The following is a 132762-nucleotide window of genomic DNA, read 5'->3' as shown; positions in this document are numbered from 1 at the left end:
CAGTTGGGCATTTGCTTTGCATGCAGCTGACTTGGGATGAACCCAAGTCCCTAAAATATGGTCCCCATATAATCCCCCACACCTGCCAGGAGCAATTTATTTTTTATTTTTTTATTTTTGGCTTTTTTTTTTTTTTTTTGGTTTTTGGGCCACACCCGGTGTTGCTCAGAGGTTACTCCTGGCTGTCTGTTCAGAAATAGCTTCTGGCAGGCATGGGGTACCATATGGGACACCAGGATTCGAACCAATCACCTTTGGTCCTGGATCGGCTGCTTGCAAGGCAAACGCCGCTGAGCTATCTCTCCGGGCCCTGTTTTTGTTTTTGTTTTTGGATCACACCTGTATCGCTCAGGGGTCACTCCTGGCTCTATGCTCAGAAACTTCTCCTGGCAGGTTCAGGGGACCATATGGGATGCTGGGATTCGAACCACTGTCCTTCTGCATGCAAGGCAAATGCCTTACCTCCATGCTATCTCTCTGGCCTCGCAATTTCTTTTTTTCTTTATTATTTTTCTTTTTGGTTTTTGGGCCACACTCGGTGACGCTTGGGTTATCTGGCTTTGCGCTTAGAAATCACTCCTGGTGGGCCCAGAGAGATAGCACAGCGGTGCTTGCCTTGCAAGCAGCCGATCCAGGACCTAAGGTGGTTGGTTCGAATCCCGGTGTCCCATATGGTCCCCCGTGCCTGCCAGGAGCTATTTCTGAGCAGACAGCCAGGAGTAACCCCTGAGCACCGCCGGGTGTGGCCCAAAAACCAAAAAAAAAAAAAAAAAAAAGAAATCACTCCTGGTGTGAGGGACCATATGGGATGCCGGGGATCGAACCGAGGTTTCTTCTGGGTTAGCCCTACCACTGTGCCCAGGAGCAATTTCTGAGTGTAGGGCCAGGACTAACCCCTGAGTACTTCTGGGTATGATCAAGAAAAAAAAAAGTGGGGGGCCCAGAGAGATAGCACAGTGGCGTTTGCCTTGCAAGCAGCCGATCCAGGACCAAAGGTGGTTGGTTCGAATCCCGGTGTCCTATATGGTCCCCCGTGCCTGACAGGAGCTATTTCTGAGCAGACAGCCAGGAGTAATCCCTGAGCACCGCTGGGTGTGACCCAAAACCAGCAAAAGAATAATGCCCAAGATTTAAAAAAATTATCAGAGTGATAAAATAGCAGGTAAGGCACCTTGCAGTGTCTGACCCAGATTTGATCTCTGGCACCCTGGAGTGACCCCTGAGCCCATATAAGGATGATCCCTAAATGCAAAGCACAGCACTGCTGGATGTGGCCAACAAACAAACAATCTATCTTTGCCACTAAACTCTGTGAAGTGCTGTCAGTGGGGGCTGGAGAGAGAACACAGCGGGTGGGGTCCTTGCCTCACACATTGCCAATCCAGCTTCAAACCCCAGTATCCCAGATGGTCCTCCGAGTCGTTCCAGAATTTGTTGTTGTTGTTTTGTTTTGGTTTGGTTTTTGGGCCATACCTGGCAGGTCTCAGTGGTTACTCCTGGCTCTGCACTCAGAAATTGCTCCTGCCCGACTTGGGGAACCATATAAATACCAGGAATCAAACTCGGGTCTGTCCCAGGTAGGCATGTGCAAGGCAAATGCCCTGCTGCTGTGCTATCTCTTTGGCCCCATGCCAGAATAATTGAGTGCAGAGTCAGGAGTAATCCCTGAGCTTCTTTGGGCATGGTTCAAAAGTAAAAAATATGAAAAAGGAGAAGGAGGAGGGGGAGGGAGGGAGGGAAGGAAGGAAGGAAGGAAGGAAGGAAGGAAGGAAGGAAGGAAGGAAGGAAGGAAGGAAGGAAGGAAGGAAGGAAGGAAAAGGAAAGGAAAGGAAAGGAAAGGAAAGGAGAGAAAGAAAAGGAGAGAGAAAGAGAAAAAGAGAACGAACTCAGGTTGGATTCTCTGATGACTCAAAAGAAGCAGAGTTGAAGGGAAAGAATGAAGAGAGGAAATTACTCTAAGGCCTAATGGTTGAGGTACCATTAGAGATGAAGAGTCACTTTTAGGCCTTCTATGAGAAGAAACAGCAAATAGCAAGGGCCTGAGTCGGGCTGCTGTTGCAGGATGGACTGGAGAGTTGAGTGGACGGGAGAGGTCACTATGCGACAGTATCTTGTAGAACCGTGCTGAAGACTCCAGGTTTTTGTCTGGGTGTGATGGAAATCCCCTGGGAAATTTGGAGCAGGGGAATAGCAGAATCTTTCTGGAGAACCACTCTCACTGCTCTGTGGGAAATGGATCGTGTAGAAGGGTAGATGGCAAAATGAAAGGAAGACAGGGGGTCAGGGGACGACTACCACAAAGCTAAACTAATACTCATTTTCCAGCAGGAGTTTAGGGATGTGCTTTATGGTGGTGTGTGGACCTTGCACATTTGGCCTTGTCTGCAACCAAATGCAGAACATAGCAAACTAATAAAAAAAAATAATGTATAGGTCATTGCTCAAATGATAGAATCCATGCTTATCATGCATAAAGCACTATTTTTTATTTTATTTTATTTTATTTTGGTTTTTGGTTTTTGGGTCACAACCAGCAGCGCTCAGGGGTTACTCCTGGCTCTACGCTCAGAGATAGCTCCTGGCAGGCTGAGGGACCATATGGAATGCCGGGATTCGATCCACCGTCCTGCATGCAAGGCAAATGCCTTACCTCCATGCTATCTCTCCAGCCCCTAAAGTACTATAGCCTTTTTTTTTTTTTTTAAATATGGAACGCTTCACGAATTTGCGTGTCATCCTTGCTCAGGGGCCATGCTAATCTTCTCTGTACCGTTCCACTTTTAGTATATGTGCTGCCGAAGCAAGCACCACTATAGCCTTTTTAAAGAAATATTAAGTGATAGAGATAACTAAGAGATAAAAACTAAGAGATAGTTTAGAGGTTTAGTCATAGATTTGCCTTTCATTCAGCTTACCCCTGTTCAGTCCCTGGCACCACATAGTCTTTGTTTTGTTTGGTTTTGGTTTTTGAGCTACACCAGCCCAGCAGATATTCGTAGCCCTGCCCTCAGGAATCGCTCCTAGTAGTGCTCAGGGGACCATCTAGGATGTTTGGGAAATTGAACCTCAGCTACTTGGCTCAGCTACTTGAAAGGCAACTGCCCTACCTGCTGTGCTATTTCTCCAATCCCACCACATTGTCTTTCAAGTTTCATTGAGTACAAACAGTCCTGGAGGCACTCAACATGATCAAGTGTGGTCTGGAGTCTCCCCAAACCCCACTGGAATGACTCTGCACTTAGGAATTACTCGTGGACTGGAGAGATAGCACAGCGGTAGGATGGTTACCTTGCATGCTTGGGTTCGATTCGTGGCATCCCATATGGTCCCCTAAGCCTGCCAGGAGTAATTTTAATGCAGAGCCAGGAGGAACCCCTGAACGCTGCCTGGTACGGCCCAAAAACTGGAAGAAAAAAATAAGGGAATTTCTGCTGATGGTACTTGGTCGACTATATGGGATGCTGACTCCTGGTTTGTGTGTGTGTGTGTGTGTCTAGGGGTGGCCTGCATATGTCGTGCTAGGGATTGAACTTGGGCAGCTATGTGCAGGACAATCACCCACCTCAGGGCCAGAGAGATAGCACAGCGGTAGGGTGTTTGCCTTGCATGCAGAAGGAAAGTGGTTTGAATCTAGGCATCTCATATGGTCTCCCAAGCCTGCCTGGGGCAATTCTGAATGTAGAGCCAGGAGTAGCCTCTGAGTGCTGCCAGGTGTGACCCAAAAACAAACAAATGACAAAAACAAGCACCCACCTCATACTCTTTGGCCTACTATGTATATTTTTGTTTGTTTGTTTTGTTTTGGGGCCACACCCGGGGGTGCTCAGGGGTTACTCCTGACAGGCACAGTGGACCATATGGGGATGCTGGGATTCGAACCACCATGTGTCCAGGTTAGGTAGGTTGCAAGGCAAATGCCTTACCGCTGTGCTATCTCTCCAGCCCTTGGCCTACTATTTTTTTGAGACTTTCCATTGAAGAATGAATAGGAAAAAAGGTCATAATCGTGTGCTTTGCTGAAAGAATTTTAATTTGACAGCTCTCCTATCTCTTGGGAAAGTTCCATCTAGCCTATCAGAATCAGACTTGGTCAAAAATGTGATTCGAGTTGGAGAGATAGTCCAGTGGCTAAGGCACTTGCCTTGCATACAGCTGACCCTGGTTCTATCCCTAGGACCGCATATGGTCCTCCAAGCACCCTGAGGAGTAAGCCTAGAGCACTGCCCGGTGTCATCTCTCCCCTACCTCTGCTTTCTCCCCTCAAAGATAAGTAATTAATGGGCAAAAAAAAAAAAAAAAGTAATTAATGGGGTCAGAATGATGGCACAGCAGTAGGGCGTTTGCCTTGCACGCAGCTGACCCAGGATGGATCTTGGTTTGGTCCCCAGTGTTCCATATGGTCCCCCAAGCCAGAAGCGATTTTTGAGTGAATAGCCAGGAGTAACCCCTGAGCGTCACTGGGTGTGGACCAAAAACGAAAAAAAAAAAAAGTAATTAGTAATAACAGAATTATCATCAGTCTATTATTTGTGATTCGAACAAGTTTAAATTATTGACTTTACAATATCAGTACATTTGTAGATTTCACCAACATAAAATTGTTGCTGATTTTTTTTTTCTCTTTCCTTTGCTACTCCCAGGAGGAAGAAATAGTACTTTTTTGTCTCATAGCCTTAGTAACCAGGCCAACGTTCCCCAGTCTCTCGTGAGCAACTGGCTCAGCTCTGATCCTGCCAAAGACCGTATTGAAATCACAAGCTTACTTCCCAACAGAACTTTGTCTGTGAATAGTTTGGATGTTTTAGGTCCTTGTCTTGTTTGTGGAACTGATGCAGAAGCAATTTATGTGACTAGACAACTTTTTTCATGAAAGTACGGTAATTACAAAACTTCAGGTTCAATATAGAGTTAGCCTTCCAAATTCCAACTTCTATGCAAAGTTTTATTATTGGAAAATGGGAAATTTGCAGAGAAGACATTAGTTAGATAGATAGATAATGCGCACTTCTGGCTTTCAGTCGTTGGATATTCTAACCGCTGTAGAATCTGGATGGCAAATGGTGATGAATTTGTAGAAGATCATCAGCTGGATCTCTGCTGAGTACACTGCCTTCAAACTATCATGAACTGCTCGTGGAACTGATTCTCATCATTGGATGAAACATAATACTGCAAAACCATCAGTTGGTTCCTATCATTTATATCACAGTATCGGAGTTACACTCCTTACAGCCACTGACCAGTGTTAATGTTTATTCATTTTTTTTTTTTTTTTTTTTGGTTTTTGGGCCACACCCAGTGATGCTCAGGGGTTACTCCTGGCTTGGGGGACCATATGGGACACCGGGAAATCGAACCGCAGTCCGTCCAAGGCTAGCGCAGGCAAGGCAAGGCACCTTACCTCTAGCGCCACCGCCCGGCCCCAATGTTTATTTTATTTTTTTTTACATTTTCCCCCTTAATAATGTTAATAATAAACCTTGTCAGAAATTCAGTAGAGCAAAAATGACCTTTTGTAATTTCGATTTTTATTTTAAGTGGAAATGTTTTGACAGGCTCCTTTAATTAGATTAGACTTGAACCAAATTGTGTCAACTCTTTAAATCCAGTTTTATTTTTCTTGAAAGGAAAGTAATTTTTTTACCCCTATGAATTTTTGCCTTTTCTTTTTTGGTTGAAAATCGCCAAACTCGGGGCTGGAGAGATAGCATGGAGGTAAAGCGTTTGCTTTTCATTGCAAGAGGTCATCGGTTCGAATCCCAGCTTCCCATATGGTCCCCTGTGCCTGCCAGGAGCAATTTCTGAGCATGGAGCCAGGAGTAACCCCTGAGCACTGCCGGGTGTGACCCAAAAACCACAAAAAAAAAAAAAAAAAAAGAAAATCGCCAAACTGGACATTGGCAATAAACATAATTTGACATTCTGAATAAACCAACTACTAAATTGAAATTTGACAAATTAGGGGCCCGGAGAGATAGCACAGCGGTGTTTGCCTTGCAAGCAGCCGATCCAGGACCAAAGGTGGTTGGTTCGAATCCCGGTGTCCCATATGGTCCCCTGTGCCTGCCAGGAGCTATTTCTGAGCAGACAGCCAGGAGTAACCCCTGAGCACCGCCGGGTGTGGCCCAAAAACCAAAAACCAAAAAAAAAAAAAAAAAGAAATTTGACAAATTACATGTATGAAGGTAATACGATGATTTGATAACAGTTAAGGATTGCTGTTAACAAATTATGAACTAATTAAAATATGCCTGATGACTTAATGTGTTGTGTTTTGAGATAATTTTATGATATTGCCTTCGTTTTTGGGTTACACTTGGCTCTATGCTCAGAAATGGCTCCTGGCAGGCTCCAGGAACCATATGGGATGCCAGGATTCGAACCACCGTCCTGCCTGCAAGGCAAACATCCTGCCTCCATGCTATCTCTCTGACCCCAAGTCTTTATTTTTCAAAATCATCTGTGTCTGATCTATAGTAATGTTGAATTTGTATAAACAAACTATCTCCTTTTTTCTTTTAAAACTATTCTTTCCGGGGACTGAAGTGCTGCAAGGGGTAGGGCATTTGCCTTGCACAGGCTGACCCAGAACGGACCACGGTTTGATCGATCCCCTGGCGTTCCATATGGTCCCCCAAGCCAGGAGCAATTTCTGAGCACATATCCAGGAGTAACCCCTGAGCATCATTGGGTGTCGCACAAAAAAGGCAAAAAAAAAATTCTTTCCTAAGGGAAAGGGTAGAGCATTTACCTATCACGTGGATGACCCGAGTTCAATCCTCTTGATCTCTTATGCTCCCCCAAGGTGGCCAGGTCATTTGGCTGAGCTGGGTTCAATCCCTAGCATCCTGTATGGTCCCTTGAGCCTGCGGGAGTGATTTCTGAGCACAGTAAGGAGTAACCCTACTGGGTGTAGCATAAAAGCAAAATAAATAAAAATTCTGGGGCTGGAGAGATAGCATGGAGGTAAGGCGTTTGCCTTGCGTGTAGAAGGTCAGTGGTTCGAATCCCAGCATCCCATATGGTCCCCTGAGCCTGCCAGGAGCGGTTTCTGAGTGCAGAGCGAAGAGTAACCCTTGAGCACAGCCGGGTGTGACCCAAAATAAATAAATAAAAAATTTCGGAGGAGGTCTCAAGTTCATACTTTGTACGTCAGTCAGACTAGCACCAGAGAATTCTCTAAGCACTTTCAGGAGTGTCCCCTGGAATATATTAATATATATTGGAGAGCTAGTACAGTGGGTAGGATGCATGCCTTGAGCAGAGCCAACCTGGATTTGAATACCAGCTTCCCATCTCCAGCACCATTTAAGGTGCTGCCAGTACCACCAGGGGTCACAAATGAGCACTGCGGGGTTTAATCCAAACACCAACACCCCCCTTATTCCCTCAGCCCCAAACTCAAAGGTCTTAAATGATGACAGGTATTTGAAAGTGCTATTTTCCAGAAGTAAAATTTGCAAGAATTTGTATATTTTGGGGGGGATCATTCTTACCCATGAACAGAGGCTACTCTAGACTTGTGCTGGGGGGATGAGGGAAGGATCAAAACAATCTTGCAGCTGAACCTCTTTCCAGTTGTCTAAAAAAGCTTTGATTTTGTTTTTGGGTCACACCCAACAATAGTCAAGGCTTACTGCTGACTCTGTGCTTGGGGAACCATATAGGGTGCCAGGGAACAAACCCAGGTTAGCCACATGCAAGGCAAGTACCCTACCCCCTGTACTGTCTTGTTTTTATTTGGGGGGGGGCCACACCCGTTGACACACCGTTGACGCTCAGGGGTTGCTCCTGGCTATGGGCTCAGAAATTGCTCCTGGCTTGGGGGATCATATGGGACGCTGGGGGACTGAGCCGCAGTCTGTCCTAGGCTAGGGCTCACAAGGCAGAGACGCCTAACCTATAGCTCCACCACTCCGGCCCTGTCTGTCTTATTTTTTTAAAAAAGAGAGAAGGAATTTGGGCCCGGAGAGATAGCACAGCGGCGTTTGCCTTGCAAGCAGCCAATCCTGGACCAAAGGTGGTTGGTTCAAATCCCGGTGTCCCATATGGTCCCCTGTGCCTGCCAGGAGCTATTTCTGAGCAGACAGCCAGGAGTAACCCCTGAGCACCGCCGGATGTGGCCCAAAAACCAAAAAAAAATAAGAGAGAAGGAATTTTTATTTTATTTTTTATTTTTGGGCCACACCCGGCGGTGCTCAGAGTTACTCCTGGCTCTGTGCTCAGAAATGGTTCCTGGCAGGCTCGGAGAACCATATGGGACGCCAGGGATCAACTTCGGGTCCATCCTGGGTGGGCTGTGTGCAAGGCAAACACCCTGCCACTGTGCTATTGTTCTTGCCCCTGTATTGTCTTTTTTTGTTTAGTTTTATTTGGGGCCACACTGGGTGGTCCTCAGTGGTTACTCTTGGGTCTCACTCAGGAATTATTTCTGCCAGTTCTTGGGGAATCATATGAGATGTTAGGCACTGAACTTGGGTCAGCTCAGTGCAAGGCAAATATCCTACCTGCTGTAATATCACTCTGGCTTTCAACCCTATTATCTTTATAGTCTTGCTCAAAAAAATTTATAACATTGATTTACCAAGTTCATAATATTGTATCAGTTCTTAAATGTTCTAACAGCAATCCCATCACCAGTGTGACTTTCCATCCAGCAGTGTTTTCAGTTTTCCACCCAACACCCTAGCCGTCATTTCAGGCACAAAAATTTTTATTTCACATTGTTTTAGTTTTTTCTTTTTTTTTTTTTTTTTTTTTTTTTTTTTTTTTTTTTTTTTTTTTTTTTTTTTTTTTGGTTTTTGGGCCACACCCGGTAACGCTCAGGGGTTACTCCTGGCTATGCGCTCAGAAGTTGCTCCTGGCTTGGGGGACCATATGGGACACCGGGGGATCGAACCGCGGTCCGTCCAAGGCTAGCGCAAGCAAGGCAGGCGCACCTTACCTTTAGCGCCACCGCCCGGCCCCTGTTTTAGTTTTTTCATGGTTTTGGGGCCACACCCAGTGGCACTCAGGGGTTACTCCAGGCTGCTGGGGATCGAACCTAGGTCAGCTGTGCTATTGCTCCAGCCCCTTCATATTTTTCTTTTTTATTTATTTTTATTTTTTGGTTTTTGGGCCACACCCGGCACTGCTTAGGGGTTACTCCTGGTTGTCTGCTCAGAAATAGCTCCTGGCAGGCACGGGGCACCATATGGGACACCGGGATTCGAACCAACCACCTTTGGTCCTGGATCGGCTGCTTGCAAGGCAAACGCTGCTGTGCTATCTCTCCGGGCCCCATATTGTTTTTAAAATACAAAGGCAAATAGAATCATTAAAACTCAGATCAATAGGGTCAATTTGTAATAATTGTTCTTTTTTTTTTTTTTTTTGGTTTTTTGGGCCACACCCCGTAACGCTCAGAGGTTACTCCTGGCTATGTGCTCAGAAGTTGCTCCTGGCTTGGGGGACCATATGGGACACCGGGGGATCGAACCACGGTCCATCCAAGGCTAGTGCAGGCAAGGCAGGCATGAAAGGCAAACGCCTTACCTCCATGCTATCTCTCCGGCCCCTCTATGGTGTTATTAAAGTCATTGACTAAAGAGTACTAGACTGTGGTCAGTATTAGTTGAGTCTTCCGTGTTACTGCTTAACTCAATGAGCTTTATGGTCTATGCAATTTTTCCATTAAATTTGCTATGATTCTGGGCCCGGAGAGATAGCACAGTGGCGTTTGCCTTGCAAGCAGCCGATCAGGACCAAAGGTGGTTGGTTCGAATCCCGGTGTCCCATATGGTCCCCCGTGCCTGCCAGGAGCTATTTCTGAGCAGACAGCCAGGAGTAACCCCTGAGCATTGCCGGGTGTGGCCCAAAAACAAAACAAAAAAAAATTTGCTATGATTCTAATGGGCTGATAGTACTATGAAATGTAGAGATGTCATGGGCTACACAGTCTAGGATATATCGATCTGGAACAAACTTGGCTCGGCAGTTTGATAAAGTTAATTAACTCAAGAACCTTTTCTGGTGCCGGCGAGGTGGCGCTAGAGGTAAGGTGTCTGCCTTGCAAGCGCTAGCCAAGGAAAGGACCACGGTTCTATCCCCCGGCGTCCCATATGGTCCCCCCAAGCCAGGGGCAATTTCTGAGCGCGTAGCCAGGAGTAACCCCTGAGCATCAAACGGGTGTGGCCCGAAAAACCAAAAAAAAAAAAAAATACCTTTTCTGTCAGTTGTGGCTTTGGGTTGCTGAACCTTCAGGCAGAAAGGGGAATCCTACCTGTTGCTAAGCAAAACACTGCTTTACTATGTCTCTGGCCCACAAAAAATATTTTTTGTTTGTTTTTTGGCCACACCCGGAGGTGCTCAGGTTACTCCTGCTGTGAGCTCACAAACTATTCCTGGCAGGTTCAGGGGGACCAGATGGGATACTGGGAGTCGAACCCGGGTCTGTCCAGGTCAGTCTTGTGCAAGGCAAACACCCTACCGCTGGGTTATCAGTCTGCCTCCCGCAGAAAAATATATATTTTTTTTTCTTTTGGTTTTTGGGCCACACCCGGCAGTGCTCAGGGGTTATTCCTGGCTGTCTGCTCAGAAATAGCTCCTGGCAGGCACGGGGGACCATATGGGACACCGGGATTTGAACCAACCGCCTTTGGTCCTGGATCGGCTGCTTGCAAGGCAAACGCCGCTGTGCTGTCTCTCCGGGCCCAGAAAAATATATATATATATATATATTTTTTTTTTGGGCCACACCCGGTGACGCTCAGGGGTTACTCCTGGCTATGCGCTCAGAAGTCGCTCCTGGCTTGGGGGACCATATGGGACGCCGGGGGATCGAACCGCGGTCCATCTCCTAGGCTAGCGCAGGTAAGGCAGGCACCTTACCTCGAGCGCCACCGCCCGGCCCCAGAAAAATATATATTTTTTTTTTTTTGGTTTTTGGGCCACACCCGGTGACGCTCAGGGGTTACTCCTGGCTATGCGCTCAGAAGTCGCTCCTGGCTTGGGGGACCATATGGGACGCCGGGGGATCGAGCCGAGGTCCATCCTAGGTTAGCGCAGGCAAGGCAGGCACCTTACCTCCAGCGCCACCGCCCGGCCCCCAGAAAAATATTTTTAACAAAGGTAGATGTTGGGGCTGGGCGGTGGCGCTGAAGGTAAGGTGCCTGCCTTGCCTGCGCTAGCCTTGGACGGACTGCGGTTCGATCCCCCGGTGTCCCATATGGTCCCCCAAGCCAGGAACAACTTCTGAGCACATAGCCAGGAGTAACCCCTGAGCGTTACCGGTGTGGCCCAAACCCCCCCCCCCCCCCAAAAAAAAGGTAGATGTTGTTTTTAACCATAAACTCAATGATCCCACCCCAAACTTCACAAGAACTAAAAATCTCTTCTCGGGGCCACACTTTTCCAATGGTAGGGCAACAAGGATGGCTTTCATTAGTTTGATTGATAGCTACAAAGCTAAAAAATCCCTCCACTGGTTCAGGAATACGCTCCCTAGCTGATAAAGAAAACACCTAGGGGCTGAAGAGAGAGCACAGCAGAAGGGCGTTTGCCTTACAAGCCGCTGATCAAGGATGGACAGTGGTTCGAATCCAGGCATCCCATATGGTCCCCTGTGCCTGCCAGGAGCGATTTTTGAGCACAGAGCCAGGAGTAACCTGAGTGCTGCCGGGTGTGACCCAAAAACCAAAAATAAATAAACACAATAAAAAAAAGAAAACACCTAATGAAGTCACATAGATGGACTCGGAGAAGTCAATCTATATATGAAATCTATATGAATATGTATTGTATATACATATATATAAAATCTTTCTAGGAAATATCTTATTGCCCCAATTTCATAGGCAATATTTCATATTTTATACACAACACATTTTTTTTTTGTTTTTGTTTTTGGTTTTTGGGCCACACCCGGCGTTGCTCAGGAGTTACTCCTGGCTGTCTGCTCAGAAATAGCTCCTGGCAGGCACGGGGGACCATATGGGACATCGGGATTCGAACCAACTACCTTTGGTCCTAAATCAGCTGCTTGCAAGGCAAACACCACTGTGCTATCTCTCCGGGCCCACACATTTTCATTGTATAACTAACACTTTAATATATTGCAATGTTGTACATGCCATACATTTTACTTTTTAAAATCAACATTCCACGCAGTCTTGCAAGGCCTGAGCACCGCGGGCAGCAGAGGGCAGGGCCTGGTCTCGAGTGGCAGCACCCCATCAGGCCCGACCGCGAGGAGCAGCGTCCCGAGCATCCCTGGCTGCGGTGCCTCGAGCGGGGCCGGGGGGCGGGGCCGGGGCGGGGCCAGCCTGGCGCCGCGGTCACGTGGGCGGCCGCCATGGAGCGACCCTCGCGGGCCCCCGTAGCCCGCCGCCCCGCGCAAGCGCCGCCGGGAAACGCCGACATCCGGGAACCTGCGGCGGCGACGCGAGTGGAAGGCAAGATGGCGGCGGCGGCGGCCGCCTGGTGCTGAGGGTGAGGCCGGCCCCCGCGACGCCCGGCGCCCCTCGGCCTCGCTCCCCCCCGCGCCCGGCCGCCCCCCGCGGGACTCCCAAGGGCCGCCCTCGCCCTCGCCCTCGCCCGGGAGGGAACCCGCTCGGCGCCGCAGGTCGGTCGGTGGGGCCGGGGCGGGGCGCACTTTCTCCGCTCCGGGCCGACGCGGTGGGCCGCCCCACCCGCCGCGCCCACGCCCACGCCCACGCCCAGCTTGACCCGGCCCGGCCCGCTGCGGGGACTGCAGAAGCGGCGGCTCGGGGGGTCGGGCCGGGCCGCTCAGTGGTTAGCGCCCCCGCTGCTGCTGGAGCCGGAGCCGGAGGCGAGGCCCGCCGTGCCGGGGCTGCAGCCAGAGCCCAGCCAGCCCAGGCGTCCGGCTTCGGGGGGCGTGTGCTCGGCGTGCTGGGCCCAGAGTGCCGAGGCCTCGCCCGGCGGAGGAGAGAGAGAAGAGAGAGGAGAGGGAAATAGTCTGTATCCTGGAGTATATATGGTTGAGAGAGAGAGAGAGAAATAGTGTAGTATCCTGGAATGTCTAATTGAGGGGGGGGGAGAAAGAAAAGAGAAAGTTGAATAGCATTCTGGAGTATCATCATTTGACTTTTCTGAGAGAGAGAAATAGTCTAGTATCCTGGACTGTGGTTGAGAGAGAAAGAAAGAAGAGAAAGCTGAATAGCATTCTGGAGTACTGACTTTTCTGGTTGAGAAAGAGAAAAGTAAAAATAGTTTAGTATCCTAGAGTGTCTGGTTGAGAGAGAAGAAAGAGAGAGAAAGAAAGAAATAAAGAGGAGAAAGCTGAATAAGAGTGTCATCATTTGACTTTTCTGGTTGAGAGAGGACAGAGAAAAATAAATTGTCTAGTATTCTGGACTGTTTGTTAGAGAGCAAAAAGAAAGAGAAAGAAAAAGAAAGAAAGAAAAAGAGAAAGCTAAATAATATCTTGGAGTATCTTTTGATTTTTTTGGTTGAGAGAGACAGAGAGGAGAGCAAGAAAGAAAGGAAAAGAAGAGAGATTGATTCACAAGGAAAGTGGCCCCGAGCCTTGGGCATCCCGGGCCAGGGGGACCCCATGGTGGAAATGAGTCTGAACCAAGCCCCAAGCAAAGTTTGTTGGTTTGTGTTTTTATTCGCTCTTGCTGGCCACGGTGACAATGAAGCGACTTCAGAGCGCACTTTTGGAGGGCTGCGAAGGTCGGGATTGCCCCAGGGGTCAATCTTTGTCTTTGGAGAAAAGACCGGACATCTCAGGGCACCCTGGTTCGCTAGACTTTGAGAAAAAGGAGCGTGCACCTTGAAGGAGTTCTTTCTCCCTTGACTCGTTGATGGCACGTCTTCAGTCCCCCCCGCCCCCCCCCAAAAAATCGAGTCTGTGTTGGTCGCTTTTTGTTAGAACCGTGACCTTTCTTTTTTAAAAATAGGTGTTGAGGAGCTGGAGAGATAGCATGGAGGTAGTGCATTTTGCCTTGCATGCAGAAGGATGGTGGTTCGAATCCCGGCATCCCATATGGTCCCCTGAGCGCTGCCAGGTGTGACCCAAAAACCGAAAACCAAAAAAAAAAAAAAAAAAAAAAAAAAAAAAGAAGGTGTTGCGGGTTTTTTACGAAGTTCAGAACTGCCGTGAGAAATGAGGCGTCGCAGCACCCTTAGTAATGTTAAGTCGCATTCGTTTTGGAAAGGAACCACAAGTCTTTAGAAAGGGTTAATTTTTGACCTTAATAAGTTTTGTTTTTGTTTTTGTTTTTTGAGCCACATATCCTCCCTGGGTGAGATAAAGGGCAGCGGTTGTGGAAATAAATTGGGAAATGGGTCCCAAGGTCCCATTTGTGACGGTCCGAACTGTTAGGTCTTTCATCTAATAAGTTGACACTCATAAACTGGGCTGGCTGGTTCCCTGAGGGAATGGAAGAATTCGACTGAATTAGCCGGCAGAGAAGTGGCATTGTGTGTCCCTGAGGAGCAGCAACCGCCAGAAACTAGATCGTGGCCCATGCTGGGAAAGTGTACAGTCTTTGCTTTTTTTTTTTTTTTTTTTTTTTTTTTTTTTTTTTGGTTTTTGGGCCACACCCATTTGATGCTCAGGGGTTACTCCTGGCTATGTGCTCAGAAATCGCCCCTGGCTTGGGGGGGACCATATGGGACGCCGGGGGATCGAACCGCGGTCCGTTCCTTGGTAGCGCTTACAAGGCAGACACCTTATCTCTAGCGCCACCTTCCCGGCCCCCAGTCTTTGCTTTTTAATACGCCTTGAATGTGCCTTCCTTGCCGTTCTCAAAAGCAAGGATTTCCATGACTTCAAAAGTGCCCCCTTTCATTCTGTGCCTTGGATTTGGGGAGGAATGAATGGGGTCATACTCGGGTCTCTCAGGGCTGAATTCCTGGCGGGCCTGAAGGGTAAGATGCGGTAAAAGGTATCAAACCAGGGAAGCCTGCTTGCCAGGCAAGTGCCTTACCCACTGTGCTCACTCTCTCTTCTCTCTCTAGCCCAAGTGTGAATTTTTATGTTTGCTTTTGTTTTCTGTGCCAGTCCTTGTTGTTCTGTAGAAACAATAGCCTTGGAACAGTTCCAACTCTGATTAGTTTTCATTCTAGGTGTTATATTTAGATTAATATAGGATTTTGTGTATCGCATAAATTACTTCTTTATTGGACAACATTTTTCAGGTGGAGACGTTACTTTTCAAGATGAGCATAAAAGGCAGTGATTATTTTCACTTTGAATCAGTTCGTTTTAGGAAACACGGTGTCATTAGTATGTAGAGTTCAAGAATGGAGCTCAGTGGCAAGAGAGAATGCTGGCCAAGCATATTTTGTAAACCACTGTTAGAGAGCCTTAAAACAATTTTTTTTTTTTTTTTTTTTGGTTTTTGACTTTTGGGTCACACCCAGCAGCTCATGGGGGTTACTCCTTGTAGGCTTAGAGACCATAAAGGATTCTGAAGATCAAACCTGGGTCTGCTACGTGCAAGGCAAACGCCCTAACCGCTGTACTATTGCTCCAGCCCTCCTAAAACCTACAGATGTTGCAAAGTGCATTTTCTTTTTGTTATTGTTTTCAGGTTACACCTGGCAGCGCTCAAGGGTTACTCCTGGCTCTGCTCAGAAATCACTTCTGGCAGGCACGGGGGGACCATATAGGATTCTGGGATTTGAACCACCTTCTGCCCTAGTTCGCTGTGTGCAAGGCAAACGTCCTACCGCTGTGCTATCTCTCCCACCATGCAAAGTGCATTTGGCAAATAACATCTGGTAGTTAGTTCAGTGAGACTTCCTAAAGGAGGCATTTGAGTAACACCTTCAAAACTGTATTATAGCAGCAGTTAGTGCAGAAAGTAAGGTGCTTTCGGGGCCGGGCGGTGGCGCTGGAGGTAAGGTGCCTGCCTTGCCTGCGCTAGCCTAGGACGGACCGCGGTTCGATCCCCTGGCACCCCATATGGTCCCCCAAGAAGCCAGGAGCAACTTCTGAGCGCATAGCCAGGAGTAACCCCTGAGCGTCACAGGGTGTGGCCCAAAAACCAAAAAAAAAAAAAAGAAAGTAAGGTGCTTTCCTTGCAAGCAGCCAATCCCAGTTTGATCCATAGTTCTACATCTGGCCCCCTGAACACTTGTCAGAAGTAATCACCTAAGCCAGAGTCAGGAGGAAGCACTGAGCGGCACCAATTGCAACACTAAACATGCACTGCTATGGGTGTAATTTCCTTCATTGTGTTGAATGGAGGACTCACCTGGCAGTGCTCAGGTGTTACTCCTGGCTCTGCACTCGGGAATTACTTATTTTTGTTTGTTTGTTTGCTTTTTGTTTTTGGGTCATACCCGGCAGCACTCAGGGGTTACTCCTAGCTCTACTCTCAGAAATCACTCCTGGCAGGCTTGGGGGACCTTATAGGATGCCAGGATTCGATCCACCATCCTTCTGCATGCAAGGCAAACGCCTTGCCTCCATGCTATCTCTCCAGCCCCTAATTAAATGAATTTGACCATCTCATTCATATATTCTTTGGAGGGAGGCACACCTGGCAGCACTTGGGTTACTCCTGCCCTGTGCTCAGAAATCACTCCTGACAGGCTTGGGGGACCATATGGCATGATGGGGATCAAACCTGGGTAGGCTGCGTGCAAGGCAAACACTCTACCTATGCTATCACTCTGGCTCTCATCCTTAAACTATGATTTTACTATCAAAGCAGTTGAAGTTATCAACATAAGGTTTTTTGCTTTTTGGGCCACACCTGGTAATGCTCAGGGTTATTCCTGGCTATGCCCTTAGAAATTGTTCCTGACTTGGGGATCATATGGGACTCCGGGAGATCGAACTGTGGTCCGTCTTAGGTTAGCGATACAAGGCAAATACCCTACTGCTTGCACCATTGCTCCAACCCAACATAAGTTTTTTTGTTTGTTTTTGGGTCACGCTCGCTCGGTGACACTCAAGTGTGGATCTGCTCTAGAAATCGCTGCTGGCAGGCTTGGGCCATATGGGATGCCGGGATCAAAGCTGGGTCAGCCACTTGCAAGACAAATGCCCTACCTGCTTTCTATTGCCCTGGCCCCAGTTACCAACATTTATAATGGGAAAAATGGATATAGTCTAAAGAAAGTGCCATCAATAGGAGATATAGTACATTAGTATAGTGTAATTCAATATATATAGACATAAAAATAAATTGTCATTTTATTTTCAGATTACGATTAAGTCTAAAACAAGCCATTTGTTTATAATAATTTTTTAGGGGAAAGATAATGCACATTTTCTATTAACCTTTTTGGTTTTGGGCCACACCCAGTGATGATCCTGGCTTTGTGTTCAGAAATCACTCCTGGTTTGGGGGACCATATGGGACACCGGGGATAAAACCTAGATTCATTCTGGGTCAGCCGTGTGCAAGGCAAACGCCTTACCACTGAGCTATCGCTCCAGCCCTCAGTTTCTGTTAATCTTTAGTAGCATCCGTTTATCTATTCTTCCCATTTTTTTAAGTTCTATGTTTTGTGTGTGTGTTCTTTTTTTTGGGTGGGGGTCACACCTGACAGCACTCAGAGGTTACTCCCGGCTTTACGCCCAGAAATCACTCCTGGCAGGCACGGGGGACCATATGGGACACCTGGGATTCGAGCCAACCACCTTTGGTCCTGTATCGGCTGCTTGCCAGGCAAACGCCGCTGTGCTATCTCTCCAGGCCGTGTTTTTAATCTTAACTGGGAGAGTTAATGCTGGTTATCTTGGTTTTGGGGCTATACCTGGCAATGCTAAGGGATTACTTCTGGTGCTGCACTTCGGAGGCTCTCCTTCTAGGAGGTCGGGGATCAAACCTGGGTTAGTCGTGTGTATAGCAAGTGCTTCAACCTGCTGTACTGTGGCTCTATCCTTGGAAAGTAAACAGTTACTTTTGAAGATAAATCAAAAGGTTTAGATGGATTTTTTTTCCGGCTACACTTGGTGACGCTCAGGGGTTACTCCTGGCTATAGACTCAGAAATCGCTCCTGGCTTGGGGGACCATATGGAGAATCGAACCGTGTTACGTCCTAGGCTAGCGCGCACAAGGCAGACGCCTTAAGGCTTGCACCACCACTCCGACCCCATAGATGGATTTTTATGTTTGTGTGTGTTTTTTTTTTTTTTTAATTTTGATTTACCTTTTTTTGGGAGGCCACATCCAGTGGCGCTACACTTAGAAGTTATTCCTGGCAGGCTCTGGGGACCATATGGGAATCTGGCGGTCGAATTCAGGTCAGCTGCGTGCAAGACAAACAGCCTTACCTGCTGTGCTATCATCTGGCCCCTTTTATTTTTCTAACCTTTTCATTTTTGTGATCTTGCCTAAACTTATCAGTTGTTTATCCCTTTAATTGCATTACCTAGTGGGTGACAGCTTCTGAGTATAGTGCTACACTGTAATGGAATCTTTGAAGACGTTTTGAGCATTAATCTAGATACTAAATTTAACGAAAATGGTGCTGCCAAGTAAAATGAAATCAATATGGTCCCCTGAGTCTGCCAGGAGTGATTTATGAGCGTAGAACCAGGAGTAAACCCTGAGCACTGCCGGATGTGACCCCCCAAAAAAAAACAAAAAAAAAAGAAAAAAGGAAAAGAAAATTTGCCTTTGTTTATGGAAAAATTAGATAGATGCATTGTCTACTCTTTTATTTGTTTCTGGGCCACAACTGGCAATGCTCTGGGGCTATTCCTGAATCTACTCCAGATTAAGCTCTGGTGTGCTCAGGGAACCATATTCAGTGCTGGAGATTTGAAACAAGGTCATGACTGTCACAGATGCATGCAAGGCTTTCCCTCTAGTATACTATCCCTCTAGCCCGTATGCTGTTTTAGAGTTCCTCTACTTTGTTTTGTTTTTGTTTTTGTTTTTTTGTTTTTTGTTTTTGGGCCACACCTGGCGGTGCTCAGGGGTTACTCCTGGCTACCTGCTCAGAAATCGCCTCTGGCAGGCACGGGGGACCATATGGGACTCCGAACCAACCACCTTAGGTCCTGGGTTGGCTGCTTGCAATGCAAAAGCTCTGACAATTCTTTGATTGAGGGTAGAGACACATAATTGGAGGTGCTCAGGGCTACTCTTTGCTCAGGAATTACTCCTGGTAGTGCTGAGGATTGAACTGACTGGTACATGCAAAACAAGTACCATAGTCCCACTGTACAACCTCATGTCTGATTTTTTCAATACTGACTTTAAGATTCTCAGTTCCAGGAGCTGGTGCTATCATAGCACCATGGGTAGAGCGTTTGCCTTGCATGTGGCTGACCTGGGACCTACCTGGGTTTGATCCCTGGCATCCCATGTGGTCCTCTGACTTGCCAGGAGTAACCCTAGTGCCGCTGGGTGTCATCCAAAAATCAAAACCACAAACCAAAAAAAGATTACTTGATTCTAGGGATTGGAGAGGTGGTGCAAGCTGTAGGGCATTTTGCCTTGCACACACTAACCTAGGATGGACCGTGGTTCGAGCTTGGGTTTTGGGCCCTAGGAACAGTATACCCACTTATGTCTCTGGGAAGTTAAGTTTGCTGTCTCTGTCTTTTTTTTTTGGGGGGGGGGTTTGGGCCACACCCGGCGGTGCTCAGGGGTTACTCCTGGCTGTCAGCTTAGAAATAGCTCCTGGTGGGCCCAGAGAGATAGCACAGCGGCGTTTGCCTTGCAAGCAGCCCATCCAGGACCAAAGGTGGTTGGTTCGAATCCCGGTGTCCCATATGGTCCCCCGTGCCTGCCAGGAGCTATTTCTGAGCGGACAGCCAGGAGTGACCTCTAAACACCGCCGGGTGTGGCCCAAAAAAACCAAAAAAAAAAAAAAAAAAAAAAAAAGAAATAGCTCCTGGAGGGGCCAGGAAGGTGGCACTAGAGGTAAGGTGTCTGCCTTGCAAGCACTAGCGTAGGACGGACTGCGGTTCGATCCCCTGGCGTCCCATATGGTCCCCTCAAGCCAGGGGCGATTTCTGAGCGAATAGCCAGAAGTAACCCCTGAGCGTCAAACGGGTGTGGCCCAAAAATCAAAAAAGAAATAGCTCCTGGCAGGCACGGGGGACCATATTGGACACTGGGATTCGAACCAACCACCTTTGGTCCTGGATCGGCTGCTTGCAAGGCAAATGCCGCTATGCTATCTCTCCAGGCCCTGCTGTCTCTGTCTTAACTTTACACTTAACCTGAGTACATACAGTAGAACAGGGGCTCATTTATAATGACCTGTTGATACATTTTGAACCCTTCTCCCAGACTTTCAAGAAGCCAGACCAGATAGTAGGGAAGATTACTTGAGGACCTTGATTCATTTATCTTTTTTTTTTTTTTTTTTTTTTGGTTTTGGGTCACACCGGGCAGCACTCAGAAATCTGGCTCTACGCTCAGAAATTGCTCCTGACAGGCTCGGGGGACCATATGGGACGCCGGGATTCGAACCACTGCCCTTCTGCATGCAAGGCAAATGCCCTATCTCCATGCCATCTCTCCAACCCCATTCATTTATCTTTGAGGAACTGTGGGACCATGCAGTGCAGAGATCTGAAATTGGGACTCCAATGTACAAGTGCTTCAACACTTGAGCCATTTTCCTGGTCCTGTTACTCTCAGTGACCCTAACCCTATAATCCTTTTTATTCTCTTTGTCCCTTGGCCACTGTTCCCTGAGACACTCCTAGCTATTCTTTTTCTGCTGTGAACAGTGTGTGGGAGTGAAGTATGAACTTTGGGAGACGTTTCCCTCTTGGAATTATGTGAGTTTTCCTCAACCATCTTTCATAGAACTTGGGGAGCCCATAGATTTTAAATTTTGAATAATCAGGATTTGTACTCTGGGGTCCCTTTTGGTTCTTGGGTGATCATGCAGTATGAGGGATCAAACCAGAGTCTGCCTGCATACAAAATAGGTACCTTGATTCCGGTACTTTCTCAACACTTCAGTCAAGGCTTTTTCTAATTTGAACTTGAATTGTTCGAAGACAGCTTCTTTTGTATTGGGACCACACCACACCTCGGGGACCATGTGTGGTGTTGAGAATCAAACCAGATCTGCAGCTTACAAGGCAAATGCTCTACCTGCTCTCTTACTCTCTAGCCCAGAGTTGATGACTGTAAACAATATCTGTTTACATCTGTTCCCTCACAGCTCTGGAGGCCCAAAGCCCAGCAGTTGCTGGTCATCAACCAGCATGCCTAAGCCTCTGGGCACGCACCTTAGACTGCCTCCACGTTGTTTTCACCTCTTTGAATATCAAATCTGAGTTTCACTTCTCCTTCTGCATCTCATAAAGACACTTGAATTGCATGTATGCTCATTTGGATGTTCCATGGCGATCGTCCCATTTCAAGATCCTTAACTTTTTTTTTTTCCTGTTGTTTTGAGATCACACTCATAGCTCTCAGTAATTACTCCTGGGTTTGAGAGAGAGCATAACGGGTAGGGCGCTTGCTTAGCACACAGCAGTGGGTAGGGCATTTGCCTTGCACACAGCCGACCTGGGTTTGATCCCTGGCATCCCATATGGTCCCCCAAGCCTGCCAGGAGTGATTTCTGAGCAGAAGTTAGGAGTAACCTCTGAGCCTCACTGGGAGTGGCCCCAAAATAAAATAAGGCAGAACTGACATCAGATCTCTAATTCCTATATTAGCAGGGTTCTTTCTCCTCCCAAGCTCCCCATTCCCCAGTTCTTATATAGCTCTATCAGTTAATTTCATTAAAACTTTAATTTCCGGGACCGGAGAGATAGCATGGAGGTAAGGCGTTTGCCTTTCATGCAGGAGGTCATCAGTTCGAATTCCGGCGCCCCATATGGTCCCCTGTGCCTGCCAGGAGCAATTTCTGAGCCTGGAGCCAGAAATAACCCCTGAGCACTGCCAGGTGTGACCCAAAAAACCACACACACACAAAAAAAAAAAAACCAAAAAAGAAAAACAAAAAAAAAAAACTTTAATTTCCAGGGCCTGAGAGATAGCATGGAGGTAAGGCATTTGCCTTGCATGCAGAAGAACAGTGGTTTGAATCCCGGCATCCCACATGGTCCCCCGAGCCTGCCAGGAGCGATTTCTGAGCATAGAGCCAGGAGTAACCCCTGAGTGCTGCCGGGTGTGACCCCCAAACAAACAAACAAACAAAAAAAAACAAAACAAAAAACTTTTAATTTCCTCTTTTTTCTTTGTAGGATCAATCATATAGCTTGTAAAGGTTCCTGGAGCTTCTGTGAAGGACCTATTTTATTTGGCTCAGGACAGAGCCCTTAAATCCTCTGTGTGGATGATATACATATAGATGTTTTCATGAAGAGGAGTGAAAAGCCAGAAGGTTATAGACAGATGAGGCCTAAGACCTTTCCTGCCAGTAACTACACTGGCAGCAGCCGGCAAATGTTGCAAGAAATTCGGGAATCCCTTAGAAATTTATCCAAGCCATCAGATGCGGCTAAGGCTGAGCATAGTGTGAATAAAATGCTAACTGAAGACCCTCGACAAGTCAGGAATCCGCCTAAATTTGGGATGCACCATAAAGCCTTGCTAGAAATTCGGAACTCTCTATTGCCATTTGCAAATGAAACAAGTTTGTCCTCCCGGTGTCCTTCCGAAGTCAACCCACAGATGCTTCAAGACTTACAAGCTGCTGGATTTGATGAGGTAAGATTTTTTTTTTTTTTTTTTTTTTTTTTTTTTGGTTTTTGGGCCACACCCTGTGACGCTCAGGGGTTACTCCTGGCTATGCGCTCAGAAGTTGCTCCTGGCAACATATGGGGACCATATGGGACGGAGGATCGAACCTCGGTTCGTCCTAGGCTAGCGCAGGCAAGGCAGGCACCTTACCTCCAGCACCACCGCCCGGCCCCGAGGTAAGATTTTTATTTTGTTTTATTTTGGGGTCACACCAGTGGTGCTCAGGGGTTACTCTTGGTTCTGTGCTCAGAAATCACCCCTGCCAGGCTTGGGGGACCATATGGGATGCCCTGAATCGGCTGTTTGTAAGGCAAACGCCCTACCTCTGTGTTATCTTTCGAGCCCCATGAGGTAAGAATTTTTTCAAGGCAAAATGAAGGTGTTAAATTATCATGTAACTTTTTTTTTTTTGGCTTTTGGGTCATACCTGGTGGTGCTCAGGGGTTACTCCTGGCTCTGCACTCAGAAGTCACTCCTGGCAGGCTTGAGGGACCACATGGGATGCTGGGATTCCAACCAGGGTCCATCCTGGGCTGGACATGTGCAAGGCAAATGCCCTACCGCTGTGTTCTTTGGCCCCTAACAGTTTATTTTTTAATGTAATCTCATTTGTTTTCCTTTTGGTTTCTGGCCGTATCTGACTGTGCACAGGGCTCATTCCTGGTGGTACTTGGACCTATGGGTCAGCAACGTCAGCTTCATACAAGACAGGCATCTCTATCCTTGCACCATTTCTCCAGCCCAAAATGATTTGTGTCATTTCTTAAGAATTCATTTGAGGGGCTTTAAAGGATAGCGTAGTGGTTGGGCATTTGCCTTGCACGCAGCTGATTCAGGATGGATGGTAGTTCAAATCCTGGCATCCCAATATAGTCCCCCGTGCCTCCCAGGAATGATTCTGAGTGCAGTGCCAGGAGTAACTCCTGAGTGCTGCCAGGTGTGACTCAAAAACTAAAAAAAAATTCATTTGAGTGAATTTAACCATATAAACAAATTTGTATATTCTGTTAGGAAAGTATAATATGCACAGTTTTATTAGTGTCTTATTATTTTTTTGGTTTTAAGGTTCTACAGCAGAGAAAGGATAGTTTCTGATCTCAGGACATTTGAGCAGGGCTAAATAGAGATTTCAGGAAACTTCACTGTTAAATTCCAATCTCTATTTTTTTTTCTTTTTGTTTGTATTTGGGTCACACTCTTCTTATTCCTGTTTCTGCATTCAGGAATCATTCCTGGCGGTGCTCAGAGACCTACCATGTGTGCCGGGGCAACTGCATGAAAAGCAAGCTCTTGCTGTACTATCTTTCCAACCTTCTCAAAAAATTTTTTATTTTTGTGTCACACCTTGGCAGTGCTCAAGGGTTTACATCTTGGGGCCGGAGTGATAGCATGGCGGTAAGGTGTTTGCCTAGCATGCAGAAAGTCGGTGGTTAGAATACTGGCATCCCATATGGTCCCCCGAGCCTGCCAGGAACGATTTCTGAGCGTAGAGTCAGGAGTAAACCCTGAGCGCTGCTGAGTATGACCTGAAAAGAAAAAAAAAAAAAAGTTTACATCTGACTCTGAGCTCAGAAAATCACTCCTGGCAGCCTTGGGCAGATTATATAGGATGACAGGGATTTAGCGTGGGTTGGCTGCATGAAAGCAAATGCCCTACCCAGTATCCCTCTGTGTTATTACTCTGGCTCTGCCAAATTCTTATTATTTTTGTTTGTTTGTTTGTTTGTTTTGGGAGGGTCACACCCAGCAATGCTCAAGGGCCACTCCTGACTCTACGCTCAGAAATCGCTCCTGGCAGGCTCAGGGGACCATATGGGATGCCAGGATTTGAACCACCATCCTTCTGCATACAAGGCAACCGCCCTACCTCCATGTTCTCTTTGGCCCCGTGACTTGTATTTTTTTTGTTGTTTTGGGGCCACACCTGGCGGTGCTCAGGATTTACTCCTGGCTCTGTGCTCAGAAATTGGTTCTTGGCAAGCTTGAGGGACCATATGGGATGCCGGGAATCGAACCCAGGTCCATCCTGGGGCGGCTGCTTGCACGGCAAACGCCCTACCACTGTGTTGTCTCTCCAGCCCCTATTTTGTGACTTGTAAACAAAGTTCTCTGACTATGTAGGATAGAATTTAAAGCAACTTAGCCTTTTACTTAAAGCAACTTGGCCCTTGTACTGGAATACAGAGCCAAAGGACTCAATAAAGTCTTTTCATGATTTAAAACAGTTTCTAGTATTTTAACTGATATTATTTTAACAATCGAAGTTTGTTATACAAGTTTTTATATAAGAATAGAGTTAAGAGAAATAGAGTTAAGAGAAATAAGGCCAGCGTGGTAGTACAACAGGTAGGGTGTTGCATGCAGCCACCTTCAGTTTGATTGCCAGCATTTCATATGGTTCACTGAGCACGACCAGGCTTAATTCTTGAGCATAGAGCCAGGTGTAACTCCTGATATCCTTGGCTGTAACCCAAAAATAAAGCAAAAAAAAAAGGAAAGAAGGGGGGGGGGGAGGTAGGCAGGGAGGATGGGAGGAAGGAAGGAATGAAGGAAGGAAGGATAATTGCTGTGATTGTACCATAAATTAATCCTAAAGGAAAATAGTAATCTTCAATAGATTGAAGTGAAAATACAAAAGATTAATTTGAAGGATTTGAGACTATTGTTTTCTTTAATAATTTGAGGCAATAAAGAATTTATAATAAAGAAATTGATATAGTTTGGGGCTCTGTTTGTCTTATTTGTATATTTTTCTTGTGACATAGAGGTCTTTTCCTCTTACTAATTACAAAATCTTAAGTTTGTTTCTCTTTTAAATTTTACATTAGGATATGGTTATACAAGCTCTTCAAAAAACTAATAACAGAAGTATAGATGCTGCGATTGAATTCATTAGTAAAATGAGTTACCATGATCCTCGATGGGAACAGACGGCTGCAGCAGCTGCCAGGCCTATAAACACCAGCTTAAAACCAGGTGATTAATCAGACATTTTCTTCTGACTCTTCTTTTATAACATGGTTCTTAAATATTTATATTGGACTGGGGATGTGGCTCAGAGGTAGAGCACTTGCCTTGAATGTATAGGCACTTGATTTAGCACCTCCACTAAAATCTTTAAGTATATCAAATCTTTACACCTAAAAATTGTCAAAAGCATTCCTCTAAAGGTGATTGTCTCCAATTATGGTAGCAGCATTAACATGTTATTTTAAACTGAATGACAGACAGGGCAGGGAGAGAGATGTATGGTGATTAGTGACCGTGCCTTGCATGCACCTGATTTGGGTTTGATTTCTGGACCACATTGATCCCAAACAACACCAGGAAGGCCCCAGTGGTCCTCAGTACTGCAGATATAAAGCAGCTGCAGGTCTGCAGGCCTTGGCATTAAATCATGGGCCCAGATGGCCGATTATCATTAGGAGTAGCCCTTGTCACTGGGAGTAGCCCAATGCACCCTGAGCACCACTTTGAAAGTCCCTCCCCAGGAGAATGTTACTCTGGTGAAGGGGGATGTTCTGTTTGTGACTGTAAACCAAATACAATCATGTTTGTAATCATGGTGCTTAAATTAAAAAAATAAAAGCCCCTCCCCAAATTAGTATTTTGTTTAGTTTTTGTTTTTGTTTTTGGCTACAAGTTACTCCTGGCTCTACACTCAAGAATTTATCTTGTTGGTTCCCAAGGGATCATATGGAATGTTGGTGCTAAAACCCTGGTTGGCCATGAGCCAACTCCAGTCCATAGTTTTATTTTTTATAAAAAAGGATTTGGGCCGGCGCGGTGGTGCTAGAGGTAAGGTGTCTGCCTTGCCAGCGCTAGCCTAGGACGGACTGTCGTTCGATCCCCCGGCGTCCCATATGATCCCCCAAGCCAGGAGTGATTTCTGAGCATATAGCCAGAAGTAACCCCTGAGCGTCACCGGGTATGGCCCAAAAACCAAAAACCAAAAAAAAAAAAAAAAAGGATTTTAAAATCAATTTGAGGGTGAGTCCTTATGTTTCAGAAACATTCCTGTTGACCAATAAGTCTAGGTTGAAAATTATTTAATTGATTATCTGGAAATGCAATATGTTTTTTCCAAAGTAAAGCAAAATCTTTTTTGGGGAGGGCACACCCAGTGATACTTGGGTGCTACACTTAGTTCTACAGTCAGGAATCACGCCTGGTGACTTGGGACTGTATGGGATGCCAGGTCTTAAACCTGGATCAGCCACAATGCAAAGCAAGCAACCTACCCGTTGTGCTATCGCTCTGCTCCACAAACATTTTTTTGGGGGGGGGGTGGAAGCCACACATTTTGACGCTCGGGTTACTTTTGGCTCTTCTCTCAGGAATCACCCCTGGCAGGCTCAGGGGACCATATGGGATGCTGGGAATTAAACCTGGGTCCATCCTGGTTGGCCTCATGCAAGGCAAATACCCTACTGTTGTGCTATCGCTCTGGCCCACAAAAATAGTTTTTGTTTTTGAGGTCACACCCAGCAGCGCTCAGGGGTTACTCCTGGCTCTACGCTTAGAAATTGTTCTTGGAAGGCTCAGGGGACCATATGGGATGCTGGGACTCAAACCACCATCCTCCTGCATGCAAGGCAAACGCCGTACCTCCATGCTATCTCTCTGGTTCCCCACAAAATTATTACTATTATTTTTGGTTTATGGGTCATACCCGGTAGCGCTCAGGGTTACTCCTGGCTCTACGCTCAGAAATCGCTCCTGGCAGGCTCATGGGACCATATGGGATGCCAGGATTCGAACCACCGTCCTTCTGCATGCAAGCAAATGCCTTACCTCCATGCTATCTCTCTGGCCCCCACAAAATTAGTTTTATTGAATAGCATTTACTGAGAAAGATGTGAGAGGAGAGAGTAATCTGTGTTCAAAGTTTCTCCAGAGTGGAAAGAAGCAAGCAAAGATTTATTTATGTTCAAGGGAAAACAATATTTTTCTTGTTTTGTTTAGCTTTTTCTCTTTAGGCTATACCCTGTGGTGCTCAGGGCTTATTCCTGGCTCTGTGCTCAGGAATCCCTCTTGGTGGGCTTGACCACATGTACAAGGCAAGCGCCCTTCCCACTGCACTATCTCTCTGGCCCCAGTTAATTTTAAGTAAAACTCTTAACAGATTGCAGAGAGCATGTCATGTCTAGAGCATAGGAGTAGAAGGGTTTGGGAAGTGGAGAACAGTTACACACAGAATTTTCTAGAACGTGCAGAAGACGTGCAGAACAGTAGGGATGGTGGACACGCATGGGTGGCAGCAGCTTCCACTTGAACTGCTAGAACCTGAGTGTGAGAGATGATGACACTTACCTCAACTCACTCTCAGCAGGGGCCACTGTGCCTGATGCCCATGAGCACTTGCCTGCCTTTCCCAAAGTGTTGATTTGCCCAGAAATCATGCCAAAACCCTTTGTGATTTAGCTTGATTATCTTTTAAGCTACAGTTTTCTGCACTTTATTTAAAGTTTTTTTTTTTAAATTCTTTTTTTTTGTTTGTTTGTTTTGTTTTTTTTTGGGCCACACCCGTTAGATGCTCAGGGGTTACTCCTGGCTACGCGCTCAGAAATTGCCCCTGGCTTGGGGGGACCATATGGGACACCGGGGGATCGAACCGTGGTCCTTTCCTTGGCTAGCGCTTGTAAGGCAGACACCTTACCTCTAGTGCCACCTCGCCGGCCCCTTATTTAAAGTTTTAAAGTTGTTGCTAGTTTACAGTTTTTCTTTTGGTTTTTGGGCCGCACCCACCGGTGCTCAGGGGTTACTTCTGGCTGTCTGCTCAGAAATAGCTCCTGGCGGGGCCGGGCGGTGGCGCTGGAGGTAAGGTGCCTGCCTTGCCTGCGCTAGCCTAGGACGGACCGCGGTTCGATCCCCCGGCGTCCCATATGGTCCCCCAAGAAGCCAGGAGCAACTTCTGAGCGCATAGCCAGGAGTAACCCCTGAGCGTCACAGGGTGTGGCCCAAAAAACCAAAAAAAAAAAAAAAAAAAAAAAAAGAAATAGCTCCTGGCAGGCACAGGGGACCATATGGGACACCGGGATTCAAAACCACCTTCTTTGGTCCTGGATCGGCTGCTTGCAAGGCAAACGCCGCTGTGCTATCTCTCCGGGCCCAGTTTACAGTTTTTCTTTAGCAATAAATATTGAAAAACATTTAACCTACTGATTCCTCAATTATTGTAATTGTTTTGGGTATAAATCTTTATTTTTGAAATTTGCCAGAAAATGCTGCTGCATTTTCCACCTCGGCTTATATTCGAGTCACCGTTTCCCCAGTTTTTAGGGTAAAATTGGGGGCAGCTTATACTTGAGCATATACAGTAGCTTGGTGCTTAGGGCAGGGATGTGTAACTGGTGGCTACTGCTGGCTCACGAAGTAAACTTGAGTAAACTTACTGGGCTTAATTCCTAGTCACTCCTTTCTCTCCCTTGTGTCATTCCCTCCCTCAACACTTCTCTTAAGTGAAGAAACATTAATAATATGTCTTTGGTCTTTTTGTTCATACGTTTTTGTGTTTTTGGTCACACCCAGTGATACTGAGGGGTTACTCCTGGCTTGATGATCAGGAGTCACTTCTGGGAGGTTCTGGGATATATGCTATACTGGGGCTCTGACCCAGTCAGTTGCTTACAAGGCAAGCACCCTACCTGCTGTACTATCATTCTGGATTAAATGATGTGTCTTAAAAGAAGAATTTCAATTTTTTTTTTTTTTGTTTTGTTTTTTGGGCCACACCCGTTTGATGCTCAGGGGTTACTCCTGGCTAAGCACTCAGAAATTGCCCCTGGCTTGGGGGGACCATATGGAACTCCTGGGGATCGAACCGGCCCCAGAATTTCAATTTTTTAGTGATAAAAGTCAGGTCCTGGGCTGGAGAGATAGCATGGAGGAAAGGCGTTTGCCTTTCACACAGAAGGACAGTGGTTCAAATCCCAGTATCCCATATGATCCTCCGAGCCTGCCAGGAGCGATTTCTGAGAGGAAAAGCCAGGAATAAACCCTGAGGGCTGCTGGGTGTGACCTAAAACACACACACACACAAACACACACACACACACACACACACATATGTCAGGCTCAACACACACACACACACACACACACACACACGTGTCAGGCTCAATAGCCTGTATTGATGTAACATTACTTACAATATAATTAGTGATAGCTTCATGTCAGTGTCCATTTTCCTCTATCTTTATTGCAAGACATCCCCCTCACCCAGCAGGTAAAGGCAATTCAGTGAATCAACTCCAGTATATTGCCCTTGGCCATTTGTTGCTCCCTTACCATGTATTTTTCTTTTTTTTTTTTCTCTTTTATTTATTTATTTTGCTTTTTGGGCCACACCCAGTGATGCTCAGAGGTTACTCCTGGCTCTGTGCTCAGAAATCGCTCCTGGCTTGGGGGACCATACAGGATGTTGGGGGATTGATCTAGGTTAGCGCGTGCAAGACAAACACCCTGCCACTTGCTCCACTGCTCCGGGCTCTTCCTTACCATGTATTTTTATTTCCCCGCCTATGAAAGGGATCTTTCTTTCTTTGTTTTGTTTTGTTTTGGTTTGGTTTTGGTTTTTGGGCCACACCCGGTGGCGCTCAGGGATTACCTCTGGCTGTCTGCTCAGAAATAGCTCCTGGCAGGCACGGGGGACCATATGGGACGCCGGGATTTGAAATAACCACCTTAGGTCCTGGGTAGGCTACTTGCAAGTCAAACACCGCTGTGCTATCTCTCTGGCCCCAAAAAGGGATCTTTATCTATCCTGAGGTATATGGATTTTTGGGGTGAGGAATGTTTGGGCCACATACAGCTTTGCTTAGTGCTTACTTCTGGTTCTACTGAGGGTTTTTTTTTTTTTTTTTTGCCACATCTGGCACTCAGATTACTGCTGGCTCTGTGCTCAAAATTTGCTCTTGGCAGGCTCAAGGATCATATGGGTTACAGGGGATTGAACCTGGGTTGGCTGTGTGCAAGGCAAATGCCCTACCCTCTCTGCTATCGCTCTGGCCCCTCAGGAGTTACTCTTGAAGAGTGCTCAGTGAAGCATATGTAGTTTCAGAGAAGAGCCCAGGATCAGCTACCCGAAAGGCAAGCACCTTAATCTCTGCTATCTTTCTGGTCCTTGGAGATACACTATTTACTGTGTCTCTCTCCAAAATACTGATGACTGGCCTAGGAGATAGCACAGCTGTCGGGCATTTGCTTTGTATGAAGCCAATCCAGGACAGATGGTGGTTTGAATCCTGGTAACCCGTATGGTCCCTGGTGCCTGCCAGGAGGGATTTCTGAGTGCAGAGCCAGGAATAACACCTGTATACCTCTGGGCGTGATCCCAAAAAACAAAATACTGATGACATTATCTTTTCGGGGGTGGGGTGGGGTGGGGAGGTGGGGATCATACCTCGTGGTGCTCAGGAGCTATTTCTGGCTCTGTAGATAGGAGTGACCCCCAGCAGTGCTCACGAGCCCAAATGTAGTGCTGGAGGTTTAACCCAGGGTTGTGGTCACCACAGCCACATGCAGACATAGCTCCTGTGCTTTCTCTGGCTCTGTGTTATCAATAAAGAAGGAAACTGGTTTCTAAGGAATAGAGGTGAGCATCCTTTGGTGTCTTTTGAATGTAGAGCTACGAGAAGGCAATGTGGAGTTGAAAATTTTAACTGTATGACTAAATTGTTGGATTATTTTAATGTTTAAAAGCCAGTCACTTAATAGTATGAGAATTAACATCCTCCCTTGTCTTATAAATTTAGGGAATGTACAACAACCAGTTAACCGCAAACAAAGCTGGAAAGGCTCGAAGGAATCCTTGGTTCCTCAGAGGCATGGTCCGCCACTTGGAGAAAACATGGCCTATCACTCTGAAAGTCCCAGCGCACAGCCAGACGTGGGTAGACCTTTGTCAGGGTCTGGGATAGCAGCATTTGCTCACCCCAGCAACGGTCAGAGAGTGAACCCCCCCGCCGCCGCCTCAAGTGAGGAGTGTTACTCCTCCGCCACCCCCCAGAGGCCAGACCCCTCCTCCAGGGGCACCACCCCACCACCCCCTGCCTGGGAACCCAACGCTCAGAACCAAGCGCTACTTCAGGGAACATGGACTATGTGATCCCACGAATCTCTCCTGTCCCGCCGGGAGCCTGGCAGGAGGGCTACCCCTCCACCACCGCTGAGCACGGCCCCCTTGAACCCCAGCCAGGGACAGAGAGGCATCAATTCTGTTCCGGTGGGCAGGCAGCCCAATCATCATGCCAGAGCTCCACCAAGTTCAGCTTCCCGCCTGGCAGAGCTGGCATTCCGAATGGAGGCGGGCAGACCGACTTCATGATTCACCAAAATGTAGTCCCTGCTGGCCCAGTTAGTTGGCAGCCACCCCCACCGTACCCCCTGGCCCCAGGTAATGGGCAGAACCCTGCTGCTTTGCCATCGGGGCCAGCTACGGCTCCTTCCTATACAAATGGAAACATTCCTCAGTCCATGATGGTGCCAAACAGAAATAGTCACAACATGGAACTGTATAACATCAATGTCCCTGGACTGCCAACAACGTGGCCTCCAGTCGTCATCTGCTCCAGCCCAGTCATCCCCGTGCAGCGGGGCACGAAATTCCTACCTGGCAGCCGCCGAATATACCAGTGAGGTCGAATTCTTTCAACAATCCTTTAGGAAACAGAGCGAGTCACTCAGCTAACTCTCAGCCTTCTGCTACGACGGTCACTGCCATTACTCCAGCTCCGATTCAGCGCCCGTGAAAACATCCCGCGTGCTGAACCCGAGAGCTGCAGACTGCGCTGGCGCCCACCCACCCCTCATGGCTACCACAGCCCCTTCAGACTGTTCAGGTCCATTCCTTTCTCGGAGGCCACGACTTCCAGTGGTGACGGTGCTGCCACCTGTTGCTGATGCCCCCAGCTATCAGGGTCCACCCCCACCGTACCCCAAGCATCTGCTGCATCCAAACTCGTCTTTTCCACCGTATGACTCTCGCGGGAAACCGAACAAAGAGTGGACCAGCCGAGCTTGCCCAAGGAAGAGGAGGGTGAAAAAAGTTATGAAAATGTAGAGAGTGGGGATAAAGAGAAGAAGCAGATTACAACTTCACCCATCACAGTTAGGAAAAACAAGAAGGATGAAGAGCGAAGGGAATCTCGCATTCAGAGTTACTCTCCTCAGGCATTTAAATTCTTTATGGAACAACACGTGGAAAATGTGCTCAAATCCCACCAGCAGCGTCTCCATCGCAAAAAGCAGTTAGAAAATGAAATGATGCGGGTAAAGCCTTTTTAAAATTATGTATTTTTATATTCAGCCATCTGCTTGATGTTTGTTTTAAAATATTTTTAAAATTGATGTTTACTTAACGGTTTTTCTCAAGCTAAATATATTTCAGTTATTTAGAGGTCACTGAACTTGAAACCACTTTTTGTCATTGCAATTTAGTATTTCAAAATTTATCAGAAATTCCTGTAATGAAAGTTTACAGTGAATCACTTAGGTAAACAGGTCTTTATGGAAGCAGGGATAAAGGCTACTTTTTAGGTTTTATATATTATTTCATAACATTTAAAATAAGAAATATTTGGACCCCATTTCTTTATCTGCTTAAGACTTTTTTTTGTTTGTTTGTTTTTTGGGTCAAACCCGGCAGAAATCAAGGGTTACTCCTAGCTCTGTGCTCAGAAATCGCTCCTGGCAATTTCTGGACCATATGGGATGCTGGGATTCGAACTATCATCCTTCTGCCTGCAAGACAAACGCCCTACCTCCACGCTATCTCTCTGGCTACTCCAGCCCCTTTTAATCACATTTTATTAGAAAGTATCATGAAATGTCTCTTTCTAATTTTATTTTATATCGACTGAGAAAAAGTGCTGGAGAACTTATAAAACTAGTGAAAAGGAAATAATATGTCAACACTTAAGTTTAGTTAATATGTAATTCTACATATATCTCCTCAGAAGATTGAATATTGTATTTTTTTTTGTTTTTGTTTTTGGATCACACATGTTGTCACTCAGAAATTACTCCTAGCTCTATGTTCAGAAATCCCTCCTGGCAGGCTTGGGGGACCGTATGGGATGCTGGAATTAGAACCACTGTCCTTCTGCATGCAAGGCAAACGCCCTACCTTCATGCTATTCTCTGGCCCCTATCCTCTCTTTTTATCTTATGTATAGTTCTAAAGTATGACTCCTAATAACTTTAAATTCAAGAGGTTTATTTATTTATTTTTTTGGTTTTTGGTTTTTGGGCCACACCTGGCGGTACTCAGGGGTTACTCCTGGCTCTCTGTTCAGACTAGCTCCTGGCAGACATGGGGAACCCATATGGGATTCGAACCAACCACCTTAGGTCCTGGATCAGCTGCTTGCAAGGCAAACACCGCTGTGCTATCTCTCCAGCTGACCCCCCCCTTTTTTTTTTCGGAGAGGTTTATATTTATGTTAAAATTTTTTCACATACTTTTTTTTGGGGGTGTGGGGGTCTTACCTGGCAGTGCTCAGGGGTTCTGGCTCTCTGCTCAGAAGTCGCTCCTGGCAAGATCGGGGGACCATATGGGATGCACCAGAAATTGAACCATATGCAAAGCAAGTGCCCTACCGCTTTGCTAGTACTCTGGCCCCACACATACTGTTTTGGGCGGCCACACCCAGCAGCATTCAGGGGTTACTCCTGGCTGTCAATAAAATTTCTCTTGGCAGGCTCAGAGGACCATATGGGATGCTGGGGATCAAGCCTAAGTCAGTCATGTGCAAGGCAAATGCCTTACTTGCTGTGCTATCACTCTGGCCCTTTTCCACATACTTTTGAAAGCTATTCCTTTTGGTTTGGAGCTTTTAGTTAGGGCCACACCTGGTGGTGCTCAAGGGTTACTCCTGGCTCTGCACTTAGAGGATCACTCCTGGCCAGTTAAGGGACCATGTAAGTGATAGGGATTGAATCTGAGTTGGCCGCTTGCCAGGAAGGCAGGCACAATATCCATAGTGCCATTCTTTTAAAATGATTTTTCTAAATGTGATCTTTTGGAATTGTTATTCATGCTGTAAACTGAACTTTGTTAGCTAAGATAATAGCTATGAAATATGTATTTTATTCATATTTTAGCTCTTAGGATTTCTTACTAAAGTCTGTCTATATGTATTTTCTTAGTTTATTTTTCCTTTTTCCTCTTCACTTTCACTAATAGCTGATTTAAACTTTTATGGTGTTGGAAGCTTTGCTGACTTCTGTAGTCTCCATTACTGTGTAGGCAAGTAAGATTTTAAGAGAAATGGTTCTATACTAAGTCTGGCATGTCACTCTTCTTAAACGATTTTGCATGCAAATGCGCATCCTAACAGAAGCATGAGGTTGCTAGTCTTTATTTTAATCTTGCGTTTCTAGAATTAGACTCTACTTTTCAAACAAAATTACTTTTCTATTTAAACTCTTAAATTAGTTCTTAATCAAAATTAGCCAAAAACCAAACTTGTTTCACCTTCTAAATCTAGGTTTTCCTTGTCTACTTAGAAGTCTTTTTTTTTTTTTTTTTTTTTGGTATCTCTGTAAGTCACAGTGACTTCTTGGAAAAGTTCTAAAATATCTAATGCTAGCTTGTTTTTAAACAAGATGAGGAGGAAACCTATTTTGCGTAGTGTTGGCATGAGTTCTGCCCTTCCGTAGTCCAGTACCCTAATAGAAAGATAAAGGAACTGCTTTTTAAAGAAATTGAATCACTGTGAATTACAAAGATATTCATGATTGAGTTTCAGGCATACAGTGTTCCATCAGTATCCACTTCCCTCCACCAATGTCCCAATTTTTCCTCCTGCTTCCCACTCCCCAGCCTGCCTTTGTGTCTCCTTTTAGCACTGCCCTCCTCCAGAGTGACCACACCCTACCCTTACCACCCAGAGCACTATTGTACGTTCCCTGACCTCTTAACAATCCCCAACTCCCAGTGGCAAGCTTCCACTGGAAACCTAAAAAGGGATGTCTTTTAGTGAGTGTTGGTTAGGTTACAGTAGACAAGTCTAGTATACCGTGGTCTGTCCTAAGTGAGTGCGTGCAAGGCAAATGCCCTACCACTTGCACTGCTGCTCCAGCCCCTACTATACCCTTTTTTTTGGGGGAGGGGGTTTTGGGTCATACCCAGCAGCACTCAGGCCACTCCTGGCTCAACGCTCAGAAATTGCTCCTGGCAGGCTCAGGGGATCATATGGGATGCCGGAATTCAAACCACCATCCTGCATGCAAGGCAAATGCCTTACCTCCATGCTATCTCTCCGGCTCCTAGTATATCAATTTATTTATTTATTTTTTTGTTTTTTTTGGGCCACACCCGGCGATGCTCAGGGGTTACTCCTGGCTGTCTGCTCAAAAATAGCTCCTGGCAGGCACGGGGGACCATATGGGACACCAGGACTTGAACCAACCATCTTTGGTCCTGGATCAGCTGCTTGCAAGGCAAACGCCGCTGTGCTCTCTCTCTGGGCCCATATACCAATTTTTTAAGAATAAATGAGCCTGGGACCAGAGTGGTGGCGCAATGGTAGGGCATTTGCTTTGCACACGCTAACCTAGGAGGACCGTGATTTGATCCCTAGCATCCTATATGGTTCCCCAAAGCTGGGAGCAATTTCTGAGTGCATAACCAGGAGAAACCCCTGAGCATCACAGGGGTTTGAATGAGTACGGAATGAATTTGTTTGTTTACTTTTTTTTTTTTTTTTTTTTGGTTTTTGGGCCACACCCTGTGACGCTCAGGGGTTACTCCTGGCTATGCGCTCAGAAGTTGCTCCTGGCTTCTTGGGGGACCATATGGGACGCCGGGGGATCGAACCGCGGTCCGTCCTAGGCTAGCGCAGGCGAGGCAGGCACCTTACCTCCAGCGCCACCGCCCGGCCCCTGTTTGTTTACTTTTGGTTTTAATTTATTTTTATTTTTTTGGTTTATATTTTATTTTATTATTATTATTATTATTATTATTATTATTATTATTTGGTTTTTGGGCCACACCCGGCGGTGCTCAGGGGTTACTCCTGCCTATCTGCTCAGAAATAGCTCCTGGCTGGCACAGGGGACCATATGGGACGCCAGGATTCGAACCAACCACCTTAGGTCCTGGATCGGTTGCTTGCAAGGCAAACACCGCTGTGCTATTTCTCCGGCCCGTTTTTTATTTTTTATTTTATTTATTTTTAATTTATCTCTTTGCCCACACTTGGTGACGCTCAGGTGTTACTCCTGGCTCTGCACTCAGAAATCACTCCTGGCTCGGGGGACCATATAGGACACTGGGGGATGGAATCTCAGTCTGTCCTGGGTCAGCCGTGTGCAAGGCAAACACCCTACCACTGCACCATCACTCCAGCCCCTTTATTTGTTTATTTTTTGGCAGTGCTTAGGGCTTATTCCTGGTTCTGGGCTCAAGAATGACTTCTGGGGCACTTGGGCGCCATATGTAATGGCAGAACCATATGTAAGGACAGAACCCAGGTTGGCTGTGTGTAAGGCCTTGTCCATTTCACTATCTTGTCCCTGAAAGATGAAAAAATAAGAATAAAATGGGATAGAGAAGGCTTTTGAATTTGAGACCTAGTATTTCTCAAAGAAAACATATTGAAAGCATTTATTCATTTACTTTTGGGTGAATATGCATGAGAGACAGAGGAGGATGCATATTATATAGGCAGATGTTTGGTCATTGCATGTTGGGGTCCTCTTAGAGGGCTCCTTTAGAGAAAAGTAGAAAGGAAGTTTTCCACAGCAGAATCTGCATACATACACTTTCCACATCTCTTAACTCGCCCTGAAGTTGCATTTTTGATCATTAATTTTCTCAAATATATTCTAGATTTCTAACATGCCTTATTAAAAATTATGCATTTAACCTTAAAATACAATGCCTGAATTTCTTCCAAACTGTTTCTTAATATTCAGTCTAGAAAATGCTTCCTTATTTAACATACAGTCTATTTGCCTAGGTTGGATTATCTCAAGATGCCCAGGATCAAATGAGAAAGATGCTTTGCCAAAAAGAATCTAATTACATCCGTCTTAAGAGAGCTAAAATGGACAAGTCTATGTTTGTGAAAATCAAGACATTAGGAATAGGTGCTTTTGGAGAAGTATGTCTAGCAAGGAAAGTAGACACTAAGGCTTTGTATGCCACAAAAACGCTTCGAAAGAAAGATGTTCTGCTTCGAAATCAAGTTGCTCATGTTAAAGCTGAGAGAGATATCCTGGCAGAAGCTGACAACGAATGGGTAGTCCGTTTATATTATTCATTTCAAGATAAGGACAACTTATATTTTGTAATGGATTACATTCCTGGGGGTGATATGATGAGCCTGTTGATTAGAATGGGAATCTTTCCAGAAAACCTGGCACGATTCTACATAGCAGAGCTTACCTGTGCAGTCGAAAGTGTTCATAAAATGGGTTTTATCCATAGAGATATTAAACCTGATAACATTTTGATTGATCGTGATGGTCACATTAAATTGACTGACTTTGGCCTCTGCACTGGCTTCCGATGGACACATGATTCTAAGTATTATCAGAGTGGTGAGTAAAATCATTAAATTTGTTGGGTAAAGATTAATATGCTTTATTAATACAACAAACATAATATGGTTTATTAATGCAGTAAGATATAAAATGCAGGGCCCGGAGAGATAGCACAGCGGCGTTTGCCTTGCAAGCAGCCGATCTAGGACCAAAGGTGGTTGGTTCGAATCCCGGTGTTCCATATGGTCCCCCGAGCCTACTAGGAGCTATTTCTGAGCAGACAGCCAGGAGTAACCCCTGAGCACTGCCGGGTGTGACCCAAAAACCAAAAAAAAAAAAAAAAAAAAAAAAAAAAAAAAAAAAAAAAAATATATATATATATATATATATATATATATATATATATATATATATATATATAAAATGCAAAATAATATCTCTGTACTATGCATGCATATATCTATATGTGTATCACTGGATGGGGCCAGAAATCCTGGTTCGGGCTTGAAACGTGGCTAATTGTGGGTGACGTCTTTAAATTTACAGTGAAAAGGGGCTGGAGAGATTGTATGGAGGTAAGGTGTTTGCCTTGCATGCAGAGGGTCAGTGGTTCGAATCCCGGCACTCCACATGGTCCCCCGAGCCTGCGAGGAGCGATTTCTGAGCACAAAGCCAGGAGTAAACCCTGAGCGCTGATGGGTGTGACCCAAAACCAAACCAAATCAAACCAAACAAAAATTTACAGTTTAAAGACTCTTAGTTTTATGGTTGCTTAGTATCAGTAATATCTTTTGAGTTAATCATCTCAGGTTTTGTCAGTGGGTCATGCCAAAAAATAGTGCTTAAAAAATACAAGATTGAAAAATAGTTAAAATATTTTTGCATTGAGGCCACATGTGGCAGTGTTCAGGGATCCTTTGTGGTGGCGCTTGGGACCTAGAAGAGGATGAAGTATCAAACCTTGGTCCTTGTATGCTTTGCCGTTGAGCTATCCTGCCCACTCAGAAACTCTTTGCTTTTGTTTTTTATTTTGCTTTTGGGCTCATGCCTGGAGATGCTCAGGGATTACTCCTGGCTCTGTACTCAGATTACTCTGGCGCTTCTCAGGGATGTTAGGGGTCGAACCTGGCTGGGTCCGTCACGTGCAAAGCAAATGCCTATTGTCTGTACTATTGCTCTGATCCCCCTCCCACATAGAAATTACTTCTTTTTGTTGTTGTTTTTGTTTTTGGGCTACATCCAGCGGTGCTCAGTTCCTTCTGGCTCTCTGCTCAGAAATCACTCCTGGCAGGCTCGAGGGACTATATGGAATGCTGGATTTGAACCACCGTTGGTCTTGGGTTGGCACTTGCAAGGCAAATGCCCTACCGCTGTGCTATCTCTTTGGTCCAGAAATTATTTCTATCTCTGCATTACTCATTGCCATTTTGAGTAAATTACTGAATCTCTGATAAATTTTCTTTTGTTTTTGGTTTTGGGGCCATACCCGGTGATGCTCAGGGGTGACTCCTGGTTATGCACTCAGAAATCACTCCTGGCTTTGTGAGACCATATGGGGTGTTGGGATTGAACCCCAGTCCATTCTGGGTCATTTGTGTGCAAGGCAAATGCCCTACCGCTACACTATTGCTCTTGTCCCTTTGATAATATTTGCATATAACATAAAGGCATATACTTTCTGTATCTTGGATTACAGACTTTCCAACCATTTGGCATACTTTGTATCAAAACAAAATGTTCAGATCAATCGGCTTTAGGTTTATCTTTGTTATTGTGCTTCCCTTTCTTCCTTACTACTTAGGTGACCATCCCCGGCAAGACAGCATGGATTTCAGTAGTGAGTGGGGGGACCCGTCCAACTGCCGCTGTGGAGACAGGTTGAAGCCTCTGGAGAGGAGAGCTGCACGCCAGCATCAGCGATGTTTAGCACATTCTTTGGTCGGAACCCCCAATTACATTGCCCCGGAAGTGTTGTTACGGACAGGTAAATATTTGCTTCACAAATAATTTCAGTGTACCTTTAGACCAGCTGGAGTTTAAAGTAGAGTATTCAGGGGCTGGAGTGATAGCACAGTGGCAGGGTGTTTGCCTTGCCCAAAAAGGACGGACACTGGTTTAATTCCTGGCATCCTATATGGTCCCTGAGCTTGTGCAACTTCTGAGCACAGAGCCAGGAGTAACCCCTGAGCACTGCTGAGTGTGACCCCCCCCCAAAAAAAAAAATTAGAGTATGTCTTCTTATTCAAGTGCCAGTAAAATTACTCGTTTTACTACCCAAATTGGTAATTTAGTATATATTTTGAATACATTTTGAGCATTCAACGAGTTTTTGTATAACTCTGCTGTCTTCTCTTAGGTTATACCCAGTTATGTGATTGGTGGAGTGTTGGTGTGATTCTTTTTGAAATGTTGGTGGGACAGCCTCCTTTCTTGGCACAAACACCGTTAGAAACACAAATGAAGGTAAGGTATAAGACAGAGAATCTACCGCAGAAAAAGTGGTTCCAATAGCGTAGACCTTTCCTCAACAGTCTTTTTCTTAAAACATCTAGTCATGGGGCCGGAAGGTGGCGCTAGAGGTAAGGTGTCTGCCTTGCAAGCACTAGCATAGGACAGACCGCGGTTCGATCCCCGGCGTCCCATATGGTCCCCCCAAGCCAGGAGCGATTTCTGAGCGCATAGCCAGGAGTAACCCCTGAGCATCAAACGGGTGTGGCCCAAATAACCAAAAAAAAAAAATCTAGTCAGGGGGCCGGCGTGCTGGCACTAGAGGTAAGGTGGGTGCCTTGCCAGCACTACCCTAGGATGGACTGTGGTTCAATCCCCCCGGTGTCCCATAATGTCCCCCAAGCCAGGAGTAACCCCTGAGCGTCACCGGGTATGGCCCAAAAGAAAACAAAAAATGGGGGGGGGGGGCCCGGAGAGATAGCACAGCTGCATTTGCCTTGCAAGCAGCCGATCCAGGACCAAAGGTGGTTGGTTCGAATCCCGGTGTCCCATATGGTCCCCCGTGCCTACCAGGAGTTATTTCTGAGCAGACAGCCAGGAGTAACCCCTGAGCACCGCTGGGTGTGACCCAAAAACAAAAAAAAACAAAACAAAAATAAAAACAAAAAAAACCATCTAGTTAGCTATTGGGTGTCATGTTTGTTTTGGTGCTGCGGTACTTAAAATTGGGGATCACACACTTGTGGCAAAAGAACCACACTTGGTTATGCGGGGTGGTGCCAAGAATTGAGTTGAGGCTTTCACACCTGCAAAGTATATGCTTTTTTGTTTTTGTTTCTTTGTTTTTGTTTTTGTTTTGTTTTTGGGTCACACCCGGCAATGCTCAGGGGTTACTCCTGGCTCTGTCCTCAGAAATCGCTCCTGGCAGGCTCAGGAACCATATGGGATGCCAGGATTCGAACCGCCGTCCTTCTGCATGCAAGGCAACCTCCTTACCTCCATGTTATCTCTCTGGCCCCAGTATATGCTTTTTTAATAAGCCATTTTATTCACTCTCACCCTGTACTCATGATTCAGTCACATAAGAAATGTCAGCACTTGATGTGGTCCACATCCAGCATGCTCAGAGGCTACTCCAAGGGAACCAGGTAGTGCTGGGCGTCTTACCTGGGCCCCCTCTGTGCCAGTAACCTCCATGGAGAGTAACCTTTTGAGTGCTCTCTTTGGCCCTTTAATACGCTATGAAGATTTTTTTTCCAGTTGGTTGGTTGTCACTTACTGCCTCTTCCCAGCTTTATTATTTTTTCTATTAGGTTCCCAGTATTTCATGGCCTTTTCCCAGGACCTCCAGGTCTGGGCCTAGAGCCCCAAAGCACTGCCAGTTGTGCTTCTCATGGCTTGCATTGTGTAAGGATTTGTGAGGACCATAGTTGTTCACATGTAGCTGATTCCTTGGTGCTGCTGCATCGGAGACAGCCTGGTGTGGGATCCTTGGTGAGGGGAAAATAGGTTGATATAAACCAGGGAGAAGACTCAAAGTAGGGGAGCACAAGTTTTGTATGTAGCAGTTGTCGGCTCAGTTCTGGTGCTTCATTATCCCCAGAGCCCTGTACAGAATCCTCTCCTGAGTGTTTTGGTGGGAGTGGACCCCAGTGCTGCCAGTTTGGCCACAGAACAAAACAGCAAAGCTTTACTGCATTTCTGTATTCAGGCAATGAACAACAGGAAAAAGACTAGTAAGGCTTGTTCTTTAAGTCCTCTTGCTTGTCTCAGTAAAAGTTCAGTAAAAGGGGTCTGGAGAGATAGCACAGCTGCGTTTGCCTTGCAAGCAGCCGATCCAGGACCAAAAGTGGTTGGTTCGAATCCCGGTGTCCCATATGGTCCCCCGTACCTGCCAGGAGCTATTTCTGAGCAGACAGCCAGGAGTAACCCCTGAGCACCGCTGGGTGTGGCCCCCCCCAAAAAAAAAAAAAGTTCAGTAAAAGTTTTTGGTATGAAATTTGGAGAAATTCTTTGTTTTCTTTATTTAACTTCTAAATTTTAAAAATCGTTTTTAAAGGTTATCAACTGGCAAACATCTCTTCACATCCCCGCACAAGCTAACCTGAGTCCTGAAGCCTCTGATCTGATTATTAAGCTTTGCCGAGGACCAGAGGACCGCCTAGGCAAGAATGGTGCTGATGAAATCAAAGCTCACCCGTTTTTTAAGACCATTGATTTCTCCAGTGACCTGAGACAGCAGTCTGCTTCCTACATTCCTAAAATCACACACCCTACAGATACTTCTAATTTTGATCCTGTCGATCCAGATAAGTTATGGAGTGATGAAAATGAGGAAGAAAACGTAAATGACACTCTAAATGGATGGTATAAAAATGGAAAGCACCCCGAACATGCTTTCTATGAATTTACCTTTCGAAGGTTCTTTGATGACAATGGCTACCCCTATAACTACCCAAAGCCTATCGAATATGAATATATTAATTCACAAGGTGCCGAACAACACTCAGATGAAGACGACCAGCACCCAGGCTCAGAGATCAAGAATCGCGACCTGGTTTATGTTTAACACTAGAAAATCATTGTAGTAAGAAGTTGCAAAAGGTCTGTGACCCAGGGTTTTTTGAGGCTCTGAGACAAAAAAAAAATATGCAAGTGTGACAGAGCTAGGTAGATAAGCTCTGTGTACATTATTTAATATTCCTAAATTATGGGAAATTCTTTTTAAAGTGTTAATTTATTTCAGCTTTTTTTTAATCAGTGATTTAGAAAAATTGTTATAAAGTAAATTATGAGCTGAATAGTATATAGTCAGTTCTTGGTACTTAAAGTACTCAAAAATAGTGCTTTGTATAAAAGTCTGGTATCTCTTTGTACATATGCTCCATCATTTTAAAAGTTTTGGAAAATTTTCTGAGACAGTTTTAGTTTTTATCTTGCTTTAACCAAATATGAAAACATCCCATACTTAGTTAAAGAGCTTTTTTTTCTCTGGTAATCTGATTTTGGCACAAAATAAGTTCTAGAAATTCAGCCACCATGTTGATTCAACCACGATTCCCTAGGCTAGTGATAATGGTATCATTTTTATCTTGAAACCAAGAAATACAGGGTTGAAATATGTTTGCTCACAAGGTAATTAAAGTTTTCCTGTTATTTTTCAGAGGAGGAAATAAAGATGCTATTTCTCCTCTGGAATAGTTAATCTAGCATTTATTTCAGAATTGCTCTCTGAGCTAGAGAGAGAGCACATGAGCTAAGGTGCTTACTGACCCTAGGTTGAGCCTCAGCACCACGGTAAGGTCTTCCCAGCACTGCCAGAGGTCACTCCTAAGCACAGAGCCCGGAATTAGCCTTGGCACCACTTGATGAAGCCCAATCCCACTCCTAAAGTAAAATCCTGAGGCCAGATAGATGGTACAGTGGCGCTTGCTTCTGCCTTACATGGTCTCCTGGTCCTGCAAGGAGTGATCCTGTGTGTAGAGCCAGAGTAGCCCCCCATTCCGCTCACCCAAAGAAAGGGAAGTGAAGTATTGATTTTAGGGCAAACTATAGGGGCTGGAGAAATAGCATAGAGATAGGGTGGTTGCCTTGCATACAGAAGGACGGTGATTTGAATCCTGGCATTCCATATGGTCCCCCGAGCCTGCCAGGAGCAATTTCTGAGCGTAGAGCCAGGAGTGACCCCGAGCACTGCTGGATGTGACCCAGAAACCAAAAACCAAGACCCCACAATATTTCTTGGGGTGGTTTTGCTTCTTCCACTTTGGTGTCTTATTTATTTGTTGTTGGTTCTTGGATTGGGCCACACCAGCAGGTCATCGGGCTTAGTCCTAGCTCTGTGCTCAAGGATCATTCCTAACACTAACTGGAGAATCCTCTGGGGTCAGGAATTTGAGCTAGGGTGGGCTGTATGTAAGGCAAAGAAGTGCCTTGCCTCCTATTCTAGCTCTCTGCCCTCACCCCCATGTTGAAACTTTAATGTGTTTCTCAGTTTTAAAAGGGAAGAATCATCCTAAAAACCAAAATTTGTTAGTAAAAGCTGAGTATTATTTTTCTACTTAAGAAACAAAATTTTGAGAAAAAAGTTAATCCACCATCCTAAAAAAGTTATTTTGTTTCATATGAAAATTTTGTTATAAATGCTTGTGGGTAGTCACTAGGAAAAGGTACTTATATCCTCAGTTATAGAAAAGGTTTTCTCATTCAGAAAGTAGTGCCACATATGTGAATTGGTAGCAAAGGAAAATTAGACTATTGGGCAATATTTTACCTACGGGCATTTTTTTTTTGTGGGGGAGGCCACACCTGGTGACGCTCAGGGCTTACTGCTGGCTAAGCGCTCAGAAATTGCTCCAGGGGCCGGAGAGATAGCATGGAGGTAAGGCGTTTGCCTTTCATGCAGGAGGTCATCGGTTCGAATCCCGGGGCCCCATATGGTCCCCTGTGCCTGCCAGGAGCAATTTCTGAGCCTGGAGCCAGGAATAACCCCTGAGCACTGCCAGGTGTGACCCAAAAAAAAAAAAAAAAAAAGAAATTGCTCCTGATTTGGGGGACCATATGGGACACCTAGAGATCAAACCACGATCCATCCTAGGTCAGCCACGTGCAAGGCTACTTAACTACCATTTGTGTCACCACTCTAGCCCCACCTATGGGCATATTGAATGGCAGAAAAATTGTAATTCTTAATTAAGGAGCCATAAGTAATTAGGAAAAGTTATGTGATGGCTTTAGAAATTTCAGATAATCCTAATTTAAGATTGAATTATGGTTTTCATCATGCCTATATAAAAAGTGCATAGGGTTTTTTTGTTTTGTTTTGTTTTTTATTTTTCTTCAGTTTTTTGTTTTTTGGGTCACACCTGGCAGCGCTCAGGGGTTACTCTTGGCTCTATGCTCAGAAATTGTTCCTGGCAGACTCGGGGATGCCTGGATTTGAATCGCCGTCCTTCTGCATGAAAGGCAAACACCTTACCTCCATGCTATCTCTCCAGCCCCAGGTTTGTAAAGAATATTTCTGCATTCACACTGATGTACATTTAGCATCTTTTAGAAAGAGGGAATAGACTCTGCTCTAGCTAACAGTAGTGAAATTATTTCATTTCCTTCACTGATAGAGAACTCTTTCTTCAAAAAGTACTTGTGAATGAGAGACATGATTTTAATGATTTTTGAACTTTAGCTCATAGAAACCACATCTGTAAGTAAAATGAGAAGAAAAGTTCTTTCTGTTGAACTGGGTGGAGGTGGGTGGCAGAAATATACTGACTCATAATAATACTTGCCACTTTTCTTTAAGCAGTCCTCTTAGAGATCCACTCCTCAACAGCTCTGAACCACAGTGTAGTGATGGGGGTATGTATCTTCAGCGGCCATTCGTCCTTTTTGAGAATCAGATGAGAGTTCTGGCCATTGGTCCAAGAAAATTGTACAGCAGCACATAAAATATTAAGTGAACTTTTAGTAGGGATTATGGAGATGTTGAAATTAATTGCAGAGTCTAATTGAAGGGCTTCTTTTGGGATGTTGATATATCACACTGAGAACTTTGGTTTGATTTTTCAGATCAGCCTTGTGATGAGGATGTCTTAGGTAGACACTGACAGTTGGAATGAGATATTCCTATGACTGCCTCACTCGCTGGTCAAGTCCAGCAGAATGATGAGTTCTTCACTACAAGTTTTTTTTTTTTTTTTTTTTGCTTTGTGACCAATGGACCACTTTTGAGGCAAATTTGTCATTACGAAAAGAAGGTCAACTGGTTGATGACCTAGTTTCCACCTTGATTGATCCTGTGAAGAGTAGAGATAGTTCTAATATATGTAGTGACTTGATACCTATAGTATTTGCATATTTATAACTGAGCTTTTCTCCTGTTAGTCTCCTATATTGTTGTTTGATCTTGGCTTATCACATGTCTGTTCATAGACACATGCCCAGTAGATGTCTATGTGGAATGTGGGTTACATTTTGGACCTTTAAAGCTCTTACCTTGTTCCTTAATGAGTTTCAGAGACTCACTCTCAGTGAATAATCATCTATTAATAACACCATTAATAGCATCACTAACAAATGAATATGTTTTGAATTAATTTTATCTTCAATGAGTTTGATAAAGATAACTGATGAAAAAGGGTTGGGTGATAGTTCAAATGGCTAGAGCACATGCTTTGCATGAAGGAGGCTCAGATTCTATCTCTAGCACTATATAATTCCCTAAGTATTGCTACGAATGCCCCTCTCCTCAGACATAAAGGGTGACATTGGAGGAAAAGCTGCTGTGTTTTGATTAGCTAAACTGGATCAAAAAAGAGGGGCCGGAGCAGTAGCGCAGCAGGTTGGATGTTTGTCTTGCATGAGGTTGTCCCGAGTTCCTGCCCCGGCATCCCATTTCCCCTGAGCCTGCCGGGAGTGATTACTGAGAGCAGAGTCAGGATGTCATTCCCAGAGCACCACTAGGTGCTCAGGTGCTGCTCAGCAGCCTGGAAGGTGCACTTAGCTTCCAGTAGGCCTGGGATTTTCTCCCACTACTTGGTCTCCTGAGCCCCACCAGGGCCCAGAAAACAAAGGAAAAAACTGATAATACTCTTGAAGATCAACTAATAGTTGTTTATGTTTATTGTAGCTTTTTTTTAAGCCAGTCAAATTGAGCAGTGTGGGGGTTATCTACCAATTTTTGTGATACTAATGTTAATAAGTTCTGATAAACCACTGCCATCGGACCAGCCTATCATCGTAGCTTTTTAAGCTTTTGGGTTTTGAAAGTTTTTAATTGAGATTCAGTTGTTTACAATACCATTCATGCTTTTCATGCTTCCTCTTTTTTTTTTTTTTGTGCGGGTGGGGGGTTTAGGTCACACCGGGCAGCGCTCAGGGTTTACTCCTGGCTCTACACTCAGAAATCACTCCTGGCAGGCTTGGGGGACCATGTGGGGTGCCAGGATTCAAATCACCGACCTTCTGCATGCAAGGCAAATGCCTTAACCTCCATGTTATCTCTCCGGCCCCAGTATATGCTTCCTCTTTTTCCACATCAACTCTATATGCATAGTTGTTACCATCTGTAGTTTTGTTTTTGTTTTTTTTTTTTGTTTTTTTTTTTTTTGGTTTTTGGTTTTTGGGTTACTCCTGGCTCTACACTCAGAAATCACCCCTGACAAGCAAGGGCGACCATATGGGATCCCGGGATTCAAATCACTGTTCTTCTGCATGCAAGGCAAATGCCTTACCTCCATGCTCTCTCTGGCCCCTCATCAGTCACTGTAGAGGCCAATATGAAGGCTAAGATTTATTTATTTATTTATTTTTTTGGTTTTTGGGCCACACCCGTTTGACGCTCAAGGGTTACTCCTGGCTATGCGCTCAGAAATCGCCCCTGGCTTGGGGGGACCATATGGGACGCGGGGGGATCAAACCGTGGTCCGTCCTATGCTAGCGCTTGCAAGGCAGACACCTCTAGCGCCACCTTCCCGGCCCCTAAGATTTATAATTAGAAATTGAACTATTCCTTAGCTGAAACCAAACTATTGGTTACTTTATATTTTTGGGGGGTGAGGTTTTCCCAAGCAGTTCTTGAGTGGGGAGTGTCACCAGGACCACACCCTTTGGTGTTGGGATTCCAGCTACAAAGCACATTCTCCAGCCCTTTGAGCTTTCTCCTTGGCATTGTGTAATTTTTTGGGGGGTGGGGGCCCACACTCAGTGACGCTCATGGGTTACCTTTAGCTATGTGCTCAGAAATTGCTCCTGGCTTGGGAGACCATATGGGACACCAGGGGGTCGAACTGCAGTCCATCCTATGTTAGTGTGTGTAAGGCAGATGCCCTGCCACTTGTGCCACCGCTCTGGACCCTCCTTGGCAGTATTTTATGTTTGTTTTTTGGTGGTTGCTCCAGAGCTGAGAATTGAACTCTTAGGGGCTTACACATGCAAGACAAGTGCTTTACTTACTGCAGAGCACCCTTTTATCTGTTTTTGAAGCAAAAAAAGGCCTTTTGGGGGCCAGAGCAATGGCGCTAGAGGTAAGGTGTCTGCCTTGCAAGCACTAGCCTAGGACGAACTGCAGTTCGAGCCCCCAGTGTCCCATTTGGTCCCCTCAAACCAGGAGTGATTTCTGAGCACATAGCCAGTAGCCTGAGTGTCAATGGGTGTGGCCCCAAACAAACCAAAAACAAAAGGCCTTTTGGGTATACTTAGGTATATGGCAAAAATGTTTGCAGAAAAGAACCTTAAAATGAATCTACCTAAAGCACTTGCCAGAGTTCTCAGCTCTAAGACAGCTTAAATACACACATCAAAGAGCACAGAAATAAATGAGCTGGTTTCAGACCTGGTAGACAAGCTTTCAGAAGGACCTCCAATTAGAGAATTTTAAAAAATTACTGTAATGAGCCTTTGTTCATGGCATATTAGTCCTATACAATTCTATGCAGTGCAAATTATTGCTAGGATATTTTTTCTTGTTTCTTTGGGTCACCCCCAGCAGCGCTCAGAGGTTACTCCTGGATCTGCACTCAGAAATAACCCCTGGCAAAAAAAAAAAAAAAGCGGGCGTGCCCCATCAAGAGCGCCTGAGTGCTCCCCCATCAATAAAGGTGTCAGCTGACGAAAAAAGAAATAACCCCTGGCAGTCTTGGGGTACCATATGGGATGCCGGGATTCGAACCATCGTCCATCTGTGTGCAAGACAGACGCCCTACCGCTGTGCTATCCGGCAATTGCTAGAATTTTTTAATGCAATTTAATTTTAATAATTTTAATACGATTTCAGAAATTTTCTTTTTTTCTAGATTACTCGCGTTTTTTCGCACCTCTTTGTTAGGTAGGAGGGAGAATGCAAGCTCCGGGCCGGGGCTGGGGCTGAGGTGTTCTCATTTCTCGCTGCGGTCGAAGCAGCTGCCACAGTGGCAGACTTCGCCTTTGCGGCCTGTGACGCAGCTTTTGCCAAGTCTGAGGCAGCCTCCGAAACGGTTTCAGCTTTTGCTGCCGCCTCCTTCGCCACCAGTGCAGCTTTCATCACCAGTGTCATGGGCGTAGCGCCTGCCTCTTCCTGGTTCTTCTCTAGGGCCGCTGTAGAATCTGAGCTGCAGAGTGTGGGAAGACGCTCGGGGTAAGGCCAGGCGCAAGAGAATGGCGTAATTGCTAGAATTTTTAACACAGTACTCACAATTAAAATACTGGTCTTGAGCTGGAATGATAATAGTGGGTAATCATTTTCCTTGCATGCAGTTGACCTGGGTTTGATCCCTGGTACCACATCTGGTCCCCAGAGTTCAGTCAGGATTGATCACTTAGCACAGAGCCAGAAGTAAGCACCGAGCAGCTCTGGGTGTGGCCCTAAGAGACAAAAAGATAAAAAACATCCTGGTTTTGCTCTTCAAACTGTCAGTCAGATTTGTTTCCATTTGGTCATTATGTCTGGACTATGGGCAGTAAAGTACAAAACCAACTTTGTTACATTTATGTCTGAGAAAAACTAAGGTGCTGTGTCCTTCCAACGAAATCTCACCTGTGACAGACACTACAAATTGTATTTTTCTTTTACATGTCCTTGTAATAGCATAACTAAGCTGTATTTTTCTGAAGCAACAGTACAAAGCTGTGTGGTCTGTAGTTTGAATAGACTAACTCCATTACATCCAGTTTTTCCAGGATTTGGTGCTTCCTAACCAAAAAGATACTAATTACCTGAATAATTTATATGCTCTCCAATGAAGAGGAAAACTTTGGTTCTACACGGTTTCTCTCTGTCTCTCGGTCTCTGTCTCTGTTTCTCTCGTTTTGGGCCATACCCGGTGACTCTCAGGGGTTATTCCTGGCTATTTGCTCAGGAATCTCACCTGGCTTGGGGGACCATATAGGACAACGGGGATTGAATTTAGGTTCATCCTGGGTCAGCCATGTGCAAGGCAAGCACCCTACAGCTGTGCTACCGCTATGGCCCATACACGGTTTCTTTTAAGAAAAATTTCCTCCTTTGTTAAGAAACTTGCTGTCTTCCTTAAACTTAACCCTTTGAAATAGTATTTATAAAATGTGTTCTATAATTGTGTGATTGTAGATACTGTTATGTATTGTCCATTGACATCCCAAGGCAGGCCCTATTGCTGTATCTTTTCTACCTTATTTGTAATTGAAACTATAGAATGTATGACTAAGCAGTCACTTTGAAATTGACTTTTTTAAAAAGTATGTTATTTTCTGCTGTTGCAAAGTGCAAAACTGTGAGTGGAAATGTTTTATTCTGACTTAATAATATGTTAGAAATTAGAGTACAGTGGGAGGATTTTCAGATACTGCTGCTGTTACCGAAGGTACTTTAGAAAGTTTCTTTTATAAACAAAAATGAACAAAAAAATTCCTTTGGTATTTAAAATGAAACAATAAGCCTGTTTTAATCAAAGCAAAATGTAATTTGAGTCAACATATTAGTATATTTGTAAAGAGCCTTAATATATCCCTTTATGGAAGGCAATATACCACAGTTTACTTTTATATTATGTATATATGTATTTTGTATTAAAATTGAATCAATGACAGTACTTCAGTTTTATAAGGTAATGCTGTTAGGAAAATGAGTTCCAGCTTTGCAAGATAACTAAATTTTGAATACTTCTGAATGTAATAGATACAAATAATCAGCTGTGTTTTTGATAAATCTATTTGTATTTTCCCAATAATTTTCTTTAGTGTAACATTTTCTGGGATGATTAAAAAAATCAAATCTTTAAAGTATGTGTGGAAAGCTTAAACTACTTAAGTATATTACTTTTTTATTTATTTATTTATTTATTTATTTATTTATTTATTTATTTATTTATTTATTTTGGTTTTGGAGCCACACCCAGCAGTGCTTGGGTTGCTCCTGGTTCTGCATTCAGAAACACACCTGGTAGGCTCAGGTGGCCATATGGGATGCTGGGGAATCAAACCTGAGTCCATCCCAGGTCTGCCACATCCAAGGCAAAAGCGTTATCGCTGTGCTATTTCTCCGGCCCCAATATATCACTTTTTTTAATTCAAAAATTTCCTTTTGGGGTGGAGAATGCTCAAAGGGCTAGTGTGAATGCTTTTGCATACAGCAGCCCCAAGTTCAATACCTGGTACACTACATAATACAGTATTATTTGGGGTATGCCCCTTATGGTCTCCAAGATTATATATACTTTTTTTGTGTGTGTGGTTTTTGGGTCACACCCGGCAGTGCTTGGGATACTCCTGGCTCCATGTTCAGAAATTGCTCCGGGCAGGCACGGGGGACCATATGGGACGCCGGGATTCAAACTGATGACCTTCTGCATGAAAGGCAAACGCCTTACCTCCATGCTATCTCTCCGGCCCCCCAAGATTATATTTATAACACATAACAATGGTGTGAAGAAAAATAATTCTCTCAAATGTATTAAAAGACAGGGACTCTCAGCAAGATAGTAAAAGTTATATTAACCAAAATTTTAGTCTATCTGATGGAAAGGACAGAAGATTGAAGAACAAAAGAAAATAAAATTGAAAAAGTTAAGTATGTGAGACATTTTAACATTTAACATGAATAATTTAAATTATTTTCTTTTGAGGGCTAGTCTCAGCTCTGAGCTCAGGAATTACTCCTGGTATTTCTTGGGAGGAGAATGTGTGGTACTAGGGATCAAATAAGTCAGCAGCATGCAAGGCAAGTGCTTAACCCCTGAATTATCTCTCCAGCCCTTTATAGGTTTTTTTGTTTTGTTTCTGGGCTACACCTGACAGGCTCAGGGGTTACTCCTGGCAGGCTAGGGGGACCATAAGGGGTACCAGGGATTGAATCCTGAATTTGCTGCCTGCAAAGCAAATGCCCATGCTATTGCTCCAGCCCCCATTCCATGAAGTCTTAAAATTATAAATTGTCCTTATGGGGCTGAGCTAGTACAATGGGTAAGTTTCTTTTTTTGTTTTGTTTTTGGGTCACACCCAGCAGTGCTCAAAGGTTACTCCTAGCTGTATGCTCAGAAATGGCTCCTGGCAGGCTCGGGGGACCATATGGGATGCCGGCATTCGAACCACTGTTTCTCTGCATGCAAAGCAAACGCCCTACTTCCATTGCCATCTCTCCGTCCCCAAAGGGTAAGTTTTTTATCTTGTACATGTATGACCCAGATTTGAACCCCTGCACCGTACATGGTTCCCAATTCCCATCAGGAATGATCCCTGAATGTAGTCAAAAGTAAGTCCTGAGCACTGCCAGATGTAATCCAAAATTGAACAAAGAATAATACAAAAAAATAAACCTGTCCCTATTGTTTAACACACCTTTGCATGTTGAACAAACTAGTTAGTTTGGGGGCCAGAGCTGTTAAAATATACAATCAATATAGGGTCAAGAGAGATGGTACAAGTGTTAAGATAATTGCTTTGCTAGTGGCCGAACCGCGGTTGCCTTTGAGTGGCTCCTAAGCAGTCAGGAATAGCCCTAGAGCACTGCAGTGTGTGTGTGGTCTTCGAGGCCCTCTCCCCTTGTACTGCTAGCAAAGGGGAGATCGTTCAAAGGTTAGTGTTCCTGCTTTCCAGGCCTCTGAGAACTGTCAGGGAACCCCAGCAAGGAGTGAATACCATCAGGGAGCCCCGGGCTGGGAAAACCCCTGTTTTTACAAGACTTGATTGAAGTCCCCCACTGAAACATTTTGTTAGCCATTGTGTATCCAGTGTCTACAATAGAGTCAGGCACAGCAACTGCTTGATATTTGTGAGTTGAATAATACTTTTGTAGGTCTTTTTTGGGGGGAACAGGGGCCACAATCAACAATGCTTAGGGCTAACATGCCTCTGCACTCAGAGATCAATCTGGTAGGAATTCTTGGGACCGACCATAGATGGTCCTGGGGATTGAAATGAAGCCTGTCATTGTGTGTAAGGCAGGTGTCCGGCCTGCTTGCTGTAGTATCTCTCTGAGTCTTGAAGAGTTCATTTTCCTTGGGACGATCCTAAAATACCAGTTGTAACTGGGAGGATGCTTGAAAATGGGCAATTTAGGAGCCAACAGGCCCCATGGGCTACGTGCGTACTTTTGTAATGCAAAAGTCAGGAATCTGACCTCCAGCAGGTAAGAGGGAGAGAGGAGAGAGCGCGGGAGCTCAACAGTGTAGTCTCCCGGAGTATCCTCATCTGACTTTTCTGGTTGTGTTCCAAGTTTTGCCAGGGAGGGGAACTTCCAGACCTCCAGTCTGACCCTTTGGACTCCGCTTCAAAAGTCGCCCCGACTTCGAGAGAGAGAGAGAGAGCCGGAGAGCGACAGACAGCTGCAAGAAGACCGCCGGGCACCAGGTAGGAAAGAAGGTGCGGGAACAGCGCCGGAGGAGAAGCGGAGTGCGCAGGCGCCGCCGGCCAGCCGCCACGCTCCTACTCGAGGCCCCGCCCGGAGCCCGGCGTCAGACGCGTGCGCCGTCGGCGTCCTCGCCGCGCTTCCCTTCCGGGGCGTGGCCGCGCATGCGCGCTCGAGTGGCCGAGGCCGGAAGTGGCCCGGCGGGGTCTCCCACCCTCCCTCCTTCCCAGCGCCGTCGGGCCGGGGGCCAGAACGCTCCTCGAGGCGGCCATCGGCTGCAGAGCTCGGCCCGGAGGGACCCTCGGCTGGGCTCGGGTTCCCCGGGAGCGTCGGCCAACGCGGGTGAGTGAGGAGCCGGCGGCCTTCCCCCGGGGAGCTCAAGCCGAACTCCGAGCCACTCGCCCTCGCAGTCGCCAAGGGCTCAGGACCCGCATGCTGGGCGCAGCACAGGCCAGGCAGAGAGCCACGGAACGAGGAGCCCGACAAGGTGGGAGGGAGGGAGGCCTTGGGGAGACTTTGCAGAAGTTGTTTGCCGCAGAAGCCAAGGGGCCAAGGGAGACATCGGAACAAAGTGCCTCTAGGCTTTGAGGGGTGAAGAGGGGTTCATTTTCACGCTCCCCTTCTCCCTCCTCCTCTCCTCCGCCTCTCCTCCTCTCCTTTCCCCCTTTCTCGTCCTCCTCTGCTTCTCCCCTCCTCTTCTCCCTCTTCTCTTCCTCCTCCTCTTAACTTTCTCCTCTCCCGCCTCCTCTTCGTCCTCTCCTCTTTCTCAACTCCACCTCTTCTCCCTTCTCTTTCCTCTCCCTCCTCCTCTTCTCCCCCTCTTCTCTTCCCTCTCTTAACTTTCTCCTCTCCCTCCTCTTCGTCCTTTCCTCCTCCTCCTCATCTCCTCCATCTCTTCTCCCTTCTCTTTCCTCTCCCTCCTCCTCTTAACTTTTTCCTCCCCTCCCTCCTCTTCTCCTTCCCCCTTCTTCTCTTCCTCCTTTTACCTTTCCCCTCCACCTCCTCCTCCTCCTTCTCCCCTTCCTCGCCCACTCGAACCCCGGACCTCCCTCTCTCTCTCCCTCCTTCCCTCTTGGCCTGGGGTCGCCCGCCTTGGAGGCTCTTCGTGGCCGAGCGCGTGGCTCCGAGACCCAGGCCCCAGCGGCCCCCCGAAAACGCCCGTTGCGGAACCTCCGGGGCGGCCTGGACCCTCCCGCACCCAGAGTGGTTTCTCTCCCTTCGCCCTTTTATTCGGGGGTCCCTCGGGGGATGCTCCGGGAGCGTGCTGGGAGGGCCGTGTGCGACGGAGTCGGAACCCCGCTTTCGCTCTTTGCAGTTGGAGCCATTTGTCCCCCTTTTTAGGAGACGGTTTCTAGCGCTTGCGAGGTGCAGAAGGACCGTTGGGGGTGCAGGAGAGCGAGCCCCTGGTCCCACGAGCCAAGCGCCCTCCCCAAACTATCACACCCCTCCTTGTGATCACGATGATCACCCGTTAGTAGTCGCCGGCTCAGTAGGTGTTGTGGGTGTATTTTGAGCAGAAGTAGGTTTGCATCTGCTGGGGTTTGCGTTCCGTGCCTTCTCACTCCTCATGGCCTGGGGGTCCAGATGTGGGAGTCGAACCCAGGTCCCCCGAGTGCAGGGCAAATGCTCAACTGCCTTTCCGGCCCTCTGGTCTCATATTGACGTTCTAATCACTGACTATTTTTAGCGAACTATTAAACATTTAGCTTATATTAAATTAAATATGATTGAATTAATCTAAAGTATGACATATTTAACCCTGAAATATTTTAGTGGAGCACAGTCTAAAATCAACACAAAACCTAAGTGTGAAGGGGCTGGAGATGGCACTACGGGTATGGCGTTTGCTTTGCATATGGCCTACTCTGGCTTGATCTCTCACATCCCATATGGTCCCCTGAGCACAGAGCCATGAGCATTGCTGGATGTACACCCAAAAAGAAATAAGTGTGCCAGGGCAATAGTACAGCAGTGAGGTGTTTGTCTTGCACATGTCCACCCGATTATGATCACAGCACTCCATATGGTCGCCAAGCATCTCCGGTCATGACCTTGCAGTTTAGAGCCAGGAGCGAGCCCTGAGCACCGCTGGGTGTGGACACACAAGTTCCCCCTCCCTCCCCAGCCCCACCTCAGTCTCTCCCCCCACTAAACAAAGTGTGCACGGTATTCTTTTTAGGTGGATAGTAGAGAAGTTGTTTTGGAAAAGAACTTATTTGAAGCTGTAGCATGTTGTTGCTACTCTGTTTCTTTGATTAGTTCTGCATAATCCTAGAGAAGGGAAAAGAGGGGCCTGGCGGTGGCGCTGGAGGTAAGGTGCCTGCCTTGCCTGCACTAGCCTAGGACGGACCACGGTTTGATCCCCCGGCGTCCCATATGGTCCCCCAAGAAGCCAGGAGCAACTTCTGAGCGCATAGCAGGAGTAACCCCTGAGCGTCACAGGGTGTGGCCCAAAAACCAAAAAAAAAAAAAAAAGAGAGAAGGGAAAAGAAACCCACGAAGTTGTCTTTTTTTTTTTTTTTTTTTTTTGGTTTTTGGGTCACACCCGGCATGCTCAGGGGTTACTTCTGGCTGTCTGCTCAGAAATAGCTCCTGGCAGGCACGGGGGACCATATGGGACACCGGGATTCGAACCAACCACCTTTGGTCCTGGATCGGCTGCTTGCAAGGCAAATGCCGCTGTGCTATCTCTCCGGGCCCCGAAGTTGTCTTTTTTTAAGTAAATACTAATGGCAAATACTTATTAGGTGTGTCCCCAAAAGTTGTGGGTATTGCTTTTAATGTTTAATTTTAAAACTCTCTACTTAAAGGGGCCAGAGAGATAGCACAGTGGTAGGTCATTTTTATTTGCCTTGCACACAGCTGATTCAGGACAGATGGTGGTTTGAATCCCTGCCAGGGGCGATTTTTGAGTGCAGAGACAGGAGTACTGTGTGTGACCCAAAAACCAAAAAACCAAAAAAAAAAAACCTACTTAAATTTTATATTCCCTCTTGGTTTCAATAAAATAGATTTAGTTTTTTTTGTTGTTGTTGTTTGGTTTTGGGCCACACCTGGCGGTGCTCAGGGGTTGCTCCTGGCTCTCTGCTCAGAAATCTACCCTGGCAGACATGGGGGAACCATATGGAATGCCAGAATTCAAACCAACACCTGTCCTGTGTCAGTTGCTTTCAAGACAAACGCCCTACCCTGTGAACTATTAAAGGAAAAAGTTACAGCAGATGGTTTTTCATGGGCTCTATAACCAATAGTCTGAGGTTTGTTGGTTTTATTCTTTTAATGGGGGGGGGGGCACACCCGGTGATGCTCAGAGGTTACTCCTGGCTATGTGCTCAGAAATCACTCCTGGCTAGGGAGACCATATGCCACATTGGGGATCGAACCAGATCCGTCCTGGATCTGCCTTGTGCAAGGCAAAAACCCCACTGCTGTGTTACTGCTCTTGTCCCAGTCTAAGATTTTTTTTACAGTATCGTTTTTATAGGTGTTTTATTGAACCGATAGGTAATGTTTGCAGTTTAATGGTGATTAAAATGTGGCTTGTTGACTTTATTTCTTTTTTTTTTTTTTTTTTTTTTTTTTTGGTTTTTGGTTTTTGGGTCACACCCGGCGGGGCTCAGGGGTTACTCCTGGCTGTCTGCTCAGAAATAGCTCCTGGCAGGCACTGGGGACCATATAGGACACCGGGATTCGAACCAACCACCTTTGGTCCTGGATTGGCTGCTTGCAAGGCAAACGCCGCTGTGCTATCTCTCCGGGCCCGACTTTATTTCAACTATTAATATTTTTTCTTTTTCTTCGGTCACACCTGGCAGCCCTTGGTTTGCTCCTGGCAGGCTCAGGGGATCCTATGGGATGCTGGAGATCGAACCCAGATTCATCTCGTGTTGGCCAAATGTAAAACAAATGCCCTTCCTCTATGCTGTTGCTCTGGCCCAGCTATTAATATCTTAATCAGTATCAGCTGTTATGCTAGTAATTCTGATTTCTGCCCTCTCACTGTATAATATTTTTTGGGGGACACACCAGGTTACTCCTGTCTCTACTCTCAATATTCACTCCTGGCAGTTTTGGGGGACCTATGAGTTGCCTGGGTCCATGCTGGATCAGCCACGTGCAAGGCAAGAACCTTACTTACCCTCTGTATTATCTCTCTTACATGCCTGCCTACAGTGTAGTTTTAGTAATGATAAGGGTAGATTCTCTTGTTCATGCTGTCTGTCCTGGGAATTGAGCCCAAGGACTCTCAGATGAGTAGTGGCTGCAGTGACAGTGCAACAGGGGAAGTGCTTGCCTTGTGTGATCCATGGTCCACAAGGAGTGATTTCAGCATAGAGCCAGACTGGTGCTGGAATGGAACAGGAACCCACTCATGCAGAGCCTGCACCCCAGTGTCTGTGCTCTCTCCTCTGCCCCCTTTAACTCTTTGGGGGAGGTCATGGAGAGCTTGGGGTCAGCTTTCTGCAGAGGGAACAAGTTAAGTATTTACCACTGAGCTTCAGTATATTACTGAAAATTGGAGAAGCTCATCAATTGAGTGGTGACAGTTCATTTGAGTAGAGACATGCCCTACTAAAAGACTACTTAGAGGAGATAAAAATTTTTTAGTCGGGGGCCGGAAAGATAGCATGGAGGTAAGGCATTTGCCTTTCATGCAGGAGGTCATCGGTTCGAATCCAGGCATCCCATATGGTCCCCCGTGCCTGCCAGGAGCAATTTCTGAGCCTGGAGCCAGGAATAACCCCTGAGCACTGCCGGGTGTGACCCCCCAAAAAAAACACAAAAAAATTTTTTTTATTTAGTCAGCTAATGACATTTTGATTTTGTTTCATTAAACATTTCTTCAAATTATTTCTCTTGGGCCCGAAGAGATAGCACAGCGGTGTTTGCCTTGCAAGCAGCCGATCCAGGACCAAGGTTGTTGGTTCGAATCCCGATGTCCCATATGGTCCCCCGTGCCTGCCAGGAGCTATTTCTGAGCAGACAACCAGGAGTAACCCCTGAGCCCTGCCAGGTGTGACCCAAAAACATAAACAAATAATTTCTCTTAAAACCCCACACATTTTTCAGATCATTTGTTAAGTGACCTTAAGTTAACTTGCCATCTCTTGTTCATGAGAAAATGCTGATTCATGGATAGGAGCTGTAGTACAGTGGGTAGAGCATTTGCTTTGCATGCAACCAACCAGGATTCCATTTCCAGCTTCCCAAGGTCCCCTGAGCACACTCGGGATATAGTGGTTTCTGAGCCCAGAGCCAGAAGTGAACCCTGAGCACCACTAGATGTGGTGAAAGAGAACAAAGTGTTGACTCTTTGACCTCTAAGGAATTTTTCTTTCTGGTAAATATTCATATCACAGAATCTTCAGACTAGACCTGGTGATTTCTGTGTCTTGGGGACATTAAATTATAACTCTCTAAACTACAGAGATAGATACCAGGATCACTTGCTTGCTTTGTGAAGCTGACCTCAGTTCCATCCCTCACACCATATGTTTCCCAGAGTACTACCAGTAAGGACCTGAGCACTGCTAGGTATGGCCCAACCCTGGACCTTGGCCCTCTGTGACCTCCCCAAAGAAAGAGTTGAAGGGGTCTGAGGAGATAGCTCAGAACATTGATGTGTGTGTTCTGCATGCAGTGAGTGGGCTCATGTGCCATTGCTGACACTAACCTGTGCACCTCCCAGGACCAAAACTGCCCCAGCACAAACCAAGCTAGAAGTAGTTCCAAACACTAAAAGATGGCCCCAACCAAAGATGAAGGAAAAATCAGGTGAAAGGGGCCAGAGCTACTGCTTTGGGTAGGATGTTTGCATCCCACATGGTCCCCCGAGCCTGCCAGGAGTAACCTCAGCACTGCAGGGTATGGCCCCAAAACCTTAAAAAAGCGAGGAAGGGATAACTCAGATGGATCAACAACATGCATACAGAAGGCCCGATTTGATCCCTGACACTTGGTCTCAAGCAGTTCTGGGAGTGGGCTCTGGGTGTAGCCCTAAAACAAACTAAAAACGAATCCCCAAAAAGCAATGAGAGAAAATAATTTAGATTTTTATTTATCTTGGCAAAATAAAATGGTTTTCTTTAGGGAATATGAGGAGGAAGAGAAACCCTTTACACAGGGGAATAGCCTAGATTTTTGTTGTTTTGTTTTTAGGGCCACACCCACAGTGCTTCCAGGACTGTGCCAGAGAGTGAACCCGGGTTGGCCAGATGCAAGGTAAATGCTACCTATTGTACTATCATTCAGGCCCAATACTTTTTTTTCGGGGGAGGGGGGTTGGGGCAACACCCCGTGATGCTCAGGGGTTACTCCTGGCTTGAGGAACTATATGGGACACTGGGGATTGAACCAAGGTCTATCCCGGGTCATCAGCATGCAAGGCAAATGCCCTATTGCTTGCTATCGCTCTGGCCCCCAAAAGTGAAGGAAGATCTTCAGTGACTTTGGAAAAAGTAGGGATAGAGGGGAATTTCATGTGAGGCCTAATGATACTCAGGTCCTGCCTTTGACACAGTTACCCAGTCTAGTGTCACTGAGGTCATGCATGGCTTCCCAGCAGATTAATCGCCAGTTCTAGTAGACAAGAGTTGACCCTTGGGAATGTGAGGGTGAGGGTGCTTTGCACTGCTGTGTTGTGGGGTTGCTCCTGGCTTGAGGGACCATAACAGTGTTGGGCATTGAACCCCTGTGGGCACCATGCAAGACAAGTGCTCAACTTCCGTCCCATCTCCCCAGCCCTTCACATACAAGATTATTAGTGACTCAGAGAGTTAGTATTTAAGTGGTAATTTTTTCCGCCTTTTGTTTTGGACTTCAGAAGCCCAGTCTGGAATTAGGTAATTATCAACCTCATTGCATAGTCAAATTGCTTTGTAACAAATCACCTCAAAACTCAGTGCCTTCGTATGACTGGTGTCTTATAGTTTCTGTGGTTCAGGGTCTGTGTATGTTTTATTTTCTGGATGCCTATGATTCAGAAGGGCTGCAAGTCGCCTCCAGTCACATCTGGGAGAGGAGGCCCCATGCCTCATTCCTTCTCATGGGGTGGGCAGGCTCCGCTTCTCTGGGCTGCTGCACCTCCATGAGTGTTTGCCCCCACTGCATTTCCCACTGAGCCTCTACCTTGGAAGCCCAGCCTGATAGCTGGGACAGGGGCAGGAAGGGTGCTTGCACTGACCCTAGCACTCCTAAACTGCCAGGTACCACCAGGAGTAATCTCCGAGTGCAGAGCCAGAAATAAACCTTGAGAACTGCCAGGCGTGGCCCCAAACTAAACACAAAGACGTGAGCATGTTCCTGGCTGATTCAGAGACGTGGCATTCCATTAGTTTTTGCTTTTTACAAGGTGACATTCAAGGGCGGGTGACTTCTCAGGGGTAAGAGACCAAAGGTCATTGAGTCCAGGAATAAAGCACCCTTCCTTTATTTTAAACTACATCATCTTTCTCTACTTTTTCCTATCTTTCCTATATAGGAACTCCTGTTTATTTAATGTGTGCTTTTGGGTGGGTACATATTCTTTGAACAGTTTATGTAGTGGGGCTGGAGTGGTAGTAGAACTCTAAGGGTGCTTGCCTTGCACACAGCCAACCCAAGTTCTGTCCCCTGAATAGCTCCAGGAGTAATTCCAGAGTGCAGAAACTGGAGTAAACCCTGAGCATGGCCAGGTGTGACCCCAAAAAACCAAAACCGAACAAAACAACCCAAACCCCAGCTCCCCTAAATTAAAGTGTATGTAGCTTATGTGTACTGCTCCACTCGTCGTAATTACAAAAAGTAATAAACTCTATTGCCAGGTTGCTCTCCAAAATGGCTATAACAATCTACTCACAGATTGTATGTGAGGTTGTGCGTACTAAGACCTTGCCAATATTTAGTATTCTTGAACTTACTTATTTTTGAATTTAGGAAAATTATATTTTCAGGGGCCATACCTGGTGTAGCTCAGAGGCTACTTCTGACTGTTCTTGGGAGTCCCTTTTCTAGATCTCTGCTCACACCCAGGCTTCCTGCTTGCTTACTGTCTGTTCAACTCTTCTCCCTCCTGGTAAATGAAAGTGGAATGCTTTGATTTTGTTGTTGTTGTTCTATTTTGTTTCGTTTTGGGTTCACACTCAATGATACTGAGGAGTTACTCCTGGCTCCGAACTCAGGGATCATTCCTGGCAGGCTTGGGTAACCATATGGGATGCCAGGGATTAAATCCAGCTCAGCTGTATCACTGACCTTACCTTAATGCTTTAGTTTCTTCAATTCAGACTACTTTTATCTGATTTAACTAGCATTTGGATTTCCTTTCATAAATTGTGCTTTCTGCTTTTGATAGGTTTTTATTTGAAGGCCAGAGAAATAGAGCAGTATGGCTTAGGCGCTTCCCTTGCATGTGGCTAACCTGGATTTGTCTTCTGCATTGCATATTCCCCTAGCACTGTCGGGAGTGATCCCTGAACACAAAGTGGAGTAAGCCCTCAGCAAAGCCAGGCGGGCATGCGTGGCCCCCTGATAGATCATTATTTGAAGTCCTTTCCTTTTTCTTTTCTCACTACTCTGCCTTTGTCTTCCTTCCCTTTATTTCTGCCGCTGTCCCTTCCTTTTCCTTTCTCTCTGCTCAGGAGTGACCTGGGACCATAAGTGGGGCTGAGGATACAATCCTTGGTTGGTGGGATAGTTCAGTGACTGAGCACCTGCTTCCACTTGCTGGAAGCCAGGCTGTGTTCTTCAAGCACCGATGGGAGTGAGCCATGAGCACAGAGTTGGGAGAAGGCTCCCATATTATGGGTGATACGTACCATGAGAAACAGAAACTCATGTTACACTATATTTTAATATACTGTAATTTTGAGCAATGCAGTCTAAAAGTGTTTTTATTTTTGTTTCAGCTTTCACGTGAGTGAGCATGAGTCTCCTTATGATCAGTGAGAATGTGAAATTAGCTCGTGAATATGCATTGCTGGGAAATTATGACTCAGCCATGGTCTACTATCAGGGAGTACTTGACCAGATGAACAAGTACCTGTACTCAGTCAAAGACACATACCTCCAGCAGAAGTGGCAACAGGTGAGGTGTCTTTTATGTTTTAAGTGCTCAGTGAATTTAAATACATTGCACTTTCTTTTGTTTGTTTGGTTGGTTTGCTTTTTGGTTTTGGAGCTACACCCAGCAGTCCTTAGGGGCTACTCCTGATTCTACTTTCAGAAGTCACTCCGGCAGGCTCAGGGTGCCATATGGTATGCCTGGGGTTGAACCCTGGTCGGCCATGTGCAAGGCAAACGCCCTACCTGCTGTGCTATTGCTCCGGCCCCGACGTTGTGCTATTTACAGTTACATGAAGAGTGTTTGATTACCTGGATTTATATGTGATGTTATTTGAAATCTGATTTATTGTATTAATAATAGCAGGCTGTATGTGCCATTATCAGTATTAAGAGTCGAGTGAGGGGCCGGTGAGGTGGCGCTAGAGGTAAGGTGTCTGCCTTGCAAGCGCTAGCCAAGGAAGGACTGCGGTTCGATCCCTGGTGTCCCATATGGTCCCCCCCAAGCCAGGCGCAATTTCTGAGCGCTTAGCCAGGAGTAACCCCTGAGCATCAAAAACGGGTGTGGCCCCCCCAAAAGAAAGAGTCGAGTGAATTACTCTTATGCTCAGGACACATAATAGGTTAATGTAGCATTAAATAATTAACGATGGGGCTGGATGGCGATGGATGGCGATGGATTTCTCTCTGCCATCCCAGGCCACGTGGCTCCGCAACCCCATCCAGCCGGCGGGTCCCAGGCCCAGGTGAAAGGCAAAATCACTCACTCATAGGCAGGCATCAGGAACCATCAGCTTTATTCATGCCCTATTCACCACATGTGTGTGGCCTATCTCATAACCTTTCAAGCATTCGGCCATTCTTAGCCCTGCATCTTATAATTCAGCCATCTTCCTTTGGCCTCCATCCTGGTCAAAGACCAAAAGAGGCAAAGAACCTAAAGCCTGGGAGCGCAGCAGGGCCAAAAGGGCCGACTCCCCTCAGTCCAAGGCTTATCTAACTTTTCCAAGACCCCTCCCAGGAATGGGCGGGGTCTTGCAGGTAAGGTAACACCTAATATTCAGTTCCCAAGACCCCTCCCAGAAATGGGTGGGTCTCAGGTAGCTACACCTAGATCCAGGGTCTCAGATAGGTACACTACAGGTTAAAAATGAAATTATGTTTTTGGAAGTTGTTTTTGTTTTTGTTTTTGTTTTGTCACACCCAGCAGCACTCAGGGGTTACTCCTGGCTCTCTAGGTTCAGAAATCACTCCTGGCACGCTCGGGGGACCATATGGGATGCCGGGATTCAAACCACTGTCCTTCTGCATGAAAGGCAAAATCCTACCTCCATGCTATCTCTCTGGCCCCATAGTTTTTGGAAGTGTTTTACCATCATGTTTTTTCTCGTTAAATAGAATTGATTGACGTAACTTATTTAACTAGTCAAAATACTCATTTTATAAGAGCTCATTTTCAAATGAAAATAGAAACCATTATTAAAATGTTAATAGTCTGTTGGATATGATTTTCTGGATAGCCATTGGAAAATGGAGTTTCTGAGGCCAGAGTGATAACACAGTTTGCCTTGCATGCTGCTGACAGATCCTGGGTTTGACTGGGTTCGATACCCGGCATCTCATATGGGCCCCCAAGCCTGCCAGGAGTGATTTCTGAGCGGAGAGCCAGGAGGAATCCTGAGCACTGCCAGGTGTGTCCCCAAAAGAAAAAGAAAACAAGAGTTTCTGACATCTTTAATGCCCCCAAATCTTGCCAGTGATTTAATTTAAAGAAATATAAAGCTATATTCTCCTTTGAAAGCAGGTTTGGCAGGAAATCAGTGTGGAAGCGAAGCATGTTAAGGACATCATGAAAACACTAGAGAGCTTTAAACTAGACAACACTCCGCTGAAAGCAGCGCACCAGGAGCTTCCGGCTTCTGAGGGAGAAGTCTGGTCCTTGCCGGTACCTGTGGAGCGAAGGTATGTGAAGATCTTTGGTTTATGCGGAATTTATTTTGGGGTCACATCTGTCAGTACTTGGTGCTCAGGAGTTATTTTTGGCAGTTCTTGGGATCTCATGCTTTGCTGAGGATCTGTCTAGGCTTGGCTGATGGGAGTACAAGTGCTTTCAACTACCTGTACTATCTCAGGCCCCTATGAAGTTTTGGTTTTTTCCTTTTTCTTTCCTTTCTTTAGTCACACCCAGCTGTGTTCAAAGCTTACTCCTGGTTTTGTGCTCAGGGCTTGTTCCTGTTGGGCTTGGGGAACCATATGGGGTGCCAGGGATTGAACTTGGTTAGGCTATATGCAGGACAAGTGCCCTGCCCTTCTGTACGATCTCTCTGGCCTGGGAGTTCTTTCTTTTTTTTTTCTTTCTTCAATTTAGTCACTGAAACTACAAAGTTATTCATGAGTGGGTTTTGGGCATACTAATTTTGAACACTCTTTTCTTCTTGGTGATGATCTTTTCTTTTTTTTTTTTTGGTTTTTGGGCCACACCCGGTAACGCTCAGGGGTTACTCCTGGCTATGCGCTCAGAAGTTGCTCCTGGCTTGGGGGACCATGTGGGACACCGGGGGATTGAACCGCGGTCCATCCAACGCTAGCGCAGGCAAAGCAGGCACCTTACCTTTAGCGCCACCGCCTGGCCCCACCCAAGTTTTTTTTTTTTGGTTGGTGATGATCTTTTCATTATCAAATTAACACAGGGAACTGGTGACATTGGTTATAGCTAGGAGAAGAACTAGTGTCTTAGAGACAATAGGGAAGTTGGGTTAGAGTGACAGTACAGCGACAGGCACTTGCCTTGCACATGGCCAGCCCCAGTTAGACTCCTAGCATACCATTTGGTCCCCTATGCACCACTAGGAGTGATTCCTGAGTGCAGAGCCAGGAGTAACCCCTGAGCATACCTGGTTGTGGCCCCAAAACTAAAATTAAATTAAAAAAAAAAAAGAAAAGGATGAGCGCCCTTTTTAATTTATTAGGATGTGTGCTATATGACTGTGGCTCCTTTCAGTAAATTAATTTTAAGTAGAACTAGCTCATATGCAGCTTTGCTGAGTGACTTTCGAGTAGCAGAACTACCGTCATCTGCTGGAGGTGGAACCAGGCGCTGGGATGGAGATGTCTGGGCTGCCATTTCCTCCTCCTGTCTGTAACTTTGGGGAAATCATGCTGCAACTTTTCTTGACCTCATTTCTCAGAGGTGCATTGTGGGAGTTAGATGAAAACAGTGATTCTCAAGCTATTACAGAATATTGCTGATCATCGACCTAGACCCGCGATGGCGAACCTATGGTACATGTACCAGTGGTGGCACACAAAGGCTTTGCAGCTGGTACTCGGGAAGGTCCGCAATTAAGATATGCGGTGTGTGCCACATAGTTTTTAGATACTAAAATCTTGTTATTAAGGTTTAATTGACGTGCTGGCACTTTTGAGGAAATTCTTTGGTTTTGTGCGGTAGTTTGGACACAAAGGCTCAAAAAGGTTAGCCATTACTGACCTAGACTATTGTTAAAATGAAAAAATATACTTTTTAGTTGACCCAGGGTTGGGATGAACACGACCAAGTTCTCAATTTTATTTGTTGGTTTTCGTTTTGGGGCCACACCCGGTAGTGCTCATGTTGCTCCTAGCTCTGCACTTAGAAATCACTCCTCAGGCCTGAGAGAGAGCACAGCAGTAGGACCATTGCCTTGCGTGCAGCTGATCTAGGACGGATGGTGGTTTGAATCCTGGCATCCCATATGGTCCCCCATGCCTGCCAGGAGCAACTTCTGAGCACAGAGCCTGGAGTAACCCCTGCGTGCTGTTGGGTGGGACCCCAAAACCAAAAAAAAAAAAACGAGAAATCATTCCTTGCGGGCTTGGGACCATATGGGATGGCGATGATCAAACCTGGATCAGCCACATGCAAGGCAAACCTTTTATTTGTTGTGCTATTATTGCTCCAGCCCTAAAGTTCTCCATTTTAATTGTTGTTTTGAGCTACACTCAGTAGTGCTTAGGGACTAAGCACCCAAATTCTATAATGGCTTAAGGGACCATGCGTTATTGGGACTTGACCTAAGGCTTCAAGGCAAGTTTTCTACCACTGAGCCCATCCCCATCCTTAGGTTTTGGCTTTTATTGGGTTTTGGTTTTGGGGACACACCCGCAGTGCTCAGGGATGCTGGGATTTGAACTTGTCCTTCTGCAAGCAAGGCAAACGCCCTACCTCCAGGCTATCTCTCCGGCCCCATCATTGATTTTTTTTTTTTATCTTCAGGCAAGATGACTTATTGTGCACAGTTACATTTTAGCCAGGCCAGAACAAAACTAGTCCAGGTCATGTTAGGTCCGGGGGGGGGGGGGGGAAGGACCACCGCCCAAGGGACAGTTTTGGAAGGTCTGTCTCTCAAAAGGTGGGTGATGGCGGCGGCGATCATCCATCTGACAGATGTTTCAGAGTCCAGATGCAGCAGAGATGAATTCGAAAGCGCATGCTGGCTGGGTTTTAGTTGTTGTACCAACACCCCCGGGCCTCCCATCAGTCCTTTCTTGCTTCTGCTCCTTGTGGCCTCCATGCACGGTGCACAAGTCTGGAAGTTTACTTGGACCTCTGCCTCATCTTTCGTCTTTTGCGCTTCAGCCTACGCATTCGCTTCTTCCTCCACTTAGCTCGCATGGTGCGGAGGCTTCTGTAGGGGAAAGACCAGAAAAGAGACGAAGAAGATAGCGCTACGGCCGAGAGCGATTTTTTTTTTTGTTTTGAGCACCCTGATGGTGCTCAAGACTTACTTCTGGCACTGTGCTTAGAGGTCACTGCAGATCATTCTTGGGAGATCCTGTGGGGTGCCAAGGATGGAATCCTGTGTTGGATGCATGCAGGGCAAGCGCGTCACCGCTAGACTATCTCTCCAGCCCCTCAAATTAAGCATCAGTGTCACAGAGGTTGTTGAGGGTTAACACACTTGCCATGTAAGCAGCCATCACCAATTTAATCCCTGGCACCACATACAGGTCCCGAGTCCTCATAGGAATGATCCTATAGCAGGGAGGCATCAGTAAGCCCTGAACACAACTAAGTGGGGTCCCCTAAATACACACACATACATGCAAATAATACATACATATATTTATAAGCACTAGACTTTAGATTTTAGTGATCTTTCTTTATTCAGCCATTTCTGGAATTCAGCTCTTTTCTTAATTTAGTTCCTAAGCTCTAACTTGCTCATTGTGTATATTTGTTGATTGGAACTGGCTGCAGGAGGTGATGATGATTCAATGATCTGTTTCATTAGACCCTCGCCAGGACCTAGGAAACGCCAGTCTCCACAGTACAGTGACCCTAAAGCCCATGGAAACCGTCCAGGTGCAGCTAGCCGAGTTCACCGCCCATCGACACACGGCCTTCACAACGAAAGAGGGAAAGCTGTCCGTTGTCGGGAAAAGAAGGAACAGAATAAAGGAAGAGAGGAAAAGGTCAGTCAACTTCCATAACTGAAGATGTTTATCAACGTTAGAAATTCAGACTGCGGGTCCGGAGAGATAGCACAGCAGTATTTGCCTTGCAAGCTGCCGATCCAGGACCTAAGGTGGTTGGTTCGAATCCGGTGTCCCATATGGTCCTCTGTGCCTGCAAGGAGCTATTTCTGAGCAGACAGCCAGGAGTAACCCCTGAGCACCACCGGGTGTGACCCAAAAACCAAAAAAAGAAAAAAAATTCAGACTGCACACTCAAAAGTTTTTTGTTTGTTTGTTTTGTTTTATTTTGGGGCCACACCCGGCAGTGCTCAGGAGTTATTCTTGGCTCTGTGTTCAGAAATTGCTCCTTAGGGCTGGAGCGATGGCACAATCTTGCCTTTCATACGCTAACTTAGGACGGACCGCAAGTTGGATCCCCTGGTGTCCTATATAGGGGACACAATTTCTGAGCGCATAGCCAGGAGTAACCCCTGAGCGTCACCAGGTGTGGCCCCCCCCCAAAAAAAAAAGAAAGAAAGAAAGAAATTGCTCCTAGCAGGCTCGGGTTACCATATGGGATGCTGGGAATTGTACCCTGGTCTGTCCCTGGTCAGCCACATGCATGGCAAACACCCTACCGCCATGCTATCACATAGCTTTGGCCCCTCATGTTGGAAAATTTCTTGAGTGCAAAGAGTTCAAAGTAGAAAAGTTAAGAAGGGCCTGGAGAGATAGCACAGCGGCGTTTGCCTTGCAAGCAGTCGATCCAGGACCAAAGGTGGTTGGTTCGAATCCTACTGTCTCTTATGGTCCCCTGTGCCTGCCAGGAGCTATTTCTGAGCAGACAACCAGGAGTAACCCCTGAGCACCGCCGGGTGTGGCCCAAAAACCAAAAACCTAAAAAAAAAAAAAGTTAAGAAGCCCTGACTTAATCCACAGATTTTTATTTTCTTAAAAGTTTTTATTTAGTTAAATCGCTGTGATTAACTAAATTATTAATAGTTGAGTTTTATAATGTAATATTTACACACCAGTCCAGCCACCAGCGTCAACTTCTATCACCGGCCTTACTTCAACATTCCCTCCTCCACTCGACTGCCATTGTGACAGGCAAGTCACTAAGTTTGGAGATTGTAGTTTCGATTTTTTGGTGTCAGTGTTGAACCTGTGCTTTGTATGTGCAGCTAACTCTCTCTCCCACATTCCCAATCTGTCTGAAGCCCAGACCCGTTTCCTCATTACTCCCTCTCTCATCTTCCTTCCTGCCTCGATGTCTTTCCTTTTCTGTCCTTTTCCTCCCTTTATCTAGTTATTCTGTACACCACAGATACCTGGGATCATCCTGTGTTGGTCTTTCTTCTCGATTCCTTCACTCAATATAATTCTCTTCCAGTTTCAACTGGATTGCCACATGTTACATAATTTCATCATTCTTGCAGCTGCATAGTATTACATGCAGCTACATGTTGATGTGGTACATCGACAAGATCCATTCATCTGTCCTTAGACACTTAGGCTGATTCATATCTTAGCTCTTGTACCAAACGTAATAATGAATAATGCTGTGTACATAACTTGAGTGGATGGATGTTTTTGAGTCCTGGGGAAATTGCTAGGTCATATGGCAGCTCAATTCTAAATTTATTGAGGACTCCCCATACCATTTTCCACAAGGGTTGAACCAGACAACATTCCGTCTAGCAGTTTTTTTTTTTTTTTTTTTTTTTTTTTGGTTTTTGGTTTTTGGGTCACACCTGGCGGTGCTCAGGGGTTACTCCTGGCTATCTGCTCAGAAATAGCACCTGGCAGGCACGGGGGACCATATGGGACACCGGGATTCGAACCAACCACCCTTGGTCCTGGATCGGCTGCTTGCAAGGCAAACACCACTGTGCTATCTCTCCGGGCCCACCGTCTAGCAGTTTCTAATTCACAGATGTTCAGAAAGTTTCACTGATTATTCCAGTGACAGATATCTATTCTTACTGTACTAATTTTAAAAATCTCATTTTCCCCCCTCCATTTTTGGACCACATCCAACAATGCTTGGCTCTGCACTCCTGGTTGTGGTTTTGGGACCATATGGGGTGCTGGAGATCAAATCTGGGTTGGCTGCTTGGCTGGAGGTGAAAGCCAGCAGATACAGTCCTTTTTTTTTTTTTTTTTTTTTTTGCACATGGCCAAATTGGGTACTCAGTGTAGTCCCCCAATCCCCTCAGATGATCCTGAGCGAAGATCCAGAGTAAGCCCTGATGTGGATGTGGCCCCAAAACCAAACCAAACCATAACAAAACAAAACCCAAAAACTCTTGTTATGGCCAGGGATGGGACTCAGCTGTAGAATGTTTTGCCTTGCTTGTGTAGGACCTGAGTTTCGTCTCTGGTACTGCAAAATAGTGAATGTTAGTGAGTAAATCTATGATAAAAGGTCTTGCTTCCTTTTTCTCCCAATGTAGAACAAATTACCTGCGGCAGTCACAGAACCAGAGGCAAATAAATTTGACAGTACCGGATATGACAAAGACTTAGTAGAAGCTTTGGAAAGAGATATAATCTCTCAGAATCCCAATGTTCGATGGTGAGTTGTGTGTGGGAGGATGGGTGAGCTGGGTGGACTGAGGGTCGGAGCGCTGTTTGGGAGAAAGTGTCGGACTAGAGTGCTGCACTCCACCCTCTGAGTTAACTGCCTGGCTCCAAGTAATGATTCCTAGCCTGTGTTTTCTTTTTTTTTTTTTTCTTTTTTTTCTTTTTTTGTCTTGGTTTCTTTCGGGCCTGTGTTTTCTTAGCAGTGTGTGTCCAGTAGATGGGGCTTTTATTAGTAAGTAATCCTTAGTGTGGCTAGAGAGGCTGCACAGGTGTGAAAGTGTTTGCCTGGAATGCAGGTGAACTAGTTCAGTCCTCACCAGTGTGTCTCATCCTCTGAAAACTACTAAGAGTGCTCTTAGCATTTGGTTTTTGGTTCACACCTGGCAGCGCTAAGGGGTTACTCCTGGCTCTATGCTCAGAAATCACTTCTGGCAGGCTCAGGGGACCATATGAGATGTCGGGATTTGAACCACTGTCCTTCTGCATGCAAGGCAAACTCCCTACCTCCATGCTATCATGCTACCTCTCCGGCCCCTGGTTGTATGATTTTTGTCACTATCTTAATGATTTTTAGGTATGGTTTTGTTTAAAAAAGGTGGGGGGGCTTAGATAGTACAGCGTGCCTTTTATGCTAGCCAGCTCAGTTTTGATCCCTGGCACCCTATATGGTCCTCCCTTAGTCCTCCCAGGAGTGGTTGGTAAGCATAGAACCAGAAATAACCTCTGAGTATGGCCAGGTATGGTCTAAGACATGAAACATTTTTTTTTTTTTAGTTTTTGGTATCTAAAAATAAAGCACTTTTCTTTTTTTTTTTTTTTTTTTTGGGCCACACCCTGTGATGCTCAGGGGTTACTCCTGGCTATGCGCTCAGAAGTCGCTCCTGGCTTGGGGGACCATATGGGACGCCGGGGGATCGAACCGCGGTCCGTCCTAGGCTAGCACAGGTAAGGCAGGCACCTTACCTCGAGCGCCACCGCCCGGCCCCAATAAAGCACTTTTCTATTTAAAAAAATAAAAGCTACATTTATCAATCATAACATGTTGTAGTGGTTGGAGATGGCTTTAGAGTAATCTCTATGATACTTTTAATCTGTGTTGTTGCAAATCAGCCCCTGATGAGGTTGACTGATGGAGGGATGGAGGATGAGGCCTTTCTCCTCCAGCTCGGACCACATGTCTGTTACCCTGTTCAGCCGGTGGTTCTGAGGTGAATGCAGCGGGAAAAAAGCCAACAGGCAGTCAGGCTTCCGAAGAAAACAGCTCTTTATTCCGTGAAGAGGCCGAAGCCAAAAGGCCTAAGAATAGGCCCCAGGAAAAAAGCCCCTCACCTTCCACAGACCCTTGCTTTTATGCCCCAGAATCAGGTACCACCCAATGGTGGGAGCAGAATCAGATACCACCCTAGGATGGGAGCAGAATGCCAGGCCACACCCTAGGGTAGGGCACAATCACCAATCTGGGTAGGGTCAGTAACATAATCCATAAAAATGTTTATATACACAACACTGTGATTATTTTTTAATTTGTCTAGAGGCAAAGAAGCAATATTGCAACTGTTGGTGCTTAAATCCTTTAGATTCTTGCTTTTTAAGGACAACTACTCACTTTTCATAATTGCGGAGCTCAGGAAATGGGTATTATAACAGTAGGAATTTAAGATAAAAAAGCACAATAATACTTAAAGTGGGCGTGGAGATCCGCATTCTTGTTCTCCAGCAGAAATCCCGTGCAAGAAATGAACATAACTTGGTGATTATGTTTCTATGTGTGATGGTCAGTGTGGCTGATCTCACTGCCATGCACTTTCAGTTCATTAGTGCCAAGGGAGATACCTGGGCTCCTGCCTGTATGAGAAAATCATTTGCCTTCAATGACTCTCAAGAGGACTACATAAAGTTAAATAAAAATAAGTTGTCAGATAGTTGATAAAATGTTCTCCTTTCAGGGACGATATTGCTGATTTAATAGAAGCAAAAAAGTTGCTCAAGGAAGCTGTGGTGTTACCAATGTGGATGCCAGAATTCTTTAAAGGCATCAGGAGACCATGGAAAGTAAGTTTCTCAGTGTTTATTACTGTTACTACATTATTTTGGCATTGTCAAAGTGGGGCAATAAGGAACATCTGGGAACTGAAGGGGAAAATCAGAATTGGTAGGAGCCAGGAGTAATTTCTGAGCCAGGAGTAACCTCTGAGCGGTGAAGGGTGTGGCCCCAAAACAAAATAGAATTGGTGAAGAAAATGATAAATTTAAGTATGTATGTTTCAAATTTTTAAAAATGCTTAAATTGGAAAAAAAACTTAAATTAGGGGTCAAAACGATAGAGAATATGGCAAGTAGGGCATTTGCCTTGATCTGGCCACTCACATAGCCCTTGGGACACTTTTTGGTTTGGGGCTACACCTAACTGGTGGTACTCAGGAATCACTCCTGGTGGTCTTAGGATTTTATGGGTTGCTGGGATCTAACCCAGGTCGACTGAGTGCAAGGCAAGTGCCCTACCCGCTATGTTCTCACTCAGGCCCCTGTTGGATTACTGGGTCCTACCTTACTAGGACACTATTCATTTTCCACCACCCTAGCTTGTGGCCTAGTTCTTGCTAATAAAAAGCTTGGGTCTCAGGAAGGCTTGGCATTCATTCTCTGGTCATCCCCACTAAGCTGCCTGCCTTTTAGGAGCCTCTTGTGTGTTGGAATTCTTTTTTATTTATGTATTTGGTTTTTGTTTTTTGGGCCACACCTGGTGACATTCAGGGATTACTCCTGGCTATGCACTCAGAAATCGCTCCTGGCTTGGGGAACCTTATGGGATGCTGGGAATTGAACCGGTTCCCTCCTGGGTCTGCTGCATGCAAGGCAAATGCCCTACAACTGTGCTATCTCTCCAGCCCCATTTGTGTTTTTACCCCCTTTCAAGTGTGTGGATTATTTCCTGCATCAAAGTTTGCTTCCAGACCTTATGTCTCTCCAGGTTTTTCCAGGCCCCATCTGAGTGGAGATCTTGAAATAACCCTGAACAATATTAAATGTGGCCCAAAAACCAAAAAAGTTTAAATGGGTACAGGATTTTGTGAAACCAAAATCTATTGCAAAGCTAAGAATAAGAAAAAGGTATACCATGAATTTATTTTTGTCCCCCCCATTCACGATACAGACCAGGCAAAGGACCTGGTTTGAGGTGTATATGGGAAGCATTTACTGTACCTTCTCTTTCTATAGTCAGTGTAAAGAATACAGCCTGTGGTATACCATGAATTTTGAAAAATTAAATAACAACAGAATGATTTTCACTTACAGCTACAATCTGGTCACATAAATACTGTTTTGGACTGGAGTGGTAGTAGGGAGCTAAAGCACTTGCCTTGCATTCAGCCAGCCTGGGTTCCATCCAGTATGTCACATTGAAGAACTCGTATACTTCATTTCCTAGAGTGTTTTTTTCCTTTGGTTTTTTTGGTTTTTGGGCCACACCCGGTGACGCTCAGGGGTTACTCCTGGCTATGCGCTCAGAAGTCGCTCCTGGCTTGGGGGACCATATGGGACGCCGGGGGATCGAACCGTGGTCTGTCCAAGGCTAGCGAAGGCAAGGCAGGCACCTTACCTCTAGTGCCACTGCCCGCCCCCCCCACTTTTTTTTGAGACCATAGATGGTGATGCTCAGGGGTTACTTGTGGCCCTGCTCTCAGGAATTATTCCTGGCAGACTCAGGAACCATACAGGATGCCAGGGATCAATCCCAGGTCAGCCTTGTGCAAAGTAAACACCCTCTCCGCTGTACTGTCGCTCCAGCTGCTTCTACAGTTCTTTTGAAGATGTACCTGACACCAGAGAGAGCTCAGCAGGCTGGAGCACAAGCTTTGTGTGAAGGTGTCCCTTGTCCGCTAATGACACCACTGGATCCCCTAGACACCAAGTTGAAACGCTTCTGAGCACTGCTGGTTTTGACCAAAAGACAAAAAAAATATTGAGACATCTGTTTCCTGAGTGATTCTGGTTTTTCCTTTCTGAATTTTGGGTTGCATCTGGCAGTGTTCAGGGCCTCTTCCCAGTCTGGTGCTTGGAGGTCGCACTCAGGCCTCCTACATGCCAGGCATGTTTGCCAGTCCCTGAGATGTTTCTTTTTGTTGTTGTGTTGTTGGTTTTTTTTTTGTTTTGTTTTGTTTTGTTATGTTTTTTGGTCACACCTGGCAGTGCTCAGGGGTTACTCCTGGTTCTAAGCTCAGAAATCGCCCCTGGCAGGCTCAGGGGACCATATGGGATGCTGGGATTAGAACCACTGACCTTCTGCATGCATGGCAAATGCCTTACCTCTATGCTATCTCTTCGGCATCTCAATATGATTTTTATCTCGGTTCTAAGTTGCAAATTTTTAAAAAATAGTTACCTTTTTTTGGGGGGGGGTCACACCTGGCGGGCATGGAGGACCATATGGGACACCAGGATTCGAACCAATCACCTTAGATCGGCTGCTTGCAAGGCAAACGCCGCTGTGCTATCTTTCCAGCCCCTTTTTTAATGGAAGAAATAAATTTGTGACAAGTGTCCCATTTTATGAGTTCTTTTATGAGTCTTCACATTCTGTGTCAGTTATTTGGAATGTGATACTGAGCAGTGGAAACTTTGTGAATTAGGAGCCTGACCCACGAGTGCTTTGCTCAGACTGTCCTGTCCCCCACAGGGAGTGCTGATGGTCGGCCCTCCTGGCACGGGGAAGACCCTGCTCGCCAAAGCAGTGGCTACAGAATGCAAGACCACCTTCTTCAATGTCTCCTCTTCCACGCTCACCTCCAAGTACCGTGGAGAGTCGGAGAAGCTCGTGCGTCTTCTCTTTGAAATGGTGAGTCTTGCAGACACTCCAGCCGTTATGTGCACTGCAAAGGGAAGGGGGTATAAAATGAATCCCCACGACGTATTTCCAACCCCAGGTAAAAGAATCTGAAGAAGGTTAGCCGCGAAGAATTAATCAACCAAGCTAGTTTGGAGAGAATCATGGAGTCAGTGGCTTCTCGCCTCGTGTCTCCCTACCCACCAAGCCGGATTGATGATTATTCTCTGAGTACAAATTCAACCAGGCAGAGGAGGGTCCAGTGAGATCCAGGTGGACTTTGACCTATCAAAGGGATAGGTGAAAAGGAAAGAGGACGTTGGGGGGAGCACCTTTGTTTTGGGTAAAAGCAGGCTGTCATCTAATGGAGGAGTAAGCATGCACTCAGCATGTTCCTGAGTGTGTAGAAGACCATGGCCCAGCGGCTGGAGAGGTGGCGCAAGTGTTAAAGTGTTTGCCTTGCTAGCACTGACCTAGGATGAACCGCGGTTTGATCCCCCAGTGTCCTATTTGGTCCCCTGAGCCAGGAGCGATTTCTGAGCACATAGCCAAGAGTAATCCCTGAGTGTCACCTGGTGTGGCCCAAAAAACAAACAAAAAGAAAACAAAAGACCATGGCCCAAGCACACTTCCCTGACCAAGATGGTTCCTCTGCTCCTGAAACTATAAAGACCCCTTATGAACTTAAAGACTTGAATTTCTCCTTTTCCCTTAAACTCCAGAGGATGAGCTGTTGTTAGTATGTTAGAGAATGGCTTCCTAAGGTGCTATAGGAGTTTGGGAGTTGTTGAGTTGTTGTGGACCACACCATGGTTTTTGACAATTGTTTTGGCCATTGCCCCTGCTTGTGCTCAGCTCGCTCATTCTCTCCTTTTCTCTCCTCTCCTCTCTCGTCATCTTTTCTTCCTCTAATTAGTTCTTCCTTAACTTTACCACAGGATACGTAACCAATGTTTTGGGGTTTTCCCCCCATTCTTTTGGGCTTCTCAGGCAGTGCTCAGGAGATCCTGGGGTCCCACCCAGTGCTGCTCCGGCCCTCTTTCACTGGGATTATCCAGGCTGTACTGGAGCTGGGCTGGGCCAGCTGGCAGGGAGCAGACTTGAGCTGGCCAGGCCAGGCCCGTACCCTAACCCTGTGCTTTCTCTGATGTTTCTCAGCCACACCTGGCAGGGATCATGTGGGACCTAGGACTGACCCAGGTTCAGCTACACACAACATGTACTCATGTACCTTCAGCCATGTCCTTTCTGTCCAGCTGCTCAGTATCAGTCACTTTCCATTATAGCATGCAATTCAGGGCTACATGATGCTGCTGTGTTTCTATCACCCATCGAACACAGCCGGTTAGATGGTAGTGAATCATGTCTCAGAATTGCTGTACACTATGGAAGCATTGGAGTTGAAGCTGTATTCAAGCAGTTCCACTTTGGTCCATTCCCCGGTCCAGTGTCAGGGAAGCAGGAAGGGGACAAGCACACAGTGACAGGTTCCTCAACTCTTCTATCGACCGTTTGAAATGCAACAGAAACCTGACATGTTGTTCTTTTCCTCGTAGGCCCGATTTTATTCCCCAGCCACTATATTTATTGATGAGATCGATTCCATTTGTAGTCGCAGGGGGACTTCAGAAGAGCATGAGGCCAGCAGAAGGGTGAAGGCCGAGCTGCTGGTTCAGATGGATGGTATGTGCGCCTGTTAGCATCCTTAGCCCACAGCTCCTCTGTTCTGGGAAGTCACTCCTAGGCTATCCAGCACCGAGATCAAACCAGGTGACAGCTGCATCCAAGGCAGGCATCCTAACTATTCTATTCCAGGATTTGTGCTTCTTTACAGAAACGTAAAAATTCACATTTCTTGGTTATCAATGAGATCCCAAGGAGACTTACAGGAAGATGGTACCACCTTGTGGATATGTGCCAGATAATTTGACTTTTGCCTGAGCTTTTCCTCACATAATCCGATTTTAATTACCATTTTCTTTACCCCCTTCAGGTGTTGGAGGTGCCTCCGAGAACGATGACCCTTCCAAAATGGTCATGGTTCTTGCAGCGACTAATTTTCCCTGGGATATTGATGAGGCTTTAAGACGACGTCTTGAAAAAAGGATCTATATTCCGTTACCATCAGGTTATTTTCATTTGAATCCTTTCTGAAAAGTCAGGTTTTATTTTAAACTTTGGTATTAACCAAATTTAAGTGACAGATGTAGATGATCTTTCCTCATTTTTGGCTATGTTATTTCCTCATGTTTGGCTATATTAGAAAGCTTTGATATAGAGAATATATTGATATATATTGATATATATAGAATATATTGATATATTAAGAAAGCTTTGATATAGAGAATTTTTAAATTCAATGTAAAATGACTCAACTTTTTAGGCAAATGTGTTCTAAGATGGGAAGGCCATTTCTCACAAAGTACAGTTGAGAAGAAATAACATGCCTTTTATTGTTAAAGACTTAAATTTGTTATTGTCCTTAGCAAAGGGCAGAGAGGAGCTACTGCGGATAAGCCTGCGGGAGCTGGAATTGGCCGGTGATGTTGACCTCACAAAAATAGCAGAGAACATGGAAGGCTATTCCGGGGCAGACATCACCAATGTGTGCAGGTATGAATCACTTTAGAAGCCTAGCTACGACTTTTATGAAGAAACATTTTGGGGGAAGGAGGTTGGGTTTTGCCATCGTACCTCACAGTGCTTAGGGGAACCGTAACCTGGCTTGGCTGTATGTGAGGCAAGTACCTTCACTTTAGTCTTCTCTCACTCCGGCCCTTTGATAAAGTTTTTTTTTTTCTTCTGGTTTTTGGGCCACACCTGGTGACGCTCAGGGGTTACTCCTGCTTTGCACTCAGAAACTGCTTCTGGCTCGGGGGACCAAACTGCAGTCCATCCTAGGTTAGCGCGTGCAATGCAAGCGCCCTACCACTTGCCACCACCACTCTGGCCCCCCTTTGATGAAGTTTAATGCTGAACTAAAAGGAAAAACACTATGGTCTATAGTATGTCAGTCACAAGGTCTGGTATTAGGTCTGTATTGACAGTTGCTGGTGAGACACTTAGGTCTGTGTAGCTAGACTACAGAAACGTTTTAGAAACTTAAAGGTAGATTTGGTGTAAAACAAGAAGCCAGTCTTAGATTTTTACAGAAGTGTTGGTGCATTTGTTTCATATGTAGGAAATAAGATCCCGAAATGGGTTAATGATGGCAAGAGGAGAAAAATGTGGGCTCACTCAGGAAAGTGAACTCATCTGTGTGGTCTTCAGAGGGCTTTGTCCTAGTCTGAATTGGGTTTCTTTGGGGGGAAGGGAATAGAGGTAAATGAGCTGGCACACCCAGGGCTTGCTCTGGCTGTTTAGTGATCACTGATCACTCCTGGGGCTGGGGGTCCATGTGGGGTAACAGGAATAAAACCCATGTCAACCATGTGTAATATAAGGCAAGTGCCTTCCCTGTTGCACTTAGAGCCCTCTCGTCTGAATATTGATTCAACACAGTGATCAGCAAGTTGCTTGTCTGCACTGCTTTCCTCTTGTATGCAGGGTCAAAACCACTATGCCAGGGTTGTTTTATTTTTTTTTTGGTTTTTGTATTTTGGGCCACACTGGTAACGCTCAGGGGTTACTCCTGGCTATGTGCTCAGAAGTCGCTCCTGGCTTGGGGGACCATATGGGACACCGGGGAATCAAACTGAAGTCCGTCCTAGGCTAGCGCTGGCAAGGCAGACACCTTACCTCTAGCGCCACCATGCCGGCCCGCCAGGGTTGTTTTAGAGTTAGTGAGAAAGGCCGTGTATGCTGTTGTCCCCTATGTGAATAGTGACTGCTAGGAAAGATGCTGCTTAGTGAGGGAAAGAGGCACGTGAATAGTTTTTGGTGAAAAAATCAGGCACTAGATTTAAAAAAGGGAGATCACCTGATTGGCTCACTTGGTTAGCGCGTTGGTTATTGGGTGGTTATTTGTTGGTTATTGGTGGTTATGGTTGGTTATTGGGTGGGTAATTCAGTGTGTAAAGCACTTAACTTGCATACCATGTGGTCGACCCCAGTTCTGTTCTATCTCTGGGCACTACCTCTGTAGTATACTTCCAGGAGTTACCCCTGATGATACAGCGCTGAATACCTCTGGCTGTACCCCTGCCCCCAAAATTACTTTTCTTAATAATCTGCTCTCTTATTGGTGATGCTTTGTTTTGGTTTGTTTCAGAGGGGCACACCCAGGGGCGCTCAGGGGATTACTCCTGGCTGGATAAGGGGACCATATGGGATGCCAGGGATCAAAGCCCAACCGGGTGGCTGTGTGCCCTACCCACTACGATGTTGCTCTGGACCCCTCCAAGTGATACTTTATAGGACCAGTGATAGCACAGCAGCTGGGTGCTTGCTTTACATTCAGGTGACGTGGATTCAGTCCCTGACACCACATAGAATCCTCTGGGCTGTGCCAGAGGGGTGTGTGTGAGCCCTGAGCACCACTGGGTGGGGCAGTGTCTGTTTGTATCTAGCTTTTACTTTTTTTTCCAATTCAAAACTTAGGGATGCATCCTTGATGGCCATGAGAAGACGTATTGAAGGTTTGACTCCTGAAGAAATCCGAAATCTTTCGAGAGAAGAAATGCACATGCCCACAACTATGGAGGATTTTGAAATGGCTTTGAAAAAGGTTTCCAAATCAGTATCTGCTGCAGACATTGAAAGATATGAAAAATGGATATTTGAGTTTGGATCATGTTAATAATTCTCACATGTAACTGTGAGAACCCTGCCTTAAGTGTTTGAATAATTAAATGTACTTTTCCATTGCACCGAGTGCTATATTTTTTTAAACCTCCATAATGGTAAATTTTTAAAAAAGAAGCCTTATGGTTCTGAATAAAGTCATTTTTTTTAAAGCTGCAAGTATATTTGTTTTACTTTTGCAGTACTTAGCTCGCATGCTGACCATAAGTGTTGCAACACAAGCTCCTGGACTTCTCAGAGCTAAAGCAAAAGTAGTTCCAGAATAGTAATTCTACGTAGACTCAGAGGCATAGACACAATGGACTATCAGAACACCCAACTGGGAAGATTTCAGACTAATTTTTCTTCAAAATTTTTTTTATTTTAGAGTGAGGAAATATCACTTTTTATATCCTGGTGTATTCAAAGTAAAGTAGTCTAGGTACAGGATACAATTAAATCATGATACACTTCAGTGATTTTATACTGAGTCAATATAAAGGCACATTTTACTGAATAAAAAAAATAAGTGTTATGTCCTTGAGCTTTTAAATTAGAATTTCATAAAGTGCTTTTCATAATCTTATACATTACATAATAAAAATGGATACATTTCCTTAACAAAGTCACGGTGGGGAGAGTATATTGGCACATGGCATTTTTGTCATGCCTTTTAATTTCCTTTTGGTATTCTGAAGTTTCTCCACAAGTTTTCCATTTTGTTTAAATTCTCCTTAAAAATTTGACACTTCAACAGCCAGCCCTGATATAGACACTTTAAAGGCCAAATTTGGGGCAGTTTTAGGAGCTTAGCAATTTACAGTGTATAAAAGGATTCATTGATTCGAAGAATTATATTCAAGTTGCAAATTCTGAGTCAACAGTCTTATAATCAGAGTCTGTGATCTGAGATGGTATTTCACACACATGGTTTGTCTTGAAGTTTTTCTGCTGTTTTCTCGGGACCATCTGGATAGAAGTTGATAGCTGTCACAGGCACAACACCTATTTTAGCCAACTGAAGAGTTCCTCTGAAATAGAAAAATAAAAATATAAAACATGTCCTTTCTGAGCTGTAACTGAATAAAGTAACCTAGTGTGACTTTTCTTTTTTTCGTTCACTTTAACCAGAAGTTTCCTGAAGGACAGGAAAGGGGTAAGGTTTGCATACCTTGGTCAAAAAGATGAGGCCCAGCTGCTTTCTAACTAGGATTAAGTGGAACACACCCTTAGATCCTAAAGCACTTCTCCAATACTTAACTCAGTTCTACCTGCCTGCCCCAAGCAGAATGATCCAAGACCGTTTCTGCAAGTTCCCTATGTTCCCACTCGAACTGGCTGGTTGGTTCACAGCTAAGAAGATGGCAAGGGAGGAACCATAACTGCTTTTCTTTCTGAACTATTGTGGTGATGCTCAGCGGCTACTCCTGGCTTGGGGGTCCCTCCTGCTGATATGTGTTTTTAGGCCTAAAGAATAGCTCTTTGAGGGCTAGAGTGCTAGTACAGAAGATAGTTTCCATCTCCGACATCCCATATGTCCCCCCCCAAGCCCTCCCAGAGTGATCCCTGGGTGCAGAGTCAGGTATAGCCCACCCCCAATAAAAGCTTAAAAGGCCTCTTTTGGGGGGAGTTTCTGTGGGGGAGTGCGCAGGGCTTACTCGTGGCTCAATATGCAGGGATCATTCCTGGGACCTGCTGCTCAGGACCCTACGTGGTAGTGCTGAGAATCAAGTCCAGGTCGGCCGCATGCAAGGCGAGTGCTCTACTCACTGTACTATCTCTCCAACGCCAACAGGGGTGGAGATACAGGTCCCCTAACCGGTTAGCAAAAGTGATTTTAAAAATAGCAAATCTGGGATTGGGGCAATAGTGTAGTAGATAGAAAAATGTTCAGAAACACTATGTACTTGGTTCCAACTCAACAGGTAAACTAATGGGACTACTGATGCGAGAACAAGATTGCTTTCCAGTGTGAGGTAAGGACATCATGAACCTCTGAGCCCTTAATTTCACTTTTAGCAATCTTCCACATAAATACATGTGCAAAGAGATGTGTGCATTTAAAAAAATCACTATAGAAGGGCCGGAGTGATAACACAGCAGCAGGGCATTTGTCTCGCATGCTTCTGACCCAGGACAAACCCGGGTTTGATCCCCACCATCTCATATGGTTCCAAGTCTAGAGCTATTTCTGAGCGCAGGGCCAGGAGTGACCCCTGAGTGTTGGTGGGTGTGATCAAAAGAAAACCACTAGAGCATTACTAGAAGTAACAGAAAACTTTAAATTAGCAAAATTTTTCCTTTTGGCTTTCGAGCCACACCTAGTGGAGCTCAGCTCAGGGGAGGGACCATGTGGGGTGCTGGGGATCAAACCTGGATTGGCTACAAGTAAAGCAAACACCCTACCTGCTGTGCTGTCTGGCCTCTAAATTAATTAATTTTTTTTTTTTTTTGGTTTTTCAGGCCACACCCGTTTGATGCTCAGGGGTTACTCCTGGCTAAGCGCTCAGAAATTGCCCCTGGTTGGGGGGACCATATGAGACGCCGGGGAATTGAACCGATATCCTTTCCTTGGCTAGCGCTTGCAAGGCAAAACACCTTACATCTAGCACCATCTTGCCAGCCCCCAATTTTTTTTTAATGACCTAAATGTCAACAGCACAGGAATCAAAGCATTTACCTTGCATGCAGCCAACTGAGTTCAATTCCCTCACACTCCTAAGCAGCCAGGAGCAACCCCCAAGCCAAGCAGGGATCACTCTTGAGCACTGTCAGGTGCTTGTCTCCCTCAACTCCCCCAAAACGAAACCTATTTCAGGGGTCTCAAACTCGAAGCCCGTAGGCCATTTGTGGCCCTCCGTACGACATTTTGTGGCCCGCAGCCGGCCTTCAAATATTGCAGTATTCGCGATTATTCGCCTACCGAATAATCGCAATAAAAATCGCATTAACATTTGCATACCCCAAGCAGTTCCGTTTGGGTTATGCGATTTTTTATTGCAAATATTCGGTAAGCAAAATCCCTTATGCGGCCCTGCCTCACTCCGACTTTGCTTCCTGCGGCACCCAGGTAAATTGAGTTTGGGACCTCTGCTCTATTTGAACAAAAACAGCCAGATGTATTCCTAAAACACAAATTAGGGGCCGAAGAGAGCACAGTGGTAGGGCGTTTGCCTTGTACACAGACAATCCAGGATGGACTGTAGTTCAAATCCCGGCATCCCATGTGGTCCCCAGAGCCTGCCAGGAGCGATTTCTATCTCCAGCAGATTTTACGCTTTGGGCTGGTAGCATGTGCTTATTTATTCACAAGTGGATTCACAAGGCTTCATAAAAAAAGCCTTCAGTGACGTCCGTTTCACTACTGGTGGAAGATTAGTGTGTTGCTACTGGGCCATGTAAATTCTAACACTAGAATTAGAAAAAAATTGAATTAGGGCCGGAGAGATAGCATGGAGGTAAGGCGTTTGCCTTTCATGCAGGAGGTCATTGGTTCAAATCCCGGCACCCCATATGGTCCCCTTTGCCTGCCAGGAGCAATTTCTGAGCCTGGAGCCAGAAATAACCCCTGAGCACTGCTGGGTGTGACCCAAAAACCAAAAAAAAAAAAAAATTGAATTAAAATTCTAGTGCTCGTTTCGGCAGCACATATACTAAAATTGGAGCGATACAGAGAAGATTAGCATGGCCCCTGCGCAAGGATGACATGCAAATTCGTGAAGTGTTCCATATATAAAAAAATAAAAAGAATTAAAATTCTTATTATTAGAATTAGAAAGAAGCACTTACTTGTATTCACGAATCGGGAACAGCAACTTGAGGACATTTATTATCACAGCGGCCCCAACGATCCCGACCACCATGACGTTCAAAAACATGAAGAAGATTGGGAAGACACTGTTCCAGAGCCTGCACAAATCCTTCCTCAGCTTCTCTACCCACTGACAAATGACCTGCCCCAGAGAAAACACAACAAAATACAAAGGTTTGATCAACTTTGTTTGATTTTGGGCCACACCCGGCAGTGCTCAGGGGTTACTCCTAGCTCTACTCTCAGAAATCGCCCCCAGCAGGCTTGGAGGACCATATGGGATGCTGGGACTCCAACCACCTGGGTCGGCTGCTTGCAAGTCAAACGCCCTACTGCTATGCTATCTCTCCAGCCCCCTTGATTAACTATGTTTTATCTGTACTGTATATACAAACTTTCAAAATACTGTGTTGATGGTGATTTCTTCTGCTTCCAACCTGGAGTTTTTTTGTTTGTTTCTGGGCCACACCTGGCAGCGCTCCTGGCTCTGCGCTCAGAAATTACTTCTGGCAGGCTCGGAACCATATAAGATGCCAGGGATGGAACCTGGGTCAACTGCATGCGAGGCAAAAGCCCTCCCCACTGTGCTATAGCCCTGGCCCTTCTAAAGGCATTTTTTTTGGCCACACCCAGTGACGCTCAGGGGTTACTCCAGGCTCTGTGCTCAGCAATCACTCCTGACATGCTAGGGGGAACATTTAGGATGGTGAGGCTTGAGCCTGGGTTAGCTGCATGCAAAGCAAATGCCTTCCCTACTGTGCTATCACTCTGGCCCCTCTAAAGGTACTTTTTACAAATAATTGGGGGAGGGGGGTTGGGCCACACCCAGCAGCACTCCAGTTACTTCTGGCTCTGCGCTCAGAAATCGCTCCTGGCAGGCTCCTGGGAGCACATGGGATGCCCAAGACTAAAACCAGGTCCGTCTTGGGTCGGACAAGACAATCCAACCGGCCTACCACTGTGCTATTGCTCCAGCCCCACAAAGAATGGTTTGAGGGCTGGAGCAACAGCACAGCAAGGAGACACTTGATGACTCAGTTGGATCCCTCAAAATCCCATGTGGTCTTAGCCCAAGCAGGACTGATCCCTGAGTACAGCCTAAGTAAACCCTGAGCACTAACCAAGTGTGGCCCCAAAAGGAAGACAAAACAAAAGGAAGATGTTCTCTGAAGAGATGGTTCAAAAGGCTGGTTACATGGCTGGCACACATAAAATACGAGTCTGATCACTGGCAACACCAGGCCCTCCGAACCTTGACAAGAACTCCAGAACACAGCATGGCCAGGCCCCACCATTCAACCATCATCTGATGCACAGTCGAGCTAAGTATTGCTGGCCTGGCCGTGACCTCTGGGCTCCTGAGCACTACATGAAACTAGATGCCTGGGGGCAGCGAGATAGCACAGTGGTGGAAGTTTGCTTTGCACAAGGCTGGCCCGGGATGGACCTGGGTTTGATTCCTGGCATGCCATATGGTCTCCTGAGCCTGCCAGGACTGATTTCTGAGCCCAGAGCCAGGAGTAACCCCTGAACACCAATGGGTGTGACCCAAAAATCAAAAAGAGAAAACTGGTTGCCCTTTAATTTTAAATGAACTTCATGCTGTTATTTGCAATCACAAAATTAGATTCTAGGGCCAGAGAGATAATACAGAGGGTAGGGCATTTGCTTTGCATGCAGCAAACCTGGCTTGATCCCCAGCATCCCATATGGTCCCCCAAGCCTGCCAAGAGTGATTTTTGAATACAGAGCCAGCCCAAAACCAAAAAAAAAAAAAAAAAAATTCTGGAGAAAGGACAGCAGATACTGGATGCACAGGGCCAAGCAGGTGTGATCCTAAATGTAGAGCCAGGAATAAGCCCTGAGAACTGCTGGCTGACCTCAAAACACACACACACACACACACACACACACACACACACACACACACACACACACACACACACATGCACTGGATGCACAGGGCCAAGCAGCACATACACGCACTGGACATACACACACACACTCTTACTCAATGAGCCCAAAACACACACACACACACACACACACACACACACACACACACACACACACACACTTATTCAATGTACACAGGGCCAAGCAGCACACACACACGCACTGGACACACACACACACACTCAATGTACACACAATAAAAGCTTTACAATAATGTATGATGTTGTCTTTACTATAAATCAAATGAACGTAATTGCTGAAAGAGGTCAGGCAACTCGGCCACTCTACACAAAATGACCAGCATCTGGTGCTTCCGACCGTTGGAAAAAGGAAAGATGGGAAATTCAGGAAATCGAAGTTTGACTCCCAGAGGAAGAACGAAATGGAGGCACGTGCTGCTAGACAGCAGGTTTTAGACCGGCTGTGCTGGAGCAGACTGGCTTGGCTCTGAGTGACGGGGTAAACAGGATTCAGGCTAGAATTCAGGAAGCCAAGTGGCCTGGGTTTCTCCAGGTACCCCAGACCAGCAATCCCAGTCTGCAGGGAGCAGGTCTTCAAGGAATGCTCTGCAAACTCTGCTGAGATCTTGCTCATAAACTGGAACTTATTGGAGATTCAGGGGGCCTGGCTAACACATAGGGCAGTATCACCCTTTGTCGGCCCCTGCACTCCGTGGGGCTAGAGTCCCTAGTAATACATAAGCACTTCGGAGGGGTTTGTGCCTTTTTACACCAGCACCCATTTTAGGAATTCCTTATTAGAGTCACCAGAACTGGCTTCCCACCCTACAGACTAAAGAAGTGTCCTGCTGAACCCTATTTGGGTTCTCTAACCTATGGAGGTTAGAGAGCCTAGAGGGAGCCGGAGAGATAGCATGGAGGTAGGGTGTTTGCCTTGCATGCAGATGGGAGGTAGTTCAAATCCTGGCATCCCATATGGTCCCCCGAGCCAGCCAGGAGCGATTTCTGAGCGCAGAGCCAGGAGTAACCCCTGAGCGCTGCTGGGTGTGACCCCAAAACAAGACAAAAACAACACCAAAAAAAAAAAAATTCGAGAGCCTAGGGACTTGCCCATGAGATCAGACCACAAACAAGTGGTAAACCCTGGACTTAAACCTACAGTCTCATACCAGAAAATATCCTCTTGGGATTGCAGAGATGGTCCAGTGGGCACATGGCTGACCTGGGTTCGGTAGCGGGCACCACAATGATCCTAAGCCAAGAGTAACCCCTGTGTGCTGCTGTGACCCAAAAACCAAAAACCAAAAAAAAAAAAAAAAAAAAAAGAAGCACTGACTGCTGACAGTGGCTCAAACGTTCAGGAAAAGAAAATTTGAGATGTTCTATCTTGCTATTGTGTTATTCAAGTCATTTGTCTAAGGATTTACTAAGTTGTTTTTTGCAAGTTGAAAATATATTATCTTTTAAAAAGGGAGAAAACTGTAACCCCTCTCCCAGCTTCCTTCTATCTCTCCTGGAGAGGGAGACCAGCCCACTTCTGGGAGGGGTCTAGGGAAGGTAACAAAGAGATTGCCTCAGGGGCAGAAAGGGGATTCAGAGGATTCAGCAAGAAGCCTCAGGAGAGGAAGCATGATGGAGGGATAAGAGACAGGTTTGATATGCAGGGCAGAGAGACTTTTGATATGCAGGGCATATCAAAAAGGGAGAGGCTGCTTAAAAGGTCAGCGTAGAAGCCACACATGGCGCTAGGGTGTATTATGTCTCCTGAAATCTGTTGGGGTCATTTCCTCACTGCTACCCTGAATCCTGAGACCAGCCGGTTGGAAGGGGATGCTGGTGCCCCAGCTGAGAAAGGCCTCACCCTCCACTCACCATCATCCAGCCCCTCAAGGACTATTAATAATTTAATTAATTCTACAAAAAATGAGCTTATTTCTATATCTCCTTACAAAAATAATTTTATAAGAAAACTTGTATCTAAAACAAAATAATTTTTTATAACGTGATTTACCAGGTTCATCATAAATCATTTCCAATCCCAATCCTAGCGGAGTGTGGCCTGCCCTTCACCAGTGTCCCCAGGGCCCCACCCACCACCACAGCCTCACCCCTTTATAGGCACCAGTAAATGGACTTGGTATTGTATGTTACAACACAAAGGCAAAAGGAAATATCCAAACTTAGATCAGCACAGCTCGATTTGCAATGAGTGTGTGTTTTTCCGTGGTGTTACTAAAGTCAGTGCCTGGTAGATTTCTTTGGAACTTTCATATTTCCTGGTTCCTACTGTGGTGGTGTGCAGCTGTGGCAGCCACTCAGCCCAGGTTCTATAGATGTGAAATAAATTTGGAGGCTTGACAGTCTGATAAGGTGAAATCCTGGAGCTGGACTATTTCTGTCGCAGGGGGTAGGGTGTGGCACTAAGCTACCATAGAAGTTCACGTAGAAAGGGGAATTTGCCCCATCCATACTGAGAGGGCCCCAGAAAGATCAGCACTGAAAAAATTCCATGGGAAGATTCAACAGCCATCATTTCCTTGTGGAGTTTAGATGAGAAACTGGGTCATTTTTCTCATGCTATTTTCTTTTACCTTAATTCTGAGTGCTGAGAACCCCCCAAGTACCTGATCTGATTTACCTTATATGAAGATGGGGGATCCGCTCTGAGGGGTGTTTCAGGTAACTTGCCAGGCAGCGCATCTTCATCTACTGTAGTTTCCACATTCCTGATCAGATACGGGCTGGTGGTTTGCAACGAACCAACACTCTCTAGCAGGAGAGAAGGCCAAGTTAACAAGACGCTAGGAGCAGATCCTTGCTGGTCCAAAGATCACCCACTCAGTCATATTTTAGGGAGTAAGAGTTTTCCTTATACTATGGAAGGAAAATAATCAGCATCATTAACTTTGTACTGAATGAAATGCTAGAAAAGGGATCAGAGTGAAGGGAGCAACCGCAGTTAAGAATATGTCCAGGGGGCCGGGCGGTGGCGCTAAAGGTAAGGTGCCTGCCTTGCCTGCGCTAGCCTTGGACGGACCGTGGTTCGATCCCCCGGTGTCCCATATGGTCCCCCAAGCCAGGAGCAACTTCTGAGCACATAGCCAGGAGTAACCCCTGAGCGTTACCGGGTGTGGCCCAAAAACCAAAAAAAAAAAAAAAAAAAAAAAAAGAATATGTCCATACTTAGGGCCGGAGAGATAGCACGGAGGTAGGGTGTTTGCCTCGCATGCAGAAGGATGGTTGTTCGAATCCAGGCATCCCATATGGTCCCCTGAGCCTGCCAGGAGCAATTTCTGAGCATAGAGCCAGAAGTAACCCGAGTGCTGCCAGGTGTGACCCAAAAAACAATAAAAATAAATATGTTCATACAAAGTCCAACTTGTGCTTTGGCGCCATACCCAGCAATGCTTGGGGATCAATCCTAGCACTTTGCCCAGGACTGTTCCCCAACAACGGTTGGGGGAACCATGGTAGTGTCAGAGTTCAAACCTGGGACTTCTGCATACAAAGACTGCACTGTAGCCCTTCGAGCTACATCTGTGGCCATATAAAGTCTAATTTTCTTGAAATGCTATGCTCCAAGCGGAAAATAGATACTTGTTTCTCGGGATGAAAAGTATGTATGCTGTAATGATCACACAGGGTGCAAGTAGATAAATACAGCAAAAACTGAAAATTGATCAGCTTTTGTTAAGATGTAAATGGATGCAAGAAATTTTTATATGGGGGGCCAGAGTAACACAGCTAGTAGGGTGCTTGCCTTGTACAAGGTTACCCAAGTTCTATCCTTGGCATCCCATAGTCACCCAAACACAGCCAGGAGTGATTCCCGAGTGCAGAGCATTGTCAAGTGTAACCCCCCCCATTCAAATTCTTTATTTTGTTTTGTTTCGGGGGGTTGAAACCCAGTGATGCTCAGGAGTTACTTTGTGCTCAGAACTTAACCCTGGTAGGGGCTACAGCGATAGCATGTGGTAGGGCGTTTGCCTTGCATACGGCCGATCCAGGATGGTTCGAACCCCAGTGTCCCCTATTATCCCCCAAGCCAGGAGCAATTTCTGAGCACATAGCCAGGAGTAACCCTTGAACATCACCGAGTGTGGCCCCCAAAAAAACAAAAAACAAAAAAACTCAAAAAAGAAAGAAAAGAAAAGAAATTAACCCTGGTAGGGTGGGAGCACCATCTGGGATGCTGGAGATCAAACCTGGGTCAGCCACCTACAAGGAAAAATCCTACCCACTGTGCTATGGTTCTGGCCCCTCCCCACAAAAAATTCTCATAAAAGGCAATACATCCTCCTTGCTCTTCCAGCTGTGTACTCCCTAGAACACATACCTCACCTCACTTGTTCTGTATTTTCTTTTTTTCTTTGCGCTCAGAACTCGCTCCTGTAAGGCTTGGGGGACCAGATACGATGCTGAGGATCGAACCTGGTTCTGTCCAGAGTCGGCACTGTGCTATCATTCAGGCCCTCACTCGCTGTTTGTTTGCTTTTTCCACTCTATGGAAGCCTCTGTTCTCTCTTGCACACATATTTCCTCTTTATTTACCCCTTATATATTTCTAAATAAAAACTACCTTGCATTGCTTAAAACATTTGTTTGGTTTTGTTTTGGGGTCACACCCATTGATGCTCTGGAGTTACTACTTGCTATGTGCTCAGAAATCGTTCCTGGCTTGGGGGGAGACCACATGAGACACCAGGGGATCAAACCGCGGTCCGGCCTAGGCTAGCGCTTGCAAGGCAGACACCTTACCTCTAGCGCCACTGCTCTGGCCCCTAAAACATTTTTTTAAATTAATACATCTTGGGGCCGGAGAGATAGCATGGAGGTAAAGCGTTTGCCTTGCATGCAGAAGGATGGTGGTTCGAATCCCGGCATCCCATATGGTCCCCTGAACCTGCCAGGAGCGATTTCTGAGTATAGAGCCAGAAGGAACCCCTGAGCGCTGCCGGGTGTGACCCAAGAACAAACAAACAAAAAAAAACGTAATACATCTTGCTTCTTTTGGTTCTTGGGACTGCATGGGCCCCTCGATTACTTTCAGGAGTAATCCCCAAGACACAGAGCTGGAAGTAGTCCCTAGAAAAACAGGGTGTGGCCTAAAAATAAGAAAAAAAAAACAACAACAAAAACGAACAGGGAGCCAGAGGGATAGCATGGAGGTAAGGCGCTTGCCTTTCATGCAGAAGAACAGTGGTTCGAATCCCGACATTCCATATGGTCCCCCGAGCCTGCCAGGATTGATTTCTGAACGTAAAGCCAGGAGTAAGTCCTGAGCGTTGCTGGGTGTGACCCCAAAAAACAAAAAAACAAACAAAAAACCCGAACAAAAATTCCTGTTGTTTGGGAGGCCAGGGGTGTGCATCAGTGGGAAAGTGTAGGTGTAACATGCAGACGGTCTTGGTTTGATCCTTGGCACCAAGCAAACATAAAGTCAAACATCTTATGAATTCTTTTTTGAAAGCTGCCTACCTCCTTATTATACAAGTAAAAAACGACCAACTGAAGAAACCACTTCCTTGGGGCTGGAGAGAGAGCGAGCACAGTGGGTAGGACCCTTGCCTGGCATAGCTGACCTGAATTCAACTCAGTACCATCAGTACCACCAGGAGTGATCACTGAACACAGAGCCAGCGATAAATCCTGTGCACAGCTAGGTGTGGCACCCCCCCACCCAAAACAAAACAAAACAAGAAAGAAATCTTGTCCATAATACTTTCAATCATGTCTTTTAAATTACCTTTTTTAGAGAGATTGGGAAGGGTAAACAGAACATCATTGTCCCGGGGAATTGAGTACAGCATGCTTTCCTCCAAGGACAGTGTGTAGTTTGAGCGTCTGAGGACTCTCATGTTCCTAACTAAAAGAGCCATTTCTGTGACATCTTTTTGTTGAGCCTGTGAAAGAAGATGAGACTATAAATTAAAACAATTTCTTCCCTGATCTCTATGACCAAGAAATCTGTCTCAGGACTAGAGCGACAGCACAGTGGGTAAGGTTTCTGCCTTGCACACAGCCGATCCGGGTTCGATCTCCAGCATCCCATATGGTGCCCCGAGACAGGAGTGATTTCTTTTTTTTTGGGGGGGCCACACCTGGTAACGCTTGGGGGTTACTCCTGGCTATGTGCTCAGAAGTTGCTCCTGGCTTGGGGGACCATATGGGACACCGGGGGATCGAACCACGGTCCGTCCAAGGCTAGCGCAGGCAAGGCAGGCACCTTACCTTTAGCGCCACCGCCCGGCCCAACACAGGAGTGATTTCTGAGCGCAGAGCCAGGAGTAACTAACCCCTGTACACCGCCAGGTGTGGCCCAAAAACAAAAATAAAAAAAACATTTATTCGGGCCCGGAGAGATAGCACAGCGGCGTTTGCCTTGCAAGCAGCCGATTCAGAACCAAAGGTGGTTGGTTCGAATCCTGGCATCCCATATGGTCCCCCGTGCCTGCCAGGAGCTATTTCTGAGCAGACAGCCAGGAGTAACCCCTGAGCACCACGGGTATGGTTCAAAAAAACAAAAAACAAAAAACAAAAACAAAAACATTTATTATTACTGAGCGCTGCCGAGTGTGGCCCAAACCCGCCCCCCCAAAAAAAAAACCAACAAAAAACTATTATTTTTTATTTTGTGGTGCCAGGGACATAACCTAGGGCTTCATACATATAAAATAAGTGCTTCACCACTGAGTCACATTCCCAGTTCAATGTTCATATATATTGAATATTCTGTTGTTTATTTTTGGGACTATACCCGATAATACTCAGGGCTGACTCATGACTCGGGAATCACTACTGGCAGTGCTCAGGGGATAAAGAAGGATGCTACGGATCAAACCTGGGTTGGCCATGTGCATGGCAAGCACTCTACGCACTGACAATCACTCTCCAGCCCTAGTCATAATATTGTTATGTGATACAAACATGTATATATTATGTATAATGTACGTACTATATAGTATTCATATATTCACAACATGTCTGAATACGATCATATGAATATGAATAATATAATGTATCAATTTTTTTTTTTTTGGTCACACCTGGCAGTGATCAGGGTTTATTCCTGGCTCTATCCTCACAAATCGATCCTGGCAGGCTTGGGGGACCATATGGGATGCCAGGATTCAAACCACCGTCCTTCTGCATGCAAGGCAAATGCCTTACCTCCATGCTATCTCACCAGCCCCTGCGAATTTATTTTTAAAGCAGTTTCTTTACTGATTGATTGGTTTTTGGACCACACCAGTTATGGTCAGGGATTACTTCTGGCTCTGTGCTCAGAACTCACTCTTGGCAAAATTGGGGGACCATATGGGGTGACAGGAATGATCTGGGTCTTTCCTGGGTCGGCCACATGCAAGGCAAATGCCCTACCACTATGCTATCATTCGGCCCCATAATGTATGAATTAAAAGTTGAGCCTTGGGCTCGGAGAGATAGCACAGCGGCGTTTGCCTTGCAAGCAGCCGATACAGGACCAAAGGTGGTTGGTTCGAATTCCGGTGTCCCATATGGTCCCCCGTGCCTGCCAGGAGCTATTTCTGAGCAGAGAGCCAGGAGTAACCCCTGAGCACTGCCGGGTGTGACCCAAAAACTAAAAAAAAAAAAAAAGTTGAGCCTTAAAAGGTCAAATATAACAACAAAAGGTAACACAAGGGCAAGAGAGATAGTACAATGAGTAGGGTGTTTGTCTCTTAGGCGGCCAATCTTGGCATTCAATATGATCTCCCAAGCGCATAGGAAGTGATTCCTGAGTGCAGAGCCAGGAGTAATCCTTGAGCATTGATAGGTGTGAGAGCCCCGCAAAATAAAGTAACAGAAGAAGTTACTTCTCTTCTTTCGTTAAGTCAGGAATAATTAAACAGTGTGCACATACACAAGAGCTAGCACATATCTTCACAGTGTAATTCCCATTCACTAGCAGGTCTTACTTGTTTTCCATCGATCTCTAGCACTTCTTCTTGAATGACAGTTAGCTGCAAGCTGCGATCTGATGTCATAGGCCAGTGGAGAACTAAGATTCTTACACTGACAGTTCCAAAATATTCTTTTTCCTTCAAATTGTTCAGATGGTCATTCTTTACTATGATAATAATTAAAAAAAAAATAAAGTGACACTTTGTAAGAAAAACACCACCATGTCTGTTATTCATGTTCACTCTTTTGATATGCACATGGAACAAGCCATATGTCCAACAATTTCTTTGGCTTTCTTCCTCTCTAACCTCAGTGATGTTTCCAACTGGTGGAAACAAATAAGTCTGGAAAATTTTGATTAAGCTCATGGTCCTGTGAGAATGGGAAAAATGCTGGAAGTCTTTAGATTTTTCATGAAACACCTTCCTAAATAGCATCTACACTGTTTTACACAGGTTGTCAGTGAAAAGCCAACATGGCGGCACTATTTAGTCAAGTTCATCCACCTGTCTGTCTGTCCACCTGTCCATTCATTTATCCATATCCACACCGTATGTTGCTGAGAGGCCACTTCCAGCTAGTGGTGCTCGGGGGAGCATACAGTGCCAGGTGCTGAACCCAGTTTTCCTGCATGCAAAGCAAGAGCTCTAGCCCATTCAGCTATTTCTCTAGCCCATCAACCTGGTTTTACTCACTAAATCCGGTGACAGAAAGGGCTCAAGGGCTAAGGACACAGAGTTTTTCCCTCAATTTCTCCCTATCAAGTACCAGTTGCTGTAGGAGTGAGCGAAGGAATGTGGGAGAGTGAGAGAGCCTAGTAGTTCCTCCCCATTAATGGACAACAGTATAGGATCAGCAACTGGCCATGGTTATCCCCTGCGAAGACAGCCCCCCTCCCCTCCACCTCATTTGCACCCTATATCCTCCAATGCTATTCATGTTTGAGCAGGAGGAGGGGTTATTTTGTATGATTATTTTTTTTTTTTTTTTTTTTTTTTGGTTTTTTGGGCCACACCCTGTGACGCTCAGGGGTTACTCCTGGCTATGTGCTCAGAAGTCGCTCCTGGCTTCTTGGGGGACCATATGGGACGCTGGGGGATCGAACCTCGGTCCGTCCTAGGCTAGCGCAGGCAAGGCAGGCACCTTACCTCCAGCGCCACCGCCCGACCCCATGATTAGATTTTCTGACAGGAAAGCTTTAGTGCAGAAACATTCTCCATGCCTAGGATAAATTCTATGGAAGTAGGTGTCAAGAATTTAGCAGCGATTTCAGTAAAGGGCCAGGGGAAGAACGAGCATATAGGAGTTATAAGAATACAGGAGTTTGGGGGCAGAATGAAAGTACAGTGGACAGGGCATTTGCCTTGCACGCTGTCAATGTGAGTTTGATCCCCAGCATCCATCTGGTCTTCCAAACTTGCCAGGAATGATTCCTGAGTGCAGAACCAGGAGTAACTGGTGTGGTCCCCCCACCAAAAAAAAAAAAAAAAAAAAAGGAAAAAGAAAAGAATATAGTAGGGCCCAGAGAGATAGCACAGCCAGCGGCGTTTGCCTCGCAAGCAGCCGATCCAGGACCAAAGGTGGTTGGTTCGAATCCCGGTGTCCCATATGGTCCCCCGTGCCTGCCAGGAGCTATTTCTGAGCAGACAGCCAGGAGTAACCCCTGAGCACTGCCGGGTGTGGCCCAAAATACAAACAAACAAAAAAAAAAAAGTAAAAAAGAAAAGAAAAGAATATAGTACAAGTACAGGAGTGTAGGAGTTAGGAATATATGAATTAAAAGTTAAGCCTTGAATGAAGCAAACCCTAGTTCACATCCCCAGCACTCTAGATGGGTCCCTGAAAATACCAGGAGGCATGTCTTTTGTTGTTATTGTTGTTTGGATTTTATTTTATTATTATTATTTTTGGCCACATCCAATGATGCTCAGGGGTCACTCTTGGCTCTGCACTCAGCTACACTCCTGGTGGTTCTCTGAGAACCATATTGGATGTGGGGAATCGAAGCTGGGTCAGCTGTGTTCAAGGCAAATACCCTATCCACTGTACTATCGCTCTGAACCCAGGAGCTGCTTCTGAGCACAGTAAGGAAGAGTGCTGAACAGTGTCAAGTGTGGCTTAATAATCACCCACCCCCCAAAAATAGGTTACAATTATAGGCAAATGTAAAATAAGGATAGAAGGAAAGAGACCACTCAAAGGGCTGGAGAAAGTGCTCAGTGAATGGGTGTGCCAATGACCTCAACACCTCTGTGAATGAAGATTACCACATGTGGCTCCCAAACCTCGCATAAACAAATGAATGACGTACCACCACAAAATATCAACAACACACACATAAAAATATATCAACAATATTCAGACAGCTCATTTAGTCTTTAAATCCTGCCAGGCTTGGGGCTGGCGAGGTGGCACTAGAGGTAAGGTGTCTGCCTTGCAAGCGCTAGCCAAGGAAGGACAGCAGTTAGATCCCCCCGAGTCCCATATGGTCCCCCCAACCCAGGGGCGATTTCTGAGCACTTAGCCAGAAGTAACCCCTGAGCATCAAACGGGTGTGGCCCAAAAATCCAAAAAAAAAAAATCTTGCCAGGTCAACTGGAGACTCACACGGAACCTTAATGCTGGTAACCGGAATCTCCAGGTTGGGGGGCAGACCACCCACATCAAGGAGGATGCTTGCCTTGCACACAGCCAGCCAACTTGGTTTGGATCCCTAGGATCCCACATGATCTCTTGAGTTCACTAGGAGTGATCCCTGAGCATAGAGCCAGGAGTAAGCCACAAGCCAAGTCTGGGATAGCACCAAAACCCAGAATCTCAGGGATGAGAAGGTGTCATAGTACAGTGGGCAGGGCATTTGCATTGCTTACCAATGACTGGGTTTGATTCCCTTTACAGCCCCAAGTCTGCCAGGAGTGATCCCTAAGTCCAGAACCAGTAATAAGCCCTAAGAACCACTAGTGTAGCCCCCAAACAAACAAACAAACATACAAAGACCCACAAAATCTCTCAGGTGTGCTTATGCCATTTTTCTTGAAGTTGCCAGGGATTAAACCCAAAGTCTCACACGTGCAGTATTGCATTCACTGAGGTGCACCCGATTTTCATATTTAATTTTTTTACAAAAAAGAAATAAATATAGGAGTGGAGAAATAGTAAGGATAAAGCACGTGTTTTTGCAAATGAACAACCCTGGCTAGATCCCCGGACACCACATCCGGTCACCAGAAAGAGCACTGCCAGGAATGATCCCCGAGCACAGAGCCTGCTGAGTTATCTCTCATCTGTCTAGTCCCTCGAATGTTTATTTAGACTAGTGCCAGCTCTTCTCTTCCAGACTTGGCAGATCAGCCGTACTAGACCATGCCCTCACTGCACTTCACCAGAGATGTTCAAGAATGAACCACCAGGATAACAGTGAAGCAGGGAGGAGCCAACTTGCCTGCCTGCTACCTCTGATTGCCATGCCAATGGCCTACAGCTGATCACCACTGCTGTGGGTGCTGAGACCAACCCCACCCAGAAGCCCTTGCTCCAGCTGTGTGATTGGAGGTATGCCAAAATGGTGAAGCAGGGAGGATTGTGACCGCTCCGCTTTGCTTTGTAGCTGCAGGCTTCTCCTAGCCCATGAACCCCACCATTACAGGCAATAAAAGCCACACTACAGGGGGCCGGAGAGATAGCATGGAGGTCGGGCATTTGCCTTGCATGCAGAAGGATGGTGGTTCTTTTTTTTTTTTTTTTTTTTTTTTTTTGGTTTTTGGGTCACACCTGGCGGTGCACAGGGGTTACTCCTGGCTGTTTGCTCAGAAATAGCTCCTGGCAGGCACGGGGGACCATATGGGACACCGGGATTCGAACCAACCACCTTAGGTCCTGGATCGGCTGCTTGCAAGGCAAACGCCACTGTGCTATCTCTCCGGGCCCAGGACGGTGGTTCTAATCCTAGCATCCAATAAGGTCCCCCGAGCCTGCCAGAAGCGATTTCTGAGTGTAGAGCCAGGAGTAATCCCTGAGTGCTGCTGGGTGAGACCCAAAAACCAAAAAAAACAAAAACAAAACAAAACAAAAAGCCACACTACAAGCATGTCAATGGGGAAACAATGGAGGACTACGCATGCATAGAGAATGAAGATGGCAGCTCTGATGACCCAGAAAGTACCAACTACATAGTTAGCTTCACAAGGAGTTTAAAGTAGTAATATGGAGGAATCTCATAGAACTCAAAGAAAACATTGATCAAGCTGAATAGAACAGAAAGATAGAAATCAGAAAACTCCAAAGTAAAAAACAGCTGGAAAACTCAGTACATGAAATTAAAAATTCAATGGGAAGCCTTTCCAACAAAGTTAACAGCAGCTTGGAACAGAATCAGCGAGCCAGAAGATGAGATGCACAACAACTCCATACAGCAGAAGAGATTGGAAAAAAGCATTAAAGCAAATGATCAGATAATGGAAAAATTACTCAAAGAATGTGAACAGATAAAAATATAAGCCTTTGGGGGCCGGAGAGATAGCATGGAGGTAAGGCGTTTGCCTTTCATGCAGGAGGTCATTGGTTCGAATCCCGGCGCCCCATATGGTCCCCTGTGCCTACCAGGAGCAATTTCTGAGCCTGGAGCCAGGAATAACCCCTGAGCACTGCCAGGTGTGACCCAAAAACCAAAAAAAAAAAAAAAATATATATATATATATATATATATATATATATATATATATATATATATATATAAGCCTTTGATAAACTCAACAGAAACAACATAAGAATCATTATGGGGCCCGGAAGGTGGCGCTAGAGGTAAGGTGTCTGCCTTGCAAGCGCTAGCGTAGATGGTCCCCCCAAGCCAGGGGCGATTTCTTTTTTTTTTTTTTTTTTTTTTGATTTTTTTTATTTTAATTATGACAACAAAGATGCAAAGAAAGAGGACAGGGTAAAGTTACAGTGGAAGCCCAATCACCCATAAACAGGATTCTAATTAGTCCCATCGATGATATCCCAGCCTTATACTTTCAGCCAAAGAACATTAAGATAAACAAAACTGAACCCATGTACCATACAATTACTTTGTCCCTCAAATCCCCAGTTGTAGTACATATTATTTCTTAGCAGCACACCATATAATCTAAAGATATTAGACTTATGTAACTCTTTAAACATTGAGGGCAAAGTACATTTATCTAGTTCCATGCACATGCTTACTAGTTTAAATTAACCTCAAAAGTTTTAGTGGGTTGTTTTTCTTAAGGATTGGAGTCAAGGGACCATAGTAAAAAACGATATTAAAGTGGCATTTGTTTGCATAGGCCCACCAAAACATAAGGGACATGGAAAGACAAATTATGGTCTAAATAGATGGAGACCCTACCCCTGAAGTTTCCTGGCACAGGACTGACTCTAGGCTCCAGGCAAACTAGTTTGTCCAATTCAAGTCATCGTCTGTAGTGGCAATACACCTCCATTCCTCACATAGTCTGTTGTTGGTATCATGCTTCTGTATTAAAGATCCTGGAGTCTGCATGTCTCATATAGCAGTCAGGATGGTGCAGAGCATCCTCTCGTTTCACCTCACACTTAAGGGGCAATAGAGAGAACCATGTCCTGTAGAGCAGGTCATTGTTGTTGTCACGTCTTCTCAGTGTAAACGTAGGTGTCTTCTTAGGAGGTCGATGTCAGACCCTTGGTAGTGTATTTCCTGGTAGAGGACTGCTTCCAACTGTTGCTATAAAAGACCTTGGATGTTTCGTAGATAGCGTGCCAGGTTCCAGTGTGAATGGAGAATGCCCATTCATCTGAGGCCTGTGCCAGGTCATTATATCAATGTTCAGGGTGTAAGGTACATTGTAATGAGATTTATTAGATAATAACTAATCTGTATGTATAGTGTTTTCCCATTTTAATGTGTCTATGCAAACAAGGATCAATGCCATGAAGCGTTATTGGTGCATTTGGAGGCAATAGGAACAAGACCAGCAATTTCCATGACATAGTTCAATCATAGGCATCAAACTGAGGGACAGTTCCACCAACAATCCTTACTGAACAGCATGCAAAGAAAAGACAAGATGAAAAGTGGATAGAAACATGATGGTAGAAGAATATATAGAGAGTTACAGCAGTTAAAGAAAATAATCATAAAATATTCAAAATATATATGTGTTCAATATGTGTTCGATTTATGTCCTTCTAAATAGTTCTGAGATTTGTAAGATCTACTGTATGTCTTTGGACAGAGATTAAAACTGTGTGTTACTGAAGGTAAGAAGGGTAAATCAGGGGTACTGGTGGTTGGGAGGAGCATAAGTTCAAAATGTAGACTGGTATGAAATTGCCAGTGACAGCCTGAGTACAGCTGAGCAGTTATCTGCCACCCCCCAGATCAAACGCCACCCCCTAAACCAACACTGGAGCCAGTCTGGGAGTGGGGAAAAACCCAGGGTGCCCCATCAGCTCCTCCCAGAAACCCACCTGGAGATCCGGAGGAAAGGGGGAGAGGGGGGCCGGGTGACCCAGGTCCGGGCCCCCCCTACCCTAGGCCAGGCCAAAGGGCCGCTGGCCAGGGGCGATTTCTGAGCGCATAGCCAGGAGTAACCCCTGAGCGTCAAATGGGTGTGGCCCAAAAACCAAAAAAAAAAAAAAAAAAAAAAAAAAAAAAAAGAATCATTAGAGTTTCAGAGGCCAAGGAAGATACCCAGGAAAAATCAACCAACAGTCAAAGATATCATCACAGAGAAACTCCCAGAGCTAAAGACTGCAAGCAACCAAATCCTGCATGCCCGAAGAGTACCAGCTAAAAGAGACCCAAAGAAAAACACCTCAAGACACATTCTAGTCACAATGACGAATCCCACAGATAGGGACAGAATACTGAAAGCAGCAAGAACAAAAAGGGAAACTGTATTCAAAGGAGCATCTTGCAGGGGCCCAAAAGGGGCCTACAGCAGTAGGGCTTTTGCCTTGCATGTGGCTGACATCCCTAGCCTTACAAGGGAGATTTTTGAGTGCAGAGCCACGTGTGTGGCCCAGAAACTAATCAATAAGTAATTAAATAAAGAAGATTCACAGCAGACCTGTCACAAGAATGAACCGCCAATATAGACGTTAGTATCCACCTATCTCGATCTCAGAGTGTCACAGGCAGCCAGGACTCAAGAGGAACTTGCCAATTCCCATGCTGAATAGGCAGAGAAACCACAGAGTTGATTAAAAGTCATAATTGAAAAGAGAGAAGGAAAACCGAGCTTCTGGCAGCCTCATGCAGTGGGGAAGCAAATGAAGCTTAAGTGTTCGAAGGAATCCAGTCCAGCCAGATCCCAGGGACACATGGATTGGAGCAGACACCTGCTGCCTCACCACTGAAAACTTTGTGAGATGGTGAAACTATGGAGGGCACTAAGCTAAGGAAGAGAAAGAAATTGTGTATTTGGAAACCACAAATATTAATACTTTTTTTTTTTTTTTTTTTTTGGTTTTTGGGCCACACCCTGTGACGCTCAGGGGTTACTCCTGGCTATGCGCTCAGAAGTTGCTCCTGGCTTCTTGGGGGACCATATGGGACGCCGGGGGATCGAACCGCGGTCCGTCCTAGGCTAGTGCAGGCAAGGCAGGCACCTTTACCTCCAGCGCCACCGCCCGGCCCAAATATTAATACTTTCATAGGCATTTTATTCAAACTATTAACAAAGGCTTTCTTGAAAAATAAAAAAAAAGAGACGCCAGAGAAAGAGCACAGTGGTAGGGTGTTTGCTTCCTACTGAGTCGATCCGGGTTCGATTGATTCCCAGCATCCCTTATAGTCCCCCAAGTCTGCCAGGGGCAATTTCTGAGCACAGAGCCAGGGTTTAAGTGGGTCTCTTTTATGGGGGAATGCAAAGGAGAGCCTCCAAAACAGGGCAGATGTAGGGGGTGGGGAGTCTGCCTCTAAACAGAGCTAGGAATGTAGTTAAATGGGAAAGTACATGCTTCATGACCCACCCACCCCCTTCCCACAAAAACATAAAGTAGGGAATTATAAAACAAATTATCCCCAGAGTAGGCAAAAAGAGGAGAAAAACTGAATAAAGAAATAAAGGAACATTAATAGAGATTAATAAGATGGAAGATGTCTACATTAGCACATCAAACTAAATTGAAACTTCCAATAAAAAAGTGACATTTAGGGCCCGGAGAGATAGCACAGCGGCGTTTGCCTTGCAAGCAGCCGATCCAGGACCAAAGGTGGTTGGTTCGAATCCCGGTGTCCCATATGGTCCCCCGTGCCTGCCAGGAGCTATTTCTGAGCAGACAGCCAGGAGTAACCCCTGAGCACTGCCGGGTGTGGCCCCCCCCCCCCAAAAAAAAGTGACATTTAAAATTATATTTTAGGGCCAGAATGACAGCACAGTGATAGGGCATTTGCCTTGCACACGGCCACCACAGGACTGACTCTAATTCGATTCCAGCATCCCATATGGTCCCCCAAGCAAGGAGTGACTTCTGAGCCAGGAGTAAGCCCTGAGCGGTGTGGGTGTGACCCCCCCCCCAAAAAAAAAATTGTGACTAACAAACAAACAAAATCAAAAATAAATCAAATTAAATTATATTCTAGGGGCTGGAGAGATAGCATGGAGGTAAGGCATTTGCCTTGCATGTAGAAGGTCGGTGGCTCAAATCCCGGCATCCCATATGGTCCCCCGAGCCTGCCAGGAGCGATTTCTGAGCATAGAGCCAGAAGTAACTCCCTGAGTGCTGGTGGGTGTGACCCAAAAACAAAACAAAACAAAAAAAATTAAAAAAATTAAATTATATTCTAAAGCTGAAGCAATAGAACAGTGGCCAGGGCGCTGGTCTTGTAAGCCACCATCCTGGATTCCATCTTCAGCATCCCAGATGGTCACCCGAGCACAGCCACAAGGATTTTTGAGTGTAGAACCTTAAGTATCACCAGATGTGATGCCATACCCCCAAAAGAAAAGTATATGCTGGGGCCAGAGAAACAGCACAGTGGTCAGGACTTTGCCTTGCACGCAGCCAATCCAAGGCAGATGGTAGTTCAAATCCCTGCATCCTATATGGTCCCCTGTGCCTTCCAGAAGCGATTTCTGAGCGTAGAGCCAAGGAGAAACCCCTAAGTACCATGGGTGTGACCCAACCCCCCCCACCCAATATGCTATGGCTGGATAGGATAGCTGGAAGGCTGCTTGACTTGCACACTGCTGACCCAGGTTCAATCCCCAGCACCACATATGGTCCCCTGAACCCCACCAAGAATGACCTCTGAGCAGTGAGTGAGTCAGGAGGTTTCAAGTTACCCTAAAAGTTAAAAAAAATTACTTGAAACAAAGGTGGTAAAAACAAAAAACTCAAGTTGGACCAAATCAGTTTTTTCTTTCCATTTTCACATTATGATAAGCATTGTGATAAGCAACCCTCTTGTTGTAAATCTCCACTTTACTACTCCAAGAATATTCTTTTGTTTTATTCTTGGGTCACACCCGGCTATGCTCAGGGGTTACTCCTGGTACTACTCTCAGAAATCGCTCCTGGCAGGCACAGAGGCCATATGGGATACTGGGATTTGAACCACCATCCTCATGCAAGGCAAATGCCCTACCTCTATGCTATCTCTCCGGCCCTCCCAAGAATATTCTTACACTGATGCCCACCTATCAGTAATGCAGTGCCCACCAATGACAAACTCATGAAAGAAAAAAAAGGGGATATGCCAGGAATAACCAACATAAATAAGAAAATGTGTCTGAGGCACACTCATGCAATGTTCTATAGCTAAGATTCAGGTTATTTTAAATGGCAATGCAGAATGTCAGATGAACTTACTGATTAAACAGTGCTAAAAGCAGAGCAACTATGAAAATAATTTAGTAGTACTCACCTATCAATGTTTGACAGCTTATTCGGGTCACACCACTATGTACGGGGATGTCATTGACATATGCCTGTCCATTCTCATAGGTTATGTTCAGAATCACCTTAAAATAAAGCAGCATAGATGTTAATCCCGAGGGTTTAAAAATGATGGGGCCGGAGAGATAGCATGGAGGTAAAGTGTTTGCCTTTCATGCAGAAGGTCATCGGTTCGAATCCCGGCGTCCCATATGGTCCCCCGTGCCTGCCAGGAGCAATTTCTGAGCCTGGAGCCAGGAATAACCCCTGAGCACTGCCTGATGTGACCCAAAAACCAAAAAAAAAAAAAAAAAAAAAAAAAAAATGATGGCAAACTGAAAATGCAGCATTTAGTTTACATACATAAGTCAAAACTAAAGATTGTTGTGTAACAGTTAATGTGAAATATTAAAAACATAATCACGAGACAAACCTGTTCTTTGGCTACTTCCCCATCATCGCTCAGGGTGGTGACATTAATTTTTATGCTGTTCTGCAAAAAAAAAAAATTATATAAATTAGACAGGTATGTGGGCCCGGAGAGATAGCACAGAGGCGTTTGCCTTGCAAGCAGCCGATCCAGGACCAAAGGTGGTTGGTTCGAATCCCAGTGTCCCATATGGTCCTCCGTGCCTGCCAGGAGCTATTTCTGAGCAGACAGCCAGGAGTAACCCCTGAGCACCGCTGGGTGTGGCCCAAAAACCAAAAAAAAAAAAAAAAAAAAAAAAACCCCAAAAAAAACAAAAAAACAAACAAAATAAATTAGACAGGTATGTGTTTCACAAGTAAAGAACTAAGCTGGGTTGGAATGGAGAGGTACCACAGTGGTAAAGGTGCTTTCCTTAGATGCAGCTAGTCCAGGTTTGTTTCCCAGCATCCCATACAGTCCCCTGAGAACCACAAGTGTTTCTTGAGTGCAGAGCCAGGAGTATACACTGAGCACCGCTGGGTGAGACCCCAAAACAAAACAAAAATAAAGAAAAATTTTTAAAAAACCTACCATTTCACTTTTACAGCCTTTTTACAACCTACTCCATAGGTTAAAATCTAAAATACTGCAATTGGGAGACAACACCAGAGGTCAGGTGTGCCCACAGTATGTTAACTAGACCCAAGTTTGAACCTTGACACCACATGGTCTGCCAGCATGACTGAGTGTAGCAACAGCAGCTTCTGAGCACTCTGGGGAAGGGGGGAATCCCCTTGTGGTGCTAGCACTGCAGAACACAAGGAATTAAATCAGCACTGGCTTGTCCCATTGAACCTTCCCACCCAATTGGCCAATATGGCCACGATAGTTCTTGAGTCTCCTGGGCACTACTTCAAGGAGCACCCCTCCCCCTCCCAAAAAAAAGGGAGGGGGAGAGAGAGAGAGAGAGAGAGAGAGAGAGAGAGAGAGAGAGAGAGAGAGAGAGAGAGAGAGAGAGAAAGTACAGTACAAAAGGCACCTGCCTCGCATGTACTGACCAGGTTCAATCCCAGGCACCACCTACAACTGAAGCCACGGGAGTGATCCCTTGAGCACAAAACCAGGAGTAAGCTCTCAGTAGTGTGTGCCCCCCCAAATAAAAATACAAACTATCTCCTGGGACAGGAGATAGTTCGGAGTGAACACTTTTGCATACAGGAGGCACAGGCTCAATTCCTGTCACCTCAGTGTCACCTGAGCACAACTAAAGCAAGCCCCAGCACAATGGAATATTCCCCAAGCACCAGAGTGGCATCCAAGCTGCCCCCAGAAAACTTAGGACAAGCAACCAGGCAGAAGTTTGGGTCCCCCCTGTCCCACGCTCCACTGTGGATTGTTTCTTGCCTTGTTGTTTTTTTTTGGTTTTTGGGTCACACCCGGCAGTGCTCAGGGGTTACTCCTGGTTCCACGCTCAGAAATCACTCCTGGCAGGCTCAGGGGACCATATGGGATGCCAAGATTTGAACCGATGACCTTCTGCATGAAAGGCTAACGCCTTACCTCCATGCTATCTCTCCGGCCCCGCCTTGTTTTTTTTTTTTTAACTTTATTTATTGATTGATTGGTTTCTAGGCCACATCCTGCAGCACTCAGGGATTACTCCTGACTCTGCACTCACAAATCCCTCTGGATAGGCTGTGAGACCATATGGGATGCTGGGAATTGAACCGGGTCCCTTCCGAGTTCGCTGCACGCAAGGCAAACGCCTTACAGCTGTGCTATCTCTCAGGCCCTGTTTCTTGCCTTGTTGGGTCTGAGGTAGCAGGGACAGAATCCAGGGCCACATAACACAATGCAAGACCAGCCAGACCATTCCTTGTTTTTATTTTGGGAGTTTGAGGCCACGCCAGGGAGTGCTCTGGGGCTACTCTCACCCCTACTCCCCACCCTCACCTGAGTGCTTGTGGGAATTTCCTGGTGGTACTCTGGGGACTGTGATCTCAGGGATGGCATCAAGGTGGGCAGCACATGGGGAAAGTGTCTTAAGCCCTGTACTATCTTGCAAGCCCCAATTTCTAGCTTTTCAAAAATTCTACTATTTTCTTCTCTCTCTAAATAACTACTGCTTAAGTTCTCAGTGTTTCTGAGTTTGATCTAAGTATATAATTCTTCTGGCTTCCCCCCCAATCTAAATTACTGACAGAACCAGGGCTGGAGCAATAGTACAGCAGGGAAGGGTGCTTGTCTTGCATGCAGCAAATCCAGCTTCAATTCAAAGCACCCCATATAGTCCTCCAAGTTTTACCAGGTGCTGCAACAGAAGTAAAGTCTGAGCATAGCCAGGTGTGGCCCCAAAACAAAACACAAAATTATTGACAGGACTGAACATTCCATTGTGTGAATGGACATTGGAATTATTTTAATGTTTTAATTAGCTACTGAGGCATTTCTGCACAAGACAGTCAAGAAGACACCATCGAACATAATTTCCAGGGCTCAAAGCCGGTAAGGACCCCACCCAATAAGGTGGAGCCAGAGGAGTGTGGCAGTTCCACTTAGCTCCACAGCAGCAAACATCTTCTAACCCAGGAACCCCGACACAGCACATAGTATAAACCAGTATTTTTTTTTTTTTTGGCTTTTGGGTCACACCCGGCAGCGTTCAGGGGTTACTCCTGGCTCTACACTCAGAAATCACTCCTGGCAGGCTCGGGGGACCATATGGGATGCTGGGATTCGAACCACCGTCCTGCATGCAAGGCAAATGCCCTACCTCCATGCTATCTATCCGGCCCCAAACCAGTATTTTTCAACTTTTTTTGTGCAAAGACACTTTTTTCATGGAGAAAAAAAAAATCACGAGGCACACCACCATTAGAAAATGTTAAAAAAAATTAACTCGGGCCGGGCGGTGGCGCTGGAGGTAAGGTACCTGCCTTACCTGCGCTAGCCTAGGAGACGAACCGTGGTTCGATCCCCCGGCGTCCCATATGGTCCCCCAAGCCAGGAGCGACTTCTGAGCGCATAGCCAGGAGTAACCCCTGAGCGTCACCGGGTGTGGCCCAAAAACCAAAAAAAAAAAAAAAAAAAAAAAATTAACTGTGTTTATATATATATATATATATATATATATATTTTTTGGTTTTTGGGCCACACCCGTTTGACGCTCAGGGGTTACTCCTGGCTATGTGCTCAGAAATTGCCCCTGGCTTGGGGGGACCATATGGGACGCCGGGGGATCGAACCGCGGTCCGTTTCTTGGCTAGCACTTGTAAGGCAGACACCTTACCTCTAGCGCCACCTTCCCAGCCCCCTGTGTTTATATTGACTATATATAAAGTAATTCTCTTGAACAGGAATCAAATAAACACAAAGAAATTATTTTGTAATTACTTTATTATAAGATAATAAAGTATTTTATAATTGTTCATATTTCTGTTTACTTACTCAGTGCAAAATCTGGGCCTGCTTGGCTGAACACAAAGATATTTGCTCCTCAGAGTACCTTGAACTTGGCAATACAGATGTTGCCATTGCCCAACAAATGCAAAATACCTAGTAGCTATGCAGGGAAGCTTTCTTCAGTTATTGTAGGACATCCATGACTGTGAATCTTTAGTCATTGCCTAGGCTTGCTTGACATTGTCACCACAGCCATAATAAAAATGAAATGACAATTCTGTTTTGTTTTTGATTTTGCTTTTTTGGATCACACCCGGCAGTGCTCAGGGGGTTACTCCTGGCTCTAGGCTCAGAAATCATTCCTGGCAGGCTCGGGGGACCATATGGGATGCCAGGATTCGAACCACCGTCCTTCTGCATGCAAGGCAAATGCCTTACTTCCATGTCATCTCTCCGGCTCTGACAATTCTTTCAAATCCTCACATTGTACCAATTCATATGAACTTTAGGTCACAGCCAATGTAAACAAGACTTTAGTCCTACACTGCAGGATACTCTTGACCACAAATTAGGTAGTATAGCAGTACTGGACCCTCAAAATGGGCAATGGGGAAACTATGCAGGACAACACCATGCATAGAGAATGAAGATGACCTGGAAAGTACCAACTACCTAGTTAGCCTCTCAGGTAAGGAGTTTAGAGTAAAAATATGGAGGATGCTCAAAGAACTCAAAGAAAGCATAGATCCAGCTGAAAAAAACTACAATATTAGAACTCAGAAAACTCCAAACTGAAATAACAGGTCTGAAAAACTCAGATGAAATGAAACCTCAATAAAAAGCCTCTCCAAGGGAGTAACAGCAGCTGAGGACAGGTTCAGTGAGCCAGAGGATGAGATGCAGAACAACTCCATACAGCAGAAGAGATTGGAAAAGAACTTTAAAGCAAATTATCAGACAATGAATAAACTACTCAAAAATGTGAACAGATGAAAATAGAAGTCTTTGATAAACTAAACAGAAACAACATAGGAATCATTGGAGTTCCAGAGACCCAGGAAGTTGGAGGAAGTGTGACAAGAGGAAGAGGAGTAAGAAGAGGAAGAAGGGGAAGAAGAAGAAAAGAAAGTAGAAGAGGAAGAAAAAGAGGAGGAAGAAGAGGAAGAATAAAAAGAAAGTAGAAGAGGAAGAAAGGGAAGGGAAGGGGAGAAGAGGAGGAAGAAGAAAAAGAAGAGGAAGAAGGGGAAGAAAAAGAAAAAAGGTAGAAGATGAAAAAGAAAGGAAGAAGAAAAAGAGGAAGAGGAGAAAGACAAGAAAAAAGGAAAGAAAATGAAGAAGAGGAAGAAGATGAGGAAGTAGAAGAGGAAGAGAAGAGGAAGAATAAGAAAGAAGAAAAAGAAAAGAAAAAAATAGACTGAAGATTTACTTTTAATTTTTCTTATAATAGTGACAGTTTAAGCACCATGACTATAAACATGTTTGTAGTTGGGTTTCAGTTAAAAAATTAAAAAAATTACAAATTAAAAAAAAAAAGTATCTAGGGGCTGGAGATAGCATGGAGGTAAGGTGTTTGCCTTGGAAGCAGAAAGAGGGTGGTTCGAAACCCGGCATCCCATATGGTCCCCGGAGTCTGCCAGCAGAAGAGATTGGAAAAGAACCTTAAAGCAAATGATCAGACAGGAGCAACTGCCAGGAGCAATTTCTGAGCATAGAGCCAGATTTCTGAGCATAGAGCCAGGAGTAAGCCCTGAACACTGCCGGGTGTGATCCCCTCCCAAAAAAATATCTACTGAAATTCTCTTTTGTTGTTGTGGGGGGGAGTGCAGGGGGGAAGCACATTCCATGGTGCTCAGGACTTACTTCTGGCTCTGCAGTCAAGAATTACACCTCTGGGGCCAGAAGGACAGTGGTTCGAATCCCGGTATCCCCTATGGTCCCCCGAGCCTGCCAGGGGCGATTTTTGAGCATAGAGCCAGGAGTAACCTCTGAGCGCTGCTGGGTGTGACCCAAAAACCAAAAAAAAAAAAAAAAAAAAAAAAAAGAATTACACCTGGCGGGCTGAGACCATATGGGATGGTGGGGACCTAAACCTGGGTCAGCTGCATATAGACAAGTGTCTTTTACTGTACTATCTTTCTGGGGCCCCCAATTTATCTTTTTTTTTTTTTTTTTTTTTTTTTGGTTTTTCGGGCCACACCCATCTGATGCTCAGGGGTTACTCCTGGCTAAGGGTTCAGAAATTGCCCCTGGCTTGGGGGGACCATATGGGACGCCGGGGGATCGAACCACGGTCGGATCTTTCCTGGGCTAGCGCTTGCAAGGCAGATACCTTACCTCAAGCGCCACCTCGCCAGCCCCACCAATTTATCTTTTTAAATAGATTTTTTAAATGAATCATGAAGTACACTGTTACATGTTGTTTACTATGAGTTTTCATTTTACAATATTCTTTTTATTTTTTATTTTTTTGGTTTTTGGGTCACACCTGGCAGTGCTCAGGGGTTACTCCTGGCTGTCTGCTCAGAAATAGCTCCCGGCAGGCACGGGGGACCATATGGGACATCGGGATTCGAATCAACCACCTTTGGTCCTGGATCGGCTGCTTGCAAGGCAAACGCCTCTGTACTATCTCTCCGGGCCCTCATTTTACAATATTCTAATAGCCATCCCTTCACCAGTGCACATGACATTAAAATTTTTTTTTTTTTTGGTTTTTGGGTCACACCAGGCAGCGCTCGGGGTTACTCCTGATCCTATGCTCAGAAATCGCTCCTTGCAGGCTCAGGGGAATCATATAAGATGTCTGGATTCAAACCACTGTCTTTATGTATGCAAGGCAAAAGCCCTACCTCCATGCTATCTCTCCACCCCATTGTTTCTCTTTTTTTTTTTTTTTTTTTTTTGGTGGTTTTTGGGTCACACCCGCAGTGCTCAGGGGTTATTCCTGGCTCCAGGCTCAGAAATTGCTCCTGGGACACCTGGATTCGAACCGATGACCTCCTGCATGAAAGGCAAACGCCTTACCTCCATGCTATCTCTCCGGCCCCTCTCTCTCTCTCTTTTTTTTTTTTTTTTTTTTTTGCCTTTCCTACACAAAGTTACTTGAACCTGTCTTAAGTTCGTCCTTTAGTGTCAATGGACAAACACAATCAGTCTGGGAGGGCCTTTTAGGGGACATGCAAACTAGTCGAACATTTACCATTATGAATGACTTCATATGTGGTACAGAAAAGAAAGCACTATTTTAAGTCTTCACAATGATCAAGTTAACTCCCTTTTTGGTTTCGTTTTGAGGCCACACCAGGCATCACTCAGGATTTACTCTTGCTTCTGTGCTCAGGGGATCACTCATGGTGTTACTTGGGGGACCATATGTGGTGCTGGGATCACCCCAAAGACAGTCAAGTGCAAGATAAGCAAATTTAAGCTCTGTGTTGTCTCAGTGGACCCTACAATTTGTCATTTTAAAATCATATTACTTTTAAGGGCCGAAGAGATAGCACATTCGCCTTGCATGCAGAAAAAAAAATCACATTATTTTCAAAATTCAGTCATTGTTAACCTTGAACAAAACCGTAATTCTCTCTGAAAAATTTTTTTTCCCTAAGCGGCTTGCCCTTTTAACCTGAACTCTCCCATGAACTCTTTTCTTACTGGCTCATCTTGTTTTTTTTTTTTTTTTTTGGGTTTTTGGGTCACACCCGGCAGTGCTCAGGGGTTATTCCTGGCTCCAGGCTCAGAAATTGCTCCTGGCAGGCACGGGGGACCATATGGGACGCTGGGATTCGAACCGATGACCTCCTGCATGAAAGGCAAACGCCTTACCTCTATGCTATCTCTCCGGCCCCACACTGGCTCATCTTTATGTCTCTTTGCTTGCTGCATTTTTCTACTCCAGGAAAGCCCAAATACTCTCAAATATAAATTCCTTCTCTTTTTCCTTCACAACTTTTTTTTTTGTTTTTGTTTTTGGGCCACACCCGTTTGATGCTCAGGGGCTACTCCTGGCTATGCGCTCAGAAGTTGCTCCTGGCTTGGGGGGACCATATGGGACACCGGGGGATCGAACCTCGGTCCGTCCTACGCTAGCGCTTGCAAGGCAGACACCTTACCTCTAGCGCCACCTTCCCGGCCCCCCTTCACAACTTTCTAAGTAAGTGAGAAAAATGATCTTGCTTCGATTCACTGAATACAAACAAACAAAAAAACAAAGTTTTATCCTTAGTCTAACTAAATTAGGAAAATCACTTCATAAACCTCACAATCAATCAAATACAAGTTGATTTCTTAGCCAGATGTATTACCCGCAATAGATTAGGATGGAAGGGACTTGATGACAGAGCAGGTTCTACTTGTGGAACAGGGTTCAAACATGCCACCTTCTGAGCTCAAGCGTAGCTTTCTTCAGGCCCATACTAGGCTAGGATTAAGCATGAGCTGGAATCAACCAGACCAACCAACATTCAATAAGTGGTTGAGCTGGAAATCATACTGTTTAGGTCTCCAAAGTTCCTTGCATGTGTGCAAATGTATTAGAAACAGAGAAAGAGGCCGGTGAGGTGGCGCTAGAGGTAAGGTGTCTGTCTTGCAAGGCAAGTGCTCTCTCTACCCACTGTACTATGGCTCTTGTCCCCTTTTGGTTCTTTCTGATTTGATTTCAGAAGAGATTCTGGTTCCTCAATGCCTCCTGACCTGAAAGCTAGAGCAGCATTCTTCAACCTTTATATACCCGTGGCCCTGCACAAGGGTCCACAGACCAGTTGTAAGAACCAATATAGAGATCTGTGGTTTAACCTTTCCACTTCTAAACCTCTATAGAATGTTGGTACAGACTACAGAGCCTGCTCAAATTTCACAATTATCTCTCTGACAGAGGCCAAAGAGGTGGTCCAAAGAGGTGGAAATACAGAAGCCTGAGTTCAATCCCCAGAACCATATGGTGGGGTCCCTGGGCATGAGCAGAAATTACCCCAAGCACCTGGAGTAGTCATGAGCAGTGCCAGGTGCTATCTAAAAACCAAATAAACAGAGGGCCAGAGCAATAGCACAGCGGGCAGGGTGATTGCCTGCCACATAGCTGACCCAGGTTCAATCCCCAGCACCCCACCAGAAGTCATGCCTGAATTCACCAGATTTCATCAAATGAGCCCCCAAACATAGACAAGCAAAAACAAAAACAAAGACCACACATAGCAAGGAAAAGACCCTAAGACTGAACTTCAAGTTCAGGCTTGAGATCCATGGAAGCGTCAGGTTCAAATGTGCGTGACAGAACAAAAGTTTCTCCTCACCTCTTTTCAGTTTTCTCTACTTCCTTCATGTATCAGATAAATGCCCTTCTGGGAGCTGGGCAGATGTAAGGAATATGAAGGAAATACATAAACACAGACACACTTAAAAAAAACACCTACTTGGAGCCAGAAGATAGCACAGCAGTAGGGCATTTGTCTTGCATGTAGTCAACTAGGGAGGATATGGTCCCTCAGCCTGCCAAGGGCAATTTTTGAGTGCAGAAACCTGGAGTGACCCTTGAGCACCATTGGGTATGGCCCAAAAACCAACCAATCAATCAATTGATCAATCAGTAAATAAAGTTTAACAAAACAAAACAGAACAAAAAAACACCTAAGGCCATATGGAGGACAAGGAGTCAAATAGTCCCTGCTCTGAAAGGTGTCAAAACCCAGTTTAATCTCCAGTACAAGGCCAACCTGGGGTTCAATTCCGGGCATCGTATAGGATCCCTCACATACCATCAGAAGTGCTTTCTGAGTGCAGGGAGGGCCAGTGTGATTGAGTTATCACCAGGATCAAGTGGTTACAACTTTCTCTATTCACAGTTTAGGAGGTTGGGGGTTGGGCCATACCCAGCGGACTCAGGGGTAACTCCTGGCTCTTTGCTCAGGGATTGGATATAGGGGATGATGGAACTTGGGTCTGCTGTGTGCAAGGCAAACTCCCAACCACCGTGCTATGGCTCCATTCCCCACACACATTTTCAAGGATTGAGATTCTCTTTTGCAGTGGCTCAGAAATCACATACAACTCTCTTAGGAGATTCTTAGTCTAGCTCTTGACTATCCAGAAGGGAAACAGAGGCATAGGCATGAAAATAAGATGAACTTATCAAGAGCCCACAGTGCTGGGGGCCGGAGAGTTAGCATGGAGGTAAGGCATTTGCCTCGTATACAGAAGGTCGGTGGTTCGAATCCGGCCGTCCCATATGGTCCCCTGAGCCTGCCAGGAGTGATTTCTGAGCATAGAGCCAGGAGTAACCCCTGAGCGCTGCTAGGTGTGATCCCCCCAAAACAAAACAAAAAAAAGAGCCCACAATGCCAAATCATTTTTCAAAGTCAAAGGCTTTATCTCCTCGATCCAAATTATAAAAGCATACTTCAGTGTTCCCAAAGACAAACTACAACAAATCTTTAGAGTTGATAGAGAGGAGTTGCGCCACCTCTTCAGCCCCTGTCCTGGATCCCCAGCATCCCAAAAGGTCCTCCCAAGCCAGGGGTGATTTCTGAGCGCAGAGCCAGGAGGAACCCCTGAGCGTCACCGGGTGTGCTCCCCAAATCAAAATCCCAAAAAGAGCAGGTCGTGTGCAGTGGGTGTTTCCCAAAACCTCCGAGCTCTACCAACTAGGAACTTCTTCCCAGACGGCTCCTTCAATTCGGGAAAGACAAGGGTTGGAAAAAGTTCATCAGCACTGGTTTTGCATCTTCAGGATCGCGGGGCGAAGACCAGGTGGTCCCCAAAGCATCCCCAGAGGGCCAGAGGAGCCACCCCATGGGCGCGATTCCCAGTGCTCCAAGTCCACGACCCAGAAAGGCCTGAACCTGCTGAAACTCAGGCCTGGGGGCGATGCAGCCCGCGCACCCGCTCCAGAGGGGCGCAGCAGGCGGGAGTGAGCGAGCAGACCTCCGTGGACCCCCACGCCCGCCCCGCCCCGGGCCAAGCCGCCGCGCTCTACCTCCGGGAGCACCGAGGTCGCCAGCCACCCGGCGGCCGGCAGCGCGGCGAGGAGCAACAGCCGGAAAACAATGGGCGCCTGCACAGGCGCCGCCATCTTGCGCAGGCCGGAAGGGCCCGAGGGGCGGGGCCTCAAGGGGCGTGGTCATAAGGGGCGGTGTCTGATTGGGCGTGGTCCTAGTGGGCGTGGTCGTGCTACGGAAGACCCGGAAGGACCGTGGTCGCCAGCCGGAGCGCGGCGAGGAAGAACCGCCGGAGAGTGCAGGGCGCCCGTGCAGGCCGGAAAAGCCCGAGGGGGCGGTGCTTATGGGGCGTGGTCATAAGGGGCGGTGTCTGAATGGGCGTGGCCATGCTACGGAAGACCCGAAAGAACCGTGGTCGCCACCCCGCGCGCGACCAGGAAGAACCGCCTAAGAGAGCGCAGGGTATTCACGTAGGCGTCGCCATTTCGCCCAAGGGGCGTGGCCCGAATGAGCGAGCGGGGCATGGGGGCGTGGTGAAGGTAACGAAACCCGGAAGAACCGGATGGCACCGCCAACTTGCCGCGGCTGGGACGGCGTCGCTCGAGGGACGGGATAAAAGGGGCGTGGCTGTCTAGAAGGGGCGTGGTCATGCAAACGAAGTCCCGGAAAAGGGTCGGCTAGCACCACCATTTTACGCTGGCCGGGATGGATCCGAGGGGCGGGGCCTGAGGGGCGGGGCTTAAATAGAGCGGTGTCTGAATGGACGTGGCCTGGGTGGGCGTGGTCAGGCTAAGGAAGCCCCGGAAGAACCGCTGGAAAGCGAAGGGCGCCCGCACAGGCGGCGCCATCTTGCGTAGGCCGGAGGGCCGCAGGCCCCGAAACTCGTGGGCGGGGCCTAGAGGGGAGGGACCAGTCTAGCGAGGCCCCCCGAAAGGAGCCCCAGGTGGCTGACGAGAAGGCTGGACTGCCTGTGCGCTCGTGACGTCATCACTAGGGGCGGAGTCAGGTGGGGAGGCGGGGCTCGGATACCCACCCAAACTGGCTGCTAAAGGACCCGGGTTCGATTCCCGGCCCTTGCTTTTGGGGGGGACATAGGATGGGGATGGTAACCATACCCGGCCCCTCATGGCCGTTACTTTATAAGTTTGTTTATCCAGACTATGCAACAGAGCTTTGTCTCTAACTCAGTCTTGGACCTCAACCTTTCTATTTACATATATATATATTTATTTATTTATCAGAGCACTTTTATACAATAAAAGTATCTAGCATGCTTAGAAGGGGAAATTTTAGTAAATTCAGGTAAGTTTTTGTCCTTGACTTCATGCATATGGGAATTGTTGTTGGGTAGGCCAAAAATTACTCATTCTGGGGGTGGTCTCCCAAGGTCTTCAGCTTTCTGATTTAGTGTCCTTGGGCTGCAGTTGCAGTGTTGGGAATTTTTATAAATTTTCCAAGTCAAGAGAGGATTTTAGAGCAGTGGTGACACCTGGGTTCAATTCACAGCATCACAGGATAAAATAAAATGTTTACAAGTCCCTCAGGTGATTTATGATGTTATAAATGTAGAGCATAGAGTTGAGGATCAAGTAGCATTAAGGTCTTGGGAACAACTCTAAAGTGCAAGCAGGCCCACTTGGGCCCTGGGACCTTTCTGGTGAGCTGCATTGTCTTTTCCCTTTTCTTGCCTTCCCTTGTTCCTCTACAGTAACCAAGTATGCAAGAGATGGAGCAGTTTGGTTTTGTGTTGGGCGCCACATCTGACTGTACTCATGACTTACTCCTGACTCTGCTCAGAGATCCCTCCTGGTAAAGGAAAACATATGTTGGTGTTAGGAATAAAATTGTACTATCTGTACTATCCCCCTAGCCCCTAACATTATGATATATTTATGAACACTCTAAAGCACTGTGCCATAAAGTTAAGGAATTTTAAGTTTATAAAATTTCACATTTCAATTTCCACATTGAGGGGTCAGAGAAATAGCACAGCAGTAGGGCTTTTGCCCTGCAAGCAGCCAACCTGGGATGGTGGTTCGAATTCTGGCATCCTATATGGTCCCCCAAGCCTGCCAGGAGCGACTTCTGAATGTGGAGCCAGGTGTAACCCCTGAGCAGGGCCGGGTGTGACCCAACCCCCCCAAATAATAATAATTTTATATGATTGAGAATATTTCAGTGGAGCAACTGGTGCAGAATCAGAAACATTGGTTTTCCTTGAAGATGAAATTTTTTTTTTTTTGGTTTTTGGGCCACACCCGGCGTTGCTCAGGGCTTACTCCTGGCTGTCTGCTCAGAAATAGCTCCTGGCAGGCACGGGGGACCATATGGGACACCGGGATTCGAACCAACCACCTTTGGTCCTAGATCGGCTGCTTGCAAGGCAAACGCCGCTGTGCTATCTCTCCGGGCCCGAAGATGAAATTTTTGAGGGGCTGGAATGATGGGTAATAGTCTAAGTCCCTGTAGAAGGCCCAGGTTCAATCTGTGGCACCACTTAGTCCTCTGACACTGCTGGGAACAGACCAACACAGACCAGAAGCCCCTGAGCACAGAGTGTGGCCCCAAAGCAAAATGGAAATGAGGGGCTGAAGTAATAGTACAGCAGATAGGGCACTTGCCTGTTATGTGGGGGACCCGGGTTCAATCTCTGACATCCTCCCCACAGACACCACCAGAGTACTCCAGGCTTTGAGTGCAGAGAGAGGAGTAACCCAAGAGCATTGCCAGTGTGGACTCCCCAAAATTTAGAATAATGGGGGGAAGAGCAAAATGGCCAAAGTGATATAGTATGATAGTATAGTGATATAGAGTGATATATATATATATATAGTGATAGTTTAGAGTAGGGAACTTTCACACTAAAGAGGATAAGGCCTTGCATGTAGATACTTCATAGATACTTGCCATGTATGTACCCACCCCAAGTATGATCCCTGCCCTATATAGCGCCTCCAAGTCCTGCTGGAAGTGATCTCTGTGAACTTTTGAGCACAGAGCCAGGAGTAAGTCCTGAGCATAGTTGAATGTGGCACCAAAACTAAAAATATAATTAAATGTCCAGGATATATGAGATAACCTTGTTAACATTCCTTATAAAATAAAATAAATAAAGACCAGAGCAATGGTCCAGTGGTCAGGGCATTTACCTAGTATGCAGCCAACTGACTCTGATTCCTAGCACCCCTGGACCTGGCCTGGAGTGATCCCAGACCCAGAGTAGACACAGAACATTGCCAGTTGTTGTCCTTCCCTGCAAAACAAAACAGCAAATGGTAAGTAAAATAAAACTTTTTTCATGGAGGGGTCGGCGAGGTGGCGCTAGAGGTAAGGTGTCTGCCTTGCAAGCACTAGCCAAGGAAGGACCGCAGTTCGATCCCCCGGCGTCCCATATGGTCCCCCCAAGCCAGGAGCAATTTCTGAGTGCTTAGCCAGGAGTAACTCCTGAGCATCAAATGGGTGCAGCCTGAAAAACAAAAACAAAAAAGGACTTTTTTCATGGAAAATAATACAATTTTTCCTTACACATATTTTATTAACTCTTCCCCCCTTCCAGTTCTTTCAGCCAGAATAAATTGCAGGGACTGAAGCAATAGCACAGCAGTAAGGCCTTGCATGTGGCTGATCCAGGAAGGACTTTGGTTTGAGCTATTTCTGAGCACATAGCCAGGAGTAATCCCTGAGTATTAACAGGTGTGGCCCCCTCCCAGGAGTAATCCCTGAGTATTAACAGGTGTGGCCCCCCTCCCCCCAAAAATAAACTAATCAGAATATATTGCAAAACTCTTTGGCCAAAAATCTATACAGGATAAATTACAAAACCGTCCATTAGTCATTTGCCAATTTTGAAAATGCAATGGCATGATTAACTTGTGTGTGGTTTCTGCAGTGGAGTTCATTCCTCCGCCACCCCCTCTCTTTTTGTTTTTTATCTTTTGGAGCACACCTGACAGTGCTCAGGGATCATTTCTTGTGGGCTCAGGGCTTTATATTTGGTGCCAGGAATCTAATCATGGTCTGTCATGCAAGGCAAGAACCCTTATCACTATACTATATCTCTGAACCCCTTTCCCCATGCCTCTTTTTCGAGAAGGCCTTCCTTCATTGATGGGAGTCTGCAGGAGCATATCTGGGTGCTTGGCAGGCTGTGCAATCCTGAGGCCCAAATCCAGGGCTCTGGGACCAGGGAGACAGCTCAAAGGCCTGGAGTGCAAGGCACTGAATGTTCCCTCTGCACCCCAGGAGCTACCTTCAAGCATCACCTCAGGAGCAGGCTCTGAGCACACTTGAAGCATCCAAAACAAACCCCAAAAGCAGAACTCTGTAAGGTGACAACCCAGCTATCAACCTCAAGTAGAAGTGTTCCCCATCCTCCTCTAGTAAATCTCTCTTCTGGTAGGTAAAAGCCCACCTGGGTTACATGACCTTCCCCCTCCGGGTATTGGGAATTGGTTTGAAGAAAGGAGGAGTAGTTTTGGCGCAGGCAGAGAGCTTGAGGCAAAAGACCATGGATTTTTGCCATCATCCTTTCCTGGATGACTTGGCTGATTATTTCTTTGCCGCTTCTTTGCTGCTTCTTCAGATCTGGGTTTAGAAATATGGTGCCGGAGGTGATCTCACAACTTTTTTTTTTTTTTTTTTTTTTTTTTTTTTGGTTTTTGGCCCACACCTGGTGACGCTCAGGGGTTACTCTTGGCTCTGTGCTCAGAAATCACTCCTGGCTTGGGGGCTCATATGGGACATCGGGATTGAACCATGGTCCGTCCTAGGTTAGTGTATGCAAGGCAAACGCCCTACTGCTTATGCCACCACTCTGGCCCGAACAAGTTCTAATCTATGGAGATTAGAGCAATCATACAGCAGATAGAGGGTTTGCCTTGTATATGGCAGACCAGGGTTCAAACCCCAACACTGCTTATGGTCTTCTGGACCCCACCAGGAGTGATCCCTGGTGGTAAAGCCAGGAGTAAGCCTGAGCACTGCAGGTAGGGCATAAAAACTAATGAAAAACCCAAAGTTGCAGATGCCACACATGTACTATCCCCTGAGCTATTTCCTCAGCCCTGCACCAAAAATCTGAGGAGATTTGGAGGTTTGGTTCGTGCATTAGAAGCACTCAGAGGCTACTCCTGGCCTCCACTTAGGAGTGACCCTGGTATATTTAAAGAACTATAAAGCAGTGCAGGGCTTTGACCCAGGGTTAGCTGACACTGTTGCAGTCAAGACAGTTAATGGTTTGACCTCTGCTGTTACTTCTTTCTGCCCGAACTAAACTAACCTCTGTGTAGGGCCCACTTCTTTGTCACCTATTGAGTGAGTCAGCTTTTCCACATTAATGCAAATGACAGAGGCAGGGATAGTCCTCCTCTACCTCAGGTCTGGTGGAGTGTCTCAACAGCCTCCAATAACACTACTTTTTGTTTGTTTGTTTTTATTTTGGTTTGGTTTTTTGGTTTAGACATTGCACCAGGTGGTGCTCAGGGATTAGTCCTGGCTCTGTGCTCAGAAGTCACTCCTGACAAGCTCAGAGGACCATATGGGATGCCAGGAATCGAACCAGAGTCTGTCCAAAGTTGGCCACGTGCAAGGCAAACACCCTACCACTATGCTATCACTCTGGCCCCCCAATAACACTACTTTTTTTTTTTTGGTTTTGGGCCACACCCAGCGGTGCTCAGGGGTTACGCCTGGCTATCTGCTCAGAAATAGCTCCTGGCAGGCTACTTTAATACTTAATTTCATACTTTAATACAGAGAAGACATATTGGTATGTGTTTTTAAGATATATCTCGAGTCAAAACCAAAGGATAGACAAAGATCTGAGCAAATAACAGTACAACAGCTGGGGGGGGGGGGAAACAGTACAACAGCTGCCTTGCATGCAGCTAACTCATGTTAGATCCCGGCATCCTGTATGGTACCCCAACCTCTCTAGAAGAGATCCCTGAGAGCAGAACCAGAAGTAAGCCTTGAGCACAACCAGGTGTAGCTCAATCACTCACACACACACACACACACACACACACACACACACACACACGCAAAGACAACACTGAACAATGACATAATGACAATCCCTTCATTGGGAGACAAAACTAATCACTAGCCAATGGGGCGTGGGGAGGAAAGAAAAGACCAATCAGAAGAGATGGAGGGACAGTAGTGGAGGGACATTATGGGCACTTAGATGGTGGTGGTATTTAGCAACTTTGTACACTGACAACATAAACTTGAATGCCATAGTAACTATCACAAAGTACCATATTTTCTGGCATATAAGACAAGTTTTTAACCCATGAAAAATTTAAAAGTCGGGGTCATCTTATACACTGGTATATACTGAAACTTACCCCAACTTCAGGGACGAGTCATCTGCCCCCCTTTTACCACTGCATCCCATCCAGCTGCCAGGCGTCATCACTCAGTCCTCTGCTTGTCCCTATTCATCTTTCAGGGCACACAGAGGAGCTGAGTTACCAAGTGCTGGATCTCATCCAGCTGTCGGGTGTCATCGCTGGTATCCGGCTTTCCAGTGGTCAGTCCTCTGTTCAGCTTTTATGGGACACAGAGGAGGTGCTCCGTCTTCTTCTAGCTGTCCTGTTCATCACTGCACCCAAGCCAGCTGCTCTTGGAGGAGCCCCCTCTCCGTGCTCTCAATGTAGATCACAATTAAAAATTCACAGTCACTCACTACAAATGACAAATGTAAAATGATTGTTGGTACACCAAGGTCTACTTTATTAAACATATACTGTTAACCTTTGAGGGTTCTACTCTTTTTCTCTTATGTTTTTTAATTTCCATTTGGTGTACATTAAAAGAGAGGTAGTTCAGGCAAATATAGCCCGAACCCTGTATATTAACAGTCATCTTATACGCCAGAAAATATGGTATATGCATCTTTTCATACCAAACAGTGATAAGGAAGAGACCCTGCCCACCTTTCTTTTTTTTTTTTTGGTTTTTGGGCCACACCTGGTGGTGCTCAGGGGTTACTCCTGGCTGTCTGCTCAGAAATAGCTCCTGGCAGGCACGGGGGACCATATGGGACACTGGGATTCGAACCAACCACCTTTGGTCCTGGATCGGCTGCTTGCAAGGCAAATGCCACTGTGCTATCTCTCCGGGCCCCCTGCCCACATTTCTAACTTGCTCGCTTCAACCAGAGAGTCAGGGCTACCAAAAGGATAGAGTCAGTGGTGCCAGGACATAACCATGGAATTGTGCATTCAGAACGTCCTTGTCTTGGTCCTAGGCTCACTTAGTAACTTTGGTAACTTGGAATGTCCTCAAACGTGCTCATGTCCTTGAGGTTGGTCTAGATCCCACTTTGCAAAATAATGTGCTTTGAAATTTTTATTTCTTTCCTCCCCTGGTAGCTGCCTGCAAATTTCACATGCACACCCCACCCCATCAGAGATATTCTATAATATGGAACTCTTGCCTTTGTTCTAGAACTCCCCTCTTTTGTTTTTTTAGCATGTACTTAGCTGGGTCACTGTAAAATAAACTAAGTCTCCCATTTTTGAGAAATGTGATTTTTTGTGGGTTTTTTTTCCTGGATTTTTTTTTTTTTTTTTTTTTGCTTGCTATGATTCTTGGGACTCTAACCCATTTGGCAACAACAGAGGCTGAATTTTTACTCTAAACATTTATTCCAAAGTGCCCATCAAAATAATGCAATATTAGCTATAATTTGGAAAAGGGATTTAGGTCACACCCTGTGCGCTCAGGGGTTACTCCTGGATCTGTTCTCAGAAATCGCTCGGGGAACCATATAGGATGCCAGGAATCAAACCCTGATCTGTCCTGGGTTAGCTGCATGTAAGGCAAAAGCCCTACCACTGTGCTATCACTCCAACCACTGATTAGCTATAATTTTTACTTATGGTTAAAACTAGATACATTAACTGCCAAATACCACAAAGATGGCAATTAAGATCATGCAAGATTAACTAAAGTTTTTACTTATGATTAAAACAAGGTAAGATTTACAGCCAGGCATCAAGGAAGACAAGGTACAGTTACAATCATATTTCATTTGGGAGCAAGTTGTCTCTTTACATAGCTCAGGGTTGAGGGACATGTTTCCACATCACTTATCAGCACAGATGGTTGCAAATCCCAGAATCTGTTAATCATTTACACAGCCAGCACAGATGCTGTTCTTTTTTTTTTTGTTTTTTTTGTTTTTTTGTTTTTTTGTTTTTGGGGGCACACCCATTTGATGCTCAGGGGTTACTCCTGGCTAAGCGCTCAGAAATTGCCCCTGGTTTGGGGGGACCATATGGGACACCAGGGGAATCGAAACATGGTCCTTCCTTGGCTAGCGCTTGCAAGGCAGACACCTTACCTCTAGCGCCACCTCGCCGGCCCCAGAAGCTGTTCTTAAATTTTGCAGTCTCGGGGCCAGAGAGATAGCATGGAGGTAAGGCATTTGCCTTTCATGCAGAAGGTCATCAGTTCAAATCCTGGTGTCCCATATGGTGCCCCGTGCCTGCCAGGAGCAATTTCTGAGCCTGGAGCCAGGAATAACCCCTGAGCACTGCCAGGTGTGACCCAAAAACCACACACAAAAAAATTTTTTTTGCAGTCTCAAAAACGTTTAACCTTTATTTGATCCAATAGTATGTTTTTATTAAACTATATATTGAATATACAAATATATTAAAATATATAAATTTAGGGTCCGGAGAGATAGCCCAGCGGTGTTTGCCTTGCAAGCAGCCGATCCAGGACCAAAGGTGGTTGGTTCAAATCCCGGTGTCCCATATGGTCCCCTGTGCCTGCCAGGAGCTATTTCTGAGCAGACAGCCAGGAGTAACCCCTGAGCACCACCAGGTGTGGCCCAAAAACCAAAAATAAAATAAAATAAAATAAAATAAAATAAAATAATTTATACATATATGGATGTGAATATATGAATACATTATAAATAATATATGAATATATTTAATTATATTAAACTATATATGTATACAATATCTATATATTTATGTATATATGAATTTATATTATAAACATAAATTTATACAATTATCATAAACTATATATTTATAGTTTATACATAAACTATATGTATATATAAATTTATGCATATATAAATAAATGTTGATGTATAAATAAATTATACGTAACATATAAATATATTTAATTATAGTAAACTATATATATTTCTTAAACAGATGATGGGTTTTTTGGGGGGGAGGGTCACACCTAGTGATGCTCAGGGGTTATTCCTGGCTATGTACTCAGAAATCGCTTCTGGCTTGGGGGACCATATGGGACATTGGGGGTTGAACCACGGTCTGTTCTAGGTCAGCCATGTGCAAGGCAAATGACCTACTGCTGCACCATCACTCTGGCTCCAACAGAAGATGTTTTCTAAACTATATATTATAGGAGAGTCTAACAAATAAGAAATCAATAAATGGAGGGGTTGTAGAGGTAGGAAGAAATAAAGAATATCACGGATGTGAATACAGTGAGTTCTAAAATTAAGTTTACAGCTACAAGAGGAAACAAAAGGGCATGAAAACTCATAGAAGTTTCTTTGGCTCTTAGGGAAGGGGAGGTAGTTTATAAATACAGTGGACTTTACAGATGAGCTTATGCTGAATGAATAAAATCATTAAGAAATATTAACAAGGTGGGGCTGGCGAGGTGGTAAGAGGTGGCTAGAGGTAAGGTATCTGCCTTGCAAGTGCTAGCCAAGGATCAGGACCACGGTTCAATCCCCTGCGTCCCATATGGTCCTCCCAAGCCAGGGGCAATTTCTGAGTGCTTAGCCAGGAGTAACCCCTGAGCATCAAACGGGTGTGGCCCGAAAAACAAAAACAAAACAAAACAAAAAAATATATATATATTAACAAGAAACTTGCTTTCTTCTAGCAAGCCTTTTTTCTCCCTATGACTGGCAAAAAGTTGGGACAGAAAAGCTGTTACGTCTGAAAAACCATTCAGGATTGTGAACACTCAAAAATTGTGATGGTTGAGCTACAGTAAAGAAAAGCTTACTACATGCTTTATGGCCAATTGTTTCTGCAACAGAGCTTGGGGATCTAGCTCACCAAGTCTTTGTCTTAAGACACCAGTCGGGGGGCTGGGCGGTGGCGCTAAAGGTAAGGTGCCTGCCTTGCCTGCGCTAGCCTTGGATGGACCGCAGTTCGATCCCCCGGTGTCCCATATGGTCCCCCAAGCCAGGAGCAACTTCTGAGCACATAGCCAGGAGTAACCCCTGAGCGTTACCGGGTGTGGCCCAAAAACCAAAAAAAAAAAAAAAAAGACACCAGTCGGGGGCCGGAGAGATAGCAGGGAGGTAGGACATTTGCCTTGCATGCAGAAGGACGGTGGTTTAAATCCTGCCATCCCATATGGTCCCCCAAACCTGCCAGGAGTGATTTCTGAGCGTAGAGCCAGGAGTAATCCCTGAGCTCTGCTGGGTGTGACCCCCCAAAAAAAGACTCTAGTCTGTACATGTAAAGCTGTTAAAATCATAACTTCAGTGCCAGAGACTTTGTCACTTATTTCCTTATCTGTGTAGGCGGGGTTAAGAAATCTCTAGCTCTCCATCAATTAAGTTTTGTTTCCAATTTCATAAAGAACATATTTATATTTTATCAAGAAATTCTTCAAATTTGATTCTAAGCACCAATTATAATCTCAAACTTTATTTTGAATGTACCTCTATTTTTAGTTTCAATTGAGCAATTACAGACATAATTGGTTTGATTCTGACCAAAAAAAAAAAGACTCCAGTATGTTGTCAGAGAGATAGTAAAGGAATTCAGGCACTTGAAATGTTGAACTATTGACTCCAATTCATCTTCTGAAATAAATTATAGTCCTCTGAATGCCACTGGGAGTAGTTCCTCACTATAGAGGTAGGAGTAGCTCTGAGAACTGCTATTTGTATCCCCCCAAAAAGTCTTCAGCTTAGATAATTGCCCCAAATGTCACCCCCCCCCAATTAGAAAAAGGATTAGAATTTGAAAGACGGAATTCATTGAATTGAGATTGAATATGCCTGCACTGTATGTTACTATAACATATGTATTGTAGTGAATGTGTTTCGGTTGTGCATGCAATTATATAAAGGACCACAGTTTTGATATAGCAATGTGACTAGAATAGAATACAACAGAATAGAATAGAATAGAATAGAATAGAATAGAATAGAATAGAATAGAATAGAATAGAATAGAATAGAATAGAATAGAATGTGTTTTTTAGATCAGATACAAGATCTGTCAGTATAGGAAAAATTAGTTGTGACAATTGGTGGTGTTGCTGTTTTGAAATCAATAAAAGTATAGGAATCTTGTCCTAGATATGAATCTACTTTGATATTTGCTTTTGGCAAAATATAATACTTTTTTTTGTTTGGTGGCCACACCCACTGGTGCTCAGGGGTTGCTCCTGGCAGGCTCAGGGACCCTATGAGATGTCCAAGATGGAACCCGGGGAGGTCACGAGCAAGGCAAATGTCCTACCACTATGCTATTGCTCTGGCTCCAGAATAATACATTTTATTCCTTTTCATTTGTATAGCTACTTCACTGTACACTTGCATATTTATACCATAATAAAACCTAAGTGTATTTAAAGAGAAACTATATTATCATCATGGAATTGTTAGGTTCATACTAACAGCCCAGTGATAAGACAAAGAGACCACATGGCAATGCAAGTTATAGAGTGGGGTTTTTTTGTTTGTTTTGTTTTGGGTCACACCCGGAAGTGCTCAGGAGTCATTCCTCGCTCCATGCTCAGAAATCGCTCCTGGCAGGCACAGGGGACCATATGGATGTCGGGATTCAAACCAATGACCTTCTGCATGAAAGGCAAACGCCTTACCTCCATGCTATCTCTCTGGCCCCCAAAGTGGGGTTATATTTGCTTAACTAGCTAAGGATCCAAGACTTTTACCTTGGAACAGGCTTCCAGTCAAGGAATCCGAGACACTTTTTCACGTGGGTTAGATAGATATACAGCATCAATCTAGACCCACCCAGTTACTTTCCTATTGGCACCTGCTACATTTCAAAGAATACATCTTACATTCCATTGGATCCCACTTAATGTTACAATTTGGACAACCTGCTTCCATAATAACAGATATTGATGTACGTGTTCCCTTTTCCTATCTCCCATCCTTACACCCACATGGAACATCCCAGCTGTCTGGTCCTGACCCATGATTCTCTTTTTGTCTCCAACTCTTATCTGAAGGCCACATTCCCACAAGCTAACAAAGGGAGTATATAGAAGTTAAAGGGCAATTTTAAGCAATTTTAGCAAAAGCAGAGACTTTCATGAGGAAAGCAGAAACCTCAGGGTCCTACAGCATGAGATTTTTTTTTTTCACATGAAAGCAGAGGGTTTGATAATTAGTAAAATAACATACTTAGTATAACACAATTTAAAGATCCTATAGATTACACACTGACTAGTGGACAATTTATTCCATATTGGACTCAAGAGATGTGTACCTGGATTCAGATGGGTCTGAATTCTTCATAACAACCTGGCAATGTCCTTTGTAGTCTTTTCTTTGAAATCACTTATTTACCTTATTGAACCACTTATTTACCTTATTTAACAAGCTAGGAAATTCGTAGCCATCAACGTTTCAGTGCAAGTTCAGCTGCAATTGGGAATTCAAAAGAATCTTGGTCCAGCTGTTAGTGTAACAAACCTTGAAAGTCACACATATGCACACTTTGATAGCACATATGAAGGGAATCTCTTCTCTTAAAACTGCCTTCCTCATTTATTTTCAAAAGTGGGACACTCATTCTGGCCTTTATAGCTCCTGCTGTTAATACTGGTTCTCTTTTTTACAGAAAATTCCTGGCCATTAGAGTTTTAGTTTGCCATTCACAGCAGCAGGGCCTTCACAGCCACCACGTGTTTTGTCTTCTCCCTCCATTATGTTTTTATAAAATTCTACTTCTCTTCCAGAGAAAATCTAGTATTTCCTGAAGAGGCAGACCCGGCAAGATTCCTCTGCTCTAGGCAGGAGTGGTAGCACAGTGGTAGGGCTTTTGCCATGCACGAGGCTGACCTAGGACAGAAGGGGGTTTGATCCCTGGCATTCCATATGTCCCCCGAGCCTGCCAGGAGCAATTTCTGAGCACAGAATGAGGAGTAACCCCTGAGTGTTGCTGGGTGTGATCCCCCTCAAAAAAGATTCCTCTGCTCCCCAGAACCTGCAGGAAGTGGATGGTGCTTCCATTCATGTCCTTCTCTTACCCTTCCTTAAGTCTGATAGGGAGAGGCCCATTGATGGTCTTTAGTGAATCTCTTCACATATCAAATAATTACTCATATATATCTTGTACGTATCAAATTCTTTTTGAACTGTCTAAATTAAATGAAGGGCTGGATTTTCCTCCAAATCCCTTTTTTCCCTCTTGGATCCTCTTGGATTTGGGGGAAGGGCACACCAGTGGTACTTACTCCAGGCTCAGCACTCAGGAATCCTCCTGGGCGGCTCAAGGGTTCCCTTAGTTAGCTGCATGCAAGGCATGCTGCTCAAACTCTGTACTATTTTTCCTGCTCCTATATCTCTGTTCTTGGTATGTGTGTGTGTGTTTGTTTTTGTTTTGGGGCCACATCCAAAAACACTCGGGTTATTCCTGGCTTTGCACTCAGAAATCACTCCTAGCCATACTCGGGATCAATATGGGCTGCAGGGGATCTAACCTGCAAAGCAAATGCCCTAGCTGCTGTGCTATCACTCTAGTTCCTTGATATTTTTGTTTGTTTGTTTGTTTGGCCACACTCAGAGGCGCTCAGGGATTACTCCTGGCTCTGTGCTCAGAAATTGCTCAGGGGACCATATGGGATGCCAGAGATTGAACATGGGTCCGTCCCAGGTTGGCTACGTGCAAGGCAAATGCCCTACTAATGTGCTATCACTCCAGTTTCTTTATCTTTATTATTAATTGTAAAATCACAATGGAAAACATGTTTATATGCACAGGAATAAACCACTAGCAAGTAAATTGAACTGTTTAAATTTTTCAAAATCTTAAATTTTTTTTTTTAATTTGGAAGGTTACTATTAGGAGCTAATTCTGTATGGATCTTTATGTATTTGTACATCTTGTGAGCAAAAGCTTTGACTATCTCAATATTTAGAGATAGCTGAGGAAAATAGAACCATAAAACTATGGAATAGTTTTATTCTGATGCACACTTTAAATTTAATACTTAAGACTTCATTTCTGGTTCACTTAAGTAGAATACAAAAAATGACAATTTTGGAGGTACCTATACTTTTAATGAATCATTTAAAGTTTACAGAATATTTGAATGGAAGTGTAAAGAGTTTTGGGTTCAGTCTCCATCATTATATATGGTGCCTCCACACTGCTAGGAGTGTGGAGGCAAAATAGAAATTGTCCCTATCACAGCTAGGTGTGGTTCTCATCCCAAACCAAAGCAAAACATGAAAGTACAAACGGTTTCTACATGTCCACTTTAACATGCTACTTTTTCCTATAATTAACATATTTACTTAATCTGATACAGTTGTTAGAGTTGGTAAACCATCATGGATGCACTATTTTAGATCAAGTCCATGGTTTACATTAAGTTTCACTCTTTAGATTGTACACTTATAGAACTTGTCAACTGCATAATGTCAAGTGTTTATTATTATCATTTAAGATAGTTTCATTATTTCAAAAGTGAATCATTTCTTTCTATTCCATTTGTCCAGAAACTTGAAAAATACTTATTATTTTCTCTGTAGGGTTTTGTTATTTTTTTGTGGGGGGCACACCTGGCGCTCAGGAGTTACTCCTGAATGTGCTCAGAAATCACTCCTTGCAGGCTCAGGGGACCATATGGGATGCTGGGAACCGAACCTGGGTCTATCTGGGTTTTCCATGTGCAAGTCAAATGCCCTACTGCTGTGCTATTGCTCCAGCTCCTATCTCTGTAGTTTTTACTTTTTGGTTTTTGGCCCACACCCAGTGGTGCTCAGGGGTTACTCCTAGCCATGTGCTCAGAAATCATTCCTGGCTTGGGGGACCATAAGAGATGCTGGGGGATCGAACTGAGGTCCATCCTACCTCTAGTGCCACAGCTCCAGTCCGTTTTTACTTTTTCTGAAGGTCACATGTTTGATAGGATAATAGACAGCTTTTCTATATTGTCTTTTCTCACTTCTGCAGATAAGCATTTACTGCCCACATTATCTTTCTTTTCGTGACAGTTAATTTCTATGAAAAATTAAGTAGCATTCCATTTTTAGATGTACTGGCTGGTTTATTCATTCACCTATTCACTAGCTGAGCATATGCTTTGCATATAAGTTTAGTCTCTAGAACCAAATAGTTCCCTTTCTTTCCAAACAGTGCCAGGCTAACTCCCTTGGGGACTATGGAAGTCACAAAGCACTACAAATGTAACCATCCCAAATAACATATTAGCAATTATTTAGAGTCCAGGGAGAACAAGAAATAGGCTGGAGCCATGAAGGAGGGCTATAGGTGTGATTCCTGGGCATGACATGTTGCTGCTGCTGCTGCTTTTCTTCCTCTTCCTCTCTTCCTTCATCTTTCTCTTCTTCCTCCCTCTCCTTTTTTTTTTTTTTTTTTTTTGTGGTTTTTGGGTCACACCCAGCAGTGCTCAGGGGTTATTCCTGGCTCCATGCTCAGAAATTGCTCCTGGCAGGCACAGGGGACCATTTGGGACGCCGGGATTGGAACTGATGACCTTCTGCATGAAAGGCAAACGCCTTACCTTCATACTATCTCTCCGCCCCCCCCCTTTTTTTTTTTTTTTTTTTTTTTGGTTTTTGGGCCACACCTGGTGGTGCTCAGGGGTTCCTCCTGGCTCTGCGCTCAGAAATTATTCCTGGCAAGCATGAGGGTCCTTATGAAATGCTGGGGAACAAATTCAGGTCGAAGTTGAGTGTAAGGCCCCATGACATGTTCTTCTAAGCATCTCTCGGAGAGATTCTGGAACAACTAACCAGGTGTATAGCTTGAATAACTGTAAGGTGACCCAAAACAAATAAAATCTTGGATGTTTCTAAGTTTTTGCATGTATGACTTAAGTTGCTATAAACAATTAAGTGCATAGAATATTTTCAACTTTTTATTTTTGTTTTTTGAGTCACACCTAGCAGTACTCAGGGGTTACTCCTGGCTCTATGCTCAGAAATCGCTCCTGGCACTCTTGGGGGACCATATGGGATGCCGGGATTCAAACCACAGACCTTCTGCATGAAAGGCTATCCATGCTATCTCTCCGGCCCCGATTTTCTTTTCTTTTCTTTTCTTTTTTTTTTTTTTTGTGGTTTTTGGGTCACACCTGGCAGTGCTCAGGGGTTATTCCTGGCTCTAGGCTCAGAAATTGCTCCTGGCAGGCACGGGGACGCCCCCTATTTTCAACTTATTAAGGCAAATATCTAGAAGTAAAGTAGCTAAATTTGTAGGAATTGCTAAATTATCTTCCAAAGTAGCTTTTCCCTCCAGCACTTCTATCAAGTTTTGCTATTTTGATTGCCAATATTTATTCAACCAATATTTGTTTGTCTTCTTGTGTTAGATTGTTAAAAACTATGCAGTAAATAAGACAATAGACTTGACCTTAAGCTTTTATTTTAGTAACACTATCTAAAGCAAACAAACATAAATCTATCAATATGTTAAATGGTTAAAAGTACTTTTGAAGGCTGGAGCTATAGCACAGTTTGTAGGGCGCTTGATTTGCATGCACCTGACCCATATTCTGTCCCGGGCATTCCATATGGTCCCTTGAGCTTGCCAGAAGCGATTCCTGAATTCAGACCTAGGAGTAACCCACAGGGCTAGGTATGGTGTCCCCCCCATAAAGCTATGGAAAAAATGGAAGAGAAAAATGTATATGTGTGGGTTTGATAATAATGGATGTTGGGTAAGGCTTCACGGAGGGTTGACATGAGCAAGGAAACTGAAGGTTAAAGAGATCCATAAAAATAATTGGAACAGGACCTGGAGAGATAGCACAGCAGCGTTTGCCTTGCAAGCAGCCGATCCAGGACCAAAGGTGGTTGGTTTGAATCCCGGTGTCCCATATGGTCCCCCGTGCCTGCCAGGAGCTATTTCTGAGCAGACAGCCAGGAGTAACCCCTGAGCAACACCGGGTGTGGCCCAAAAACCAAAAACAAACAAACAAAAACTGGAACAGGGGCTGGAGAGATAGTATGAAGGTAAGGTGTTTGCCTTTCATGCAGAAGGATGGCGGTTCGAATCCCGGCATCCCATATGGTCCCCTGAGCCTGCCAGGAGTGATTTCTGAGCGTAGAGCCAGGAATAAACCCTGAGCGCTGCCGGGTGTAACCCCAAAAACCAAAAACCAAAAAAAAACCCAACAAAAAACCAAAAAAAAAACCCCAAAAAAACAAAAACAAAAACAAAAACTGGAACAAGACAGCTGGAACAGCTTGACAGCAAATGCAAAGGTCCTGAGACAGAAGAACACTAGAAGTGTTCAAAAAACAAGCATCTACTGAGACTGCAGGGGAGTAAAACAGATGACAGGCAAATGGGGGTGCTTTAATACCTGTAATATCTTGGAGAATAATTTAAAACGTCAATTCTGGTGGGTAATGAAGTTATTGATGCTTCTAAACATCTTTTAAAGATGCCTTCTTGGGGCCCGGAGAGATAGCACAGCAGCTTTTGCCTTGCAAGCAGCCGATCCAGGACCAAAGGTGGTTGGTTCGAATCCCGGTGTCCCATATGGTCCCCCGTGCCTGCCAGGAGCTATTTCTGAGCAGACAGCCAGGAGTAACCCCTGAGCACCGCCGGGTGTGGCCCCCAAAAAAACCCAACAAACAAACAAAAAAGATGCCTTTTCCAAGTGAGGTCTAGAGTCCTTGGAATAAGCGTTGCATGAAGCTCAGCAGAAGCTCAGCAAGAGCATGTCTCCTAATGAAAGACCCCATCAGTAACGATTTGGGGGTGCAGTCTGCTTTTAGCTCTTGTAAGGACACACCAAATGCCTGCAA

The 132762-nt window shown here is 45.5% G+C and overlaps 4 protein-coding genes and 3 non-coding genes across 7 annotated transcripts in view; 4 read left to right on the top strand and 3 right to left on the bottom strand.

The window, feature by feature from the left end:
- NUP43 (nucleoporin 43) overlaps window positions 1–5158 on the top strand; it is a 24429-nt gene extending 19271 nt beyond the window's left edge. The window contains exon 9 of the mRNA XM_049789392.1: window positions 4641–5158. Within this exon, the coding sequence (XP_049645349.1) occupies window positions 4641–4870 (230 nt within the window). The 3' untranslated portion in view covers window positions 4871–5158. The remainder of the gene's footprint in view (window positions 1–4640) is intronic.
- LOC126031655 (U6 spliceosomal RNA) lies at window positions 2702–2808 on the bottom strand. Its single transcript, XR_007503488.1, has one exon. It is a non-coding gene; the product is annotated as a U6 spliceosomal RNA (small nuclear RNA).
- Window positions 5159–22083: 16925 nt separating the features above from the next.
- LATS1 (large tumor suppressor kinase 1) lies at window positions 22084–43295 on the top strand. Its single transcript, XM_049789322.1, is given in 16 exon segments — window positions 22084–22599; window positions 25461–25608; window positions 31389–31591; window positions 31593–31659; window positions 31662–31717; window positions 31720–31788; window positions 31790–31873; window positions 31876–32187; window positions 32189–32227; window positions 32229–32495; window positions 32498–32638; window positions 32641–32904; window positions 37599–38181; window positions 39926–40108; window positions 40481–40587; window positions 42632–43295. Coding segments are annotated over 16 exon segments (3384 nt in total). The 5' UTR covers window positions 22084–22248; the 3' UTR covers window positions 43142–43295.
- Window positions 43296–54185: 10890 nt separating this feature from the next.
- KATNA1 (katanin catalytic subunit A1) lies at window positions 54186–80653 on the top strand. The gene is made up of 11 exons (XM_049789348.1): window positions 54186–54211; window positions 62755–62933; window positions 64713–64870; window positions 68182–68362; window positions 70801–70922; window positions 72877–72982; window positions 75609–75767; window positions 77312–77438; window positions 77749–77883; window positions 78242–78368; window positions 80295–80653. Exons 2-11 carry the CDS (start codon window positions 62772–62774, stop codon window positions 80491–80493), a joined length of 1476 nt encoding a protein of 491 aa, XP_049645305.1. The 5' UTR covers window positions 54186–54211; window positions 62755–62771; the 3' UTR covers window positions 80494–80653.
- Window positions 74059–74188, bottom strand: LOC126031996 (small nucleolar RNA SNORA51). Its single transcript, XR_007503798.1, has one exon. It is a non-coding gene; the product is annotated as a small nucleolar RNA SNORA51 (small nucleolar RNA).
- A 184-nt stretch (window positions 80654–80837) lies between the features above and the next one.
- On the bottom strand, window positions 80838–114903 carry GINM1 (glycosylated integral membrane protein 1). The gene is made up of 8 exons (XM_049789359.1): window positions 114791–114903; window positions 104443–104502; window positions 103999–104095; window positions 94142–94293; window positions 91951–92107; window positions 88843–88973; window positions 84267–84430; window positions 80838–81508 (listed from the first exon to the last, which is right to left on the bottom strand). The coding sequence occupies exons 1-8, from the start codon at window positions 114884–114886 to the stop codon at window positions 81397–81399; spliced, it is 969 nt and encodes a 322-aa protein (XP_049645316.1). The 5' UTR covers window positions 114887–114903; the 3' UTR covers window positions 80838–81396.
- LOC126031630 (U6 spliceosomal RNA) lies at window positions 84107–84213 on the top strand. Its single transcript, XR_007503462.1, has one exon. It is a non-coding gene; the product is annotated as a U6 spliceosomal RNA (small nuclear RNA).
- Window positions 114904–132762: the final 17859 nt, after the last annotated feature.

The sequence above is a fragment of the Suncus etruscus genome, chromosome 15 (genome assembly GCF_024139225.1).
Source record: "Suncus etruscus isolate mSunEtr1 chromosome 15, mSunEtr1.pri.cur, whole genome shotgun sequence".
NCBI classification, from domain to species: Eukaryota; Metazoa; Chordata; class Mammalia; order Eulipotyphla; family Soricidae; genus Suncus; species Suncus etruscus.
Note: the sequence above shows the minus strand (reverse complement) of the source record. Positions and strands in the feature narration are given on the sequence as shown.

Excerpts from the sequence above, each read along its gene's own strand:
- KATNA1 (XM_049789348.1), top strand. The coding sequence starts at position 62,772 with ATGAGTCTCCTTATGATCAGTGAGAATGTGAAATTAGCTCGTGAATAT. Across the intron at positions 70,923-72,876 it reads CAGAATCCCAATGTTCGATG|GGACGATATTGCTGATTTAA; the intron begins GTGAGTTGTGTG and ends TTCTCCTTTCAG. Across the intron at positions 72,983-75,608 it reads GCATCAGGAGACCATGGAAA|GGAGTGCTGATGGTCGGCCC; the intron begins GTAAGTTTCTCA and ends TGTCCCCCACAG.
- GINM1 (XM_049789359.1), bottom strand. The coding sequence starts at position 114,886 with ATGGCGGCGCCTGTGCAGGCGCCCATTGTTTTCCGGCTGTTGCTCCTC. Across the intron at positions 104,503-114,790 it reads CGACCTCGGTGCTCCCGGAG|AACAGCATAAAAATTAATGT; the intron begins GTAGAGCGCGGC and ends TTTTTTTTGCAG. Across the intron at positions 88,974-91,950 it reads TCCCAATCTCTCTAAAAAAG|AGAGTGTTGGTTCGTTGCAA; the intron begins GTAATTTAAAAG and ends CTCTCCTGCTAG.